The sequence below is a fragment of the Rhinopithecus roxellana genome, chromosome 19 (assembly GCF_007565055.1).
Source record: "Rhinopithecus roxellana isolate Shanxi Qingling chromosome 19, ASM756505v1, whole genome shotgun sequence".
Classification (NCBI taxonomy): domain Eukaryota; kingdom Metazoa; phylum Chordata; class Mammalia; order Primates; family Cercopithecidae; genus Rhinopithecus; species Rhinopithecus roxellana.
In genome coordinates, this window is record NC_044567.1 from 4,787,060 (window position 1) to 4,927,556 (window position 140,497).

The 140,497-nt window shown below is 50.0% G+C and overlaps 4 protein-coding genes and 2 long non-coding RNA genes across 9 annotated transcripts; 3 read left to right on the forward strand and 3 right to left on the reverse strand.

The window, feature by feature from the left end:
- Positions 1-24,593: 24,593 nt before the first annotated feature.
- On the forward strand, positions 24,594-57,397 carry SP2 (Sp2 transcription factor). Its single transcript, XM_010358054.2, has 7 exons — positions 24,594-24,732; positions 43,305-43,381; positions 44,419-45,393; positions 51,404-51,716; positions 53,414-53,588; positions 53,842-54,035; positions 56,166-57,397. Exons 1-7 carry the CDS (start codon positions 24,726-24,728, stop codon positions 56,264-56,266), a joined length of 1,842 nt encoding a protein of 613 aa, XP_010356356.1. The 5' UTR covers positions 24,594-24,725; the 3' UTR covers positions 56,267-57,397.
- On the reverse strand, positions 27,191-70,323 carry LOC104657990. 3 transcript variants are annotated; one of them, XR_747370.2, is made up of 3 exons: positions 70,255-70,323; positions 46,619-46,736; positions 27,191-28,786 (listed from the first exon to the last, which is right to left on the reverse strand). It is a non-coding gene; the product is annotated as an uncharacterized LOC104657990 (long non-coding RNA). The 3 variants fall into 3 exon arrangements; XR_004055050.1 differs by having other exon boundaries at positions 70,266-70,303; XR_004055049.1 differs by lacking the exon at positions 70,255-70,323 and adding an exon at positions 69,059-69,622.
- LOC115894839 lies at positions 57,253-58,637 on the reverse strand. Its single transcript, XR_004055051.1, has 2 exons — positions 58,261-58,637; positions 57,253-57,663 (listed from the first exon to the last, which is right to left on the reverse strand). It is a non-coding gene; the product is annotated as an uncharacterized LOC115894839 (long non-coding RNA).
- A 118-nt stretch (positions 70,324-70,441) lies between the features above and the next one.
- Positions 70,442-78,326, forward strand: PNPO (pyridoxamine 5'-phosphate oxidase). The gene is made up of 7 exons (XM_010358159.2): positions 70,442-70,730; positions 72,229-72,353; positions 73,813-73,912; positions 74,755-74,808; positions 75,057-75,185; positions 75,505-75,575; positions 75,797-78,326. Exons 1-7 carry the CDS (start codon positions 70,593-70,595, stop codon positions 75,963-75,965), a joined length of 786 nt encoding a protein of 261 aa, XP_010356461.1. The 5' UTR covers positions 70,442-70,592; the 3' UTR covers positions 75,966-78,326.
- Positions 78,327-81,295: 2,969 nt separating this feature from the next.
- On the reverse strand, positions 81,296-87,174 carry PRR15L (proline rich 15 like). 2 transcript variants are annotated; one of them, XM_010358255.2, is made up of 2 exons: positions 86,948-87,174; positions 81,296-82,595 (listed from the first exon to the last, which is right to left on the reverse strand). In XM_010358255.2, the coding sequence occupies exon 2, from the start codon at positions 82,564-82,566 to the stop codon at positions 82,255-82,257; it is 312 nt and encodes a 103-aa protein (XP_010356557.2). In that variant the 5' UTR covers positions 82,567-82,595; positions 86,948-87,174; the 3' UTR covers positions 81,296-82,254. The 2 variants fall into 2 exon arrangements, with proteins under 2 accessions (XP_010356557.2, XP_010356639.2); XM_010358337.2 differs by having other exon boundaries at positions 81,296-82,598; positions 86,948-87,140.
- Positions 87,175-100,363: 13,189 nt separating this feature from the next.
- Positions 100,364-111,229, forward strand: CDK5RAP3 (CDK5 regulatory subunit associated protein 3). Its single transcript, XM_010358449.2, has 14 exons — positions 100,364-100,517; positions 100,727-100,772; positions 102,924-103,055; positions 103,328-103,428; positions 103,793-103,841; positions 104,574-104,752; positions 104,955-105,094; positions 105,312-105,456; positions 106,154-106,264; positions 107,278-107,356; positions 108,282-108,370; positions 110,037-110,242; positions 110,610-110,781; positions 110,884-111,229. The coding sequence occupies exons 1-14, from the start codon at positions 100,512-100,514 to the stop codon at positions 110,947-110,949; spliced, it is 1,521 nt and encodes a 506-aa protein (XP_010356751.2). The 5' UTR covers positions 100,364-100,511; the 3' UTR covers positions 110,950-111,229.
- The last annotated feature ends 29,268 nt before the right edge of the window (positions 111,230-140,497 follow it).

A 140,497-nucleotide genomic window follows, 5' to 3' on the forward strand; every position in this document is an offset into this window, starting at 1 on the left:
CCCTGAGACAAACCCCGGCCGGGTCTGCTCCTCCCGGAGTCAGCTTGCAGGCGTATTGGGGGAAGCCAGCGAGGTTGTTTGCCGGGAAAGGACAGTTTGGGACCGCGGAGGGGAGTTCCCTGCGTCTGGGTCGTGGGGGGAGCTACAGGCCGGGCGGGGGGTGAGTAAGGTCCAGCGGACGCAGGAGGCTCAGTGGCGGCGGCGGCGGCGGCGATGGGGAGGAGGATAATTAGCAGGGAGGCTCTCGCCACAGCACGTCCCCACAAATGAGAGGCCCCGGGCCCCAGACACCACACAACAAAGCAGGAGGCAATTATTTGGCTCCAGTGGGAGGGGACAGCCCTTTGCCGGCCCACTGCAGCTGAGCACCCAGCCTCCCTTGAGGACGCGGAGGGTGGGGTGCAGAGACCCCTCTCTCCAGCCCCCCCCGGCGGCAGGGGCAGGGCCCCGAGGGACTCCCGCTGGGTTACCCTTAGAGGAGGTCCCAGTTTGGGAAGGCAGAGTCGTAGGAGGCCCCAGCCTGATTAGAGCCGGCTCTCAGCCAGCCCGGAGCCTCCCACAACGCCTCCAGGAGACCTCCTGGGGACCCCACAGGGAAGCGAGAATGTCCTGGGACTGTGGCTGGAGAGGGCGGAAGGGTTTTTTTGGGTCCTGGAGAAGCCAGTGGCCAACATCTGAACCCCCCTTCTCCAGCTGTGGCCACACAACTGGCAACCGGGAGGCTCTTGGGCAGGTGGGGAAACCACAGAGGAGGGAGCAGGAGCCAGGGAGATTCCAGAGCTCCGGCCTAGGCCTGGAATTCACACAATTGCTATGCAAACCAAATGCAAATACATCTTCTTTCATCTCCCCTTCGAAAATCGTCAAATCAAGCATATTTGGAAGAAGGCCATGCCTGATCAGCTGGAGGACCCCCAGCCTCTGCTTGCCTCCTTCTCCCTTTCCACCCACCCATCCCTACAGGAAAACTGAGTCCTAAGATACCTTGGATTCACCTGGGACCCACCTGCAAAGGACTTTCCCCTCTTCAGATGAAAGAGCCCAAAGTACAGATGGGGAAAAAGAGGCCTTAAGAGATTAAGGTACTTTCCCCTGCTCTAACAGCCCACCTGGAGGATGACAGGCCTCCTGGAACCTTCTGACAACAGCCCTAGGTTAACAGCATGCCAGTGGGGGGAGGGGAAAGAGCACAGAACTGGGAGTCCTAAAATCTGATCTCTGGTCTCGGCTTTACCTCTAACTTGCTGGGTGATCTCGTCACCATTCCCAGCTCTCACCACTCTCTGCCTCAGGCCAACAGAGGATGAAGCCCAGCCATTGTCCTCTGCTTTTCTTTTTTCTTTTCTTTTCTTCTCTTCTCTCTCTCCTTCTGTCCCAGGGAGGGAAAGAAAAGAAAGAAGGAAAGAGAAGGCCCTCCCTTTCCCCCTCCTCCTCCTCCTCTTCTCCTTCCCTCTCCTTCCTCCTCCTCCTCCCCTCCTCCTCCTTCTTCTTTTTCCTGCTGCTCCCCCTTCTCCCCTCTTCTTCCCTCCTCCTTTCTTCTTTCTTTCTCTTTCTTCTTCTTTCTCTTCTTCTTCTCCATCCTCCCTCCTTCTTCCCTCCTCCTCCTTCTCCTCCTCCTTCTCCTTCTTCTTTTTTGTTTTTTTGAGACAGTCTCACTCTGTCACCCAGGCTGGAGTGCAGTGGAGCAATCACAACTCACTGCAGCCCCAACCTCCCTGGCTCAAGTAATCCTCCCACCTCACCTTCCTGAGTAGCTAGGAGTACAGGTGTGCACCACTACACCCAGCTAATTTTTAAAATTTTTTTTCTGTGGAGGCTGGGTTTCATTATATTGCCCAGGCTGGTCTCGAACTCCTGGGCTCAAGTGATCCTCCTGCCTTGGCCTCTCAAAGTGCTAGGATTACAGGTGTGAGCCACCACACTCAGCTCCATTTTCAAAATCTTCGTCAAAATTCACTTTAGGAGCCAGGCAGGGGGTACATGCCTGTAATTCCAGCTACCTGGGAGGTTGAGGGAGAAGGACTGCTTGAGCCCAGGAGTTTGACTCTAGCCTGGACAACAGAGCAAGACCTCCTCTCTAAAAGAAGAAAAAACAGTTCCCTTCAGGAGGCCTCACTGGGTTAGCCCTGCTGACCTCTGGTTGCTGCTGATGTTGGGGTTCTCTCCACCTAGGATGGGCTCACTGGTCCTGTACATTTGCCCTTGCTGATATGGGCTGAGGGAGCTCCTAAGTAATTTGGAGAGTGTATGTGCGGTCCTCATTGTGCCCCCACCTGCACTCAGGATGGAGACAGAGACTATCTCTTATGTTAGACTGGGGGCTTTGCAAGAACACAGGCTGCATCTTTTTCAGTATATTGCAGCTGTCTGAGGCCAGAGAGCCCCCGTTAGGGTGGGACTGTGTCTCTATCATTAATACTTTCCCCTAAAGTTGAGGACTCTGCCCCCTTCACCTGCCCAAACCTGGTGTCAGCAGGAGCCTTTCCACAGGGGAGAGGGGCCCAGACAGCTGCCTCTCCCAGGTCTTCACTGACTGCTTTCTCAGCTCCCCTGTCAGCCCCCTTTTCTGGGCCCCTGCCACAACCAGGGGGGCAGCTTTGTCATTTCCCCTCTCCCACCCGGCTTCTTCTCTTCTCTGAAACTGTGGCCTGGCATCTACCTCCTCCTCCTCTTCTCCCAGCTTCCCACCACCCTCATCCCTCTCCAGGGCCTCAGGACAATTATTTGCCATCTGCCATGTCCGTACATTCCTGGGGCTGGCTCCCAGGCTCCCTGCTTCCCTGGGGGGTCTGAGAACCCTGTTCATCTGCCCTATACCATCAGAGCTGCCCTTGCCACCCTCGGAATGCCTGAGTCCTTTGTTCCCCAGTCCCCCCAAGGCCTCCTGGGGCTTGCAGTGCCAGGGCTATTAACATCCTAGGCTGCCCTTACCCCTCTGGAGCCAGAAAGGCTGTCACAGCAAGCCTGGGGGGAGGCCCTCTAGCGCAGGCATCTCCCCGTGTGTCCCTCCTCCAGGTCTCCATCTTCACCTCAGGGAGACTCCCTGCCCTGAGACCCCACCACTTCATATCCATTTGCATATACTTGTTGGTCCAGCCCAAGCAAATTAATGCAAATGCAATCCAAACCAGAGGGCAATGAAGCAGCAACTGGATGGCCCTGATGCCAGGAGAGGACTCAACGTCTGGAAGAACCTCTTTTTCCAGAGATGGACATTCAGGGAAACTGAGGCTGGAGAGAAGTGCATTCTTTGCTCATGCATTCCTGGCTGGGATGCCTGATTCTCTGAAAACTTTCCAGGGCCACTGACCTGAGTTGTGTAACAGCGCACTCCTTTTGCCCTTAGACCTCCTTTAACTGTGGCTCTTCTTTCACACACTTTCGATCTTTTTCCTTCCCTCTGATCTTCAGGGTCCTGACATTCCTTGCCCTCAGCACGGGAGCCCTGCACCCCACCATCATTCCCTGAGGGTGAGTGAAGCAGGTGGTTCCTGTGGACTCTGAGAAGAGCTGAGGAGCCTCCCCTGTCCCAGTGAGCTCCCCACTAACCTGCCCTGTTGCCAAAAAATCCCTACCATTAGAGTGTTTCTGTGTGTACCATGTTCTGTTTAAAGACATGTGTCACTGTGGGTCCAGCTGACATATTCTGGAATTATCACCTTAGCAGAAAGCAGGGACTTGGGATCCTCTGGTAGATTTGGGATGGCTGAAGAAGAGAAGACGACCTGGAGTGGAAAAAGGAATAGACACTGTCTAGAAATGCATTCAATCAACGGATGTTTATTGAACACTTACTATGTCCTGGGCCCCAAGCTGAGCAGTGGGGATGGGGTGAACAAGAGTGACTGGCTTCGTGTAGGACAACAGGTGTTTCTCAAGCTTGAATTACACCAGCATCACCATGGATGATCATTAAAACCCAAGTGCCCAGCTGGGCGTGGTGGCTCACACCTGTAATCCCAGCACTTTGGGTGGCCAAGGCGGGCGGATCACCTGAGGTCAGGAGTTTGAGACCAGCCTGGTCAACATGGCAAAATTCCATCTCTACTAAAAATACAAAAATTAGCCAGGCATGGTGGCACATGCCTGTAATCCTAACTACTCGGGAGGCTGAGGCAAGAGAACCGTCTGAACCTGGGAAGTGGAGGTTGCAGTGAGCCGAGATCGCACCATTACACTCCAACCTGGGCAACAAGAGTGAAATCCGTCTCAAAAAAGAAAAAAGGAAAAGAAAACAAAAACCCATGTCCCCAAGCCTCTGTTGATCCAGTGAGTCTATGGGGCCCAGGAATCTGCACTGAAACAAGCATTTCCCCTTTCCCTTCCCAGTGATGTAGCTGTAGGTGGTCTTGTGACCACACTTTGAAAAGCCCTGGTGGCAGGTCCAGAGTTCTAAGAACAGCCTGGAGTTTCAGGGATTCATGGAGGTAGAAAGAGGGAGGGAGGGAGGGAGAGAGGGTGTTGTCAAGAAGAGTTAGCCAGGGTAGGAGGTGACAGGCAGGGTCTTCTGCTCATGGCCTGCCATGCCTTGAGAGGAGCTGGGGATCCACCAGGCTCTCTCTGCCTGCAGATCCCCCATGGCCCTTCACCATCACTCGGGGGCCTCCCTGGACCCTGCCCTGGGATCAGAGGGTCTTCCACACTGAGGCCTCCAAGCACCTGTTGATTTCCACCTTTCATTTCTTTCCGGGCCCCAGGGCACCTTCTCCTGAGTCTATAAAGGGTGGGCATTAATGGGAAAAGGTGGCAGAGACCCCAGACCACACTCCCCACTCTGTAGCCTTGACCCCCTGGTCTCAGAGGGCTTCCTGGAGTCAGTGTCTAGGCTGAAGAGGGAGAGCCTGAGAGGATGAGATTTGAGGAAGCAGGAATAGAGGTTGAGAAGGAAGGCGAAAGGAGGGAGGCTGCCCCTCCTCCCCTCTAGCGCTTGGTGTTTGATGCCGGGGGTGCCGAGACATCTCCTCTCCCGGAAACTCAAGGCCAGACAGATAAACACAGATGGAGGGAGAGACTCGGCTGCTTTATTTATGGGCCCGGTGACAGGCCCTCTCCTGTCTCAGAGTCACTAATCTACCAGGCGGAAGAGACATCCCACTCCCTCGCCACCCTCTTCCCTCCCTCCTAAGACTGGGGCTCAGCCAGGCTCCAAGCCTCCCCTAGTTGGTCAGGCAGTGCCAGCTCCCCTGGGCTAGAGGAGAGTGTCCAGAGGCTCAATAGACACCCTCTCTCTCCCCCCAAAAAACAGGGTGTCCTTCCTCTTGAGAAGATGGACACCTCAAAGCCTTGACTTGGGAAGTCCCTGAAGAGACACCCTGGGCTGCCCCGACTTGGGTCTATCCAGAGCAGGGTCGATTGATGGGGGACCCCATGATGTCCCTAAGGGGTCAGACTCAGAGCTGAAGGGTGCTGCCTCCTGACGTTTCCGTCAAATTTACTTCCTCTAACAGCAATTAGCACTCAAATAAAGGGGTCTTTGGGGACCCATCTTAATTGCTCCATTTTCTCCACCTCCACCTTCTCCTTACCCATCCGCACTTTCACAGACCTGCTCCTGCCACCCTCTAATGAAGGGTTAAATTTCACTGCGGCTGCTGGAGGGGCCACCAGGAATAGCCCCTCCTCCCATCAGCTGGGAAACATGGGGCTCTCTGACTTCCCTGATTGCTTCAGTTCCCTCTCCCTGCCCTGTGTCTGTCTGCCAGTGCCCCTTCATTCTGCCATCTTTACCCGGGTCTACCCCAAATCTCTGCATGGAGGCAGAAGTGACTCAGCCTTACAGAGAGAATGGGTTCCTTGGGCCCCAGGGTCAGAGGTCAAAGAGCACCAAAAGGGCAGGAAGCAGAGGGGGTCAGAGAGGGGGCAGATCCATACCTGTCGGTGGCTTTGAGGCCGGACACTCAGAGCCTTTAAAGCCCCAGAGATTCGGGGATTTGGCTCATGGGATCAGACTGCCCGGCTCGCTGACTCACAGTGGCCAGACCCAGACTGGGACCTGCTCAACTCGCCCCTCTCTTTTTCATTTAAGCGACTTTGGGTCATCCATGGGCCAGGAAGCCAGGGAGGAACTTAACGAAAACAACATGTTTCCCCCTCCCATGGCCCCACCCCATTATTGGCACCTTGTCTGAGCACACACACCTGAGCCTGGGGAAAAGGGGGTGATCTGCAATCCTGGCTCAGATTTGCAGTGAAGTCCTAGGGGGTTTCTTCCCCCCGTGAATGGGCATAGTTTGGGGGTAAATGGCATTTACTGGCCTCTCCCCCAACCCCCTGCCAAATCAATTTCAGATTCTCCTCTAGAAAGCTTTTCCCCAATAACTCCACTCAGCCCCTTTCCTGTATCTTCTTCCCATTCTCCCAGCACTACCTCAATAATTCCATTCAGTTGCTGTCTGCCCTTGTTTCTGGTCTCTGCTGATGAATCAGGGATGTATTCTGTCTTTCCACTCAGGCTGAGACATCTCTGTGGTCAAGAACTACGCCTCCCCTATCTGACCACCGCTGCCTGACGGGGTTTCCTCTAGATCTGCTCCCTGCACTGAGCACAGGAGGCTGACTGCTGGCAGGGGAGGAGGCAGCAGAGGGGAGGCACATCCACCTGTCCACTCGGGAAACATTTTCACAAGTAGATCACCCAAAGGAAGTCAGGGAGACATGGAAGCATAAGGGAAAGAATTCCCAGTGGAGGTGACTTTTTTATTTCAATGTGTTTTTTGTTGTTGTTGGTTTGTTTGTTTTTTGTTTTTTTGAGACAGGGTCTCGCTCTGTCACCCAGGCTGGAGTGCAGTGGTGTGATCCCAGCTCACTGTAGCCTCAACCTCCCAGGCTCAAACAATCCTCCCATCTCAGCCATCCAAGTAGCTGGTACTATAAGCGCACACCACCACACCCAGCTAATTAAAAAAAAAAAAAATGTAGAGATGGGGTCATCGTATGTTGCCCAGGCTGGTCTTGAACTCCTGAGTTCAAGTGATCCTCCCACCTCAGCCTCCTAAAGTGCTAGGATTACAGGCATGAGCCACTGCACCCAGCTTATTTTTTGTTCAATTGGCCAATTACAACTGTATATATTTAGCAGTGAACATGATTTTATTTTATTTATTTATTTATTGAGTTGGGGTCTCACTCTGTTGCCCAGGCTGGAGTGCAGTGGCGTGACCATAGCTCAATGCATCCTCCGGCGTTCGAGCGATCCTCCAGCCTCAGTCTTCTGAGTAGCTGGGACTACAGGCACGTGCCACCACACCAGCTAATTTTTAATTTTTTTTTTTTGTAGAGACAGGTTCTTGCTATGTTGCCCAGGCTGGGACATGACTTATTAAGTTGATGCTGAGAAAAAGAAGAGTGAGTTATTCTCCTCTACACTCAGGATTTTCCAGAGAGCTTCAGAATCCCTCCTCCTGCCCCACCTCCCCATTCCCACTTGCTCCTTCCTTGGACGCCCAAGACAGAAGGCTGTAGGGGTCCGCCTCATCTCTCATAAAGTCGTGTTGCACTTCCTCTCCTCCCACTTGCCCACCCTGCCCACCTGAGGGCCCTGGCTCCATGCCAGGTGTCACCTGCTCAGCCTCACCCAGGGTCCTTACTCAGGACAGAACCAACTCGGGAGACAATGTCTCCTCTTCCTCACAGTAGCTGCCAACCTCTAGATCCCCTTCTGTGCTCTGCATCCATGCATGCATGAACACACTCTGAACCCAGGGGTGTATGTCTGCCCATGACAGGGAAGGTGTAGCCGGACACGTTGGCTCACGTCTGTAATCCCAGCACTTTGGGAGGCCCAGGCGGACGGATCACATGAGCTCAGGAGTTCGAGACCAGCCTGGCCAACATGGTGAAACCAATCTCTAGTAAAAATACAAAAAATTAGCCAGCGTAGTGGTGTGCGCCTATAATCCCAGCTACTCAGGAGGCTGAGGCAAGAGAATTGCTTGAACCCACGAGGTGAAGGTTGCAGTGAGCTGAGATCATGCCACTGCACTCCAGCCTGGGTGACTAAGTGAAACTCCGCCTCAGAAAAAGAAAAAAAAAAAAAAAAAAAAAAAAAAAGACAGGGAAGGTGGATGTTTGCTCAGCCTGGGTGTGCTTTTTACCTCTCTCTGTCCCCTCCCCTTCTTCAGGTGATTATGGAATCCCTGATCTTGAAGAGGTCACTGCATCCCTCTCCTGACCTCTGCCCCAACCTCCCAGCATGCTGACGAACATCTTTTTAGGTTTGAGATGATCACCACCTTGGAAAAGGAACCACCACACCCCTCCCAGATCTTCTGAAGCAACGAAATGTACTCTCTCTCGTTTGCTCTGCCCTGCCTTGGCAGTTGGGTCCTAACTTGAAATCTGTCTTCGTTGCCACCTTGTCTGCTGAAGATCTCTGAGGTTGCCCACGCTGACCACAGATCTCCTCGCCACCTCCTGGAGATAATGGACTTGACTTGTCCACCAGGGTCTCAGCCCGAGACCCGCACAGGGCTGCTAGACTGGCTGGCTTCTGTGATTCTCATTTTGAAGGCTACCTTTCTAAGCTCAGGCTGCTGGATCTCCCCATTCTGATTTCTGATAAGCAGAAAGCTAGGAGGGGCTCCAGCTGTCCTGAAGGCAATAGAAGCTCTCATTTACTGAGCCCTTACCACGAGCCAGGCACATGCTTTTTAAAAATTTAATCTTCATGGCCGGGAGTGGTGGCTCACGCCTGTAATCCTAGCACTTTGGAAGGCTGAGGCAGGCAAATCACGAGGTCAGGAGATCGAGACCATCCTGGCTAACACGGTGAAACCCCCATCTCTACTAAAAATACAAAAAATTAGCCAGGCGTGGTGGCAGGCACCTGTAGTCCCAGCTACTCGGGAGGCTGAGGCAGGAGAATGGCGTGAACCCAAGAGGTGGAGCTTGCAGTGAGCTGAGATCGCGCCACTGCACTACAGCCTGGGCAACAAAGCGTGACTCCATCTCAAAAAAAAAAAAAAAAAAAAAAAAAAAATCTTCATTACAACTCCTTTCTACACAAGAGGAAACAGAGGCACCGACAGACCAAGGTAGCACATCCCAATCAGAACGCAGCCCCCTCAGAGTCACCCACACAGTCAAGGTTCTATGGACAGCAGGAGTGGCCCTCTATGGACAAAGCTCTGCCCTGGGCAGGGGACAAGAGAGGGAAGCGAGGGAAGGCAGTTTCTCCAGGAGCTTTCAGTCTGAGGGATGAGACAAGACCTCTGTCCTCTGGGAGTTGCTAGTCTGAGAGAGGAGTCAGATTGCACTTGAAAAATCAGTAGTTCCCTGATCCCTAATGCCACCATCCAGGTGGTACCAGAGGTCTTCACGACTGCATGAGCCTAGCTCCTCACCCACCGTGTCCTGGGAAAAAAACACAACTAAGATTCCTCTTCCCTGAGTCGCCGGAGCAAAGGACAGGAGAGAAAACCCCTCTATGAGGTTGAAGGATTCTTGTTAGATGCAATAGATGCAAGGGCCTATTGACTTCCAGGGCTAAGAGCCTCACTTGGAGGAAAGTTCTTGTGGATGGTATTTGAACTTTCCCATCTAGAAGCAGGGGAATGGCTGGGATGAACTTTAAAGGCAGCTTGGAATTCCATCCTATCCTATTTCCTCTCCTTCATCCTAGCCAAGCTCTGAGGATTATGACAGCGTGGGCAATAAAAAGTGCCTAATTGGTTGTTGTCCAGCCGAGGCTGCTCCCCATTTCCCTTGGCGGGGGTGGGAAACCGGCTGAGTCAGTTTCACTTTTGCTATTGCCCAGTTTCCCCATGGTTGCTGGGCACTAGCGGAAGCAGGGCACCCCGTGGGAATCAGGAGCTAGTCCCTGATGCCGCCTCTGAGGTGAGCATCCCCCAAAAGGTAGAGGACCCGTAGAAAGTACCAGAACATTAGGCTACATCTGCCCCTTCCCTGTGGAAAGAGGACAACTGGCAGGCTTCTCTCCAAATGCCCAGGGCCAACCCCACTGGCCTCTGAAGGAGTTGGGAAGCACAGAGGACACCCCTTCCCCGGGCCTTGGTGGTGAAGCCTCTTCTGCAGCAGAGGGCACAGGTGGAGGAGACATGGGCTCCAGAGCCAGATGCCTGGCTAGAATCCTGACTGTGTGAAGCCAGTGGTGTGATATTGAGAAAGTTACTTAAGCTCACTTAAGCTCAGTTTTCTCCTCTGCAAAATGGGGCTGATTATAGGACCTATCTCATAGGGAAAATGGGCTTGAATGAGTCAATGCATGTAAAGAGCTTGGAGCAATGCCTGGCATGCAGTAGGTACTAAATAAATGGTAGCCACGAGCACTAGCTCAGCCTGGCAGTGGGCATGGGGAGATGGGATGCAAGTCAGAATCTGGACATAGTGGGGATGGGGGTGGGTGAATGAGATGACTTCTGAACAGAGATCCTGGACTTCCCAATGTCTGCTCATCTGGCAGCGAGATCCCAGTAGGCCAGAAGGGTCAGTGAGAGTTTGGCCTGAGTTCTCTCCTGAGCAGCTGCATCCCACTCAAGCCCTTCCACCATAGAGCCCTCCCTCCCACCACCCACCTTGCCTCTCCCCACCCTCAGCATGAAGGCCGCTCTCTCCTTCCCATGTATTTCCAGGAAGGGTGGAGCCAGGCACAGACTCCTCACCTTCCTGGCAAACCTGCTGGCGTCCCCCTACCCAGGTCACATCCTCTCCCCTAGGAACCTGCGAACAAACTGTTCTTTCTGCTGGAGACACCCTGCTCCCTTTGCAGCTCTCTCCTCTTCCTCCTTCCCAAGCCAGTCTGGTGCTCCTCTTCTCTAGTGGGACGTTCCCAGGCACAGTATTGTCCCTGCCCTGAGTCCTATCCAGCTCCGGAAATCTGGCCCCCTTCTCAATGCCCAGGTCCTGGACGAGTGCCCAGTCTCCCCCATTAGACTAAGAAGTTAAGCATTGTGTTTTACCCCAGAATCCACTGGACCGTGCAGTCCATCCATGACCCTCCAGGCCTCAGCCACTGTTACTGCTTTCCCTTTCCTTGGGTTTCCCATTTTGATCCAGGAAAGCAGCATAGTCACTGGGCTGCCTGCCACCTCCAATGCACCTGGGGGCTTGGCAGACAGACAGCCACCTGTCTCGAGAGGCTCAGGTGGATACTAACAGGCAGTGGAGGCCAAGGGACCCCCAGAAGCCCCTCCAGCATTGAAGCTGGAAACAGACCATTCAGTTACAGAGTCCAATCCCACCCAAGCACCCAAGCAGTGACTGATGCTGGAGGAGGTCCCAGGAAGACCCCTCATTTAGTTGCTGCCCTTCTCGGAAACCTTCTGCCTCTGCCTTGCCACTTCACTGCGGTCTCTTGAGGGGAGAGACGCTTATGGGTGGGAGTTGGAGTGGGAAGAACTCTGCTTGGCTCCTGGGGGGCAGCAGAGATTTATGGGACTGGATTTTTACAGGCTAGGGAGAGGCCCCAGGCAGGAGCTATGGAGCCCAACAGAGGAGCAAAGGCATAAAACCTCCGGACATGAAAGTCCCAGCGGCAGGCGCCCCTAGGCCTGTGGGTGGTGAGAGATTTACAGCTCTTGCACAAGGCCTGCAGGGGCCTGGGGAGCTGCAGGGACACTTCAGAGCCAGAGTAACTCCCCACCAAGGCCTTCACCTTTCTCCTCTAGGAAAAAAAAAAAAAATTACCAATAGAACAGGTTGGAGCTGCCAAGAAGATGGTTATCGCCGCTAGGACCCCGCCCCACCTGGAGACGAGGTGGCTCTCAACTTCCTCCTCCTCCCTGAACTCTCCTCTCTGCCCCCAGGTCAGGGAGAGGTGCCTGGGGCAAGGCGAGGGGAGAGTGGAGGTGGGGCAACTTCCAGAAGGGGTCTCCCCCTGGAGAAAGTGGGGCTCGGGCTGTCACTGTTCCTCTACCCACACAAAGAATGCACAGCAGTGGCCAGAACCCCTGACAAGCCTAGGGGCCTGGAAGGGAGCAGTGAGTGGGTTCTGCCAGCTCCAATATTTAGGGGATGCTTTCACAATGAGCATGTGGGTAGGAGTCTTACCTGACAGGGGGCAAGGATAGGAAAATAAAGACACGGAAACAGAGAACGTCCCTGTGCTTAGCGGCCATCTCTCATTTCAGCCAATGAGCCAAAAAGCTGAGACGGGAATTTCTCAAATGGAAGGTGCCTGGCCCCAGCCCCATGCCCTCTGCCCTTGCTCCACCAAACCCAGCTGCCAGTTTTCTCTTGGGCCAGACCCCGGCTCCTTCCCTACCCACCAAAAGCAAGGGCAGTAGCCCTGTGCCTACTGGGGACAGCTCAGCTGGTTGAAGGGTGTTTTTGCCTCTTCTGCACCCTGTGCCCCATCATCCTGGTTCCCCACCTGGATGGAGAAGCCCAGACCCTCAGCTGGGTGGGGGTGGGGTGTACTGCTAACCACTTAAAAGGGCCAGGCAAGCATCCTGAGAACAGGTGAGGAGCCAGAGCCTTTGAACTGGGAGGGGCAGGTGCTGCTGCTGAAAGATGGAAATCCTGGGCCAGGGCTTGCAGCACCAAGGGAGAGGGGTGGGCAGGAAGCCCCATAAAAAGCTGGACCTTCCCCTTCCCACCCCTCAGTCCAGTCCCTCAAGACCAGAGCTGGCACTGAGACAGCCAACTGAGTAATGTCTCAGGTGCTCAGCCAGGGGGCACAGACTTGCGCCTTACCAGGCCCCACCCTGAGTGCTCGGTCCCCACACCCCGGGGACAGGCCAGGGGAATAGTGGGGAGAGAGGACTGAGGCACTGCTGCCCAAGAGGCAAGAGATCGAGTGGGGAGAGCCTCGGTGGGGCGGAGGTGTGGGGGAAGCAGCTGTATCATCCTTTTCCCTGCTGATTGGCAGGCTGGGGATGGAAAGAAGACACAGGTCAGTGCCCCAGAAAGGAAGGGGAGGAAGTTAATGAGGAAAGATGGCTTTGCTCCCCTGGCCCCCGCCCCCTCTGCCACCAGCTTCTGACTCCAGGCTCCAGGAGTGGGCCGGGCTGGTCAGGACCTGCCTCCAGCCTGCCTTCCTACCCAGCAGGTCGGGAAAATTACTCTCCCGGTACTGCTTTTTATTTTTTGAAGCCAGATCAAAGGTAGGACCCAGCTGGGAGCCATAGTAAAATCTCAGCAATGTGGAGCCTTGGAGTTTCAGAGGTGAAACCAGGAGCTGGGGGAGGGACCATCTCAGGCCCAGGCTGTAGGGGTCAGAGGCCAGAGGGGGAGTGGAGACCAAGATTCAGGAGTGGAGCTGGTGGGTGGGGCACTGCGAGAAGAACCAGCAACTTGAAAAATGCAGGCAAGTCTGTGGTAACCTTGGTGTGCACAGCGGCTCTCTCAATGCAGGGACCCACCCACGCGGAACCCCCCACACCCCAGCATCCAAGTCATTCAGAAACTTATCTCCAGGCCTGTATTCATATTGCTCCCATTACCTCACTGTCCCCATTGGTCACCTGCTCCAGTGCATCACTTTATTTATTTATTTTTGAGACCGAGTCTCACTCTGTCGCCCAGACTGGTGTGCAATGGTGCGATCTTGGCTCATTGTAACCTCCGCCTCCTGGGTTCAAGCGATTCTCTTGCTTCAGCCGGCGGAGTAGCTGGGACTACAGGCGCCCACCACGACACCTAGCTAATTTTTTGTATTATTATTATTATTATTTGAGACGGAGTCTCGCTCTGTTGCCCAGGCTGAAGTGCAGTGGCGCAATCTCGGCTCACCGCAACCTCTGTCTCCCAGGTTCAAGCGATTCTCCTGCTTCAGCCTCCCAAGTAGCTGGGATTACAGACACTTGTCACCATGCCCAGCTAATTTTTGTATTTTTAGTAGAGACAGGGTTTCTCCATGTTGGTCAGGCCGGTCTTGAACTCCTGATCTTGTGAGCCACCCACCTCGGCCTCCCAAAATGCTGGGATTACAGGTGTGAACCACCGTGCCCAGCCCAATTTTTTGTATTTTAAGTACAGACAGGGTTTCATCGTGTTAGTCAGGATGGTCTTGATCTCCCAACCTTGTGCTCCACCTGCCTCGGCCTCCCAAAGTGCTGGGATTATAGGCATGAGCCACCAAACCCAGCCTTATTTTATTTTATTTTCCGACGGAGTTTCAATCTTGTCGCCCACACTGGAGTTCAGTGGCGCAGCGTCGGCTCACTGCAACCTCCACCTCCCAGGTTGAAGCGATTCTCCTGCCTCAGCCTCCCAAGTAGCTGGGATTATAGGCGCCTGCCACTATGCCCAGCTAATTTTTGTAATTTTAGTACAGATGGGGTTTCACTATGTTATCCAGGCTGGTCTCGAATTCCTGACCTCAGGTGATCCGCCATTCTCAGCCTCCCAAAGTGCTGGGATTACAAGCGTGAACCACCACTCCTGGACTGTTTTTAAATTTTATTATTATTGTTTTTGAGACAGGGTCTCATTCTGTCACCCAGGCTAGAGTGGAGTGAAGCCTTCAGTGCTTGCTGTGACCTCGACCTCCTGAGCTCAAGTGATCCTCCCACCTCACCTCCCAAGTAGCTGGAACGACAGACTCGTGCCACCACATCCAGCTTTTTTTTTTTTTTTTTCAGGAGTCTTGCTGCTCTGTCACCCAGGCTAGAGTACAGTGGTGCCATCTCAGCTCACTGCAACCTTTGCCTCCCGGGTTCAAGCGATTATCCTGCCTCAGCCTCCTGAGTAGCTGGGATTACAGGCGCATGACACTATGCCTGGCAAATTTTTGTATTTTTAGTAGAGACAGAGTTTCATCATGTTGATCAGGCTGGTCTCGAACTCCTGACCTCGTGATCCGCCCGCCTTGGCCTCCCAAAGTGCTGGGATTGTAGTTGTGAGCCATCGCGCCCAACCCACCCAGCTAATTTTTACTTTTTTTTTTTTTTTTTTTGTAGAAATGGGGGGTCTGGTTACATTGTCTAGGCTGCATAACCTTATATAACAAGGAAGTTCTTAGATTAGGTAACTTTACTCCCTCCTGCTTCAAATACAGCACATTCCCACTTTACATGCCCGAGTTCAGATTAGCAAAAAGCACCTTCGGCAGGGCATGGTGACTCACGCCTGTAATCCCACCACTTTGGGAGGCCGAGGTGGGTGGATCACCTGAAGTCAGGAGTTCGAGACCAGCCTAGCCAACATGGTGAAACCCCATCTCTACTAAAAATACAAAGATTAGCTGGGCGTGGTGGCAGGCACCTGTAATCCCAGCTACTCAGGAGGCTGAGACAGGAGAATCCCTTGAACCCAGGAGGCGGAGGTTGCAGTGAACTGAAATCGCGCCACTGCACTACAGCCTGGGTGACAGAGCGAGACTCCATCTCAAAAAAAAAAAAAAAGAAAAAAGAAAAAAAGAAAAGAAAAAAATGAAAAAAGCACCTTCTTGGGGCTGGGTGCGGGGGCTCACGCCTGTAATCCCAGCACTTTGGGAGGCCGAGATGGGCGGATCACCTGAGGTCGGGAGTTCGAGACCAGCCTGACCAATATGGAGAAACCCTGTCTCTACTAAAAATATCAAAAATTAGCCTGGCGTGGTGGCTGGTGGCAGGTGCCTGTAATCCCAGCTACTCGGGAGGCTGAGGTAGGAGAACTGCTCGAACCTGGGAGGCGGAGGTTGCAGTGAGCCGAGACGGTACCACTACACTCCAGCCTGGGTGACAGAGCAAGACTCCATCTCAAAAAAAAAAAAAGAGAAAAAAACAATTTTCTTTATTTATAGTAGAGATTTAGTAGTATTTTTAGTAGTGACGGGGTTTTATCATGTTGGCCGGCTGGTCTCAAACTCCTGACCTCAGGTGACCCGCCCACCTTGGCCTCCCAAAGTGCTGGGATTACAGGTATGAGCCACCGGGCTTTTCGTTTTGAGACAGGATCTCGCTCTGTCTCCCAGGCTTGGGTGCAGTGGTTCGATCTCAGCTCACTGCAACTTCCTCCCACCAGGCTCAAGTGATACTCCCACTTCAGCCTCCTGAGTAACTGGGAACACAGGCATGCACCACCATGCCCAGCTAATTTTTGTTTTTGTATTTTTAGTAGAGACAGTGTCTCACCATATTGCCCAGGCTGGACTGTGGGCATGAGCCACTGTGCCCAGCATAAGTGCCTCTGGATGTAGACGAAAGGAAGGAGAGAGGGCTGCTCCACAAATTCTGCTGTCACTAATGGAATGGACGACCTCAGCCAACTGCATCACATTCTCAGAGCCTAGGTTTCCCCGGCCATAAAATATGGGGTTAATTGTCCCTTCTAGGGAATCTAGGAGGGTTAATTGGGCAATGGCTATGAAGTGTCTAGGAGGAGAAGATCTATAAATATAAGGGATCATTAGCGGGTATTTCACAGCCGTTTTGTGGGCCCCAGTGTTATTATTAATATGATTATTGTTATTGTTATCGCCCCCATGGCCCACTTCCCGAGTCTCTCCCAGCTGGGTCAGTGCTTTCAGGTGACAAGTGCTGCTCCTGAGCCCAGCCTCCAGCCCCTGTTCCCAGCCCTGGTCCTTCTGAACCCACACCCTCCACACTCAGGGTCTCTGGGAACCCTCAGGAGGCTAGCAATGGGACTGAGATGTGGTTTTGACAGAAGTGAGGGCCTAGGAGGGAGAGGGGCAGAGGCAGAGAGGGCAGTGCCTGGTCAGGGACACTCTCAGCCTCCCTTTGTCCCTGGGGATGCTTCTGGTCTGCAGTGGGCTGGGACTCAGATAAGCAGACTGGGCGCCACATGGAGCTGTGGTCGATGGGATCGGGAAAGGTGGGGAGCAGGGGAGTGCAGCTGAGGGGCCGAGGCAGAGAGAAGATAATGCTACCAGGGGAGGTAAGAGGAGCTGGTTGGTAGGAAACCAATTCCTTGAAGAGGTAAATGTGTTTGTTTGTTTGTTTTTGTTTTCAGACAGGGAGACACGGTTTTGCTTTGTCACCCAGGGTGGAGTGCAGTGTTGCAAACACAGCTCACTACAGCCTCGAATTCTTAGGCTCAAGGGATCCTCCCGCCTCAGCCTCCCAAGTAGCTGGGACTACAGTTGAGAGCCACCAAGCCTGGCTAATTTTTAAAATTTTTGTAGAGATGGGGGTCTCACTATGTTGCCCAGGCTAATCCCTAACTCCTGGGCTCAAGAAGCAATCCTCCCGCCCGAGGCTCCCCCAAGTACTGGGGTTACAGGCATGAGCCACCATGCCCGGCCCAAATGGCTCTTTTTTTGTTGTTTTGTCTTTTTTTTTTTTAAGATGGAATCCCACTCTGTCACCCAGCCTGGAGTGCAGTGGCAAGATCTCGGCTCACTGCAACCTCCGCCTCCCAGATTCAAGCGATTCTACTGCCTCAGTCTCCCAAGTAGCTGGGACTACAAGAACGTGCCACCACACCTGGCTAATTTTTGTATTTTTAGTAGAGATGGGGTTTCGCCATGTTGGCCAGGCCAGTCTTGAATACCTGGCCTCAGGTGATCCACCCACCTCGGCCTCCCAAAATGCTGCGATTACAGGGATAAGCCACCGCACCCGGCCCCAAATGGCTTTTTTTTTTTTTTTTTTGAGACGGAGTCTCGCTCTGCCCCCCAGGCTGGAGTGCAGGGGCCGGATCTCAGCTCACTGCAAGCTCCGCCTCCCGGGTTTACGCCATTCTCCTGCCTCAGCCTCCCAAGTAGCTGGGACTACAGGCGCCCGCCACGTCGCCCGGCTAGTTTTTTGTATTTTTAGTAGAGACGGGGTTTCACCATGTTAGCCAGGATGGTCTCGATCTCCTGACCTCGTGATCCGCCCGTCTCGGCCTCCCAAAGTGCTGAGATTACAGGCTTGAGCCACCGCGCCCGGCCCAAATGGCTCTTCTTAAGGAGTTTCTTTGTAGAGGCTGGAACCCACTCTCAGTCTCTGAACAGGCCCCATTCCTGGGGGAATAGCTGCTTGTTAAGCTGGATCTCCCTGCCCGCCCTGTGTTCCTGTAAGGTGAACACTGGGCAGCTGCTTTGGAAATGCCTTGGGTGCCCCCTAGTGGTGACACACAAAGGCGGAGGAGGCACCCGTGCCTTCCGCCTTAAAGGGCTCCTTTTACCTGGGGGCCTGGCCTTTCTCCCTGAGGCTCCACAGATCCCCCCCCAGGGAGACTGGGGGTAGAAAGCAGCAGCAAAGAAGGAAGAACCCTGTGGGGAAGGATGAGTGGAATGTCCTTGCTGGAAGATTCCATGGCAGTTGGTGGGGAGCCATCAGCCTGGACAGGGGAACCAGGGGCAGAGGAAGTTGATGTGTTAGGACAGGAGTCAGGAGTGGCATCCCCGGCAGTGAGGACAGAGGTGTGTCTGTATGTGTGCACCCGGGGTGTGGTGTAACAGGGAGATACATCTTATAGCCTTTGTCAATGTTTCATGTTCACAGAAGACTGAGGAAACCTAGATCCCTGAAATCACTGATGGACCCTAGGAGGAAAAAAAAACCCAAATTCATCCAAGCTAGGTGTTTGTCCCATCAAATATTTTTGTGGGTCTGCATAGGAGAGAGTCTGGGTTACAAAAGTCTGCAACTCTGGGCTGGGAGCAGTGGCTCATGCCTGTAATCCCAGCACTTTGGGAGGCCGAGGCACGTGGATCACCTGAGGTCAAGAGTTCGAGACAAGCCTGGCCAAAATGATGAAACCCCATCTCTACTAAAAATATAAAAATTAGCTGGGCGTGGTGACACCCACCTGTAATCCCAGCTACTCAGGAGGCCGAGGCAAGAGAATTGCTTGAACCTGGGAGGTGGAGGTTGCAGTGAGCCGAGACCCCATCATTGTGCTCCAGCCTGGGCGACACAGCAAGACAGTCTCAAAAAAAAAAAAAAAAAAATTTGCAGTTTTGGTTTCCCCATAGGTAGAAAGGGAAGAGATGAGAAAATAGAAAACCATAGGAGGGAAAAGGGAGAAGCAGAGGTTACTGGGAAATCCTTAAGGCAAAACAAGCCGCTTTAGAAGACTGGGTTGGCTGTAACTCTTCAAGATAAACACCAACAATAAAGGTTGGGTTGTAGCTATGAGTGAGGCCCAACAGAGAGTCAAGAAGGTTGGCCTGATATTCTTCTAGTTTCTGGACCAACAGCACCAGCTATACCATGTGGTTTCACAGGAGGCTCCAGGAGGGATCTAAAGCTTTTTTTTTTTTTTTTTTTAAATTATACTTTAAGTTCTAGAGTATATGTGCACAACATGCAGGTTTGTTACATAGGTATACATGTGCCATGCTAGTTTGCTGCACCCATCAACTTGTCATTTACATTAGGTATTTCTCCTAATGCTATCCCTCCCCCAGCCCCCAACCCCCTGACAGGCCCAGATATGTGATGTTCCCTGCCCGGATCTGAGCATCTTGAGAGCAGAGGCTGTAGTTCCACATCCTTCCGTCCAGCACCCTTCCTCAGCATCCTGGGGGAGAGATGTTCACTGACTGGTACTGATGGATTAGATGAGGACAGCCTTGTGCAAAAAAGGACAAAGAGAATGTCAGGAAGCAGGAAAAGCACAGGAAAGTGAAGAAAGAAGGGGATTCAGGCTGAGCGCAGTGGCTCAAGCCTGTAATCCCAGCACTTTGGGAGGCTGAGGCGGGCGGATCACCTGAGGTCAGGAGTTCAAGACCAGCCTGACCAACATGGAGAAACCCTGTCTTTACTAAAAATACAAAATTGGCCAGGCATGGTGGCACATGCCTATAATCTCAGCTACTAGGGAGGCTAAGGCAGGAGAATCGCTTGAACCTGGGAGGTGGAGGTTGAGGTGAGCCAAGATTGTGCCATTGCACTCCAGCCTGTGCAACAAGAGTGAAACTCCGTCTCAGAAAAAAAAAAAAAAAAAAAAAAAAGAAGGGAATTCAGAGGTAGACATGGAAGGAGAAGTGGAAGTGAAAGAAGCTGGGCCTGAAAGAGAAGGGGTAAGTCCCTGAGAAATGTTAAAAGGATATAGTCATTTAGTCAGTCAGCAAACATTTACTGTGCACCTACTATAATCACGCAATGTGCTGGGAACGGAAGGTGCCATGGTAGACAAGAGGAGCATGGGGTTTTTAGCGGTGGGGAATGTGTAGCTTTGCAAGTTAGAAATGTAGAGAAAGTGACAATGTGGAGTAGAAAGAAACTGAAAGCAGTTGGAGACAAAAGGGAAATATCACTGAGAGAACCTGCCTCCAGACACACCAGGGAGGAGATGTCGCTCCTGGTTGAGGTTGACAGACACACTCAGAACCACCCACTGGCTCTGGCTCTGTGAAGATGGCAGCAGGTAGGGTAGGAAGAAGAGAAATTCAGAAAGGGGAGGCACAGGAGTGGTTGGGGGTGGAGGGCACAGACTTTTCCTTGTTTTTTACTTGGGCACCCCCAGTGGGTAGGTATCTTTGGGCTAAGGAGTCCTTTTCCACATCTGGCTGCCCATTGGAATCACTTGAGGAACTCCTTAATACTGATGCCCCCAGAGAGTCCAATTTCCTGGGATGGGACCCAGACTTCAGAACCTATTAAAAGCTCTTTTAGTGAGTCTCAAGTGTGGCCATGGCCCAGTGCAGTGGCTCACGCCTATAACCCTAGCACTTTGGGAGACTGAGGCAAGAGGGTCGCTTGAGTTCAGGAGTTTGAGACCAGGCTGGGCAACATAGGGAGACCCCAGCTCTACAAAAAATTTAAAAATTAGCTGGGCATGGTGGCGCACACCTATAGTCCCAGCTACTCGAGAGGCGGGAGGATCACTTGGGCTCAGGAGGTTGAGGCTGCAGAGACTCTCTGTCTCAAAAATAATAAAAATAAAGGGAGGGCACAGTGGTTCACGCCTGTAATCCCAGCACTTTGGGAGGCCGAGGGAGGCAGATCATGAGGTCAGGAGTTTGAGACCAGCCTGACCAACACAGTGAAACCCCATCTCTACTAAAAATACAAAAAATAGCCGGCCGTAGTGGCGCATATCTGTAATCCCAGCTACTCAGGAAACTGAGGCAGGAGAATCGCTTAAACCCGCAAGGCAGAGGTTGCAGTGATCTGAGATAGCGCCACCACACTCAAGCCTGCGCAATGAAGCGAGACTCCGTCTCTAAATAAATAAATAAATAAATAATAAAGTGTGGCCAGAGAGACCACGAGCATTTCCAATCTGTTGTCTGACTTTCTCCCTCTCTGTTGAAGACAGGGGCCATCTTGAAAGAAAAAATCTCTGAGAAGTTGTGTGGTCATTGGGGGAGCGGGGGGTTTGTGAACGAGGCTCTAAGAATCCAATGGGCCTGACAAAAGTATAACAAGGTCTTCTTCTTAGAAAGTGTCCCCTTCCCGCAGTGGCTCACGCCTGTAATCCCAGCACTTTGGGAGGCCGAGGCGGGCGGATCACGAGGCCAGGAGATCGAGACCACCCTGACTAACACAGTAAAACCCCATCTCTATTAAAAACACAAAAAATTAGCGGGGCGTGGTGGTGGGCACCTGTAGTCCCAGCTACTTGGGAGGTTGAGGCAGGAGAATGGCGTAAACCCAGGAGGCGGAGCTTGCAGTGAGCCGAGATCGCACCACTGTACTCCAGCTTGGGCAACAGAGCAAGACTCCATCTCAAAAAAAAAAAAAAAAAAGAAAAGAAAGTGTCCCCTTCCGCCGGGCGCAGTGACTCATGTCTGCAATCGCAGCACTTTAGGAGACTAAGGTGGGTGGATCACTTGAGGTCAGGAGTTTGAGACCAGCCTGGCCAACATGGTGAAACCCTGTCTCTACTAATAACACAAAAATTGGCCGGGCTTGGTGGTGCACGCCTGTAATCCCAGCTACTCAGGAGGCTGAGGCAGGAGAATTGCTTGAACCTGGGAGGCGGAGGTTGCAGTGAGCTGAGATTGCACCACAGCACTGCAGCCTGGGTGACAGAGCAAGACTCTATCTCTGGGAAAAAAAAAAAAAAAGAAAGAAAAAACAAAAAAAACCCAAAGGGTCCTCCCCTTCTTTGGCTGTGTCACTAGTAAGAAGAGTCAGACAGCCTAGAAACAAAACAAAAACAAAAACAAAAACAAAAAAAAAGATAAGGTGACCTTTAAAAGGGCAAAACCAATCAAATAATTCAAAACGACTGCAGAATTCTTCCAAGTTTTCACTCCCTGTCCTCCTTCCCGTGTGTGCACACTTTTTTTTTTTTTCACCTCTGCGGTCTTCAAGATGGGGCCTCTAGGTTAGAAGCATAGCTACCCCCAGTTTTTCTCCCAGAAGAGGTTTGACAGTGGCCCAGCAGGATATTCAACCCCACCTACCTCCCCCCCAAATCCCTGCACCCTAATACAGGTGAGTCATGGAACCTGGGTGGAGTCCTTGGTTTGACAGTGAAGCAATCTAAACTTGAAAAATGGCCTGGGAACAGAATGTATGGACTATATAAACAAGTCATGCAGATGTCATTGTATGCAAATATTCACTCTTTAACTCAGCTTACATTTCCTGCTGATCCTCCTCTGTGCTGGCCTCAATCCTTCTACCACAGCTCAGTCTAGCAAGAGAGCAAGAAGTGAGAATAAAAGTGTGGAAATAGTGTGTGTGAGAGAAGCCCTTTTGCATGTGCCAGGGCAGCACAGAGGAGGAAGAAGCTATAGCTGGGCAGGAGTGAGGTATGCAGACTTACAGCAGAGTCTTGAAGCATGCATAGGAGTTTATCTATTTTTCTGAGAGACAGGGTCTCGCTCTGTCACCCAGGCTGGAGTGCAGTGGTGTGATCATAGCTCATTTTAAGTTCAAACTCCTAGGCTCAAGTGATCCACCCACCTCAGCTTCCCAGGTAGCTAGAACTACAAGTGTGCACCACCCCATGCGGCTTTTTTGTAGACAGGGTTTCGCCATGTTGCCCAGGCTGGGTCTCGAAATCCTGGGTTCAAGCCATCTGCCTGCCTCTGGCTTCCCAAAGCGCTAGGAATACAGGTGTGAGCCACCACATCCGGCCATGGATGTATAGGGGTTTACCAGAAGGAAAGGGTAAGATAGAAAGTCAACTAGTGGAAAAAAAGTAAGTGTTTAGGAACCTGGAATCTTTCCTGGAGGTAAAAGGGTAGGATTTGTAGGAAGGTAATGGGGGTACAGGGAGGAGATAAAGCATGAAAGATACACCAGTAAGAGTGTGTCCTCTGGTGGATGCTGAGGTTAAGAAGAAAAAAGAGTGGGAGGAATTTGCCTAGAAAGAAGTTTGGGCTTTATCCAGGAGATACGGATCCCATGAAGGATCTTTACTAGACGAGTGTTATCGTCTAAAGTCTTGTTTTTCAAAGGCTAACACTGAGAGGAGTAGACTGGAAGAGGCTATTAACATTTTTTCAGCAATTACTGTGTACCCGGTATTCTGCTCTGCATTTTGTATTATCAACCAACCTTTCCTAGCTGTGTTTTTCAAATTGCCAGTCATGATTAACAAGAAGGAGAATAAGATAGGATAGAATAGGCATAGAAACTATCAGTACATCACAAGCAGTACGCATTGTTTTCGGAAACTTTATGACACTCTCAAACAGAAGTGTACTGGTCAGTATGCAAAATGTATTTCTCTTGATGGGCTATGTTTTTTTTTTTTTTTTTTTTTTTAAAGCCATTGCGCTAAGGTGTAGGTGTGATTAACCTCGTTTTACTGATGAGGACACGAGGCTCAGGGAGTTTCCGTACCCTGCCTAAGTTAGTGGGACGTGTAGGTTTCAAACCCAGACTGGTCTGAGGCCAGAATGGATTCCCTCACCAAGCTAGGCAGCCTTCCCAAGTTCTCGGAAGAGACTTGGGAGCAAAGATAAACCTATCCAGATAGTGCCTACCAAGTGCTTTACCTCATCTCAAGAAGGTAAGGGTAAGTGGGGCAGAGGCCAAGCAGTACTTCTCAAACTCAAGCGTGCAACTCTGTCCATGCGAGGCCCTTGCTAAAATGCAGATTCTAGGCACGCCCCGTGAAGTACCGAGTCGGATTAGGAGAGGCGGCCCGGGGAACCTGCCTTTAGAAAGAGCTTCGGATGATTCAGATGCACACGTTTGGGACCGTGGGCTATGGGGGTCGCCGCAATAACCATGTGAAGATTAACGGGGGCTTAACCGATTGTGAAAATCCCTTCAGAAGTGTCGCGTAAACAACCCCAACTCTCACTATGGTGCCGGACCCCAGTGCCTCACTGTACAAAGTCGCCCCTCCCGAGGCGACAACGAGCGAGGGACTAAATAAAAGGCTGATGGCTTTCCACTCACCAGGCGTGGGGTTGAGTGGCAGCCAGCTACTGCCGAAGAGCAGGTAAAAGCTCCTGCCACACCTGGGCGAGACTGGACTTTAGGGCGCAACAGATATGCTATTTCTGGGGCATTTGTGGGCCTCACCCTAAGGACTTCTGATTGGCTTCAGGGCAGATCTATCACTCATGCTCTGGGTTAGAGGTGGGTGGAAGGTCAACCACGACCAATACAAAAGCACTCTTCGACTAAGTCCCTCCCCTCCCAGCTTCCTGTTGCTGTCCATCAACCACCCAGTAGGCGGGACTTTGCCTCCCTCCAATTGGCTAATGAACATGTCATTCATTATTCAATTGGTTTTCGGTTGGTGCGCTCTACCGTCCATCAGTGACATTGCACAGACCTATTGGTCAAATCAACGTCGCTCTAGACGCCTCTGGTTGATTGGTTAATAGTGCTGTCGGTCCCCAATGTTCCAAGCCCTTATTGGTGAAGGCTGCCGTCGCTCGGGCGGTGGCGGGCTCCGGGATTGGCGGGTGCTTGGCGGGCGGTGTCAGGCTCTCGGTGGCGGCGGAGGCGGCGGAGGCCAGGGAGGAAGATGTCGTAATGAGCGGTGGGTCCCGGCCGCTGCCGGCGGGGTCTTCCCGGCCCCCAAGGGTCGGGAAGACGGGCAGAGGCCGCGGGGAGAGGGAGCCGAGGCCGGGGGTTCCCCCCTGGGGCCGGGCCTGGCGCCGGGGCCCGGCTTCGGGAGGGGCGGGGGAGGGAGGATTCCCGCCCGGAGGAGGAGCGGGGCTGGCCAGCCGGGCGGAGGCACCCGGAAGGGGGCGTTCGACTCCCCGCCCCCTCGGAGCCCGCCGGACGGGAGGGCGGCGCTTCCGGGGGCCGGCGAGAGGAGCGGGAACCAGGGTGGCCTGGCACCTCTCAGCCGGGTGCCGACCCACCTCAGCGCCGCTCTCCCGCCTGGGCGGACTATGCCTGAGTCGGCTCCGAGGAGGCAGCCAACAGCCCTCGTATTCGCCCCGTGTCTGAGAGGCCTTCCTGCACTCTTAACTGTAGATGCCTACCAGCGATTCAGGGCTCCCCGAAGTACAGAGGGGCGAGGGAACGCGTGAGATCCGGACGCTGCCAACCAGATGGGCACTGCTCGGCATCGACGACAGCCCGGTTACTGATGTATCCCAGTCGGGCGATGGTGTCAGGACACGAGGGCACTCCCTGGTCAGATAACCTCTCACTGGGGAGTGGGCAAAAACCTTCCTTTAATGTTTTCACTTGGATCATTGATCCTCCAGCTAGATGCAAGCTCTAAGTAGAATTGTGAGAAGTTTGAGAACTTCTTGCCAGAGCTCCCAGCCTGTTACCTGACGCCCCGTGGGGGAAGACTGCAGTCCCAAAGCTCAGGCGCAAACAATCTTGAGGAATTACAGAAGAAATAAAATAGATCCTTGCTTTCTTCCTCCACCCACCTGCATCCCCATTGCTGACTTATGGTTTTCAGCCTCTTACCCATGCTTCTTAGGTTTCCTTCCCAGCGGCTTTCTAATTTTAGTTCAAAAGGAACTATGTCTTCTCCTCTGGGCAACTGAGAAACCTATCCTCACTGCATTCCTTGGTTTTGCATGTTTGTTTCTTAATTAACTTCATCCAAGGGGACTCAGTCTGGCCTTTCTCAGTGCATTCTCCCAAAGTTCTTTCTTCCTCTGAGGTTACTTCTTGTTCACTTATTGTTTCCTAGAGAAAGGTATGAGCCAGTAGATCTGCTTTAAACAATGAATTGGCCCAAGTTTCCCGTTTACAGATTTCATTACAGATGGAAGGACACTGTTTCAAGGTGCACTGGCCTGCACTGTCTAAAACTGTTTCATGCTGCACCCCAGAAGGCATTCAGTTTCACAGTGGAGGGCTGTACTGAGTTGGTATTCTGGATGATACAATTTTTAGGGCTAGAAAGTTTAGAGTGTTGGCCAGCTCACAGGCTGCAAAGGGAATAATGGAGTCCAGAGCACAGCAGTAATTTCAATTACTGACACAAAGAAACCCATTGTCTGCAATAATGAATATAACTGCAGTGTCTTGTTTTGTTTTAAATTCTTGTGTGCGATGAAGGGGGGGAATCTATCAGACAACCTATCAATTGGGCTGATGATGTCAGTGTTCCAGTGGCCTCTAACAGGCGTTAATACCTGTTGGAAATGGATTATCATTGGCTGGGACAATTGGTAAGTTTTCTAATTCTAGTTCTTCCTCTTAGTTGTACAGAGGCTTAACCGCTTTGGTTAAAAGCAACTACAAGAAAAAAAGCTAGTCTGACATAATTATGAACCCCCCCTGAGCTAGGCTGCTGAAGCCACAAACTCTGCCAAGGAGACCAAAGTAGAGTTTGTTAATAATCGGACCCACATCTGACTGCCCGATAGGTAGAACTGGCTCCAGGAGAAAGAGTTTGGCATCACTCTGGACAGCAGATAGACTGGCCACTTTTTTCTCTCAGATTCTATTAAAGTTTGGGCCTGTGGAGGCCTGTCAGAGAGGAGACAAGAAATGATAAGATTTGGGTAAATGTCTGGGGTAAAGAAGCTTTATGGCATTTCAGCAAGTAGAGTGGTTGGTTCATTTGGATATTTTGGCCTTGAACTTCTTATTTCGTCTGGTGGTTAATACCAGCTTTTTGGAGAAGTTGGACAGTCCTTTGCTATAGGTCTGTGTCAGTTCCCAAGCTTACTGTCAGCAAGTATAGTATTGCCCAACCAGGGCCCTTCTGAAGACATTTTAAACTTCTTGCAGCCAACCAGTAGACCTTAGTATTGGCTTTGTTTCAGCAATCTTCTAAATCTTGCCCACTCATTTCTGTGATACATATGTAACATGTTCTTTTTCTAATACTTATTTTTTTCACACACACCCCTTTTCTGTATACACAAAATTAGAAACCCTGCTTCCAAACATAGAAAAATTTAGGATATTTTGGATCAGGTGGACAATGGCTATGGAATAAAAGATGCAGAGAAACACTGCTTTAAAGGGTGCGTAGAGAATTACAAAGTTTAGGGATACAGTAGCGTGAACATTTCTGAGTTTACCAGATTTAACCTCATGGCCCGATCTTAAACCTTGTGGGCTGCAAACCTGGAGTAAAATCTGTTCAGAGAAGCTCTTATGCTTTCTTACAGGTTCATTGGGTGATATGTCTGGAGTATTCCCTTTTTGCAACTGACTTGGATTTGTGACTTTCTTCCCACCACCTACAGGCTGAACTAAACCAGTATCCAGTACATATCTGGGCTGAGAAATGGAGATCATTTTGGAATGCATTTGTTGCTTTTTTGCTTGATTGTTTTTGCCTTTCTTTTGTTTTGGATATGCTTGCAACTCCTTGTATGACATTGTCTAGACCTGTTGTAGGAGGAAAAAAAGTTCTTTCTCTTTATTTCTTCCCTCATAGAGCCAACACTTAGATCTTTATCTTTCTGAAATGTAGTTGAGTGTCTTTTTAAAGATGCTCTTCCTCAATAATCAGCAGATCTTTTTTTGGCTAGCAGCACTCTCTTAGGAGACCTCGGGGTGGAGGAGATCTCACTTTTCTGTCAGCAATCTATTGGAACAAGGTGGAAAGATGAGTGAAGAGGGTAAAAATATGGGACATTTCTTTTTTAAAAATAATACAGGCATAGTCTCTCTATGCCAGGCTGGTCTCAAACTCCTGGCCTCAAGTAATCCTCCCACCTCAGCCTCCCAAAGTGCTGGGATTACACGCATGAGCCACTGTGCCTAGCCAACAAGGGATATTTCTAACTCGAGGGTATTGTCAGGCTATGTGGGAAAGGGAGTAGAGATTGCCCTTGAGGAGATGCTCCCAGGTGGCAGATTTGTCCTACTTGATAGATTCCAAAATGGAAAATGGATTTTTCTACTGCCTCTGGGGACACTGAAAAAAGAACCTCCACGTGAGTTCAGAAGCAGCACTGGCAGCTTAGGGGAAGTCATGGCTTCCACTGTGTGTCTAGGAAGCGCTCTTTCAGGATGCTCTGAGGCTGCCACTGGCACAGGGGAACACTGTGCTTCTCATCCGACTGGGCTGCAGGCTGATTTCCTCTTGGGAGATGAGCTCTGCTCAGGAGCAGGGGGTTGTGAAAGGGCTGATGTTTCTTAGGCTCCCCCAATGAGCAGCTCCAAGCAGTGCTGAGATGTCTAGGCTGTTTGTATCACAGGACAAGCATGCTTGCAGACCCAATGGCTGGAATCCTTCATTGGCATTTCATTCCCGTTGCTGCTGTTTGTCTCCACATCAGAATTGCTTGCTGTATCTAGCCAGAAGCCCTGCCACATTGCAGTGCAGAGGCTTAGCTTACTTGTTTTTGCTGCTGAGTGCTCTGAGATGCCAGTTTGTCCCTGTGTGGTGATTTAGGCAGTTAGGTGGCCTTTCCTCTCAATCACAGAGTAGAAGTGGCTCAGGAGGAGCCAGCAGACACTAACTTACAGATTTCCAAATGCCATCTTTCTAGAGCCTTCTCTTTGGGGTTGTCACCTCTCCTATAGGATTTGGTAGAATCACAAAGTGGCCTCCAAGAGAGTGTGAATAGGAAGTAAGAGTGAGCAGGCAGGGCCATGTAATTGGAAGTGGAATATTTCTGCTCCCAGTTGATAATTAGGAATCTTCTTAGATCAGCCTAGAAGAAAACAAACCAAGACATTTCCCAGCCTCCAAAAAAGTAAACGGTAAGCCAGCCCTGTCTTCTCAGGGGAAATGAAATCACCACTCATTTCAGAAGCTGATTCTGGCCTGGGGCCGGGCTTGGTAATCATGCCTGTAATCCCAGCACTTTGAGGGGCTGAGGCAGGCAGATCACTTAAGGTCAGGAGTTCGAGACCAGCCTGGCTAACATGGCAAAACCCCATCTCTACTAAAGATACAAAAATTAGCCACGTGTGGTGGCACACGCCTGTAGTCCCAGCTACTCCGGAGGCTGAGGCACAGGAATCACTTGAACCCAGGAGGTGGAGATTGCAGTGAGCCGAGAGCGCACCACTGTACCCCAGCCTGGGCGACAGAGCAAGACTCTCAAAACAAACAAACAAACAAACAAAAAGCTGATCCTGGCCCGGGATAAGTGTGGGGAGTTACTCACAAATAAATGTGCCAAAGCACATAATGAGCTTCTTTAGGGGAAAAAGTGTATCTTGCTTTTTTTTCCTCCTGTTCTCTAAGAATTCTGAGGCCCAGTATTCTTTGACAAAAAAAACTTGATGCTGTTTCTTGGGCCTGCTTTGATCAGGTTCTCTTTATGCTGTCCCCACCCCCACACACTTCCCGAGTCCCTTCCAGTACAATGGGATGTGACCCAGTCAGGATGCAAACTAGCAAATGACATAGTCACGTTTTGGAAAGAAGAATTAAGGGTAGAGACAGACAGGTGGTATCCAAATTCGAGTGCCTTCATTATCTTTTTTTTTTGAGACAGAGTCTCGCTCTGTTGCCAGGCTGAAGTGCAATGGCGCGATCTTGGCTCACTGCAACTTCCGCCTCCCGGGTTCAAGCGATTCTCCTGTCTCAGCCTCCCAAGTAACTGGGACTATAGGCATGCGCCACCACGCCCGGCTAATTTTGTATTTTTAGAAGAGATGGAGTTTCACTGGGTTGGCCAGGATGATCTCCAACTCTTGACCTCATGATCTGCCCGCCTCAGCCTCCCAAAGTGCTGGGATTACAGGCATGAACCACCCGCCCGGCTTGGTTTTTGTTTTTGTTGTTGTTGTTGTTGTTTTGTTTTTGTTTTGTTTTGTTTTTGAGATGGAGTTCCAGGCTGGAGTGCAGTGGTGCAATCCTGGCTCCGCCAATGCTTGTCAATTGAGAGAAGCATTAATAATGCATGTCAATTGAGAGAAGCATTGAAATGCAATAGGACCTGCTTTGTGGTGATGAGAGTTGTGCGCTTTTAAGTTTTTGGCCAGGAGCAGGACTGGACTGTACTGGCCCACATGTGAGGTGACTGGTGGGGTTGAGGGTTCCATCAGGGTCTGGGTCAGCTAAAACCAGCTGTGGAGTGGATCCTGACCTAGTGCCAGGGTATGCATATCTGCAGCTTTTCTCCTTTGGTTCCTACACTCCCTTTAGGCTCTTGTGCTGTAAAGCCTCCAGGATTTACTCATTCACTTATTCAACAAACATAGATTGTTAAGCACCTACCATGTGCCAGGGACTGGGATACATCAGTGAGTAACGCAGAGAAGTCCCTGCCTTTAGGAAGCTTACATCTTAGTGGGAGACAATGAATAACTAATAGATATTTGTTAGACAGTGAGAAGTGCTAAGGAGGCAAAATGAGGATAAGGAAAGAAAGGGGGAGGTGGCAATTTACATAGGGTGATCAGGGAAGGTCTCAATGATAAGGTGACATCTGAATAAAACCCTGAAGGAGTGGGGAGGAGATTGAGCCTTGTTCTGTCTGGGGTGAGGGGAGGAGGGTGAGAACTCAGCAGAGAGAAGAGCAATGCAAAGGCCCTCAGCAGGGGCCATACTTGGTATGTTCAGGAACAGCAGGGAGCCAGCATGGCTAAAGCAGTGAGAGAGGGAGAGTGACAGGGCAGGTGAAAGAGGTCAGGTCCCCCAGGGGCCTTCTGTATCACGATGGAGATTTTGGCTCTTAGTTTGAGTGGGAGATGGGATGGTATTGGGGGCTTCTGAGCAGAGAAATAACATGGTTTCATTTAAGTGTGATGGGTCTTACTCTAGATGTGTTGAGAATAGACTGATGGGGTCAAGGTCAGAAGCACAGCTAGGAGGTTAATCCATGGGAGACATGATAGAAACCTGGACCTAGGTGATGACAGAGGAGGTGGTAGAAGCAGTCAGCTTGGGCATATATTTTGAAGATAGAGTGTTTGCTGTCAAATGTATGGCGTGGAAAAAAGATAAGGATAACTCCCAAGGTTTTAGGGCTGAGCAGCTGGAAAGAAGAAGTTACTATTTTCACTGCAGTGGGGAATTTTGAAGGACTCATAGGATTAGGACAATATCGGGAGCACTGTTTGGGGCTAGTTAGATTTTTGTTTTGTTTTGTTTTTTGAGATGGAGTCTCGCTCCTGTCACGCAGTCTGGAGTGCAGTGGCACAATCTTGGGTCACTGCAACCTCTACCTCCCGGGTTCAAGCGATTCTCCTGCGTCAGCCTCCTGAGGAGCTGGGATTACAGGTGTTCGCCACCACGCCTGGCTAATTTTTTTATTTTTAGTAGAGATGAGGTTTCACCATGTTGGCCAGGCTGGTCTCCAACTCCTGACCTCAGGTGATCCACCTGCCTCGGCCTCCCAAAGTGCTGGGATTACAGGCGTGAGCCACCGCCCCCGGCTGGGGCTAGTTAGATTTACGATGCCTATTAATACATCCAAGTGGAGATATCAGTAGGCAGTTGGATATACAAGTCGAGATAGAAATGTGAGAGTTAAAATTATATAGAATCGGTATCTTACTGGTTTCTAAACCCACGAGACTAGACAAAATCAGCTAGGAAACAGGTGTAGACAAAAGAAAGGTCCTGAGACAGAGTCCTGGGGCAACCCAATCATTTAGAATTTGAGAGGAGAGGAAGAACCAGCAAAGGAGATATGGGAGAATTTAGCCAGACACTAGCAAAGTGTGTCCTAGAGGCAAAGTAAAGAAAGTGTTTCAAGGAAGAAGAGGCTGGGCGCGGTGGCTCATGCCTGTAATCCCAGCTCCTCGGGAGGCTGAGGTGGCATGAACAGTTTTGGTGGCATGCATGGGGAGGGTGCAGCCTGGTTGGAGCAGGTTTAAGAAAAGCTAGCAGGAGAGAAGTATAGGTAACTCTTGCAAGGAGTTTTGCTTGAGGAGAAGGTGAGACATAATGGATCTTAGCTGATGAGGGAAATTTTAACTTCTTGGTGAAATCGTGGACATTCCTAAGGGTCATTGCCTGAGGCTGGGGGTCTGAGATGGGGGGGTGGGGGGAGATGAGAAGCTCAGTAAAGGGTTAATGTGGAGACAAGATCTCCATTCCTTACTCACCTTCTTCCTTCCTTCGGCCTGTGGCATTAGCAAGCCACTGCCCAGAGGTGTTCTCGTTTAATGGAAGCCATTGGAATTTGTTTTACTGTTATGGGGCTCTTTTACCATGGTTTTAATTAATTTATTTATTTAACATTATTATTATTATTTTTTAAAGACAGGGTCTCACTCTGTCACCCAGGCCAGAGCACAGTGGTGCAATCATAGCTCACTGCAGCCTCGACTTCCTGGACTCAAGCAATCCTCTCACCTTGGCCTCCTAAGGAGCTGGGACTACAGGCACACACCACCATACTCAGCTAGTTTGTAAACATTTTTTGTAGAGATGGCATCTTGCTGTGTGGCCCAGGCTAGTCTTGAACGCCTGACCTCAAGTGATCCTCCTGTCTCAGCCTCCCAAAGTGCTGGTATGACAGGCATGAGCCACCGCGCCCACCTTATAATGGCTATTGTGATTGCTGAGGTTTGCTTCTCATTGAAATATTCAGCACAATTTGGAGTCTTTCACTACCAAGGTTGCTGCTCTCTTCATCCAAATGAATTCTCTTACCCCATTTGTCAGCTTTCTTTGAGGTCCAACTTTGTTCTCTAAAACCAGCCAGGGCATGCTTTTCCCTCACCAGCTCTGAATTCTTCCAGGCTAGGCAACTGGAAAAGCCTGGGCTTAGAAACTGCTTTGTTGGCTTAAGGCCCAGCTGAGCTGACCAAAATAACCAACAGAAAGACTGTTTGCACAGTGTGAAATTCCTCCAGGGGAAATACCATAGCAAAAGGCCAAGAAAGCCAGAGCCACGATGGCAGGAACCCACAGACAAAAAAAGCTGTTACCCCGAAGACCTGGGTTGTGGAGATGGAGCCAAGTTCTCTCCAGAAGGAAAAGCTTCCTAAAGCCTACTGTTGTGGTATTCCTGTAGGCGCCCTTTCTCATTTGCTGGGTCTCAAGAGTAGCATTCTCAGTGAAAGGACCAGTCGAACAGCCTGAAGCCTGGTGGCCAGGGCTCAGAGGTCTCTCTTCCTGTTACGTGCTCTCCCCAAGTCAGGCCTAGAAAGACCCGTGAGACAGGGACACACTCCCAGCTCTGTGTTGGTGGGACAGTGTGGAAGTGTGCCTGGAGTATGCACTGGCAGGTAGCAGGGTCACCTGCCCCAGACTTGAGGTGGGAGGAGGTCAGGAGAGGCTTTCCCTGAGTGAGAGTATAAATGAGCTCTGAAGGACAGGAGCTGACCAGGCAAATGGGAGAGAGTGTGCTTCAGGCTCCAAGTGAGACAGGGTGGCATGTTTTAATTCCAGAAATGAAAAACTGAAGTGTGTGTTGGGAGAGGTGGAAGGGCAAGAGGTCAGGGGGGTGGACCAGGGAGGGACAGCTTGTTCTGGCCTTTATAAGTTTATCACAAGAGCATCAGGGAACAATTGAGGGGGTTAATTAGGAGAGTAGCTGGATGGGATTTGCACTTTAAAAAGAGCCTTCTGACCAAATTGTGGAGGCTGGCTAAGGGGGAGGCCAGAGGCCAGGAAGCAGTTTTGGAGGCCGTGGGCAATACCTCAGGTGACGAGGACGGGGAGCCTGGGTACACTACAGGGAGGTTTGTCTATGAAGTGGAGTCATGAGGACTTGATGATTGGTTGGCAGTGAGGGGGATACTCAGGTTTTGTCCTGATTGGAGATACCAGAAGAGAGGCTACTTTAACCCAGGGTATTCATACAGCCCATAGGCACTGAAGGTGTCTGTGAGCCATGTGCTGGGCTTAGTGTCTACAGTTCAGTGGTGCAAACAGACATGGCCCACCCTGGGGAGCCCTCGCATACATCGGGCTCATGATTAGTTAATGAATGGGTAGTGAGTGTTCCCAAAGGAGTTAACCTCGTCTCAGGGGTCCAGAAAGGCCACTCTGAGGAAATGGCATGCTTGTTACATAATGGCTCTTAAATTATGCTGGGAAAGTCAAACAGCCAGAGACCTGAAGGGTGAGGTCTTAGCTAGTGAAGAGAACAGAAAGAGTTGTAAGCAAGGAAAGACAGCTGCAGAGACGAAAGTTTTTCAAGGATCTGGAAGAAGGCCTGTGGTGGCTGAGGGTAAGAAAGCTGGAGAAAGAATGGGCAAAACTGACAGCTCAATGTTCCAAGTGTCTGTGGCCAGCCCTAGTGGAAGACCCACAGAGGGCTGGATGTACAGGTCTAACACGTGGAGCAGAGATCTCGACCAGACACAGGCCTATGAGTTGCCAGCCTGTGGAAGGTACGTAAAGCCATGCGAATAGGCATGGTCACCCAGGGAAAGGGTGCTGGGTGAGGAGAAAGGACAGATGTTGGGGAACATCAGTATTTAAGGGGTGGCAAAGGAAGAGGAGCCCACAAGGGGAAGAGGTGGCAGGAGAGGTGGGAGAATATCCATGGGAATTTCGAGGAGGCACTCATCGGAGGTCACCAGCAAGGAGGTCGCTGGCGACCTGGGCAGGTGCAGCATGAGCACAGTGCCAGGGTAGACATCCTAATGCTGCCGGGAAATAAGTAGGGAAGGAGGGAAGGGACAGCAGGGTGCCAGCAGTTTTTCTACCAAGTTTGGCCAAGGGGGTAAGAAGTGAGGCTGTGCTGGAGGGAACAGGAGGTAGAGGCGGGTGATCAGTAGTACATCAAGAGTCCAGAAACTCGGGATGCTTTTCTGCTGGTTTTGGAATTAAATTGGTTTCCAATATGGGAAAGGAATGTTGTGTGTGGTCCCTTCAGGCACCTGCAACCCCATCCCTACCCCATGCTGCCTTCAAACCTTGTTTGATGCCCCTGGAGTTTTCCTTGGAGCCCAAGAGAGGTACTAATGCTTGTATAGTAAATCGTTGTAAAACTTCACCAGCCTAGGGACTCTTGGGAAAGTTTTAGCCAACCTAACTTAATGAAAAGTCTGAATGATATAACTTGGAAAGCAGTGCAGCTTTTTCTTTTCAAGAATATGCACTAATCCCACTTACCTATGTTGTTAGGTGTCGGTTTCAGTGACTGGATGTAAACTACTGTTAAAAGCAAGTGGCACTATTAAAATAGCGGAAGTTATATAAAACAATTATTCTTACTAAGAGTCCTTTTGCAATCTTCGAACACCATTTAGGCTCGCTTTAAATAGTATGAAAGAGGCCAGGCGCCTTGGCTCATGTCTGTAATCCCAGCACTTTGGGAGGCTGAGGCGGGTGGATCACGAGGTCAGGAGATCGAGACCATCCTGGCTGACACGGTGAAACCCTGTCTCTACTAAAAATACAAAAAATAGCCGGGCCGTGGTGGTGGGCGCCTGTAATCCCAGCTACTCGGGAGGCTGAGGCAGGAGAATGGCGTGAACCCAGGAGGCAGAGCTTGGAGTGAACCGAGATCGCGCCACTGAACTCCAGCCTGGGCGACAGAGCGAGACTCCGTCTCAAAAAAAAAACAAGAACAATAAAAAAAAAAAATAGTATGAAAGAAAAGTTAAGCACAATTTATGTCCAAATTGTATATTTTAAATGTAAGGTTCCAAATTTATGAGCTTCTAAAGTGCCTTTGATCATAGCCTTACAATTAGGTATCTATGCTACCTCTTCTTAACCACTTTTCATTTCCAAACATCAGTGGAAAATGCCTCTCTTTTCCTTTTCATGGTTAATTCCAGGAGATTAATTCTGTAGTGGCAGGGAGATCGGTCTCTCTTTTGGTTGCCCAGGTCTGCAGCCTGTGGCCATAAAACTCTGAGTGACACTAGGGAAGATACTTGGAAACGTTGGTTTGAGATCTATAGGGGCATTTCAGGAACCAGCTGGGAAGGAAAATGAAACAAGCTGAAATGGTGCAACGTCGAGCACCAGCAGACTGCCCCTTCAGTAGATTCTGCTTTAACCTCCTAACTGAAGAATCACTCAGAACCCAGCCCAGTGTCCAAACAGTTTGAGTCCAGGGTAATAAGGACTACAGAGAAGGGAGAGAGGGAGATGATGAAGAAACGCTAGACCAGTTTTTATTTTGTCTCATTTCATTTACACTCTGCACGGATCCTATGGCCCTTCTGTTTTATAATAGAGGATGTCTAAGAGAGTCATTCACTAAGCTAAGCAAACCTGAGCCCTGGGGGAGCCTCCTGGGAGAGCCATTGCCTTCCTTTGCGGTTCTGCCAGCAACAAACTCATCTTGTATTTTTATCAGCAACATGGTCTGAGAAGTATAAAAATCTTTTTTTAAAAAAACTTATTTTAAATCACTGTACTTTCTTCCAGTGAATAAAAATCTTTTTTTTTTTTTTTTTTTTTTTTTTTTTGAGACGGAGTCTTGCTCTTGTCGCTCAGGTAGACTACAGTGGCACGAACTTGGCTCACTGCAACGTCCGCCTCCCGGGTTCAAGTGATTCCCCTGCCTCAGCCTCCTGAGTAGTTGGGGTTACAGGTGTGCACCACCATGCCCAGCTAATTTTTGTAGTTTTAGTAGAGACAGAGTTTCCCCATGTTGGCCAGGCTGATCTCGAATTCCTAAGCTCAGGCAATCCGCCTGCCTTGGCCTCCCAGAGTGCTGGGATTATAGGCATGAGTCACCGCACCCGGCCGTGAATAAAAATCTTAAAGATCATTTGGTCCAACTTCCCACCCCATTTCAACATCCTGACTCCAGCAGGGACACATGTCCTGCCTCTGGTTAAGTGATTCCAGAGAAGGGAGAACATAGTACCTCAGAAGGCGACTGATTTTAATCTTTGCAAAGTTCTCTCTTGTGTTAACTAAAATCTGCCTCAAAATGTCCACACAGGAGTCTTGGTTCTACCCTTTGAACCCATGTCCCCACTCTGGCACCCTGGCCACAACCATTGCTGCTGTCTTCTGAACAAGCTCCAGCTGAAAATCCCCCTTTTAAAATGTCCCTCAGAACAGAACCTGATGCTCCAGATGTGGCCCAAGTGTGCCGACTACAGGAGGATATTATTTTTTTGTTCTATAACTGAACTTTTAGAAATGCAATCCAAGATTGCAGTAGCCTTTTGGCAGCCATATCTAGATTGTGCTGGCCCCCATTCAGCTTAAAGTCAAAACCTCTGGGGCTTTTCCACGTGGCACTATTAGGCTCTTTCTGCCCTCTATGCATGTGATTGGCTTTTTAACCTAAGTGGAGGACTTACTAAACTTTTTAATTTTTTTAATATACAGAAAAGGTTTCACCATGTTGCCCAGGCTAGTCTCAAACATCTGAGCTCAAGAGATCTGCTCACGTTGGCCTCCCAAAGTGCTGGGATTACAGGCGTGAGCCACCACACCTGGCCAAGACTTCTTGAACTTTAAAGCCTATATAGCCTTTAAACTCTTGATGCTGTCATATAAATTATTAGAGCCTCACAGAAATCCTAGAAGGATGACATTACCTTTGTTTACAGAGGGCACTGGAGGAGGCTAAGAGAGACCATCCCACTAATGAACCACACAGTCAGAATCTCATTTAGGTATGGAGCCTGATGTTCTTAAACATTGTACCTACCAGTTTTTTAAGATGTCCTTGAACCCTATTACCGATACCCATTGTGTTTACAATCCTTCTCACTTTTGTGACATCTGCAGGTTTTTTGTTTGTTTTTTGATACCGAGTCTTGCTCTGTTACCCAGGCGGGAGTGCAGTGGCACGATCTCAGCTCACTGCAACCTCCACCTCCAAGGTTCAAGCAATTCTCCTGCTTCAGCCTCCCAGGTAGCTGGGACTGCAGGCATGTGCCACCACACCTGGCTAATTTTTTTGTGTTTTTAGTAGAGACAGGATTTCACCATGTTGGCCAGGCTGGTACAAACTCCTGACCTCAAATGATCCACCTGCCTCAACCTCCCAAAGTGCTAGGATTACAGGCGTGAGCCACCATGCCCGCCAACATCACATCTGCAAGTTTTACTTGTCATCTAGATCTTTGCCGAACTTGGGTGGTGAATACCATTCTAAAGCCTAAGTTTTCCAACCTGTAGGGCACAAAACCAATTTAGTGGGTCACAGCCAGCATTTAAGAAAATGAAATAACTCCCTTAAAAAAAGGGAGTTTTGTTTCAGGAAACTTTCATTGCGTGAGCATGGGACAGGAATGTGTGGTGTATGTATGCATATGGTGGGTCTTGGTGCAAATTGTTTTTGTAACTGTGGTTTGTGGTCTGATAGTTTGAACACCACCACTCTAAAGGAAAAATGGTTTGGGGATGGCTTAGATTATTTTCATTACAATATTACAACTTAATTTTGTATGAACATGAATCTGTGTGTTAGCTCACTGATCTAGCTCCTGTAAAGTTCACATATGTAACTATAAAAAAGCCAGTAAAATTCAAATTATCAGCATCATTCTGAGAGGGTGATGTTTGACTGAACCCAAATCATTGCTTTTCCTTGTAAGCACGGCACAGACTTGACACTTAGGCTCCTTGAGTTCTGCACACCCATCCTGTAGCGTGTCAGTCAGGGTGGCACAGTCTTCCCACTGCTTCTGAAGTTATGTCATCTTTCACTTTGCACAGATGTATTGTGAACTACATGTGCAGAATGAAGTTGTCCTAATTAGCCCACACAGTGCACTTGTAAACACACACACAGGCCCTGAAATGTGCAGGATTTGGTTATGCAGCAGTTGTCTGGGGATCTATGGTATATGTTCATTTTTAAAAAGATGATTGGGCTGGGCGTGGCGGTTCATGCCCGTAATCCCAGGATTTTCAGAGGCTGAAGCAATGGGATTGCTTGAGTCCAGGAGTTCGAGAAAAGACTGGGCAACATGGTGAAACCCCGTCTCTAGAAAATATATAAAAATTAGCCGGGTGTGGTGGTGTGCACCAGTGATCCCAGCTACTTGAGGGGCTGAAGTAGGAGGATCACATGAGCCCAGGAGGCAGTGGTTCAGTGAGCTGAGATCATGTCACTGCTCTCCAGCCAGGGTGATAGAGTAAGACCTTGTTTCTACATAAATATAAACAAATAAAAATCTTTGTTGTGGCTGGTCACAGTGACTCATGCCTGTAATCCCAGCACTTTGGGAGGCCGAGGTGGGTGGATCACTTGAGGTCAGGAATTTGAGAGCAGCCTAGTTAACAAGGCAAAACCCCTAAAAGATCAGCCGGGCGCGGTGGCTCACGCCTGTAATCCCAGTACTTTGGGAGGCCGAGGCGGGCTGATCACGAGGTCAGGAGATCAAGACCATCCTGGCTAACCTGATAAAACCCTTCTCTACTAAAAATACAAAAAATTAGCCGGGCATAGTGGCGGGCACCTGTAATCCCAGCTACTCGGGAGGCTGAGGCAGGAGAATGGCGTGAACCCGGGAGGTGGAGCTTGCATAGAGCAGAGATCGCGCCACTGCACTCCAGCCTGGGCAACAGAGTGAGACTTTGTCTCAAAAAGAAAAAAAAAAAAATCATCACAGTGAAAACATAAGAAAAGAATAAAAATGCCTCTGTAGAGATGCCTGTGAACCCTGGTCCTGAGACCCACCCCAGTTCGAGACACCTTGCAGCAGCAGACTTCTCGGCACTTAGGTGGAGGCATGCTCAGTTTAGCCCCAAACTAGACTATTATATTGCTCAAGTTTCCTCCCTGTTTGTTCACAAGAATATTATGAAAATGTCAGCCAGATGCCTATTGAAATAAAATACCTGGAGTATACCATGCTTTTGATGTATCCTTCCAAAACCCTATAAAAAGAAACAGATTTGTTCAGCAAGACCTGTTCTTCTATATTATAATGCTATTCCTTGTGGTCACTCCTTCCTTTCCTCAGTAGTTACAGTACTATTCAATCATTTGTCCTAGGATTTTGCCAAGGATCAGTGCCTGTAATATTACAGGATCTGCATATATAATTTTGCCCAGAGCTGCCCTCTGGCTCCACACACATTTGCAGGTGTGTCTGCAAAGTCTCCCCCTCTGGAGTACAGTTTATGTGAACTTCAGGCCTGGTAACCATTTAAGGCACTGGTGTGCTTTCTTACCAGCTCATCACCTATCCAGGGCTTCAGTTTCCACTTCACCTTTTTTTTTTTTTTTTTTTTTTTTTTTTAATGGAGATGGGGTCTTGCTCCATCACCCAGGCTGGAGTGCAGTGGTGTGATCACTACTCACTGTAGCCTCGACTTCCCAGGTTCAAGTGATCCTCCCACCTCAGCCTTCCAAGTAACTGGGACCACAGGCATGTGTCACCATGTGCGGCTAATTTTTAAATTTTTTGTAGAGACGGGGTCTCCCTTTGTTGCCCAGGCTGGTCTCCAATTCCTGGCCTCAAGCAATCCTCCCACTTCGCCTTCCTGAAGTGTTGGAATTAAAGGCATGAGTCACTGCGTCCAGTGCCTTCACCTTTTCTTTACCTTTCCCCATTTAAGAATTGTTCTTCCAGGCCAGGCGCGGTGGCTCAAGCCTGTAATCCAAGCGCTTTGGGAGGCCGAGACGGGTGGATCACAAGGTCAGGAGATCAAGACCATCCTGGCTAACACGGTGAAACCCCGTCTCTACTAAAAAATACAAAAAACTAGCCGGGCGAGGTGGCTGACGCCTGTAGTCCCAGCTACTCGGGAGGCTGAGGCAGGAGGATGGCGTAAACCCGGGAGGCGGAGCTTGCAGTGAGCTGAGATCCGGCCACTGCACTCCAGCATGGGCAACACAGCGAGACTCCGTCTCAAAAGAAAAAAAAAGAAAAGAATTGTTCTTCCAGAGAAGCCTGAGGCCAGCCAAAATGTGAACGGTTCTGCTTTCCCAATATCTGTCCTTTGTTTGTTTGTTTGTTTGTTTGTTTTAGAGACACAGTCTCACTCTTGCCCAGGCTGGAGTGCAGTGGTGCGATCTCAGCTCACTGCAACCTCCACCTCCTGAGTTCAAATGATTCTGCCTCATCCTCCCTTTTAGCTGGGATTACAGGCACTTGCCACCACGCCTGGCTAATTTTTTGTATTTTTAGTAGAGATGGGGTTTCACCATGTTGCCCTGGCTGGTCTCTAACTCCTGAGCTCAGTCTGCCTGCCTCAGCCTCCCAAAGTGCTAGGATTACAGGCGTGAACCACCACACCCAGCCCAATATCTGTCCTCTTTTTGCCAAATTCCTTACAAGGACTCAACCCCTGAGCCTTTTTGGTTGTTTTATTAAGAGATGGGGTCTTGCTATGTTGCCCAGGCGGGAGTGTTTTGTCTATTCACAGGTGTGATAATAGGGCACTGCAGCTTCAAATTCCTGGCCTCAAGTGATCCTTCCGTCTCAGCCTTCCAAGCAGAATGCACCCTGAGCCTTTTTGTCTCTTTGAGTCTTCAAAGTAATACCCCTCTTATTTCTGTACTTAGTGAAATCTGCTTTCCAAAGGTCCAGGATTGAAACCTGATTCTGCCTGGGCAGATTCTTTTCCTTAGTGATTTATGAACTTTAAGATGGCATAGATTCTTTCTCCTAAAATTCTCATGACTTTTGTTTTTCTTTCTTTTTAAAAAATTTTTATTGGGACAGGGTCTAACTGTGTTGCTTAGGCTGGTCTTGAACTCCTGGGCTCAAGCGATCCTCCCACCTTGGCTTCCCAAAGTGCTAGGATTACATGCATGAGCTACTGTACCTGGCCTCTTTTAGATGACTTAAGTGCACAGTAGAGAGTCCCTTCATTACTTCCTCAACCTTATTTTTCTTTATTTAAGAAAAAAAGTACAGTAGAATATATTTATCATGGGAAAATGAAAAAGTACAGAAAAACAAGGTGCAGAATAAATTTAAGTCAAACAAAACTCAACCACTAGGAGATAATGGCTTAAGACTTTTTCCTATTTGGTTATATTCATATATAGAAATATATACACATTTAAACAAAAATAGAATTTACTCTGTTTTCATTCTCCTTGTTATATCCAGTTAGTCATTAGCTCTACCGAGTCTTGGTTGATGCCTGTGGGGCCATGCCTATTGTACTATGTAAAAAGTGTAAATTCACGTAAATAATTGACCCATGAGGCCGGGCGCGGTGGTTCACACCTATAATCCTAACACTTTGGGAGGCTGAGGCAGGTGGATCGCCTGAGGTCAGGAGTTTGAGAACAGCTTGACCAACATGGTGAAACCCTGTCTCTCTTAAAAATACAAAAATTGGCCGGGCATGGTGGCATATGCCTGTAATCCCAACTACCCAGGAGACTGAGACAGGAGAATCGCTTGAACCTGGGAGGTGGAGGTTACAGTGAGCCAAGATCGCACCATTGCACTCCAGCCTGGGCAACAAGAGTGAAACTCCTCAAAAAAAAAAAAAAAAAAAAAAAAAAAAAAAAAAAAAAGAATTGACCCATGTGCTGTATATGCTGCCTGGGGACAACAGCCTTTGTGGTGAAGGCTGAGCATAAAACACTCAAGATTTGGGATTGGAGCAGGTGTGTCCTCCTTGTCCGAAAAACTGACTGAGCGATACTTCCCTCCCAGTTTTGGCATCTGTCTACAGCAGGAGTGAACAGGAGGCTTGAGTCTGAGCTAGAGGATTAGCTGGGGAGCTCCCCTTGCCCACCATAGAGGAGTTCCAGTTTAGCTATGGAGAGCCAGCAGTGCCCATCAGAGAGGGCATAGCTGAGTTACAGAAGAGAGTCCTGGTATAGTCTTGGTTATTTTTGTGTTATCTCAGACTCTGTGGTGGCTGGAGGGGGCAGTACAACGACAGCAGGACCAGCTGTCCTCACAGCCTCAGATGGCTGAGTCTGAGGAGAGGAGAAAGTAATCTACTGAAATAGATGTAAGGCTGTCAGCCCAGGGTGGGGAAGTCTGGGGAAAAGTCATTAACTTCCCTTGGAGAAGCAGCAACAAATAGAGGCAAAAAGAAAATCTGGCTAGGCGTGGTGGCTCATGCCTGTAATCCCAGCACTTTGGGAAGCCGAGGGAGGTGAATCACCTGAAGTCAGGAGTTCGAGACCAGCCTGGACAACATCGTGAAACCCCGTCTTTACTGAAAATACAAAAATTAGCTGGGCATGGTGGTGGCGCCTGTAATCCCAGCTACTGAGAAGGCTGAGGCAGGAGAATTGCTTGAATCTAGAAGGGGGAGGTTGCCATGAGCCGAGATCACACCACCGCACTCCAGCCTGGGCAACAAGAGCAAAAACTCCGTCTCAAAGAAAAGAAAGAAAATCTGAGGCAAGTGGGCTTGTGTTCTTTTTGGGCATCTTATACATTACTCCATGTCTTTTCTTCCAACAGATCCACAGACCAGCATGGCTGCCACTGCTGCTGTCAGTCCCAGTGACTACCTGCAGCCTGCTGCCTCCACCACACAGGTGAGTAGGCACTGGGCTCCGAGGGCTTGGGGCTGCAGCATCCTGGACAGACTCACCGAAAACACTTTCTCTTCACTGTCTCACTATAAGTACCCTAGGTTATGAGACTGGGGAAGGTTCAGTTAGCCACATTTTCTTTACTGAGAAACCATGGCCATTTACCTAAGGTGCCACAGTTGGGCTGCCGGAAAAACAAGGATTAAACTCTGTGTTCCTTCCACCAGACCTCACTAAAAAAGGAAAAGGAGGCCGGGCGCGGTGGCTCAAGCCTGTAATCCCAGCACTTTGGGAGGCCGAGATGGGCGGATCACGAGGTCAGGAGATCGAGACCATCCTGGCTAACATGGTGAAACCCCGTCTCTACTAAAAATACAAAAAACTAGCCGGGCGAGATGGCGGGCGCCTGTAGTCCCAGCTGCTCCGGAGGCTGAGGCGGAGCTTGCAGTGAGCTGAGATCTGGCCACTGCACTCCAGCCCCGTCTCAAAAAAAAAAAAAAAAAAAAAAAAAAGGAAAAGGAAAACAGAAGCTCTCTCATTGTCTTGAAAGTGTAGCCCAATCTATAAAGTTACATGTTCTGAGTACTAAAAAGCCCTTTACTGAAGTATTTATTCCTCCTGTTGCCCCTCCATTTCTTTTTTCCTCCCTTCTTTCCTCAGTTGAGCAATCAGGGACCCCTCAATCCCTGGGGTGGGCTAACAAAACTCCATCTAAGAGCCAAACATGCTTCACTGTCCTTAGAAACAAGGCCAGTGGGGAGTAGGAAGTCAGCTCACATTGTTAGTTTACCCTGTCTGTGGGGTGCTGCCAGGGATTCCTTCCTGAGAAAGACACTGTCCACCTTTTCTCCCTCACTTAATGGAGAAACCAGCAGAGAAGGTGAGACAGCAGCCAAGCAGGGGAGGGTGCTGGCAACATGCCTGCCACGGAGGTGGGGAAGAGTGGCATGGAATACCGCCAGGAAGAGAGGATCATGGACAGAGGCGGCTGGGCAGCGGGCCTTCCTGTCTCACTCCTTTTCTCTGCTGTTTTTTTGCAGGACTCCCAGCCATCTCCCTTAGCTCTGCTTGCTGCAACATGTAGCAAAATTGGCCCTCCAGCAGTTGAAGCTGCTGTGACACCTCCTGCTCCCCCACAGCCCACACCGCGGAAACTTGTCCCTATCAAACCTGCCCCTCTCCCTCTCAGCCCCGGCAAGAATAGCTTTGGAATCTTGTCCTCCAAAGGAAATATACTTCAGATTCAGGGGTCACAACTGAGCGCCTCCTATCCTGGAGGGCAGCTGGTGTTCGCTATCCAGAATCCCACCATGATCAACAAAGGGACCCGATCAAATGCCAATATCCAGTACCAGGCAGTCCCTCAGATTCAGGCGAGCAGTTCCCAAACCATCCAAGTACAGCCCAATCTCACCAACCAGATCCAGATCATCCCTGGCACCAATCAAGCCATCATCACCCCCTCACCGTCCAGTCACAAGCCTGTCCCCATCAAGCCAGCCCCCATCCAGAAGTCAAGTACGACCACCACCCCCGTGCAGAGCGGGGCCAATGTGGTGAAGTTGACAGGTGGGGGCGGCAATGTGACGCTCACTCTGCCTGTCAACAACCTCATGAACGCCAGTGACACCGGGGCCCCCACTCAGCTTCTCACTGAAAGCCCCCCAACCCCACTGTCTAAAACTAACAAGAAAGCAAGGAAGAAGAGCCTTCCTGCCTCCCAGCCCCCTGTGGCTGTGGCTGAGCAGGTGGAGACAGTGCTGATCGAGACCACCGCGGACAACATCATCCAAGCAGGAAATAACCTGCTCATTGTTCAGAGCCCTGGTGGGGGCCAGCCAGCTGTGGTCCAGCAGGTCCAGGTGGTGCCCCCCAAGGCCGAGCAGCAGCAGGTGGTGCAGATCCCCCAGCAGGCTCTGCGGGTGGTGCAGGCGGCATCTGCCACCCTTCCCACTGTCCCCCAGAAGCCCTCCCAGAACTTTCAGATCCAGGCAGCTGAGCCGACACCTACTCAGGTACCACACTCCCTGTACTATCCTCCTCCATCTCTGGTTACTACTTTTTGGCTTGCTCTGAAGATGATGCTGATCATCTCCCAGCTTAATCTGACCGTTGAGAGTCAGTATCTTTTGGGGTGGGCAGTAAGTGGCCGTTTCTACCTGACCAATGGGCTCTCTTTAGTTCATAGGGCCAAGTACTGCTTATCTTTAGAAATTAGATGAAACATAGGGATATTTTGGCCCTTTTTCTTTATGGGTTTTTTTTTCAGGGGATGGAAAGGGGACAGATACATACTTTTTAATAACACTTATTTTTGATTATAGAATTACATACTCAAAACATTAACAAGAATGAAAACATTCCAGTCCATAGAATTTTATGTAAAGTAAGAAAATTAATGAGAAAAATGCTGATCATTATTAATGACAAGATAAAAACAGGAAGAGCAGCCTAGCTTTATAGCAGGAATATTTCGGCTAGATTCATCTGGAATGTTTGTTTGTTTTAGGGTGTTTTTTTTTTTGAGATAGAGTCTTACTCTGTTGTCCTGGCTGGAGTGCAGTGATGCGATCATTACAGTCTCAATCTCCTGGGCTCAAGCAGTCCTCACACCTCAGCCTGAGTAGCCAGGACTACAGGTATATGCCACCATGCCAGGCTGAGCCACTGCTTCCTGCCAAACTGGGATGCTGAATTCAACAAGAATGTTCTTATTTTTGGCATTTATTAATGTGCTCTAATACTCTGGAATTTCTTTGGCTCTGTGAAGCAAGTTTTATTCTTTGTGCATGCCTACTAAGTGCCAGTAATTGTGCCCATGTTGCAGATGGAGAACCCAGAACTCAGATCATTTATGAAGTATCCAGGATCAAATAGGGCATAAATGACAGGAACCAGGAGTCAACTGAGATTTGTAACTTCAGACCCCACACTCTTCCATCTTCCACCTTGACTCTCGTGTCTTTTGTGTAGCAGGTGCTACCATTAAAATTGGGGAGTTTTATTTTTTAATATAAAAAAAGTTCCTGCCATTGAGGAATTTATGACCTCGTTGTCTATAGAGGGAGAACCGAATGACTGAGAGTGGGATTTCCCAGGTGGAGAAGACAGCCCTTGAATTTGAACTGTGGACACAGAAGTCACACAGGAATTCACCCTTCTGGCATATTTTATGTTGCCAAGTGATTTTTTTATAAGTCGTTTATCACAGTATCTGTGAATTCCCATGATCAGACCTACCTGACAGGTGAAGAATTGTGGCACCTGCTCAGGAGCACATCCTCAGCATTGCCTCCCTCCCTTCCATGAGGTTCCATATCTTGAGGTTGACGGGACAGGACTTAATCCCAGGTCTTCCCTAAGGAATAATGATGCATATGCAGAAAGATTTAGCTACAGCATTATTTTTTCATGACTACACAGCTTTGTATCATCCCAACATGCGGATTATTATACAACCAATACCTTGTTAACTGTATATATCTAGGCTGTTTCCAATCTTATAGCTAAATACATCCCTAAAAGTGGGTCAAGGACACATACATTTTTAAAAAATTTGTATTCTATATTAGAGGTTTGCAGTCTGTGACCAACTTTCAAGCCAAATCTAGCCCAGCCACCTGTTTTTGTAAATAAAGTTGAACTGGAGTGCAGACACGTCCATTTGTGTTGCCCTTGCACAACAGTAGTAGCAGAGTTAAGTAGCAGAGACAATATGCCCCACAAAGCCTAAAATATTTACTCTCCGGCCCTTTATAAAAAAAGCTTGCTGAACCTTCAGACGCAAATACACACACACACACACACACATGCATGCATACACACACATACACACAAAATCAGACAGAAGATATCAGTGATTTGAAAAAGGGGCACATATCAGAAAACTAGGAATGAGATTTGCATATTTACTAAGAAATGGGCCAAGTGAGGTAGTTTATGCCTGTAATCCCAGCACTTTGGGAGGCTGAGGCTAGCGATCGCTTGAACCCAGGAATTCAAGACCAGCCTGGAAAAGATAGCAAGACCCCATCTCTACAAAAAATTAAAAAATCAGTGAGGCGTGGTGGTGCACATCTGTAATCCTAGCTATTCGGGAGGCTGAGGTGGGAGGATCACTTGAACCCATGGGTTCGAGGCTGCAGTGAACTATGATCATTCCACTGCATTTTAGCCTGGGTGACAGAACCTGTCTCTATAAAAAAAAAAAAAATTAAGAGATGAGATGTTGATTAGTGTTTAAGTGAGAAGAAGCACAGTCGTAAATAATCCAGGAATTAAAAATCACCCCAATCAGGCCGGGCGCGGTGGCTCAAGCCTGTAATCCCAGCACTTTGGGAGGCCGAGACGGGCGGATCACGAGGTCAGGAGATCGAGACCATCCTGGCTAATACGGTGAAACCCTGTCTCTACTAAAAAATACAAAAAACTAGCCGGGCGACGAGGCGGGCGCCTGTAGTCCCAGCTACTCGGGAGGCTGAGACAGGAGAATGGCGTGAACCCGGGAGGTGGAGCTTGCAGTGAGCTGAGATCCGGCCACTGCACTCCAGCCTGGGTGGCAGAGCAAGACTCCGTCTCAAAAAAAAATAAAAAAATAAAAAAATAAAAATAAAAATCACCCCAATCAAAATCATAGCAGGATTTTTTTTTTACAAAGAACTTTTTTCCTTTTGACTCATTTGAGTGTAAATTGCCACCATGATCCCCCATGCCACCATGATTGTCACTTCGAATGCTTTAATTCCTACACACAAGGACATTCTACATTACCACAATACAATTGTCAAACCCAGAAAATTAGCAATGAAACACACTACTAATTCCAAGACCCCACTCTGTTTTCACCACTTGCCCCACTAATTCCTTTGTAGCAAAAGGATCTGATCCAGTATTACATATTACATTTAGTTGTCTCCTTAGCCTCTTTTGATCTGAAACACTTCCTCATTCTTTATTTTATTTTATTTTATTTTATTTTATTTTATTTTATTTAATTTTATTTTTTTGAGTCTCGCTCTGTCATCCAGGCTGGAGTGCAGTGGCGCCATCTCAGCTCACTAAAACCTCTGCCTCCTGGGTTCAAGCAATTCTCCTGCTTCAGCCTCCCAAGTAGCTGAGACTACAGGCGAGTGCCACCACGCCCAGCTGATTTTTTGTATTTTTAGTAGAGACAGGGTTTCACCATGTTAGCCAGGATGGTCTCGATCTCCTGACTTCGTGATCTGCCCACCTCAGCCTCACCAAGTGCTGGGATTACAGGCATGAGCCACCACACCTGGCCAATTTTTGTATTTTTTTTTAGTAGAGACAGGATTTTACCATCTTGGCCAGGCTGGTCTTGAACTCCTGACCTCGTGATCCATCCGCCTTGGCCTCCCAAAGTGCTGGGATTACAGGCACGAGCCACCACACCCGGCCTTCAGGTCGGCTCTTCTATCCCTTTAACAGGCTCTCATTCTTTTTCTTTTTTTTTTTTAATCAGCTTTATTGAGACATTCACATACTATGAAACTCACCCTTTTAAAGTATACAATTCAATGATTTTTAGTATATTCACAGAGTTGTGCAGCCATTACCTCTATATAATTTTAGAACATTTTCATCACCCCAAAAAGAAACTCCCTTTAGCCATCACTCCCCATTTATTTCCTCCTCCCTGCAGCCCCTGGCAACTACTGGTCTATTTGTAATGTTTTCAAGGTTCATCCGTGTTGTAGCATGTGTCTGGTGACTGGCTTCTTTCACTTAGCGTAATGTTTCAAGGTTCATCCTGTTGTAGCATGTGTCTGAACTTCATTCCTTACATTTTCCCAACCTCAGCCTTAGGGTCAACCATTTCCTCTCAGATTCCTGGTTCCTCTCATTGAAGGATGTGATAGCCTCTTTTTAATTCTGGCATTCTCTTCCTCCTCATTTATTTATTTACGTCATTATGGACTCAGAGATCGCTGCTTTTTGTGTGTTTTGAGATGGAGTCTCGCTCTGTCACCCAGGCTGGAGTGCAGTGGCACAATCTCAACTCACTGCAACCTCCACCTCCCGGGTTCAAGCACTTCTCCTGCCTCAGCCTCCCCAATAGCTGGGATTACAGGTGTGCACCATCACTCCCAGCTAATTTTTTTTTTTTTTTTTTTTTTGTATTTTCAGTAGAGACAGGGTTTCACCAAGTTGATCAGGCTGGTATTGAACCACTGACCTCAAGTGATCTGTCTGCCTCTGCCTCCCACAGTGCTGGGATTATAGGCATGAGCTACCGCACCTGGCCAGATTCCTGTTTTATTCACTGGGTTATAATCCATAAAGATTATTTCAATGTTTTCATTGACCTAGATTTGGCCAGTGGGTACCCCTTTAAGCTGGCTTGTATCTTTTCAAGTCCCCACCATTCTGTAAGCATTCCTTTACTTTCTAGTACAAGTGTTCCAAGCTTTTCTTGTACCTTCCCTGCCCCAACCCTGGAATCAGCTATTTCTCCAAGGAGCCTGGGTTCCTTTTAGTGGAGCATGTGAGTTATAAGCTAAGGCCTGGGTGCTAGGTAAGCTCATTGCTACTGGGCATAGCTGGTCCTAGCCCTTCTCAACAGACACAGCTAGGAAGTGTATATAAATAGACATACCAAAGCAATGCCTACATGGATAGATGTAGATAAACTTATATAAGGACACACACAAATATATACACATACACATATACACACATTTGAATCTATATTTCTCTGTCTGTATATATTGAAACCCATGAGTTTCCACCAATGTCTCTGATTCCCATCTAGCACCACAGCCTTCCGTCTAGCCTTCTCCCTTTCCATAACTCCCTTCTGTGACAGTGAGAGCCCTCACTCCTATTATCCTTAACATACTTCCTTTCTGGGTAAGTCCTAGGTATGCAGCCAGTCTCCCACAGTCATTAGCTTTCCCATAGGGACACCCTCCTCAGCCTGCCACCGCCATTCCCTACTCACCATGGATACCCTCCTCCCCGCTACAAATGCCCTCCTTGTCCCACTCAGCCTCTAACATGCATATTTTTTTTTTTTTTTTTTTTTTTTTTTTTTGAGGCAGAGTCTTGCTCTGTCGCCCGAACTGGAGCGCAGTGGCCGGATCTCAGCTCACTGCAAGCTCCGCCTCCCGGGTTTACGCCATTCTCCTGCCTCAGCCTCCCGAGTAGCTGGGACTACAGGCGCCCGCCACCTCGCCTGGCTAGTTTTTGTATTTTTAGTAGAGACGGGGTTTCACCGTGTTAGCCAAGATGGTCTCGATCTCCTGACCTTGTGATCCGCCCGTCTCGGCCTCCCAAAGTGCTGGGATTACAGGCTTGAGCCACTGCGCCCGGCTAACATGCATATTTTTAAGGTTTTTGATACATATTCCCAAATTTCCTTCCAGCAAGGTTAGCCCACATCATACTTCCACACCTAATATACGAGTAAGTGCCTGTTTTCTGCTCTCTCACCAACAATGAGCATATTTTATTTTTCTCCAATCTGAATTGGAGAAAAATTGTTTTTCATTAATATGTAGCTCTTTTTTTTTTCTTCTTCTTCTTCTTCTGATTACAAAGACCAGAAATTTTTTTTTTTTTTTTTTTTTTTTTTTTTTGAGACAGCATCTTGCTCTGTCACCCAGGCTAAGTGCAGTAGAGGGATCATAGCTCACTATAACCTGGAACTCGTGGGCTGTAATATGTGGCTCTTAAAAACTAAAATGAACCTGTGTCATTTGTTTGATGGTCATTCACAGTGCACTGCCTTCTAAATCTCCAATTCTGATTCTTGGCAATTACCTTTTTCCATGCTAAGTAAATTCAACGTTTGATTTCAAATCAATAGTCAACATTCGCCAGCATAGTATAGGATGCCAGCAGCCCTTTGTTGAGCATTAGCTGTGTATAAATGTAGGTTTGAGTGAATTGAAGAGACTTTTAGCTATCAGGCGCCCCCAGTTCTCACTTGGGCAAGGACATTTGAAAGCCCCAGGAACCCAGTCTTTTCCGGTCACTGACTTTTTTTCCTCTGGCCCCTCCCAGGTCTACATCCGCACGCCTTCCGGTGAGGTGCAGACAGTCCTTGTCCAGGACAGCCCCCCAGCAACAGCTGCAGCCACCTCTAATACCACCTGTAGCAGCCCTGCATCCCGTGCTCCCCATCTCAGTGGGACCAGCAAAAAGCACTCAGCTGCAATTCTCCGAAAAGAGCGTCCCCTGCCAAAGATTGCCCCCGCTGGGAGCATCATCAGCCTGAATGCAGCCCAGTTGGCGGCAGCTGCCCAGGCAATGCAGACCATCAACATCAATGGTGTCCAGGTCCAGGGCGTGCCTGTCACCATCACCAACACAGGCGGTGAGGATGGCCCCTGTGGCCAGGGTGTTGGCAGTGGTACCTGCTCCTAGCAGGTGGAAACTATGGGCTGGCCCCGGGATTTCCAGTAACAATAGTGAGGATGCTGTCCATCATAGCTTAAGGGTACGTCCACCTGCAGCTTCTCACCTAGTCCTTAACGATAGCACTCAGAGATAGTTTAAGGCACATGTCCCCATCTGACAGCTGAAGACAGAGAAGACAGATGTACTCGGAAAACTTTCCAACTAACATCCAAACGCAAAAAAAGCTTCTTGGAGGAGAAAGCTTTGAGTTAAGGTTGGAAGAAAAGGGAGCCCCTGGCAGTCGGAACAGTTTGTGCTGCACTTCAGTTCAGTGGTGAGATTTATGCTGTGAAACCAGCCTTGCAAATAACCAGAGGAAAAATTAGAGCAACCTAGCAAAAATGGCTTCTTATGTAGTGGGAGCTCTCTGAATTTCTCTTCATCCTTAATGATTTTTTTTTTTTTTTGAGATGGAGTCTCGCTCCGTCACCCAGGCTGGAGTGCAGTGGCGCGATCTCTGCCTCAGCCTCCCGAGTAGCTGGGATTATAGGCACCCACCACCATGCCCCACTAATTTTTGTATTCTTTTTTTTTTTGAGACAGAGTCTGGCTCTGCCGCCCGGGCTGGAGTGCAGTGGCGGGATCTCAGCTCACTGCAAGCTCCGCCTCCCGGGTTCACGCCATTCTCCTGCCTCAGCCTCCCGAGTAGCTGGGACTACAGGCGCCCGCCACCACGCCCGGCTAGTTTTTTGTATTTTTTAGTAGAGACGGGGTTTCACCATGTTAGCCAGGATGGTCTCGATCTCCTGACCTTGTGATCCGCCCGTCTCGGCCTCCCAAAGTGCTGGGATTACAGGCTTGAGCCACCGCGCCCGGCCCGTTTTTTTGTTTTTTTTTTTAAGACATGGCCTCAAGGCCTTGCTCTGTCATGCTGGCTGAAGTGCAGTGGCAAGATCATGGCTCAGTGCAGCCTCAGCCTCCTGGGCTCAAGCAGTCCTCCTACTTCTGCTTCCTGAGTAGCTGGGAATACAGGCATGTAGCACCATGCCCAGCCAATTTTTTAGTTTTTTGTACAGGAGGGGATCTCCATATGTTACCCAGGCTGGTCTTGAACTCCTGGGCCCAAGCAATTGTCCTGCCTGCCAGAGTGCTGGGATTACAGGTATGAGCCACTGTACCTAGCCTGTGACCTCTGTCTTTTTAACAGAAATTTCTGGAGACTTTCCTAAAAGCAGAGTTGGTATCTCACAGGGGCCTAAGGTTGGAGGAGATTCAGGAAGAAATGTCTTAAGACAAGTCCCTTCCCAACTGAAATCATGTGGGCAATATTTTGAAGCAAATTCTGCCTACATAGTATAGTGGTTCAGGGCACTGACTTTGAAATGGGCTTCCTGGGTTCAGATCTGGGTTCTACCACTTACCAGCTGTGTGATCTTGCTATGTTATTAAGCCTCAGTTTCTTCATCTGTAAAGTGCTGATAGTACCTATTTTATAGGGTCATGAAGATTAAATGAGTGAATACATACAAGGTCCCTAAAACGGTATCCACCGTATAGCAGGCTCTCAAAAATAGCTGCTATGATTATCATCTTTGTCTTGCGCAGAAGGGCAGAAGGGTTGACTCGAGGTTTCAGGCTTCCTCGCCCTGAACTCTGCCCTCTTTGTCCCCACAGGGCAGCAGCAGCTGACAGTGCAGAATGTTTCTGGGAACAACCTGACCATCAGTGGGCTGAGCCCCACCCAGATCCAGCTGCAAATGGAACAAGCCCTGGCCGGAGAGACCCAGCCTGGGGAGAAGCGGCGCCGCATGGCCTGCACATGTCCCAACTGCAAGGATGGGGAGAAGAGGTAATTCAAGGAGAGGGGCCAAGCTACAAGGCTGGCCTGTGTTCCCCAAACCCCTCCTGAACGGTTGTCCAGAGCTGCAACTGGCACAGATCAGGCAGGGAGGAGCTGGCAGCTCTGTGCCACCTTGCCCCCTGCCTCCTTGTGCTCTCTGACCTGACCCCACATCCTCACTGCATCCTGTTCCTGCCCCGTCCTCTACCTTTTTTCTCTCCTCTTCCTATTCTGTCCACTCTACCCTCACCCCAATTCTCAGGTCTGGAGAGCAGGGCAAGAAGAAGCATGTGTGCCACATCCCTGACTGTGGCAAGACGTTCCGTAAGACGTCCTTGCTGCGTGCCCACGTGCGCCTGCATACTGGCGAGCGGCCCTTTGTCTGCAACTGGTTCTTCTGTGGGAAGAGGTTCACACGGAGTGACGAGCTCCAGCGGCACGCTCGCACCCACACAGGTCAGCCCCCTGCCTTCGGGACCCTCCAACCACACAGGTCAACTTCCTGCCTGTCCCTCCACCCCCACTCTACCGGCTTTAGCAACATTGACACTCCTAGAACTGCCACACTGAGCAAGAGCTACAGACTGTCCAGGGACGACATAGGAAATTATTTTCAAGCCATTCCGTTATCACTGTTGTTTCCCCAAGTAATGGGAAAGGAATAGTTGTCATTGCATGACACAACCTGATGACTTTTGCCATGTCAGCATAGTTATTTAACAAACACTGACATGGTGTGCCAGGCACAGTACTAAGCACTTTACTGATTGTAAAGTTGATCCTGGTAAGGACTTTATGGGAGGATACTTTGTTTATGTTTATGCCTTTTTTTTTTTTTTTGAGATGGAGTTTCATTCTTTGCCCAGGCTGGAGTGAAGTGATACGATCTTAGCTCACTGCAGCCTCCACCCCCCGGGTTCAAGCAATTCTCCTGCCTCAGCTTCTCAAGTAGTTGGGACTACAGGCACCCACCACCATGCCCAGCTAATTTTTGTATTTTTAGTAGAGACGGGGTTTCACGATGTTGTCCAGGCTGGTCTCGAACGCCTGCCTCAGGTGATCCACCCACCTCAGCCTCCCAAAGTGCTAGGAATACAGACGTGAGCCATTGCGCCGGCCTGTTGATGCCCATTTTACTGAGGCATAGAGAGGTGGCCCAATCACACAGCTAGTGACTGGTGCAGCCAGGTTCAAACCCAGGCCCTGCCACAGCTTTTTTTCTTTTTCTTTTTTTTTTTTTTTTTTTGAGACAGGGTCTCACTCTGTCACCCAGGCTGGAGTGCAGTGGCACAATCTTGGCTCACTGCAGTCTTGAACTCCTGGGCTTAAGCAATTCTCCCACCTCAACCTCCTGAGTAGCTAGGACTACAGGCGTGCACCACACCTGGCTAATTTTAAAATTTTTGTAGAGACAGGGTCTTACTGTGTTGCCCAGGCTGGTCTCAAACTCCTGGGCTCAGTTGATCCTCCCTCTTCTACCTCCCAAAGTGAGATATCACAGTTATAGTTTTAGGTACTAGCAAATCAATGCAAAACTATTAAAAATATTGATCCAGGCTGGGCACAGTGGCTCACACCTGTAATCCCAGCACTTTGGGAGGCTGAAGCAGGTGATCACTTGAGCCCAGGAGTTTGAGATCAGCCAGGGCAATATAGCGAGAGCCCATCTCTTAAAAAAAAAAAAAGTTCATACATGTGCCACGTGAAATTGTCCTGGGTATCCACAGTGGTCCACACACACACTTTGGCAAACACTGCTATAGTGAATGCCTGCAGTGAGCAGACACCTGTCCTAGGGCTAGAGGGCTGAGGGAAGCGTGACCCAGAGCTCCAGCTCCCGGCCAGTGTGGTGAGACAGGTCCTATTCCCCAAAAGGCAGAGGAGCCAGCACTCCACAGGAAAGCAGTTGGGGTCAACATGGTTCCAACTGAGTGCTTAGGGCTGGCAGGGTCAGGGTGGAGCAGGATTTTCCTGCGATGGGGAGGATGCTGATCCAGGTTCAAAGTCAGAGAGACAAAAGAAGAAAGCAGGCGGACAACCCTGCACGGGAAGACTCTTAGGTTCAGGGGCTCCAGGGACAGGGAATGGAAACAAAATAGACTGGAGAGGTCAAATGGGGGGCAGAGAGAAATGAGAATTGATAAAGATTTAGATGAGTAAGGGCCAAGCGTGGTGGCTCAGGCCTATAATCCCAGCACTTTGGGAGGCCAAGGTGGGCGGATCACTTGAGGTCAGGAGTTCAAGACCAGCCTGGCCAAGATGGTGAAACCCTATCTCTACAAAAATACAAAAATTAGCTGGGCGCAGTGGCGGGCATCTGTAGTCCCAACTACTTGAGAAGCTGAGGCAGGAGAATTGCTTGACCTGGGAGGTGGAGGTTGCAGTGAACGGAGATTGTACCACTGCACGCCAGCCTGGCCAACAGAGTGAGACTCCATCTCAAAAAAAAAAAAAAAGATTTAGATGAGTAGGCACCAGGGAGCAAATGTGAGAGCAGGAGGTGGGCAGAATATGGTGCCCACCTTTTTGGGCAGAGACAAGGTCTGTGCCCAGGGTCTGTGGGTGATGGGCATCTCCTCTTCCCAGGGGACAAACGCTTCGAGTGCGCCCAGTGTCAGAAGCGCTTCATGAGGAGTGACCACCTCACCAAGCATTACAAGACCCACCTGGTCACGAAGAACTTGTAAGGCCAACTGCGGCGGGAGGCCCTGAAGATGCAATCCCCTGCCTGTGTCCTCCCTGGGCCCCTGATGGAAAGGAGCCCTGTGGCTGCCTTGGGCCTGCCCTCAGCCCCACTCCTGTTCTGCAACTATCCCCACAGGAAGGGGCTCTGCTCCCTGTCCTCCTTCTGAAGCCCCTTGGCTCCACCTTGGCCCTTCCCCTCACCATGAGCTCCCGGCCTGCCCAGACTGTGGACACTGGCCGTGCCCAATGAGACGTTCTAAACCAGGACGCGTGGGAACCCTTATTTCCAAAGGAAAAACATGCATTTCACTCCGTCGAGGAGCAAAGTGAGCCCCCACCCCCCACCCCAATCCCCGCTCCCAACACTGCCGGAGTCGCATCGTGCCATGCCCACTCTCCTGCACCTCCCTGGCCCTGCCGGCCACTGTGGACGCCCTGGGGCTTGGCATCCACCTCTGGAGAGACTCGGGGCCACTTCCACTCCATGTGCCCAGCCCTGCCACAATCTCTCCTCCAGCACATTCCAGCTCTGTTTAAAAAGTAAAGACACCCACCGACTCCTCCTGATCCCCCTCTTTTTCTATGGAGAACGTTGCCTTATACTCTCTACTTCAGATGATGAACACTGTGTACTGTGTGTGCTTTAAAGTTTTATTTAATTGCTCCCTTCTTCCTTTCCTTGTTATTCACCTCCCCGATGCCTGCTTTCAGTTGAGGGTTGGGGGCAATGATGAGTATATGAATTTTTTTCTCACTCTAGCAATTCCCTTTTCTAAATGACACAGCATTTAAACTCAAATCTGGATTCAGATAACAGCACCTGCCCATCCTGCACCTCCTCCCTCTCCCTTCACCTCACCCCTGCCCGGCCCAAGCTCTACTTGTGTACAGTGTATATTGTATAATAGACAATTGTGTCTACTACATGTTTAAAAACATATTGCTTGTTATTTTTGAGGCTTTTAAATTAAACAAAAATCCAACTTTATTTTTAGTTGTAACTGCTTGAGGTATGTTTTATGAATTAAGTGACAGATTTGTTATCCTTTATTAACGTACTTTGTTGGTCAGCGCTGGGCTGACAAAAATTTTTTCTTGCTAATAAATTTAGTTGCCTGAGGCAAAATCTTCAACTTGGCAGTTCGGCTTCCTTTGTCTTTTCCCTTGGAGAGCTCGGAGAGGGGACTCCAGAGGAGGGAGCTGTGGTTTCTCAGAGCGAGCCACACTGGGATCAAGGTAGGACCTTACCCTCCTGACCGTCAGCAAACCCAGGCCACATGCCCAAAAGGGGCCGCAGCCACATGTACCTCACGACATTGGCACGAGCCCCCAGAGCACCTCCAAGGGCCAGGGCCCAATGCAGGTGTTCCTGCTTTTTTCTTCTGTAAGCCAGTTTTGCCTGTACACAAATCAGATACAAAGAGCCAAGTCACAGCAGTGACCTCAGCCAGCAAGTTAACTCCTCCACCCACCTCCCCAACCCCTGGAGGAAGGCATTGGCCTCAGAGCTCAGTAGCAAGAGGCTCAGAGAGGAGAGCCAATGGGGCCTTGGCTCAGTCCCCTCCAGAAGGCTACAGTCTGGCAAAAATGCATTTCCCCAAGGGCCAAGGTCCCTTCCCAAAGTGAAGGGCCAGGAAGGTTCCTGGGAGGGCTTGGCAGCTAGAGAGGCCTGGAGCCCAGCTCTACCCAAGAGAGGACTCTGGCCACAGATTCTGGTTCCTTCTATATCCCCTGCCCAGTAACCCAGAGAGGACGACAAGTTGATTGTGCCTTTTGGTTTTAGCAGATGCTGCAAATCTGAAAATTTGGTGGGGATCTGTTTTGCTTTGTTTTGCAGAGCTAATAGGAACTCAGGGGTTGCGATGTTGTGCAGATTAAGATTGGAGCTAGCTCAGTACATGTGTTTAAGCCCCACAGGGCCCTGAAGAGCATCCGGCCTGAAGAGACAGGCAAGTCCGCCTCAAGCATGTACAGGACAGCATGTGCTTTCACTCACCCTCGAAGGACACAGCTGGGATTACTGTTCTGTTCAGGAGTGGTGAGGCTCGTTTTGAGCTATCCATTCCCCTGCTCTGCTCCCTTTGTCACCAGCCACCTGTGTCTGCCAGCAAACAGCTTTTCCTTAGAGCCAGTCAACCCTCAAATGGCTGAAAAAGTAAAAAGCCCACGGATCTCAGATGGATCCAGGTTCTCTGCCCTTCACCTCTTCTTTGTTAACAAGCAGGGGGCCTTTCCTATCCCTACTGAAGCCGTTTGGGCAATACTAGACCACCAGCAGAATCTACCTTGACACAGAAGCGTCTTCCTCAGCCCCTCAGCCCTGCATCTCATCACTGCACTGGCAGCAGGGGGACATGAGGTGTATTTATTCCTCATGGGTGGACTGGATGACTAGAAACCTGCCTTGCTGTGTTCTGAATAAGGGGATTGGTGGAGAGAAGGGGAATATTAACAAAGTGACCTCTTTCTGCCACATGTTTCCCTTGGCTTTGCTCTCAGGCACAAAGAATGATCCTTTCCTGGGAGCTGATTCCAAGCCATGTGCTTTATGCTTCCAGTACAGAAACTGACCAGACTCCCAGCATCATTTGGAAATGAAGATGCCAGCCCCCAGCTGGGCAGGACGAGCATGTCCCGTGTAGGATTTGCCTTCTCCAGTGAGATGGGGGTTCAAAAGTTATGTCTGATCATCTCTGCCTCCCTTGGGATGGCTGAGTTAAAAGCGAGAGAATGTATTCTGCCTAGCTGAGTGATGGCACGAGGAAAGCACAGAAAGACTTGTGGGCAAATTAACCCTCCTCAGGCTTTAACCTATCCATTATTTGAGAGTTGCAGGGGAACTGTTGAAGGTGTGATGTAGTCTAAGCTCACTCTGGGCAAGAGGCTCCCACAGACACCTGATCCTGATGGGCCCTTGATAAAAATCTGGGTGCAGCTCAAGGGTGGGGGTCCCACATGTGTGGTTCCTTCTCTGTCCTCCACCGTCCCCAGCGTCATGTCCACCAAAGCCTATCCCTCATGCCCCTCCTGTCTGTCCAGCTGAGACTTGACATGGCGCTCATTATCCCAGAGACCAGGATTCCATGCCTGGAATGGGGACTAGGCAGGATTTCCCTCCCAAAGGCAAATTGAGGCATTATATATACTTCATTTTTTTCCCCCTTTAACCAGACCAGCAAATGGGTCATCCTTGCCCTTCCTTCAAACCACCCAGTCCATTTTTACAGTCATCTTTCTGGCTGGGCACGGTGGCTCATGCCTGTAATCCCAGCACTTTGGGAGGCCGAGGCAGGTGGATCACTTGAGGTTAGGAGTTCAAAACCAGCCTGGCCAACATAGCAAAACCCTGTCTCTACTAAAAAAATACAATAATTAGCCGGGCGTGGTGGCGCATGCCTGTAGTCCCAGCTACTTGGGAGGCTGAGGCAGGCAGGAGAATTGCTTGAACCCAGGAGGTGGAGGTTGCAGTGAGCCGAGATCATGCCACTGCACTCCAGCCTGGGTGACAGAGCAAGACTATCTCAAAAAAAGAAAGAAAGAAAGAAAATAATTATCTTTCCAGTGCCCTTGTGAGGCCCCATGCTTGTCTGAGGACAGTGCTGAAGTTACAGCCCACCACACGTGACATATTTTGAGAAAGATGGGATGGAGCAAGAGAAGGGTTCAGACCTAGCCCCAAGCCCAGGGTGGGTGTGTAGGAGCCCTAAGCAAATGGATGCAAGCTGTCCTGGTCTGAGTGCAGAGAATGGGGTGTTCGGGTTCTCCATTTGAGAACCAATGCCTAAACCTGAGACCCCTTTAAGGTTGCCCCTTAAAGTTGCCACACCCAGAAATTGGGCCAAAGAAGTTAAGCTGTTGGTTATTTCAATTCTGAATAAAAATGAAGGCATCTTCTCTGCCTCCTAAGACCTGGTCTGATCTTGGCTCCTTCATCACTAGAACCTTCCTGAGCAGTGGTCTGGGACCCCTCGCCTTCCTCCCTCCACCTGTGTTTCAGAGCCCTCCTAGTCAGCATGGGCTTCACCTCAATCCCCACGGCTATTCTCTCTTCTTCCTGGGCTTCACCTCAAGCCCTACTGCTATTCTGTCTTCTTCCTGGGGTTCACCTCAAGCCCTACTGCTATTCTGTCTTCTTCCTGGGGTTCACCTCAAGCCCTACTGCTATTCTCTCTTCTTCCTGGGCTTCACCTCAAGCCCTACTGCTATTCTCTCTTCTTCCTGGGGTTCACCTCAAGCCCTACTGCTATTCAACCCCCCTCTTCCTCTTCAGCTTCAAAATAGACTCCCGCATGTACCTTAATTAAACACAGGCCCACTGCAACCCCAGTGCCTCAGGGACCAGGAGGGAAACTGTTTTCAACCATAGGGAAAACAAAGCAAGTACTGTGGTCAATGTCAGTGACCCTCTGCTTAGGGCAAATGTTGGAGTGTGTGACTGCAAAACTGGGACATCCACCCCCTACTACAGGGGGTGCCCCTACTCTGCTTCGGCCAGTTGGTGCTGTGTGAAAATGCCAACTCTTGTGAGAAGCCAGAAATGTGGAGTTTGGGGTGGAATCTGATCTTCCAATGTTGGCTCGATAGTTTGAAAATACAGCAGGACCAGTTTCAGCCCTCAAGCTACCAGTTTTTGACTTCTGCATCATCCATCCCCTCCTTCCCTGGCCAGTGACATCCTCTCTACCCCAACAACCTCCTACCTCTCAGTCTTCCCTTCCCCAAATTACAGGATCACAATGACCAAAACGTTTTTGTTTGTTTGTTTTGAGACAGGGTCTTGCTCTGTTGCCCAGGCTGGAGTGTGAAGGCGCGATCTCAGCCCACTGCAACCTCTGCCTCCCGGGTTCATGCAGTTTTCCTGTTCCCAGCCTCCGAAGTAGCTGGGATTACAGGCGTCCACCACAATGCCCAGCTATTTTTTTTTTTTTTTTTTTTTTTAAAGAGACAAGGTTTCACCATGTTCACCAGGCTGGTTTCAAACTCCTGACCTCAAGTGATCTGCCCGCCTCGGCCTCCCAAAGTGCTAGGATTATAGGCATGAGCCACCATGCCCAGCCTCATTTTTTGTATTTTTAGTAGAGACGACGTTTCACTATGTTGGCCAGGCTGCTCTTGAACTCCTGACCTCAGGCGACGCGCCTGCCTCAGCCTCCCGAAGTGCTGGGATTACAGGCGTGAGCCACTGCACCCAGCTCCCCAAACAGTTTAACCTACTGCCCAAGAGATTATCAAAGTGGAAGGAGGCAACTGTCCAAAGCAAGTGGGACAGCCCCTAGGGGTTAGACCACTGGCCTCAGGGTCCAAAGGCTCAAGTGCCTGTTGCTTCTGCTGCTTTCCCTGCCTGTAAGGGGTGAACCGGGTTCTCAGTTCCTCTCCTGCACCAGGCCCCCAACACACTGACCTTTCTTAGAGGACCTTAGACCAGCACTGACCCCTCCAGTGGGCAGGCAAACAGCTTTTCATGGTGGCAGTGTCAACAAGAATGTGTTGCCCAGTAGTGAAAGAACAGGCTGCAGACCCCCAGGAGAAGTGGTGGAGCATCCATTGTGTCATCAGCCTTGGCTTTTCAGGTGACACCTGTGACAGCTCTGCAGACTGCAGTTGCGTGATGTACACCCCTGAGTTTGGGGTCAGCTCTATCTTAGGTCCACTGCTGTCCTGCAGCACAGTAAGAGGGCCCAGTCCCCAGTCATTCATCTTGACATTGTCTCAGTCTCTTCCTAATTTCCAGTCCTAGAAGAGCTCGGCCATGATGTCGACTGGACACAGACTCCTCTGCAGAGTCAGAGGGGGCTAGATCCACCTCCTACAGCAGTGCCCACACCAGGGTCCCATGAGGTGTGTGTCTTCTACACTGTCCTCCCTCAGGCAGGTGATCTTACTCAGCACAGCAGGGCCACCCACCCCATGCCAGGGAGCTTTTAGGGAGACAGGCCCGAAGTTTAATAGAACTGTGATAACGGAAGTCCTCGGGGGGACACCCTGGGCTCCCCAGCTCATGGTGAGAAAGTGAGCTGTGGTCACGCACACAGATACAACTTCTTAGCAGCATCGTCCTTTACCCCAGGCAAAAGGGAATATGGCAGAAGTTTCCTAGTGCACACTGCCCTAAGGAAAACACCCTGCCCAAGACCAACCCTATCTCTTGTCCTGTCTCCAAAACCAAGCTGCCACATCATTTCCAAAGTGAGCAGACCCATTTCCCCATACCACACCTATTCTTCAGTTGGGGAGACCTGGACGAAGCAGCCGAAAGACTGAGAACTGTTACAGATGGGAGACTAAGGGGACAGGACTGCTAAATGCAAGGTTGGGTCCTGGAACAGAAAAAGGACATGAGTGGGAGAAAAGGGTGAAACTCAAAAAAGCCCATAGTTTGCTTTTTTATTTTTTATTTTTTTGGTAGAGTTGGAGTCTCCCTATGTTGCCCAGGCTGGTCTCAAACTCTTGGGCTCAAGGATCTGCTCACCTAGGCCTCCCAAAGTTTTGGGATGACAGGCATGAGCCACCATGCCCGGCCTCTGTAGTTTAATTAACAGTAGTGTGCCAATGTTAATTTCTTGATGTAGACAATTGTGCTATGGTAGTAAGATCTTAATATTTGGGGAAGGTAGGTGAAGGGTGTATGGGAAATCTTTGAACTACCTTTGTAACTTTTTCGTAAGTCTAAAATTACTTTAACAAATAGAATGGAATGGAAGACCTGGAATAGAGAAGTAAAAAATGAAGCAAATGGAACAAGATCACCCAAGCAGCATCAGAATCAGAGTGGACAGCACATACTATGGTGACTAGGACCCTGAGATTCTGGAGATTATGAGAGGTGTGGGCACCTGCTAGGCAGAGTTTGCCAGCTATGGCCCCACCTCCATTCTGCCCCTTGCCACTTACACCATCTCAGGTCCCCAGACCCATCAGGGGCTCATGGCTGATAGAACACAGATGCCGAGGAACCTAACTCAGGATGAGATGCTGCCTTGGGACAGAGAACACTTGTAATTCAACCAAGGTCTTTGGGCTGGGGTGAGTCACTGAAGGAACTGCGGTAATCTCAGGACAGGTGGCAATTGGGTTTCCTAGGTGAAGGGGTCCTCACGGAGTAGAAGAGGCAGGAAGTGAGCTTGGGAGGACGGAATAATGAACAGGGCTGTGGGTAAAAAAAGGAAGCAAACCATGGTAGACTATGGTAGTGACTCAGGGCCTGGAGAAGAGGGTCAAATACCTGCTCATAGGAACCTTGGGCAAAAGAAAATGAGAACTGACCACAGGGCAAGCCAAATGCAGGGACCAAGCAGGATTTCTCAAAGGAAACTAGGAAGCCGCTAGGCCATGTCCTTTGGGCCTGCCTGAAAACCCACCACCAGGCCTCCTCACACTTACTGCCTGTGGCCCACACCATAATTACCAAGGCAGGTAGTCTGGGGACTGAAACTGATTTAATTCACTTGGCCTTTGAAGCTCAACATCCTTCCAGTCAACAAACACACTCGTGGACGGGGACAGTGGCTCATGCCTATAATCCCAGCACTTTGGGAGGCTGAGGCAGGAGGACTGCTTGAGCCCAGGGGTTTGAGACTGGGGCAACATAGTGAGACCCCTCTACAAAAATAAAAAAATTAGCCAGGCATGGTGGTGTGTGCCTACAGTCCCAGCTACTTAGGAGGCTGAGATGGGAGGATCTCTTGAGCCCAGGAGGTCAAGGCTACAGTGAGCTATGAGTGTGCCACTGCATTCCAGCCTGGGAAACAGAGTAAGACCCTGTCTCAAAAAAAAAAAAAAAAAAAAAAGAAAAGGAAAGAAAAACAAAAACAAAAAACAAAAAACAAAAACACACACTCAGCCCTGCTCCCACCAGGTGCAAAAAAGTTCCACACCTCACTCACCATACCTAACACCCATCATACTGAAAAGCTTAACAAAAGTGGTTTATGCATAAACATTACAGATTAGCATTTTTTGAGCACACCTTGTGGGCTAGGATTGTGAGAAGGAGCCAGAGAAAGTTAGGAGATGTGGTCCCTCTTGTCAAGGAGCTCCCATTCTAACAGAGAATGCCAGCCACACACAATGGATTTGGGAAGCCATCTATAAGCACATGCAAGGATCGTGTAGGGGGTTAGCCACAAGCACCATGGGCAGGACACTGGTAAGGTTCAGCCTCCTCTGATCTCGCCCCAAGCCTCTGAGGACTCACCTCCTTTGGGCCTCTGATAAATCTACTCAGGGCTCAGGCATCTGCTGGCAGAGCATCAAGCACACACCCTTCTGTAAGTCCTGGTGTTGCTACCCTTGGGGCCCCAAGCTGAGTTCACCCCAAGGCTGGGCCCAAGAATTCCTGAGCTTCAGGCCCTCCAGCACACCCTTTGCTCTGCTATCAGCCTTCTTCCTCTCACCTCTTAGAAAGCTGGACACTGGCCAGGCAGGTGGCACACACCTGTAATCTCAGCACTTCGGGAGGCTGAGGCAGGCGGATCACCTGAGGTCAGGAGTTTGAGACCAGCCTGGCCAACATGGTGAAACCCCGTCTCTACTAAAAATATAAAAATTATCCAAGTGTGGTGGTGCGTGCCTGTAATCCCAGCTACTCGGGAGGCTGGGACAGAAGAACTGCTTGAACCCAGGAGGTGGAGGTTGCAGTGAGCTGAGATCATGCCACTGCACTCCAGCCTAGGTGACAAGAAAAAAACTCCATCTCAAAAAATAAAAAAATAAAAAATTGTAAAAAGAAAGCTGGACGCTATATTTCACCAGCATCATTACCACTCCTCCTTGACTCTCCCTTTCCCTACCACCCTCCCTAACTCTCCCAGGCCCTCTTCCCTTCTCAGACATTCTCATCCTCCCTCACGGCTCTAAGTGCCACCTCGAGGCTCATGCTACCTAAACCAGTATCATCAGCCCAGATCTCCCCACTAAGCTCCAGACTCCATTATCCAACCTGGCCAAATGTGGGTGTCCCATCAACCCTCACACTCAAAATGTTGCTAAGGAATTCACCTTTCCCCCAAACCTCCTCCTCCAACATGCCCCACTTCAATGAACAGCACCACCCGTGTCACCTAAAGTCAGCCCTGGTGAGTGGATCCCTCCTTTTCACAAGCCCTACCCCATACTCATGCATCAGGATCCTGCCCCTACCTTCCACTTAGACAACACCGCAGCTTCTCCCAACCTATCCCTGCCACCAGCCTGACCCTCTCTTGCTCATCACCCACTTGGTCACCAGAGCCAGGTTCCAAAATACAAATCCAATCACTGAAGTAAAACTGAAATACATAATTTAGTTAGACAATTAGAAAAAAAGGTGGTTTAAGAAAGTAAACATTGGCCGGGCGCAGTGGCTCAAGCCTGTAATCCCAGCACTTTGGGAGGCCGAGACGGGCAGATCACGAGGTCAGGAGATCGAGACCATCCTGGCTAACACGGTGAAACCCCGTCTCTACTAAAAAAAATACAAAAAACTAGCCGGGCGAGGTGGCAGGTGCCTGTAGTCTCAGCTACTCGGGAGGCTGAGGCAAGAGAATGGCGTAAACCCGGGAGGCAGAGCTTGCAGTGAGCTGAGATCTGGGCACTGCACTCCAGCCTGGGGGACAGAGCGAGACTCCGTCTCAAAAAAAAAAAAAAAAAAAAAAAAGAGTAAACATGGCTTGGCATGGTGGCTCATGCCTATAATCCCAGCACTTTCGGAGGCCAAGGAGGGTCGATCACTTGAGGCCAGGAGTTCGAAACCAGCCTGGCCAACATGGTGAAACCCTGTCTCTACTAAAAATACAAAAAATTAGCCAGGCATGGTGGCGGGCGCCTGTAATCCCAGCTACTCAGGAGGCTGAGAAAGGAGAATTGCTTGAACCCGGGAGGCGGAGGTTGCAGCGAGCCCAGATTACACCACTGCACTCCACTGCACTGGGCAACAGAGTGATACTCCATCTCAAAAAAAGGAAAAGCATTAGAAGAAAACAGGCAAGGCACAGTCCCCAAACCCACATGCAGACTTTTTTTTTCTTTTGAGACTGAGTCTTGCTCTGTTGCCCATGCTGAAGTGCAGTGGCACGATCTCAGCTCACTGCAACCTCTGCCTCCCGGGTTCAAGCCATTCTTGTGCCTCAGCCTCCTGAGTAGCTGAGATTACAGGTGCCCGCCACCACGCCTGGCTAATTTTTGTATTTTTAGTGCAGACAGGTTTCACCATGTTGGCCAGGCTGGTCTCAAACTCCTGACCTCAAGTGATCCACCTGCCTCGGCCTCCCAAAGTGCTGGGTTACAGGCGTGAGCCACCGCACCCGGCCATGCAGACTTTTTTGTTTCATCCTGAGAAACCAGTGTGCCTCTCTGTACAATAAAAATGTTGCTATGTATTTTCTATTCATTTAAGACTTTCTCAAGAGAAGACTGGAATAGTAAAATAATTCCTTTCTCCCACTCAGAAAGTCCCTGCTGATGGTTGCATCAGTAGCAAAAGCAGCTAGTAGGCTTGTTTCCCTTCTGGTTGTGCACTGCGGGGCTGCTTTGTGATCCAGAAACCAAATCCAACAAAGTAGAAAAGCGTAACACAAGTCTACTTATTATCTTCAAGACAAACGGAAAAATACAAAAAGGCAATCAACTGCACACTTCTTTGCTAATGGCCAGGGGAAGGAGACGCTGTCAGAATCTAGCACTTTTTTCCTCCCCATCTGGTCTTTAAAAAGCAGGAACTAGACACTGGTTCACAGGCTGAAAAATATCACAGGATAAAATATCAGAATCATTGTGTCTAAAAGCCTGGCCCTCAGCACCTGCATGATGACTCTTCAGCAAGGAGCACGTAGCCCTGCCTGCTTGTTCAGCTTGTTTACTCATCACCTTTGCTCCAGCAGTATTACATGTCTCCAGGTTCCCCCCAAGTGCACCATGCCTTTACTCACAGTGTTCCCTCTTGCTGGGACGCCTGTTCCATTGTCCCATCTAGCAAAAACTTACTCATTAAGACATCAAATGTCCACTCCCTTTACAAAGCCTTTCCTGACTGATCCTCTTCTTTTTGCTCCTCTTTACTGTCCCTGTTAAAATATCTTGGGAGGCTGAGGCAGGAGAATCGCTTGAACCCAGGAGGCAGAGGTTGCAGTAAGCCAAGATCGTGGCACTGCACTCCAGCCTGGGTGACAGGGTGAGACTCTGTCTCAAAAAAAAAGAAAAAAAAAAAAAAATCCGCAACAACTCTTAAGCTCACAAATCTGCCTCCCCCTATAGACTACAAGCCCAGGTTGTCATCTTCATCTTAATATTCTCAGACTTGGTTCAGTGCACTGGTCCAAAGGAAGTCTTTAGCAAATGTCTACTGAATTAATACATAAATATACATCTACCTCCACTACAATGAGCTGTTGGCTTTTAAGTACATGGATGAGCTTAGTCCTAAAATCCAGGTCCAGGGTAGCGGCAGCCCAGGAGTACTAAAAGAGTGTGAAGAAAAACCCCATGGCCGGGCACGGTGGCTCACGTCTGTAATCCCAGCACTTTGGGAGGCCAAGGTGGGTGGATCACTTGAGGTCAGGACTTCCACACCAGCCTGGCCAACATGGCGAAACCCCATCTCTACTACTAAAATTACAAAAAATCAGCCAGGTGTGGTGGCACACGCCTGTAATCCCAGCTACTTGGGAGACTGAGGCAGGAGAATGGCTTGAACCCGGGAGGCAGAGGTTGCAATAATCCGAGATCACACCACTGCACTCCAGCCTGAGTGACAGAGGGAGACTCTGTCTCAAAAAACAAACAAACAAACAACAACAACAACAAAAATCCATGAACAAAACCCATCCTGAGTTGAAGTGCACTCATTACTCTGCTTACACAGGTTCAACTGCAGGGGCTTAGGAGGGCGGGAGTACAGCAATGTTCTTATATAGAAAGACAACTTCGTCTGGGTATGGTGGCTCATGCTTGTAATCCCAGCACTTTGGGAGGCTGAGGCGGGTGGATCACAAGGTCAGGAGATTGAGACCATCATGGCTAACGTGGTGAAACCGCGTCTCTACTAAAAACACAAAAAATTGGCCGGGCGCGGTGGCTCAAGCCTGTAATCCCAGCACTTTGGGAGGCCCAGACGGGCGGATCACGAGGTCAGGAGATCGAGACCATCCTGGCTAACACGGTGAAACCCCATCTCTACTAAAAAATACAAAAAACTAGCCAGGCGAGGTGGCGGGCGCCTGTAGTCCCAGCTACTCGGGAGGCTGAGGCAGGAGAATGGCATAAACCCAGGAGGCGGAGCTTGCAGTGAGCTGAGATCGGGCCACTGAACTCCAGCCTGGGCGACAGAGCGAGACTCTGTCTCAAAAAAAAAAAATACAAAAAATACAAAAAATTAGCCGGGCGTGGTGGCAGGCGCCTGTAGTCCCAGCTACTCGGGATGCTGAGGCAGGAGAATGGCGTGAACCTGGGAGACAGAGCTTGCAGTGAGCCAAGATCACACCACTGCACTCCAGCCTGGGCGACACAGCAAGACTCTGTCTCAAAAAAAGAAAGAAAGAAAGAAAGATAACTTCAACAGGAAAGTAAATCTAGTCAACTTCCTCTCAGTTATGCTGATGGAGCAAAATGATGGCAGCACAAAAAAATTCAACCAGTGGCGAATCCATAGACCAATATCATTAAGTTTTGAGACATGTATTATTATTTTGCAGCAAAATTGTCTTCCAGATTCTATCTGGCTCAAGCTATGTACACATAAAGGATGACAGGTATCTAATGTAGGGCTTCATGAAGCTCAGCTGTAATGCAGACACCTGGCCAGGCCAGGAAGTTCCCCTTACCTGGCACAGTCCTCGGTGCCTGCCTAGATGGTTCTTGCAGTTCCCCTTCCTGATGCTGGTGGAAAGCAGGGCTACAGAGAGGTCTCGACCCAAGGCTGCCCCAGCCAGGTCAGAATTGGACTGGGCACGAGTGGGTTTCCCATTTTTCAGCCTTGCATCCACAGCCTGGAAGGGCTATTCACAGCCACCTGCTCCGTGTACTCTAACTTGGCAATTACTTGCATTGACCTAGGGGCTAGACTCCTACTACCTAGCAAGGGCAAAATGTGGAAAAAGGGAAGCTCGACAAAGATGGGGGAGGCCCTGGAGAGATGGGACATTGGCAGCCTCGCCATCTACCAGGTCACTGGCTCCTATGAACTCCAATGCACCGTTGCAGGGGAAACCATGAGCAAAGGGAGCAAAATGCTCTGACCCTTGCTTAGATAAATGAGGTTGGAGGGAGGGGGTTTAAAACTAGAAGAGGTGGCGGGTGCGGTAGCTCACGCCTATAATCCCAGCACTTTGGGGGCCGAGGCAGGTGGATCACCTAAGATCAGGAGTTTAAGACTAGCCTGGCCAACATGGTGAATCCCCATCTCTACTAAAAATACAAAAATTAGCCAGGTGTGGTGGCAGGCGCCTGTAATCCCAGCTAACCGGGAGGCTGAGGCAGAGAATTGCTTGAACCCGGGAGGTGGAAGTTGCAGTGAGTTGAGATCGCGCCACTGCACTCCAAACTGAGCGACAGAGCTAGTCTCCGTCTCAAACAAAACAAAACAAAAAACAAAAACAAAACTAGAAGAGGAAAACCACTCTGGTCTGGGATACCTTGGTCCCAAATTTCCTTTGGGACCTTCCCAAAGCCATCTTCCTTCTCACCTCACCGTCTCTTCCTAACCCCACTGCACCTCCCCACTCGGGGCATGGTCCACAAGTCATTTCAACCTCTCCCACTCTCATGCCCTAATTCCTCCCCACAACCATATTACCCTTTTCTCTATGTGTCCCCATCACCTTGCCTCAGAGTCTGGCCCCTAATTCCATTTTCCATTTTTCTTTTCCCATTCCACTAGTCTCCCTTCCCAAGGGGTACTTCCTGCCCTAAGCTCGCCTACAGGCACAACTATGGGCCAGCCACTTAATACTGACTACTCCCCTCAAGCCCCCGGGACACATCCTACACCCCGCCTGAGCTGCAGGAGATCCTCCTATACCTTTAACCAACCTCCACGTGCGTGTTAACGGCGGTGACAGCATTTCCTTGTCTCTCTGCTCCCGCCCCCAAAAGCGCTACCCATTGGTCGCTGGGTTTCTCTGTTCTCGCTCTAATTGGCCTTGCTACAGAAAAGCTCCAACCAATGACCTCTCCGTGTCTGTCTCCCTCCTCCGATCCTGGAAACTCATTGGCTCCGAGGATTTAGGACCTGTTAGCTTGGTTGGGCGACTAGCAAATCCTTCCTTCCCCGGGTAGAAGTCCAGGGTGAGAAATTGGTTCCGAACTCAAAGGAACCCAGCGCCGGGCCACAGCCAGGTCACGTGGCCGGCGGCCCCCATGACGTGCCGGCTGCGGGGCGTCACAGCGACGTTCGGGCGACCTGCCGAGTGGCCAGGCTACCTCCGTCACCTCTGTGGTCGCAGTGCTTCCATGGACCTGGGACCCATGCGCAAGAGTTACCGCGGGGACCGAGAGGTGCCGCCGCCAGGGCCAGGCCTCCTGCAGGGGCGGGGGAAAAGGGGTCCCCGGAGTCATCTACAGCGGGGCGGGGAGTAGGAGGAGCCCCTCGGGGCTTCTGGGGCCACCTGGTGGGGCAAGGAGGTTTGGGGGTCACCCTCAGTGGGAAAAGGGGGCTTCAAAGACATCCCACTGGGGGAGGAGTTCCGGGGAAACGCAAATGAAAATGGGTTCAAAAGGCAGCCTTTCGTAATGGGTAAGAGCTCGAAATTTGGAGCCTGCCTGGGCTGGAATCCTTAGTGTCTCTGGGCCTCAGTTTCCTCATCTGGGAAGTGATAGTACCTGCCTCACGGGGATGTTATGGTCTTAAATGTTTGTAAAGTGCTTAGAACCCTGCTACTCGACAGGTAGCAAGGTCAGATAACTTGCTCAGTCCCACAGCTAGTGATGGATGAATCAGGGTTTCATGTGATGGATGTCAGGACAGTGCTGGGCCTCCCTCAAGGGCGCGGGAAGAGCGGTCCTCGGAGTCATCTACTAGGGGGAGGGGAGTAGGAGGAACCAGCCTCTCAGGGCTTCTGGGGCCACCCCCTGGGGCAAGGAGGTTTGGGTGACCCCCAAACCTCCTGGTGCCAGGTGGGCATCGTCATGGGCCCCTCTTTGGGTGGGTACAGTGATAAACAGCTTACAAACTGTTTGACAAAAAAGTAAGTGGAATATGGGGGAAGGGGACTAGCTCAGGGAGGAGGAGAGGAGAAAGCTCTTAGCTTACTGCCTTCAGTACTTTCTGCTGACCACTGGGAAGTTCTTTTCCTTTTCCCTCCTCAGGAGGGGAACCAAGAGAACCTTTCAGGAGTTGGGGTCCAGGGCCCTGGTTGCCAAATCTGGTTGCATGTGGTCATTTCTAGAAATGCTTATTTAAAATGCAGTTTTTCCAGCCTGGGCAACATAGTGAGACCCTGTCTCTAGAAAAAAATAAAATTAGTCGAGCATATTGGAGCATGCCTGTAATTCCAGCTACTTGGGAAGATGAGGTTGGAAGATCACTTGAGCTTGGGAAGTTGAGGCTGCAGTGAGCCAAGATCACACCACCGCACTCCAGCCTAGGTGACAGAGTGAGACCCTGTCTAAAAAAAATAAATAAATAAGTAAATAAAAATGCAGTTTTTGATTAAGCCTCAGACCTGCTGAATGAGAAATTATGGGGGTGGAGTCCAGAAAGTTTTTTAAATGCTCCCCAGGTGATTCTGATGCACAGACAGTTTTGGTACCCATGACATGAAAACCCTGATTTATCCATCACTAGCTCTGGGACAGCAAGTTGTCTGACCTTTTTATGCCTGTTTCCTTACCTGTAAAATGGGGCACAGATTCTTCTTACTGCATACTATTTTTTATTTTAAGGTCATTGTCATGAGGACTAAATGAGTTGATATTTGAAAAATGATTAGAACAGTGCCAGGTACTTAGTAAGCACTATATATGTTTATTAAATGGAATAAATCTCCCTTCCTAGGCATTTGAGGAGACTCATCTGACCTCCCTTGACCCAGTGAAACAGTTTGCTGCCTGGTTTGAGGAGGCTGTTCAGTGTCCTGACATAGGGGAAGCAAATGCCATGTGTCTGGCTACCTGTACCAGGTGGGCATGGCCGTGGGCCCCTCTTTGGGTGGATACATGAACTAGGAAGCTTATGAAGCTCTCAACTCTGGATGCCAACTTTATGGTTCCAGCTCTGTTATTAATGTGCTGTGTGGCTTTAGATGAGATACTTGTCCTCTCTGGGCCTGTGTCCTTACCTATAAACCAAAGACCAGACCACAAAATTACATTTCAGTGATAAAAATGCAATGCCTTAGACTGGGCGCGGTGGCTCATGCCTGTAATCCCAGCACTTTCGGAGGCCGAGGCAGGTGGATCATGAGGTCAGGAGATCAAGACCATCCTGGCTAACACGGTGAAACCCCGTCTCTACTGAAAATACAAAAAATTAGCCGGGTGGGTAGTCCCAGCTACTCAGGAGGCTGAGGCAGAAGAATGGCGTGAACCCAGGAGGTGGAGGTTGCAGTGAGCCAAGATCGTGCCACTGCACTGCAGCCTGGGGGACAGAACGTGAGACTCCGTCTCAAAAAAAAAAAAAAAAAAATGCAGTACCTTGTTCATCTCTGCCCTTGATACATCCACAAGCAACTCCTTGCCTCCCTCATCTCCCCATCTACCCAAGCCTCGTCTGCCATTCAGGAGCTACTTCTGGTGAAGCTCTGTCTCTGTCTCGAAATCTAGCACAGTACTTGACTATATCATTCCTTTGACAGTCATATGCCCTTTGAGACATCACTTGTATTAGCCTATTATTCAATTCTCCTTGCTAAAGTGTAAGGCCCTGAAGCCAGCGCTCTTGTACTGTGCGAGTGGATATTTCCCAGAGCTCTGAGCAGAGGAGCTGATCTCGTAGCACCACTGTGATCCCGAAGCATTGGATGATTGCATTATTGTTAGTCCCTGCCCTTAGGGTCTTATGAGTTAGCTAGGGATGTCTTAACAAAATACTGTAGACTGGATAGCTTAAACCACAGGAGTTTATTTCCTTATAGTTCTGGTGGCTGGAAGTCCAAGATCAAGGTGCCATCAGGGGTGGTTTCTGGTGAGGCTTCTGCTTGGGGTTTGCAGACAGCTGCTTTTCGCCATGTCCTCATACTGCCTTTCCTGTGTGTGTTGTAGGGCGCAAGGGAGGTGGTTCTGAAGTTCCTCTTCTCTTACAGTGACACCAGTCCTATTGGATTAGGGCCCCACCCCTATGACCTTGTTATTTAACCTTAATTACCTCCATAAGGTCCCTTCTCCAAATACAGTCACATTGGGGTTTAAGGCTTTAACACAGGGGTTTTGGGTGACACTCTTCAGTCCATAACAGGGCCCTAGGCTGTGGTGTCATACCTCTAGGACAAACCCCCAGGAGCACATGGGAGGGGGCCCCAGCCTAACAGCCCAGTAAAGGAGGTACAGCTGGAGGGGGTGCTGAGACATCTTTTGGGGAGAGGGACTATAGCCAGAACATTGAAGCAGGCTCTGACCACAGTGCTCTGCTGTTTGCTCCTAGAGATGGAAAACCCTCTGCTCGCATGTTGCTACTGAAGGGCTTTGGGAAAGATGGCTTCCGCTTCTTCACTAACTTCGAGAGTCGAAAAGGAAAAGAGCTGGTATGTGAAAAGAGCTGGTAATCTTTCCCAGGGCCTGCAGGATTTGGCCCTTTCCTCTTCAGTCACCTTCTTATGCCACCCCACCCCTCAGTCTACTTGCTCTCTATGTGCAGGTGCCCTCCTGCCATGAGGCCTTGGCACTTGCTGTGCTCTTTGCCATAAATGAATGAATGCACTTTCTAACCAGCCTCACCCCATCAGCCATCACCTGTTCCTTCAGATCTCAGCCCACATGTTACCTCCTCAGGAAGGCCTTCCTTGACTCCGACTCAGACTCAGCCCCTCATGTTGTTTGCTGCCATTATAACTTGCAACTTTCCTTTTTATCATTTTCTTCAGTTTGTAACTAAGCTTTTACTTGGGTGATTATGTGACTGATATTTATCTCCTCTGCTGAACAGTAAGCTCTGCAGGAGTGGAGGATGCTATGTTTTATCTCTGCTGTATCCCCCACATGTCTCCTGTTGTCAAACCCAGAATAAGCACTTCGTGTGCATTCAATGAATGAATCCAAAGTGAGTAAACCTCCCTGAGTCCATGCCAGCCAAACATGCATTTCTCAAGACTCGCAAATCTGTGGGTGAGAGAAATCACCCAGTCTCACTTTGGAGTCTGACTGGCTTAAACTTAGCTCCACCACTTACTGCAGGAACTTGGGCATGTGACTTAGCCTGTCTCTGTATCTGTGACAATAGGCCTACTTTTGAGGATTTAAATGAGCTCATACAGTGGATGCATCTGCTGTGGGCCTGCACACTACAGCTCTCCTGCCTTTTCCCTGGATGCCGGAGGCCTCCTCTCCCTATCCTGATGGCTGGCTGTGGATTTTCTTTTACTTCTAGGACTCTAATCCCTTTGCTTCCCTTGTCTTCTACTGGGAGCCACTTAACCGTCAGGTGAGTGAATTTTCCTAGGACAGGCTGGGATGGGCTGGGTTGGCAGGGCCTGAGTTTATGGCTAAGTCTAGTGAAGGTCCCCAGACTGGGCAAACATCCCAGCTGGGCACTCTGCCTCTAAAATAGCCCTCAGTTAGCTGGAGCCAAGAGTGGTGGGACAGCCGATAGAACAGAGAGGAACAGGGCCTGTGCTGGTAGGGAGGGCAGGTGGCATTGAACGCCATTCACCCAGAGCCATCCTTGAGCAGGTGCGTGTGGAAGGCCCTGTGAAGAAGCTGCCCGAGGAGGAGGCTGAGTGCTACTTCCACTCCCGCCCCAAGAGCAGTCAGATTGGGGCTGTGGTCAGCCACCAGAGTTCTGTGATCCCTGATCGCGAGGTGAGTGGGGCTCCGCTGTAGTCCTCCAGGTGGTGGAGGCTTTGGCTTATCCCCAGAAGCTGTCCCCAGGAGATGCCAGGTTCCTCTCTCTCCAGCCCAGTGAAAACAGTGAAAAGGACAGTAAGAAGGGAAATAGGGGTAGGGAGAGGGAAAATAGGCCCCCTCTGTCCATCTGGCCATCCCGTTGACTGTGTGCTCCTGGAAGGCAAAGGCCAGTCTGCTCTGCTCACCAATGTCCCCAGCACATATCCCCAGGAAGTTCTTGTTAATGAATCATTGACTGGGCCTGGCCCTTCTTCTAACTCCTTCCCCTGGACAGTATCTGAGAAAGAAAAATGAGGAACTGGAACAGCTCTACCAGGATCAAGAGGTGCCCAAGCCAAAATCCTGGTGAGTGACATCTGGTAGTCATCTAGAAAGGGACACCAGGCCCCTGTGTTTACTTGAAGCCACCTGCCTGGGGAATCACAGATCTCCTCCTCCCTGGCCACCCTCATCAGATGCATCCCAGCAACTTCCTTCAAGAGGCCCTGGGGATGAGGGGTGAGGGTGGGAGAGTGACCTGGCTAGGAAAATCCACAGAACACTGAAACCTCTGCTTCTCCTTATAGGGGTGGCTATGTCCTGTACCCTCAGGTGATGGAGTTCTGGCAAGGTCAAACCAACCGCCTGCATGACCGGATAGTCTTTCGGCGGGGCCTACCCACAGGAGATTCCCCTTTGGGACCCATGACCCACCACGGGGAGGAAGACTGGCTCTATGAGAGACTTGCACCTTAACTCTGGGACCTGCTGGGCCAGAGTGGAGCTAGGGCTAGGTGTCAAGAGAGGGTGTGGGATTGGGACTCAGGCCCTTCTTTCTAAACTCAACCCATTTCCCTCCCTACCCTTTATATTCAGGACTCTTCAGAGCTCATGCTCTAAGTTCTTTGTACTCAGTTGGTTTTCAGTTAGCTGGTCAAGTGGAGTGTAATGGTGACGTAGAGAATCACAAATGGAAAATCATTCCATAATTATGTTTTTGACCCTGCCTATGATTGATTAGGATAGCTCCCTCTAAGGGTAGCAACCAGTGTGACTCTGTTTCTGGTGACAGGGAGGGCCCCAGCAGCCCTGTCTGTTACCATGTGAGTCATACTGGCCAAAGCTTAGTGCCAGCATATTCACCTGAGCCAACGTGGCCAATCAGATTGTTTTGTCAATAATTTGAAATTTGAACTAGAGGGATCCAGAACCTTGGGAGTCATTGAAGCCAAGTCATTCATGGCAGCCAGGAAACAACAGGAACCAACAGCCTCTGCTGGCTGCTGTTGCAACTCCCGGGATCCCTCCCTCCCAGGTCTGGGCCGTGCAGTTCCTCCCCCTGCCTTGAAACACCCCACTATCTGTAAAGCCTCTCTCTCTCTCTCTCTTTTTTTTTTTTTTAACTTAATCTAGCTAGAATATATTTCTGTTGGTTACAACTTAACTCATTTATGGATAGGATTTTTTTTTTTTTAGACGGAGCCTCACTCTGTCGCCCAGGCTGGAGTGCAGTGGCGTGATCTTGGCTCACTGCAGCCTCTGCCTCCCGGATTCAAGCAATTCTCCTGCCTCAGCCTCCTGAGTAGCTGGGACTACAGGCACACGCCACCACACCCAGCTAATTTTTGTATTTTTAGTAGAGACGGGGTTTCACCATGTTGGCCAGGATGGTCTCCATCTCTTGACCTTATGATCCACCTCAGCCTCCCGAAGTGCTGGGATTACAAACATGAGCCACCGTGCCCAGCTATGATAGTATATTTTTATAGCACTTCCCCTACTGATTGCTGCCTTCTCTGTGGCTCCAAGGGACCCGTAGAGTTACAGGGAAGTTACAGGGAAGCAGGTTTCATCTCAATATTGGGAGAGATTTCAAACAGTCAGACCTGCCTAAGAAGGAGTGGGCTGTCACTAGGAAATTTTATTCCCAGTCAGTCAGGGATTTTGTAGAAGAGCTTCATGTGCTGGTACCAATCGGACAGGAAGATTTTAATCAGCTTTACTATCTATGTTTGTTTATGGAAATTGTGTGTATATATACATACATTTTCCAAAAAGAAAAATTAAATGATTATTATAGAGATTATGTTTTTCAGACTATTCACATATCTGCTTTCCTTACTCCCCACCTCTGCTGATAATTCCTAGATCATTGGCTTTTCGCCCACACTGGGATTACCTGGGGAGCTTTAAAAACCCTGATGCCTGGGTCCTACCCTCAGAGATGATTGAACCAGCCTGGCCAGCATGGCAAAACTCTGTCTCTGCCAAGATATGAGTGCAGCCTGGGCATTGGGAAATTTAAAAGCTCCCCAGAGAATTCTGTGCAGCCAAGGTTGAGACCTCCTGGTCTAGAGCTTTGCTATACAGTGTGGTCCACAAGCCAGGAGCATCCGCATCACTTGGCAGCCCCTTAGAGATTCAGACTCCAGACCCACTGAATCTGACCCTGCATTTTCACTAGATCCCAGGTGACCAGCTGCACTAGACTCAACCTCTAAACCATGACCTCCCACCCTCACAGTCTGTGATCCTTTAGTGACCCTCAGCTGAGTCCTGTGCTGAACTGTGTTTATTCTCGTTGAGCACAAGCCCGCTGACCAGGGACAGACTGGATGAGCAAGCAACCTGCTGGCTATGGAGAGGAGCCAGGCCGGGTAAATATTTGCTGTGACTAAGCCAGGATCAGAGAACTGACTGTTGCTTGCACTGGCTGGCATTGAGCTTGCCACTCTGTGAACTGTGCTTCCTTCCCCTGCATGGACCTGTGCCTCAGTCACTATTATCCGCAGGGCTCTTCCAAGGGCAGCCCTCTCCTTGTTTATCCCCCTTAAGCCTGCGTGCAGGAAGGCACATTAACCCTTGGCCCCGTGCAGGCAGGAGGGTGTCGGGTGCCCTTACCTACCTTGCCCTTTTTCTTGTACTGTAGGCTGTGCCATTTATGAGTACGTGTATGTGTGTCTGTGTGTGTGTCTAGAAGTGCTGCACCCACCTTGTATTATTGGAGGTTGTGTATCCCCCCAGCTTTGAGCCTGGTCTCAGATGTTCCTTTTCTGTTCTCTGTCCAGCCATTACTGCCCCCAGTCTGTAATAAAAGCCTGTCAGCCGTGCATTTTATTGATGTTCAACCCGGCCTGGTCTCTCTCAACCCCCAAGGCGGGGACTTGGGGAATTTAAGCGACTTTCCTGCCCCCTCACTTCTCCCCACCGTGTAGGCAGTACGTCCAGCAGGGGGAGCCCTCCTCCCAGTGTCGGCCCCTTCCGGGCAGTGAAAGCCACTTCTAGCCGGCCTCCCCTGCCTCCCTCTTCATCCGCTTGGGTCGCGTCCCAGTGAAACTGTGGTCGATAACCCGTAGCCTCTCCCGGTTCCCGCACATATTTGCGCTCTCGGTTCCTCCTCCTCCCCTGTTCTCATGAAAACTTGCAGCTGCCTCACTCTGCTTCCCTGGGCAGCCAGATCTCCCTTTGGCTTCTAGTACCTACCCCATATCCATCTGGTACCCCAGCTTAGAAACATAGGTGGACTTTACCTAGAAGATGGAGCCGGGGTCAGCATGCAAGGGGCAGAGGGGCTGTGGATACTCTAACCCAGAGGGGCAATGGTGATACTGGAGGAGCTGGCAGTACAGTGCCAGTATTATCTAGAGCCTTAGGTTGGTGGCCCAGGGCCCATCCTTATCTCCCACCTCAGGGAAACCTAGAATGGGCGGATGTGGGAGATGCCTGTAGTCTAGGGTCTTAAGGGACACTCAGCTTCAAAACTAGTTGGCTTTATCCAACTGCTTCCAGAGTTTGTCCGGTTCCCTCGAATGATGCTCACCTCCCAGGATCCTAAGACCCAGACGTTGCTCCCTTCCCTCCCAAATTCCCCTTCCGCAGAAGATGTCTGTGCTTTTCTTTGTTCCGAGCTTCAGTTTCCTGTTCCCGTAGCAGATGAGAATCAAGAGTGGAAGGTGGCTGTGTGGGACAGTGGTCACATGTACAAGCCAGCTCTGGCTTCAGTCCCAGCTGTACCACTGCCAGTGCCTGGCCCCCGGGGGTGAGTGATTTAACCTCTAAGCCTCAGCCAACTTGTCTGAAAAATGGGGATAATGACAGTATCTGTCTCAGGCGATGATAGGATTAAATGAACAAGCTTAGGGAGAACTTGTTGTAAGGGCCGTCTGCCGTAAGCACCCTATAAATGTTAGTTAGCTATTTACCGCAGGCCTGCGCTGTGGGGAAAGTCTGAGCTCCTCTGTGGAGGCCTCATGGATTGAGTAGTTGGTGAGACCCTAGAAAGTTCTGTGTAGTGGGAATGGGTAGTGGAAAGAGGCCTTGGAAAAGGCAGCACCCCGAGCCTGCCTTCCATCCCTCCAGCTCCTGGTCTCCCTTACTCATCATTTGAGGTCCCTCTGGCCTGGGTGAGGCACCTAACAAAGGCTCCCTTGTATAGGTCTGTTTGTTTCAGTAATAAATTCCCTGAGCAACAGCTCCTGGGTGGGGTGGCCCAGCAGCCTGCCAGGAGCTGATCTGGAAGCTATAGGACCACATTGTTTAGTGGCCACCTTGGTCTCTCCCTGTGTTTCTACCACGAGCTCCAGAGATTTCGCCAACGTTTTTTTAATTCCCAGCTCTTATGGCTTCAGAAAGAGCTGGACCTAACCTCATAAGATGATAGCTTTCTCTTCTTATTTATTTATTTTTTGAGACAGAGTCTCACTCTGTCGCCCAGGCAGGAGTGCAGTGATACGATCTCGGCTCACTGCAAGCTCCGCCTCCCAGGTTCACACCATTCTCCTGCCTCAGCCTCCCTAGTAGCTGGGACTACAGGCACCCACCACCACGCCTGGCTAATTTTTTTGTATTTTTGTAGAGACTGGGTTTCACTGTGTTAGCCAGGATGGTCTCCATCACCTGACCTCGTGATCCACCCACCTCGGCCTCCCAAAGTACTGGGATTACAGGCATGAGCCACTGTGCCCGGCATATTTATTTATTTTTGAGATGGAGTTGCGCTCTTGTTGCCCAGGCTGGAGTGCAATGGCGCGATCTCGGGTCACCACAACCTCAGCCTCCCGGGTTCAAGCGATTCTCCTGCCTCAGCCTCCCAAGTAGCTGGGATTACAGGCATGCACCACCACGCTTGGCTAATTTTGTATTTTTAGTAGAGTATTTTTAGTAGAGATGGGGTTTCTCCATGTTGGCCAGGCTGGTCTTGAACTCCCAACCTCAGGTGATCCACCCACCTCAGCCTCCCAAAGTGCTGGGATTACAGGCATGAGCCACCGCACCTGGCCTCTCTTTCTTATTTATTAAAAGAATTTTTTTTCTCTCGAGATAAGATCTAGTTCTGTCACCCAGGTTGTAGTGCAGTGCTACAATCATAGCTCACTGTAGTCTTGAACTCCTGGACTCAAGCAATCCTCCCACCTCAGCCTCCCAGGTAGATAGGACTATAGGCATGTGCCAGCACAGTCAGCTCCTTTTTGTTTGGTAGTTGGTTTCTTTTTTTAGACATGGGGTCTCACTATGTTGCCTAGGCTAGTCCAAACTCCTGGGCTCAAGCAGTCCTCCCACCTCAGCCTCCCAAAGTGCTAGGATTACAGGCCTGAGCCACCATACCCACCTTCTCCTTTTTCTTAAACCAAAGCTGTAGGGTATGGTAGAGTTCCTTATAAAGTAAGGGGGAAGGAAGCCAGTATTAAACTGAGTGCTTACTATGGGGCCTCTCATAGGCTACTTAATACTGACACTCCCTATGTGATAGGTATTATTTCAGTCCCCTTTTACAGAAGAGGGAACCCAGGCTCAGAGTTCAAGCAAATGTTCCCAAGGTCACCCAGCTACTAAGGGGGAGAGCCAAAGTTTGAATCTTAATCCCAAACCAAACCACTGAAACTTTGGGGTCAATCACCAAAGGTCTGCCCTACTCTCTCAGAGCACCTGATGGCCTCTCTGTTAACCGGAGAGAACCGACCACTGAGGTGTAACTAGCTCCCTCTGCACCCCATCCCCATACTAAGGCTAGTTTGATGGTAAAAATTAGTGACCCAGTTCCTATATTGTCACACCTGGCAACCCTTCCTGAAGCTTGAAAGGAACAGTTTGAGCACAAAGGTCCACTTTACTTACATGAAGGAAGATAAAGGCGTGAGAAACAGTCATCTCAACAAATGCAAGACATGAGCATAAAAGAGGTTCTCTGCTTTTCCAGCATTGTTATTACAAAGAGAGAAACCTACAATTAGTTTGTTAAACAAAATTCAAGGCTCCAGGACTCATCTCTGGAGCTGATACGTCTTAAATACTATTACAGTAAGGGAGGGAGAGGAGAAAATTCCCCATCCACTCCCTCAATTTGGCCCGTGTAGCTTCCCTTCGAGGGTGTGTGACTTGCCACCTGCACAAGTCATGGCCAAAACAGGAACCAAAAGGCCAAACTACCATCAATCTAGTCTTCTGCAACACCCTAACAGAGTGCCAGTGTCCTCTGCCCCCTCCACACTTGAGGGCAAAGTTCCAGGAAGTTTACTGCTGGTGTTAGGAGGTGAGCTGAAGTTCAGTGTCTCTGCCTCTGGCTCCACAGAAACCAGCCCCTATCACGTGGCTTCTGGAAAATGTGCCCTCCTCAGGATTGGTCCAGGGAGTAGTCACGGGTAGAGAACGTAAAGGGAGAAGCAGTTCAAACTTGACCTTGACCCTGTGTCTAGTGATGAGGTGAAGTCTGTCTGGCTCACTCTCTCCATTCTCTGCCATGCCCACCTCTTTGCTGGCCCTGCCATTGCTTCAAGGAGGGCTATTCCTCTTGGGTGAGAGTTTTCACCCTTGAACTAGAGTGCCTTTGTATGTGGTCGGGGGGAGGGTGGGAGGACCCTGGGATCTCCCAGGCCTTACAAAAGTGGAGGCACATAAATACAAACCTAAAAACCAGCCATTTCCTGCCAGCAGGTATCAACTACCCCCACAGCTTCAGCTATGGCCAAAGAGGCCAGCGTGGCAAGGTCCTGTCTCAGATCTAGCTGATGGCAGGGAGCCAGGAGGTGTTAGCACCCTCCTCAGCCCTTCACTTTGATGACCGTCCTTCCTCGTGATCATCAAAAAGGTTAGGGTTCTCTGCCAGCGTGGCTCTCACTTTATTCTTCTCCTTGAAGCGTCCTGAGTTGGAGACTTTGACGTGCTTGCCCTTTGTACTCTTGTCCACGATCTTCTCCAGGCGGGTGTTAAAGTCGCTGTTGGGGCCTCCAGCGTCAGGCCTTGAGGGTTCTGCGCCTCCCTCTGTTTGGGCATAGGTGTCAGGGATCTCATACAGCACCTTGGGAGTGGATTTCTTTTTCCGGAGGAAAGTCAGCTTCCACCAACCAATTTCAGTCGTCATGGCGCTCCCTAAGCCGAGGGTGGGGCTTTCTGCTGGAGCAGGGTCGGGGAGACAAAGGGGTCAGTGGGAAAAGGGAGTAGGTGCCTTTGGACCAGTGTGCTTTAGACTCCTAATCATGGGCTGTTTTAAGAATTAAAGAAAGGGCTGGGCACGGTTCCTCACACCTATAATCCCAGCACTTTGGGAGGCCAAGGCAGGTGGATCACCTGAGGCCAGGAGTTCAAGACCAGTCTGGCCAATGTGGTGAAATCCTGTCTCTACTGAAAATTAGCTGGGCGTGGTGGCACACACCTGTAATCCCAGCTACTCGGGAGGCTGAGGAAGGAGAACCACTTGAAACCGGGAGGCAGAGGTTACCGTGAGCTGAGATCGCACCACTGCACTCCAGCCTGGGTGACAGAGCGAGACTTGTCTTAAAGAAAAAAAAAGAAGAAGAAGAAGAAGAATTAAAGAAAGAATTTAAGCTAGGGCTGAATAAACCCAAGACTGAGATCAGTGGGGGTGACAATGCTTTTGGAGAGTGTGAGACAAGAAAAGAGTCAAAGTCAAGGTCAAGACAGGGAAGTCACCCGCCAGACAGAGAGGCAGTGGGACAGGCACACACCGTTGCCCTGGAGGTTTGTCGGGAGCTTTGAGATAATTCCTGCCAGGCCCCTCAGGGCCACAGGCAGGTGGACAGCTTGCCTGAGTCACACAGCATCCAGGCCTTTGATGCTTTTCCCGAACTTCCCACTATACCACCAGACCCTGCAGCCAGGTGTGGGAAGACCATTGACTGGTAGCATAGGGAGAGAAGCGCCCTGTGCATTTTGCTTGGAATTCATTACAAAATTAAATATAATTGGTGACATTTCAAGCAATTTGAACTTCCCAGTGGTGACCAGCAAGGCTAAAGTAGCTGCTGGGCTGTTCCTAAGGCAGGAGTCAGAGCCTCATGGCTCTGGCAAGCTACCACCTCTCTGGGCCTCAGTCTCCTCACCCATCCCATCCAGCTCTAGTATTTAGCTCTACTGTTAATCCCTGCCCACAGAGGTACCCATGCATTGCAAAGTAAAACTTAGGATAATGGGAATAATTACTAAGGGATGGTTCTCTTTCCCTACCAAGCTTCCACAAGGACAGGAGTTGGAAGGGGAGCTAAAAAGGCAGAAAGCAATTAGAAGGATCCCAGAAGTACAGGGAGACATGGTCATCACGGGTTGTACCTTTCAGGGCGGGGCTTGGGGCTGAAATCCAGGCTTCTCCACTCACAAGCCATGTGCCCTGCCATGGAGCTCCCTTCCCTGGGGGCCTCACCTTTGACTAATTTCCACAAAGGTGCTGTCTGAGCTAGCAGAACTTCTGGGAGAGAAGGTTGCCTGGACATCATTGATAGCTGGGGTATGTAAGATAGAAGCAGATGACAGTCTGCTAGATGAAGGAAGATCAATGACAGAACAGGTAGAGGAACGGTGATGACTGGCGAGGTCAGTGGTCTGGTTCTCGGGACGCCTAGCTGCCAGCTGTGAAAGCTCCCAGGAAGGAAGGCGCAGCTAGTGTACACCAGAAAGATAGAGGGTATCACCTCCTTTTAAAAACTGGAGGGGTGTTCACTGCATTTTTATAGTGACTTTTTTTTTTTTTTTTTGAGAGAGTCTTGCTCTGTTGCCCAGGCTGGAGTAAAATAGCATGATCTTGGCTCACCACAACCTCCGCCTCCCAGGTTCAAGCGATTCTCCTGCTTCAGCCTCCCAAGTAGCTGGGATTACAGGCATGCGCCACCACACCTGGCTAATTTTGTATTTTTAGTAGAGACGGGGTTTCTCCATGTTGGTCAGGCTGGTCTCAAACTCCTGACCTCAGGTGATCCGCCTGCCTCGGTCTCCCAAAGTTCTGGGATTACAGGCGTGAGCCACTGTGCCCGGCCCAATAGTGCCTTTCTTTGTGTAGGAGTAGAGGATTTCTCTTCTCTAGTTTTCTGATTTCTGGAATTTCCTTAATTAGTATAGATTATTTAAGGGTTGGGGGGCATATCAAATTTAGGAAAGAGGAGAGCACGATGTGGGCCTAGGCTTTACAATGAGCTGAATGCCTGCATCCATACCCCTCGTGCTCTGGTGTCCTGATCCTCCATGTCCCCACCCCCTCCCTCAGAGCACACAGCCAGTGGGTTCCTTCCAACACCTCTGTCTGGAAAGCAGCTCCCACATTGCCAGCTCTGTCCCTTTAACTGGGCTCAAGTAGCAAGAGAAGCTGAGGGGAGATCTTGTGCAGCTCATGCTCAGAAAGTGAAGGAGCAGTGAGAGGGGCGTGATAAATACTTCCAGGGCACCCTGGAGAGGTGAGCGCACCTAGGGACAGCCTGAGAGGTTTGCTTTGGCAGCTTGCCCCACCTGGGCTTAGCACAGCCTTGTACAGAACTTAGTGTTCCAGAATGGGTTTCTGGAAGGAGGTGGGGGAGAGCAGAGAAGGAGGAACAGAGCAGTTGCTTGGCCTGTGGATGCCCCAGTCACTGCCTTGTCTGGAATGAGGCCCACAGCCCCACCACTGCCCATTTGGGGCTACCAAGGAACTTGGGGAATGGAAGAACAGAAGATCCAGCTCCCGAGACTGTCATAACCACCAGATTTTCTAGCTCCAGGGAGAAATGGGCTTCTGCCTGTGCCCGTTAAAATTCACCTGTTTTAACAGGCATTTCAAGTTGGCAAACCTGGGGCTTAACTCTCCTTGGCGTAAAGGGAGCCACAGATCACGAGGAACTTATCAGCAAACTGTAGAGATGGGAACAGCCCTTGTGCCCTGCCCTGGGGCCTCCATCAAAGCATCAGCTCTGATGCCCTTGCATTCTGGCCTTGCACTCTGGTCTCTCTAGAATACTCTGCCAGAGGCCAGGTGCAGTGGCTCAAACCATAATCCCAGTACTTTGGGAGGCTGAGGCAGGAGGATTGCTTAAGGCCAGGAGTTTATTTATTTTATTTTATTTATTTATTTATTTATTTTTTTAAGGCCAGGAGTTTAAGACTAGCCTGACCAACTTGAGGAAACCTCATCTCTACTAAAAATACAAAAACACAAAAAATTAGGCAGATGTCGTGTCATGTGCCTGTAGTCCCAACTACTTGGTAGGCTGAGGCACGAGATTCCCTTGAACCCAGGAGGCAGAGGTTGCAGTGAGCTGAGATTATGCCACTGCATTCCAGCCTGGGTGACAGAGTGAGACTCTGTCTCAAAAAACAAACAAACAACAAAAAGAGAGAATACTGTTTTTGCCAGGCCTTCCTGTCTGTTCTGCCCAGGAGGACATGTGGGTACCAGTAAGCAGGTGTTTGCCCCATTAGGCAAGCCGGACTTATGGAAATCTGAGTTTGCAAAACAGAAAAATTAGCAGACTATTCTTTGTTCTACAAAATAACCCAGCTGTAGGATCCTGTAAATAGTCATCATAAAAAATAGTGTAAAATCTGATTTGCTTTAAAAACAAGCAAACAAAAAAGGTGATGTGATATCCAAACTTCCCAGATTCTCAAAGTTGCAAAGAACAAGATTTCTACAACCGCATGCCCGTGCCTCATCACAGAGGGCTGAAAGGGGTTGGGGGAGTAGGGGCAGGTAGCTTGGGACTTCAAACAGACCCAGCATTTGGTGACACACTGGTGGGCCCTGCAGTTCGCTCATGCAGGTTCCTGAGCTGGCCAAGCTAAGGGCTGGGCCCTTGCCCTGGGGCCTTGCAATCCAGGGATGATGGAAATCAGTCCCTGAGGATGCCAGCTTCACCTCTGCTGTTTGCACAGCTTTGGGGCCATGAAGGGCCTCATGGCACAGTCTGCCACCCCCGGTCTTTGGTGGCCAGTGCTATAGCATGCACATGGGTGTCCCAGGACAGGCCCCTCCATCCCAGCTGGGTTCGGTGAGCTGCTCTGAAGGGCTTTGCCCAGACTGAGCCAGGCCCCTCCTGAGCTAGGTCAAGTTAACCATTGACTGGGGCAGAGGGACAGATAGGGGAAGCAAGTCAGCTAATATGTTGTAAGTCAAAACCCAGAACTCCCTCCCCGATCCCTCTGCAGGGCCCCAGTGGCACTTAGGGGGCCTGCAGGATGAGACGGGGGTACCCTGGATAGGAATGGGGAGATGTTCCTACCAGACAGCTGGAAAAATGCTCCAGACTGGGGGGTCAGAGGGGTGGGCTCCAGTTCAGCAAGAGTTAACAGAAAACTACTCAGCAGTCGCTCTGTTGGAGGCCTGGATTGACTCCAAGAGGCAGTGGGATGAGTCCTGAGTGGAGACCAGGTTAGAGGCCTGGGTTCCTCTTTCCCGCTGGGCTTGTCAGCCATGGAGGCAGAACTGGGTGCCCTGACTGGAGTCTGTGCCTTGGTTTCCCCACCCACCACCCCCCTGCCTGTACCTGTAATCTCGACTGCTCCAGGCTGGAGGTGAGACCTTTCCTAGAGAAGCAGTTGAGTGTAGGAGCTGCCTGGGAGGGTGAGGCTCGGGGAGGAAGGGTTGCCTCCGGGGTGCTGTATCAGGCAAGGCTCAGCCAGGAGAGGTGGGTAGGAGCAGCTGCACGTCAGGTGCAAGAGAAACAGGTGCAGGAGCTGGTACCTGCTCTGCTGCAGCTCCTGGAGTCAAGGTGAACCTGAAACCCAGCCCCTCCCGGCTAAGTAAACAGAAGCAGAGGCTGGCTCAGGCTGATGAATATTCATCATGCCAGAAATCCAATCCCAGCGCCCCTGCATCCACCCAGAAGCCAGGGTCCTCCAGGGACCGCCACGCAGGAGGAGGGAATCCCAAGGGAGATCTGGGGTCAGGGAGCACAGGAGGCTCTCTCAGTTTCCCCACTCTTGGGTAACTGGTTGCACTCCCCAGTTATAGCCAAGGTCACCCCATCCATTTCATCTTCTGAGGAGGCTCAGACCCCTCTGCAGTATGGACCACCACCTGGATATTGCCCAGGGCACAACCAGGAAAGAGTTAAGGGCTGCTGCTTCCATTGGCAGGCTGGGTAGGACAGGGTGCACCCCAGCTTCCTTTGAACTCCCTGAGTCGAAACCAGTCCCTGGTTAAACTGGTTGGCAGACCGGTTCCCAGGCTGTCCCTCCCCGTGCCTGAAGCCACAAAGTGGGGACTGGGTTGGGGGCTGTGGCTTCCTCCTGACCTGAAGAGCCCCTCCTCAAAATCTTCCTAGGGAGAAAAAAGCGGGCACCAGCCTCTCCTCGGGCCAGGCTCTCCAGACCCACCACAACCTCAAACATCGTCATTCCTCTCCCACTTTGCTTTTAGGTGGGCTTCAAGGCCCTTGAGATCTTATGCAGAATTCCGTGTTTGTGGGCAGAGGGCCATTGCTTCTTCTGCATAGATGATACTTTTATCAGACTCTCAAAGAGACCTGTGACAGTCTCCTCATTAGCAAAGTGCCACTGGCTTCAACTCCTCCCAGATGTCCAGCAGCCTATTGAAAGGCCTTCCTGGGTATTATGAAGTTGGCAAAACCTGGAGCAAGTTCTCAAGGAAAGGAGAGATGGGTCCCCAGTGAGGCTGGAAGAGAAGGAAAGGCAAGAAAGCAGGGGATGGGCACACGGTTGGGGACAAGGGTAGAGTGTGTGCGCACAGGGGCCACTGTCCTCACTGATCTGCAGTCTCACTACCCCTGCAAACCCACCATTGGCCAAGCCTGTGTGCAGCCCTCAGCCGGGGCTGCTCTTGCAGATGGCTCCGTGCTTGGGGAGCGTTGTTTTGCAGCCACCCGGAGGTGGCCTGTCCTGTTTGCGCTGGCATTCTCTCTCCCCTCGGATGGGCATCTCTGGAGAGTGGAAAACGTCTGCTGCATACTCAGTGTCTCTGCCACTTCCTGGGCCCAGTGCTACCAGTTTAGGTGCCCAATCCACCCCCCAGCTACCTTCCTCCATGTACCAGAGGTGTGTCAGGCAGAGTGAGGCACGGGGTAGAGAAAAAGCATAAAATTCCCCTTTCCCTGGCTCTCCCTCTAAGTTACATTTGAAATCCCAGCTTACCAACTCTTAAAGCTGTCCCCATCTCCAATCCTGCTTCTACTCGCTCCAGCTTCTGATGGCCTCTTGGGTTTGTATTCTCCTCCATCTGAAATAGCCGCCTTTCCCTTAAAGAGTCCTTGGGTGGACAGTCCTCCAAAGCCTCCCCACAGCCCACGGCAGAACCTACTTGGCCTGGCTCTCCTAGGATGGGGCCTCTGCAGCCTCCTCTTGTGCCCACCCACCCCTGCCAACTCTCCCCGAACACTAGGCCCTTCTCTGCCTGCCTTTGTAGGCACGGGGCTGCCTTAGAAGGGTGAGATTAGGAGTGCTGGCTGTGCTCTTGGGTGACAATGTCTTCCCATCACCTGTGCGACCCAAGATAAACTCCTATTCATCCCTCAAAACCTGAATTAATGATCACACCTCCCACCCCGCCAGGAGTTTTCTTGTTTCCCCTTCTGTGTTCCTATAGAACCTGCTCATATACTTCTATTTAACATGATATATATACCATGATTGATTTCCACTTATAGACTTTTAGCTCTTAGATTCCAGAATTATGTATCACTGATCCAGACCTGACATATAGTAGGTACTTATGCAAGCTTGAAAACACAAATGAGAAACAGAAACATTGTTTTTACCCAAAGAAACTGGTAATGTAGCCCCTTGCTTTGTCCAACGCTCCGTGGGGCAGGTAAACGTGCAGGAAAACCCATTTATTTGCCTTGTGGTTCCAGCTACAGCTGACTTGCTGTCATGCTATCATCTCCCTGGGGGTTGATTCGAATTGAAGGATCTAATTTTGCAAGGTCCCCTGCCTCTAGCGCAAAGTACACACAGCTGTCCCAGAAAGGTGCCCACAGCTTCCTAGATCTGTCACTTTCTATAAAAGCCTGGTCTACTCAGAGTGGATATCTGGTTCAGAAGACAAAAACTTATTCCAGCTCAGGTGTTGGGAAGAGACCAGAAGGTTAGTGGGATGGGCTTTGGTCTGGGGGATAGTAACTCAGAGTCAGGTCCCCGTTCCCCATCCATAGAGGAAAGGGCTTGCCCTGGAGGCACTCATTCCCTGTGCCTCTCTGATGTCTGAGCCCAAGGGAGCAGATTCCTGTTCTCTTAGCCCCACACTGGAGAAGGAGCCCCCATAAGTGCCATGGCAGGCCCACCTGTGGCTCTCCCTTCCCAAGCACCACCAGGACCAGGTGCAGGTATGAGGCCCTAGCGCATTACCAGGGAGGGGCCAGCCTGGGGCGCAACCTCTGGCCTTAAGGGCATTTATTTCTGGGAGGAGCAGGACTGGGAGGAGAGTTTGAGATAAGACTGTGAGCTACAAAAATAACTCCTCACGTACAGGCCACTTTATTGCTTTATAAAAATTTTCACCTTTGGCCAGGCACAGTGGCTCACTCCTGTAATCCCAGCACTTTGGGAGACTGAGGCAGGCAGATCACCTGAGGTTGGAAGTTCAAGACCAACCTGACCAACATGGAGAAACCCCATCTCTACTAAAAATACAAAATTAGCCAGGCATGGTGGCGCATGCCTGTAATCCCAGCTACTCGGGAGGCTGAGGCAGGAGAATCGCTTCAACCTGGAAGGTGAGGCGAGATTGCGCCATTGCACTCCAGCCTGGGTAACAAAAGTGAAACTCTGTCCCAGAAAAAAAGAAAAAAAAAATTCACTTTTAAGCACGCCTTCCTAAAACTAGGTTTAAGTGTAACATGCCATATACATGCAGTGTGCACGTTTTCAGAAATGTGTTCTCGTTGAGTAAAGCAAGTTAAATTCACCTAAGGGAGCCCCAAAGACCTTGGTGCCCTTTTGGGGTGCACAGCCATGGGGCCCCATTGAATTACAAATCTAATCAGCCTGGCATATCCATCCCATTTTACTGACCTCTGCCCAACAAGTAGATCTAGGCTTCAGGGATATTTCTTCTCCAAAACAGGGAGAAGAGAGGTGTTGCCATTATCCTCAGTGCTCCCCCTTCTCTGGAAGGCCAGGAGATTGGAGATCCTGGGGGTGTCCAGCCTGGTCGAGGTGACAAGTGGGGCAAAACCAAAGATCAGTCTCTGGCGGGCTATACCAGGTGCCATGGGGAGGTGGGGCAGGCAGAAGCTGCATTCTGATCTGAGGTGGGTGGTGGGGCTGCCGTTGGAGGGGGCTCTCTCTTGTTTTCATGCGAGGCGTTCCCTTCAAGGAGATCTCAGCAGGGAGTGGGGGTATGAGCAGCCAATATTAGGGGGACTGTGGTCCAGGCACTCTTCCAAATGTTCCACAGGTGTGAATTTTGATCCCCACAGCCACCCCTTAAGGTGGATTCTCTAACCCAGTACACCCATTTGCACCCCCTCAGCAATTTTCCTGTTGCTGTTTGCATTTGTTTCCTGTAGCTACCATTAGTTACCATGAACTCCATGGCTTGAAACAACAGAAATGGATTCTTCTGACCTATCCAGTAAGCAGAAGTCAGAAATGAGTTTAACTGGTCAAGACCAAGGAGTTGCCAGTGCTGTGATCCCTCTGGAGGCTCCAGGGAGAGCCTGTCCTTGATTGCTCCAAGCTCCTGGTGACTGCAGGCACTCCTGGGCTTGTGGCCACATCACTCCAATCTTTGCCTCCTTTGTTTTCACTTCTGTGGGTTTGGCTAAACTCCCTCCACCTCTCTCTTATAAGGATACTTGGGATGGCATTTAGGGTCCACCCCGATGATCCAGGATTCTCTCATCTCAAGACGTTTAACATAATCACGTGTGTAAAGAGTCTTTTTCCAAATAAGGTCACACTCATAGCTTCTGGAGATTTGACATGGTTATCTTTGGAGGGATCATTTTTCAGCCTTCCACATTCTTCATTCAGATCACCTCTCTGTATTGTCAGATGTAAGTGTGCTTCCCACATCCTTTTTCAGGGAAGGACTTGCTGCCAGGTCACAGAAGTGTGGTCAGCAGTTCGCCATCAGCTCCTTCAAGGTCTGTCTCAGCGATAGAAAGTCAACTTGCCCGAAGGCTACCATTCTGGGGCAGTGCACTTCTAGAAATATAAAAGCCCAGCCATTTCAGCCCCATGAAGGACATTCTCGGGGAAATATTCACTCAGAGGCCCCCACCACATTGACTGAAGCTTTGCTGGGCCTGCAGTGTAGTTGAATTTCTGCCTCTGTCCAGTCCTGCTTCCATCTGGTTCCTCTCACAGGAAATGATTCCTAATAAACATCTTGCCCCCCTAAACACCACCTACTTCTGTAGAACGCAACCCATGACACAGACATTTCCATTTTTGCCAGTATGATGGAAGTGAAGTGGTCTTCCTCATGTTATTTATTTGTTCATTTATTTAGAGATGGAGTCTCGCTCTGTTTCCCAGGCTGGAGTGCAGTGGTGCCATCTTGGCTCACTGCAACTTCCACCTCCCAGGTTCAAGTGATTCTCCCACCTCAGCCTCCTGAGTACCTGGACTTACAGGTGTGCACCACCACACCCAGCTAATTTTTGCATTTTTAGTAGAGATGGGGTTTCACCATGTTGGACAAGTTGGTCTGGAACTCCTGACCTAAAGTGATCCGCCCACCTCGGCCTCCCAAAGTGCTGGGATTACAGGTGTGCACCATTGCACCAGGCCCCTGTCCTTTATATTAGCATTTCCCTAGTGTACTGGATTTAATAGTGTCCCTGAAAATTCACATTCACTCAGAACCCCAGAATGTGACCTGCATTGGAAATAAGGTTTCCAGATGTGGTTTTCAGATGTAGTCATCCTGGGTTAGTGTAGGTCCTAAGGCTGAGGAGCAGTGTCCTTACAGGAAGAATGTCATATGACAATGGAGACCATGTGACAATGGAGGTACCTGCAAGCCAAGGACACCAAGGCCTGCCAGCAGCCACAGAAGCCAGGAAAGAGGCACAGCATCTCCTCTGCAAGGAACCAACCATGCTGACACCTGGATTTCAGACTTCAAGCCTCCAGAACTGTGACAGAGTAAATTAATTTCTTTTTTTTTTGCAGGGGCGGGGGGAACAGAGTCTTGCTCTGTCGCCCAGGCTGGAGTCCACTGGTGTGATCTCGGCTCACTGCACCCTCCACCTCCCGGGGTTCATGCCATTCTCCTGCCCAGCCTCCCAAGTAGCTGGGACTACAGGCGCCCGCCACCGCACCCAGCTAATTTTTTGTATTTTTAGTAGAGACAGGGTTTCACTGCGTTAGCCAGAATGGTCTCAATCTCCTCACCTCAGGTGATCCGCCCGCCTCAGCCTCCCAAAGTGCTGGGATTACAGGCGTGAGCCACCGCGCCAGCCCTGTGAGAGAGTAAATTTCTATTGTTTTAAGCCACCTAGTTTGTGATAATTTGTTACAACAGCTCTGGGAAACTAAACGCTTTGTTTCTAGTAAGATTGGACATCTTTTCATACATTTATTGATCATGTTCTCTAAAATGATCTTTCCTTCCTTCTTCCCTTCCTTCCTTCCTCTCTCTGTCTTTCTCTCTCTTTTTTTTTTTTTTTTTCTGAGTCAGGGTCTCACTATGTTGTCCAGGCTGGTTTCGAACTCCTGGACTCAAGTGATCCTCCTGCCTCAACCTCCCAAAATGCTGGGATTACAGGTGTGAGCTACCATGCCCAGCCAAAATGATCATTTTTTTCAATGTAGAAAAACTTCTCCTTCTCATCACATGAGAGCTGTCTTTCTAGTATCCACTGACTTAAAAAAAATCAATGTATTTATGCATCCCTGGCCCCTTTGCATAATTCTATTTATTTATTTATTTATTTATTTATTTATTATTTTTATACACAGGGTCTCCCTCCATCACCCAGACTGGAATACAGTTGCACAGTCATAGCTCACTGATGCCTCAAACTCCTTGGCTCAAGCGATCTTCCCACCTTTGCATAATTCTACAGCTTTCCAGGGACCTGCTTGCCCATTGGTTGGGATCCTAACCTACGGGATTACATTTCAACCCTTTGTAATGGACCTGAAGGTTCCTCAAGATCTCCCTTTGCCCATCTCTTCAACCTAATTTCTCTCCACTCACCCCATAAACATCCATGCTCCCACAATAAACTTCTTCCTTCTGGAACAGCCATTCTCTCACCTCTGGGCTTTGTCCTTGCTTTTCCTTTTTCCCAGAATGACACCTGTCACTTCCCTTCCTCTTTTCTCTCCTCTCCCTTCTATTACAGTTCATGCCATCCTGCAAGACTCAGCTCAAGTGTTACTTCTCCTAAGAGCCTGCTCTGGTAGTGTTCTGTCCTTCTCCCTTGCCTTTTCCCATGCTGAGTTGGGTACTCCTTCTCCTTCTTTCTGTTCCCTTAGCACTCTGAGCATCTCTGAGTGGACCTCTTATTTGCCTTTTTTTTTTTTTTGAGACTGGGTTTTGTTCTTGTTACCCAGGCTGGAGTGCAATGGCATGATCTCGGCTCACCGCAACCTCCACCTCCCAGGTTCAAGTGAATGTCCTGCCTCAGCCTCCCTAGTAGCTGGGATTATAGGCATGTGCCACCACGCCCGGCTAATTTTGTATTTTTAGTAGAGACAGGGTTTCTCCATGTTGTTCAGGCTGGTCTCGAACTCCTGACCTCAGGTGATCCGCCTGCCTCAGCCTCCCAAAGTGCTGGGATTACAGGCATAAGCCACCATGCCCAGCTCTGGTCTCAAACTCTTGACCTCAGGTGATCTGCCTGCTTTGGCCTCCCAAAGTGCTGGGATTACAGGTGCCTCTTATTTGCTTTGTATAGATTTTCTGAGCACCTTCTATGCATGAGCACAGTACTCTCACACTCTGTGATGACACACTCTGGAGATGCTGTCATGGGATTTGGAAAGTGGCGGGGCCCTCCCTCAACATACTGCTACTTCCTTTGAGGCCTAGGACTGTGTCTTCGTGGTAAAGTGCTCAGGGTGCATAACGTTGAACTCCATGGGAAAAGAGGCAAAAGGATGGGTGGTTTGGTAGTGTCCTTGGCTTTCCTTCTCTTAGCAGATTAGATTCCCACCCCCTTCCATGATAAGCGTGATGAAATAATGAAGTACAGCGGCATCCTTAGGAGATGACACACAGGACCCATTTCAGGAAGCCACCCAGGGACTTCTTTTTCCCAGAAGACTAACAAAGGTGGAGGGATGAGGTGGCCAGGAGGGCATGGGTGGCCAGGGTTAAGGGTGCAATGAGTGGCCCCAGAGCATGACCCAGGTGACTGGCCCCACATAGATTTTCACTGGTCTGTACCAAACTTGTGAAGCTGTCCACCCCTAATTTCTTCTCCCTGATTTCACCCCTTCACTCCCAAGAGGCTCAGGGGATGTTGACTCCAAGTCCTGAGCTGTAGAGGAAAGGATGAGAGAAGGATCTGGGGACCTCGAACCTCTTGTCCCAAGACCAAGCAATCATGGTCCCCACTCATCACAACTACCACCATCATCAAATGCCTTCCTGCACACAGCCTTCCTTTATTACAAGCATCCGTTAAGCTCCTGACACTCAATGTCAAGTGTCACGCCGGATGCTGGGGTTATAGAGATGAACAAGTCTGCTTTAGCTTCCCTGCCCACAGGTACTCGCAGATTAGGTGGGAAGACAGACTGAAAAAAGCAACACTCCAGGCATCGTGGCTCACGCCTGTAATCCCAGCACTTTGGGAGGCCAAGGTGGGTGGATCACAAGGTCAGGAGTTCAAGACCACCCTAGCCAACATGGTGAAACCCCGTCTCTACTAAAAATACAAAAATTAGCTGGGCATGGTGGCGTGTGCCTGTAATCCCAGCTACTTGGGAGGCTGAGGTAGGAGAATCGCTTGAACCCGAAAGGTGGAGGTTGCAGTGAGCTGAGATCGCATCACTGCACTCCAGCCTGGATGACAGAGCGAGACTCCATCTCAAAAAAAAAAAAAAAGAAAGAAAGAAAGAAAGAAAAAAGCAACCGAGGTTACACTCCACACAGCAAGAGGCCCAAGGCTGCTATGTTTCCAGAGCTTCCAGCCTAGCAGGCAGATATACCACACATACAAAGGCACACACACCACACCCCATAGTCACTGTGGCTGTGAGCAGACACACAGACCATAAAGTAATAAAAATAGAGCAGATAAAATAAATGAGTTATTTGAATGTCGAAGGTAAGCCTTCTTTTTATGGATATTGCGGGAGGATAAGTAATGGGCTCCCTTTCCCAGAATGGGGTGTGGTAAGAATGAACTTTGGAAAGGGGCAGGGCCTGCAGGGGTGGGAGTTCTAAGTGTCTGGCACAACAGCTGAGGAGAAAATAGGAATCAGGTCCAAGGGAGGAAGAGATCTGAAGCTGTTGTGGCTGAGCCAAAGGGGCAGGCAGGGGTACAGGAGAAGCAAAGGCACATCACACAGAGAAGAAGAATGCAGGCTGGGGCGCCCAAAAGGCCTGGGTTTGAATCCCAGCCCACCAACTACCCACTGTATGATTTTCCTTTATATTTATTTATTTATTTATTTATTTATTTATTTATTATTTATTTATTCATTGAGTCTCTCTGTTGCCCAGGCTGGAGTGCAGTGGCACAATCTTGGCTCATTGCAACCCCCACCTCCCAAGTTCAAGGGATTCTCATGCCACAGCCTCCTATTACAGGTATGCGCCACCACACCCATCTAATTTTGTATTTTTAGTAGAGATGGGGTTTCACCATGTTGGCCAGGCTGGTCTCAAACTCCTGATCTCAGGTGATCCACCCGCCTCAGCCTCCCAAAGTGTTGAGATAACAGGCGTGAGCCACCGCGCCCGGCCCACTGTATGATCTGTATGATTTTCTTTTCTTTTCTTTTTTTATTTTTTTGAGATGGAGTCTTGCTCTGTCACCCAGGCTGGAGTGCAGTGGTACAATCTCGGCTCACTGCAACCTCCGCCTCCTGGGTTTAAGCAATTCTCCTGCCTCAGGCTCCTGAGTAGCTGGGACTACAGGCAACGTGCCACCACACCCAGCTAATTTTTTGTGTTTTTAGTAGAGACAGGGTTTCACCGTGTTAGCCAGGATGGTCTTGATCTCCTGACCTTGTGATCCGCCCGCCTCAGCCTCCCAAAGTGTTGGGATTACAGGCGTGAGCCACCATACCTGGCCTAGTGTATGATTTTCAACATGTTATGTAATTAATCTTTGGCTTCCTTGCCTTTAAAATCTGGTTAATGATGGTACCCACATTATAAGGTTGTTAGAAGAATCAAATTAAATAGGGCTTGTAAAACATTTAGATCTACACTGGCACGTGGACATGTTTATCACGTAATAAGCAAGCTAACAACAACAATAATGAATGGCAAGGCAGGCTGCCTACACAGTGCCTCAGGGCTCTGTGCTTCCTCGTCCAAAGCTGGCACAGCCCTGGTATATCCTCCCTCACCTCTCTACATGTGCTGCCCCTCTCCTAGGTTCCCATCTGCTAAATCATCAGAGAACTGAGAGATTCCTGATCAGAAACCTACCATACCTCTCTCTGCCTCCTTCTAGCTGCTGGGAGCCCCAACGACTAAAGTCTCCTGAAGTAGACAGAGTCGATGCCCTGGATGCCAGACCAATTATGTGCTTATCTGCCCACAGGCCCTGAAGTTCTCTGTGGCCTTGGAAAAGTGCAGACACCTGCCAATGCTCGTACACTCTTTGAGAACACAGAAGCATGTGCCTTTGGTAGGCTCTCCCCCAGAGCCTCTGCAGTCAGCAGAGGTAGGTTCTGTCCCAGAGCCTCTGGCATTAGGACAGCCTCCCTGGAGTCAGTAGCTGGGCAGAACTGTTCTCAAACATCCTTCTGCTCCACGTGAGTCACCTTGGGAAGCTGCGGGTGGGGTTTAAGTGCTGGTGGTCCCTGCTTCCATCAACTCACCTGGGCTGGGTCTTCCAGACCCGCCCTGTCCTGTTCTGCCCATGAAGATAGATAGATACACCTTGAGGGCAGGGCAGTGCCTTGCTTCTTGGGATGTCCCAGAGAGCCCCAAGCACATAGTTGGGGCCCAGTTAAGTGTGTGTAATCATGGAGGAGCCTGGGCAATTCCTACAGCCTGAGTCAGATGGGAGCCAAATTCCCATGAAAGATCCCTGAAAAGGCCCTTAGTTCAGCCCTATGAGCCATTTTCAGAGCAGTTTTTCAATTTGTTCTATAATAATAATGATCATATATGATATATATATATATTTTTGAAATGGAGTCTTACTCTGTTGCCCAGGCTGGAGTGCAGTGGCACAATCTCGGCTCACTGCAACCTCCACCTCCCAGGTTCAAGTGATTCTTCTGCTTCAGCCTCCTGAGTAGCCAAGTAGCAGGGACTACAGGCACCCACCACGCTGGGATGGTTTTTGTTTTTTTTGTGTGTGTTTTTATTTTTTATTTTTTGCTTTGTTTTGTTTTTGATACGGAGTCTCACTCTGTCGCCCAGGCTGGAGTACGGTAGCGCAATCTCGGCTCACTACAACCTCCGCCTCCCGGGTTCAAGCAGTTCTCCTGCCTCAGTTTCCTGAGTAGTTGGGATTACAGGCATATGCCACCACACCCAGCTAATTTTTGTATTTTTAGTAGAGACGGGGTTTCACCATGTTGATCAGGCTGGTCTCGAACTCCTGACCTCGTGATCCACCCACCTCAGCCTCCCAAAGTGCTGGGATTACAGGCATGAGCTACCGTGCCCGGTGTGGTTTTTGTTTGTTTGTTTGTTTGTTTTAGAGATAGGATTTCACCATGTTGATCAGGCTGGTCTCAAATTCCTGACCTTGGGTGATCTGCCTGTCTTGGCCTCCCAAAAGTGCTGGGATTACAGGCGTGAGCCTCCACGCCTGGCCCATATATGATATTTCATACAGGGAGAGTTTACAAAGCATGAGAAATATATCTACAGTATGTTGTAAACTGTCGTGAGTTACTAGTGTGTTTATTTATGCCTCTAAACAGAAATACCCTGAGATAGGATAGCTGTTATCTCCATGTGGGGAAACTGTGGCTGTCAGATAGGTTATAGAAATGCTCCAAGACCTCACTGAGCAGAATCTAGGTCTTCCCGCTGCTGTATCACACTATGCATTTCAATCAAAAATTTACTAAGCCTCAAGTGTTGTGCTGTGGTGAGCAGGAGCTGGGGAAGTAATATTTAGAAATGGCACACCCAGGGCCGGGCGCAGTGGCTCATGCCTGTAATCCCAGCACTTTGGGATGCCGAGGGTGGGTGGATCACGAGGTCAAGACCATCCTGGCTAACATGGTGAAACCCCGTCTCTACTAAAAATACAAAAACAAAATTAGCCGGGCGTGGTGGTGGGCGCCTGTAGTCCCAGCTACTCGGGAGGCTGAGGCAGGAGAATGGCATGAACCCAGGAGGCAGAGCTTGCAGTGAGCCGAGATAGTGTCACTGCACTCCAACCCCTGCAACAGAGCAAGACTCTGTCTCAAAAAAAAAAAAAAAAAAAGACATGGCATACCCAGCTTTGTGAGATCCTGGGGAATCTGGCCTCAGCTCACCCTCCCTCTTTACCCTACCCACTTCTTGGCCAATCTCAAACTCTCCCTTAGCTTCAGCCACCACTCAGACCACAGATTAGCCAGCCTGTGACTCTCCAAGCTGTATCTCCAGCCCCGACAACTCCCTTGAACTCCAAAATTATAGACCCAAGTGCCTTCTGCACACTTTCCATCTGGGGGTATCTCAGCATTACCAGACCAGGTTCAAAGCTAGACCCCCTCCTCCCCAACACCTGCTCAGCATCCTGCATTCCTGTCTCAGGTGGTGGCTCCCACCTAATCACCTAGGTGTCATCCTTGGTGTCTCTCTCCTCCACCCAAACAGCCAATCATATTGCCAAGTCCTATCCATTTTCCTCCTAAATATTCCTCAGATCCAGCCCTTCCCCTTCCTCCCTACACCTTGTGTCCCAGCTCAGGCTATAATCCCTCGATAACAACCTCCTTCCAGCCTCCCTGCCCCTAGTCTTATCTCCCATGCATTCATCATCCCAGCAGCCTATCTGTGCAGGTTCTTCCCTGCCTCAAACCCCTTCTGTGATTCCTCTGTCTGAAGGGATGAAGTCCAAGTTCCTTAATGAGGCTCCCTTTGATATGACCTTTCCACCTTTACAGCCTCTCCTCTAGCCACTCGCTGCCTCAAACCATCTGCTGCACAGAGGTTGGCCTGCCCGCAGAGTCGACTTCATCTTGAAATTTTTCATTTTGTAACAAGGGGCCATGCATTTCCATTTTGCACTGGACCTCACAAATTACGTTGCCCGTCCAGCCTGCCTGTTGTTGCTTGCACCCCTCTTGCAGTTTGTGGCCACCTAAGCTTTGTCTCTGTAGTCTCCTCCATCTAAAACTCCTCTTCCCACATCACCCAGCTATCTTCAGCTGTTCGTTTAGACTCCATGTAGGTGTTCTCTTTGGGACGTCTCACTGATCCTCCTCCTTCCCCTTCCCTGCCCTAATCGCCCAACACGTTGCAGGTGCTCAACCATGTCTATTCGAGAAACTTAATGAGAAGGCAAAGCATGACAAGTGCCACAAGAGACCTGTACACTGCTCTGGATGGTAAAGTGACGCAAGAAGGGAAGAAGGCATTTGCAACGGCCTCCTAGATCGGCGCTAGGACCTCCCCAGCGGACACCTCAATCCGCACGGAAAGGACCCAGTGCCCGCCTGGGGAAGCAGCTGCCAAGCTGGGCTCTCGGGCGCCGCCTGCCGCAATCGCACGGCCGCTGCAGCGCACCCCCTCCAGTCCCCGGCCGTGAGCCCGCCTCGCGTCTCCGATTGGCTGTCTCCATTCTCCCGCCCCTCCCGAGCTCAGCCATTCGGAGCCTTGGGGTGGGCGGGGCTGGAGGCCTGAGTGGAGCGTATACCCTGATTGGCTGTACGGAAGGCGGCGACGTGGCCGAAGGAGGCCCGTTTGTGTCTAAACTGAAGCTCCACCACAACGCCACTGGATTGGTGGTAGGGCGGGGCGAGCCAGAGTCTACGGCCTGAAGCGGAAGTGGAGGAAAGATGGAGGTGTGGGGACAGGAGCTGGGTGTGCTGGGGACTGGCCGTGGACCCCTAACCTATGTCCCCGGTCTCCCTCCGGGCGCGGCTCAACCCAGCCCATCGCTGTGGCCTTGTTCTGGCCGTGCAGGGTGGTGGTTGGGACCGTGAAATGAGCGCGCGAGTGGCTCGTCCTCTGTCCGCGCTCACGCTCCCCTCCCCACCGTGTTTCCCGCCAGGACCATCAGCACGTGCCCATCGACATCCAGACCAGCAAGCTGCTCGGTAGGAGGGGGCGCCACCGCGCAGCTGGCTCTCGGGGGGAGGCCTGTTCGTTGCCCCCTGTGTCCAACAGCTGGGAGCTCTGACGCTTGAAAGCCCTGGTCGAGGTGCTGACCACTGGCTTCGTTCTACGCCCCATGTGTGGCCAGACCCGCTTCCCTGAGAGCGGCCGGAAGGAACCATATGTAGAGTCTGTTTGACCTGTGTTTTCTCCTTTAATAACATGTTATCGTATCATTCAGGGACAGGATAAATGACTCGCTTTAAAAACAGTCAACCACGGCTGGGCACGGTGGCTAATGCCTGTAATCCCAGCACTTTGGGAGGCCGAGGCTGGCGAATCACCTGAGGTCGAGAGTTCGAGACCAGCCTCACCAACATGGAGAAACCTTGTCTCCATGTCTCCATGACTAAAAATACACACACACACACACACACACACACACACACACACACACACACAGAATTAGCCGGACTTGGTGGCGCATGCCTGTAATCCCAGCTACTCGGGAGGTTGAGGCGGGAGAATCGCTTGAACCCAGGAGGCAGATGTTGCGGTGAGCCGAGATCTCACCATTGCACTCCAGCCTGGGCAACAAGAGCGAAACTCCGTCTCAAAAATAAAACAAAAAACAGTCAACCACTAAGTGGCACATTTGGAACTTAAGTCTGTCTGACCCACTGTCCATGCCCTTTGCATTAGGCCAGGAAAACAAAAAAAAAAAACACCCCTCATTTAAAAATCTTCCACCTCCCACTTGATTTCAGGAGGAAGAGAGACCTAAGACCCAGTTGGAAATGAAGACCTCTTAGTGTCCAGGCCATCTCCAGGTTGTCTGTATGGGGCCTACATGGTTCCTCCCCAGTTCATAGTCAGGGAAGGCCTCTTCGTCTGATCACACAGCTCCTGGCATTTTAAAATGCTTATTGGATTCATGGATTTGATGCCAGTCTTGTCCTTAAGATGGTGTCTGTTTGACTACCCCAGTCCATTGCTTCTAGTTCTGTGACAGCAACATAATTTTTCTTTCTGAAAACTTTACAGGAATATAGCAGAGGGAGTATAACTGATACTAGTGTGGGACCCCAGTGTTTGACTGCTTGGCAGAGTACAGAGTACAGAGTGAATTCACCACTCTGTGGGGCCATTTAGTCTGTCCTGCTTGGTGGCCATGAGGGGCTTCTTTAGCCTCCCTTCAGATTTGTACTGGCCCTTCAGCCCATGTGCAGTCTTGCTGTGTGAGCTTGTTCTTGGTCATGAAAAGGACCAATAAAATGACCACCATTCATTGAGGGTTTGTTTGGTACCAGGTGCTGTTTGAGGCACTTAACATGATAAAAATGATCACTATGATTTTTTGAGTCCTTGCCATGTCTTAGGCACACTGTTCAGTGTTTTACCTGCATTCCCTTTTCTAGTCAGTGTCTTATTATTCCCCATTTTACATGTGGGAAAACTGAGGCACAGAATAGTAGACTTGCTCAAGAAACTTGATAACGATAACTAGAACCCAGGACCATCTGACCACAAAGCTCAGCTCTTAGCTCTCACTGAGGAAATATGCATGGCTCTGAAGCCACAAATCTGGGCCCAGATTTTGAGAGGTCAGTCCCATTGGTATTCACATGTACAGGATTGTACTTCACTGTTCACAATAGAGTCATGTTATCTAGTCCTTAGGGCGCTGTAGGTATTAGGGGCTTTGCAGCTGTTCATTCATCCGGTACTTGGCATAACCATCTTGCATTTTCCATTGTCATGGTTAATCCCAGCCCTGAGGAAAAGGAAGTTGAGCAGCATCCTCTGTCAGGAAGAAAGATTTAATTACCCATAGAAGCAAAAATATTATGGGGAATTGAGAATGGTCAAAAGTGGCACTTTCATGTCAGGACCAATTGAAACTTTGTGTTATCCCTGTGTTGAGGCAATTGCTCTATAAAAATCACACTGCTAATGAAGTCAGATTGTCAGAGCCTGTATAGCCCCAGGCATCTCTTTGGGCTTGTCTTTATTCCCATCTTTCCAGAACCCCATACTTTATTAATCAGTGTAAAGACAACTTTTAGACTAATTTCAGTGTATTTCACTCCCATTAGTAAAGGAATTCTGGTGATGTGAATGGGAATACTCCAATTTGGGTGCTTCTCACATAGATTGGCTGGTGGACAGAAGGCACTGCAGCCTGAAATGGCAGAGTCTGGTGCTGACAATCCGAGAGAAGATCAATGCTGCCATCCAGGACATGCCAGAGAGCGAAGAGATCGCCCAGCTGCTGTCTGGGTCTTGTGAGTGCTTAGGGGCTGTCACTGGAGTCCCTTCTTTGCTGAGGTAGTATGTATCAGCTGAGCTACTCCCTTGTTATGTAGACACCAGGGCTGGCCTTTAGAGAGGGAGCGATTTTTATTTGATGCTGGCTTCTTCCACTACGATATGATGAAGGGAAAAGCTACACACTAAAGTTACTGGCAGTATATTATACATGAATCAGCCACCTGCAGTGCCCAGAGTAGGTGAGGAAGATATTTTAGTTCTCAAAATCCTGTCTCTTACTCTCTAGACATTCACTACTTTCACTGCCTAAGAATTGTGGACCTTCTCAAAGGCACAGAGGCCTCCACGAAAAATCTTTTTGGCCGATACTCTTCACAGCGGATGAAGGCAAGTGTGGGCCAAGGGCTGGTAGTATGTGCCTGAGGACATCCAGTCCAAGGAGTCATAGCCTGTGTTGTCTCTCTGAGGCTCCAGTGGAGATGCCTACATAGAATATTTCCTGAACTTTTGCTCTGTCTCTATAGCTTATTCCAAAGTGGATCCTATCCCTGAGTTTAATTTTCAAACCCACTGCTTTAGGGATCGCCTGCACTCTTAAAGTGGGTGGTCCAGCCAGCAGAGTTGAAAGGACAAGAAGGTTGTGTTTGATGTAACACGAAGGCTGGGAAAACTTCCCCTGTTTAGGGGTTGAACTGGGATGTGGCTGTTGAGTGCTTTTCTGGCTTAACATCGTCTTTCTGTTCTTACTCAGGATTGGCAGGAGATTATAGCCCTGTATGAGAAGGACAACACCTACTTAGGTAAAGTGGCCTAGCCTGGGAGCCTCGGTATCCACGGGGAAGCCCACTCTGAGTTCTGAGATAACAGGCTTATAGGAGGCACCGTCTGTGAGTGGGAAGAGACTGGAGTGTAGATGTTGCCTATTTGTAGGTGGTAAAATCAATTGTTTTTGATGGAATTGATTTTCCCACCTACAAATTGATTTTCCACTGGGTGGAGTGCTGGGGGAAGGAAGAGGTTCAGGCCGGTAGTGGGCATTTGCCGTGCCTCAGCGAGCAGGCGTGTGTGGGTCCTTCACCACTCACCTCTTGGTAAGCGGGAGTGTGCTGCCCCCACCCCCACCCCCGCACCTCCATTCTACACAAGACAGAAGAGGCACAGGTTTTCCTGGGAGCAATATCAAGTGCCTGAGAGAGAGCAACTAAAGGACTAACTGTGTTTGGGTTGGGTTTAGTATAAATAATAATGATGGCTAATATTTACTGAGCATCTACTAAACGCAAGGAATTGTGCTTGGTGTGTCATCTGGATTCTCTCTTGCATCTTCGTGATAAATGTTATTGTCGCTGTTTTACAGATGAGGGTTGGATTAGAGGGGTTAAATAACTTGTCTTAGGCTCCACAGCTGGTAACAGGCGGGGCTGGGAAGCTGACCTCATGCTCTTCACTACCACAAAGGGGGTGTGTGCATGCTGGGGCCTGCCTGCCTCATAGGGGGGTGTCCTGGGCTGAATTTCCTGGGCCCTTCTCAGTGGAACTCTCTAGCCTCCTGGTTCGGAATGTCACCTATGAGATCCCTTCACTGAAGAAGCAGATTGCCAAGTGCCAGCAGCTGCAGCAAGAATACAGCCGCAAGGAGGAGGAGTGCCAGGCAGGGGCTGCTGAGATGCGGGAGCAGTTCTACCACTCCTGCAAGCAGTATGGCATCACGGTGAGCGGCGGCAGCCTCTTCGCAGCCAGAGGACACCTGGGCCCCTGCTTGTCTTCCTCTGACCCCGTCCGACCCCTCAGCCCGGTTGCGTCCCCTTTGGGCCAGTGTCTGTCTTTTCTTCGGTCTTTGGATGTTTTCTTCAATCTGTTGGACTCCACCTCTCACCACTTCTGTCTCACTCCCCATCTTCTCCCCTCTGTAGGGTGAAAATGTCCGAGGAGAACTTCTGGCCCTGGTGAAGGACCTGCCAAGTCAGCTGGCTGAGATTGGGGCAGCGGCTCAGCAGTCCCTGGGGGAAGCCATCGACGTGTACCAGGCCTCTGTGGGGTTTGTGTGTGACAGGTAAAGAGGCCTCAGCTTCTGCTGGTGGGCGTGCTTTGCCTGTGTTCCCCAGCTCATGTCCCTTCTCCAGTTGTCTTTTTCCCATATAACATTTGAACTCTTTTTACACACCTGAACCTGTGGGGGCCTTGCCCATTTGACCATGTGGCCCAGGCCAAAGGCCAGTGTTGGCCTCATGCATGGTCTGCAGGAGAGTCAGTTGTGTGCTCTGTTGAAGCCCCACAGAAGAGGTGTTGCCAATGCTGCGGTTCGTGCAGAAGCAGGGAAACTCAACGGTGTATGAGTGGAGGACGGGGACAGAGCCCTCTGTGGTGGAGCGACCCCACCTCGAGGAACTTCCTGAGCAGATAGCAGAGGATGCGGTAAGATGGGCCTTGTGATGAGCTATGGGAGTGTAGTGGGAGCTGCTTGTCCCCTCCCCACCCCCAACAGCCCAACCCAAGACCCAGAGGGAAGAAAGGGGATTTGTGTGAGAATGACTGTAGGTAGAAGGGCCCAGGAGGCCCTACTCCTTTATTTTTCTGAGTATAGGTGAGTGAGTGCCACAGAGGTTTTGCAAGGTGGTTCACTTTGAACTGGGAGCCTCCATCATGTGAGCTCTCTGAAGATGGGCTTTCTTTGGGGGAGCTTAGAGGCCACTGCATTTGAACAGTGTGCTCTCTACAGAAGCAGCTGAGGCCTTTGGGAAGGCAGCCCCACCCTCCTTTTAAAATTAATTTATTTTGGAGACTGGGCCTTGCTCTGTTGCCCAGGCTGGAGTGCGGTGGCATGATCTCAGCTGACTGCAACCTCTGCCTCTCAGCCTCAAGGGATCCTCCCAAGTCAACCTCCCAAGAAGCTGGGATTACAGTCATGTGCCACCACTCCTAGCTAATTTTTTATTAACATCTTTGTAGGGATAGGGTTTTGCCATATTACCCAGGCTGGTCTCAAACTCCTGGGCTCAAACAATCCGCTCTCCTCGGCCTGCCAAAGTGCTGGGGTTACAGACATGAGCCACCACACCTGGCCCTTTTTAAATCCATCTTTCATGAGCTAACACTCTCTTTCCCTTTCCAGATTGACTGGGGCGACTTTGGGGTAGAGGCAGTGTCTGAGGGGACTGACTCTGGTATCTCTGCCGAGGCTGCTGGAATCGACTGGGGCGTCTTCCTGGAATCAGATTCAAAGGTGAGGAGGCCTTCTCAGTCTGTCTCTCTCTGATCACTACTCTAACCATCAGAAAAGTGTCATTTGTGTCTGTAAAGGCATCACTTGAAGTTCATAGCTCTAAGACCAGGTATAGTCCAAGGGAGGCAGAGTTTCACACCTCACATGTCAGGGTTTTGTTTTGTTTTTTTGAGGCAGAGTCTCATTCTGCCCCTCAGGCTGGAGTGCAGTGGCGCAATCTCGGCTCACTGCAACTTCTGCCTCCCGAGTTCAAGTAATTCTCCTGCCTTAGCCTCCCAAGTAGCTGGGATTATAGGCGCCCACCACCACACCCTGCTAATTTTTGTATTTTGTTTGTTTGTTTTTTGAGACAGAGTCTCACTCTGTCGCCTAGGCTGGAGTGCAGTGGTGTGATCTCGGCTCACTATAAGCTCTGCCTCCCAGGTTCACGCCATTCTCCTGCCTCAGCCTCCTGAGTAGCTGGGACTACAGGCGCCCACCACACCCTGCTAATTTTTTTGTATTTTTAGTAGAGATGGGGTTTCACTGTGTTGGCCAGGATGGTCTTGATCTCCTGACCTCGTGATCCACCCGCCTCAGCCTCCCAAAGTGCTGGGATTATAGGCGTGAGCCACCGCGCCCGGCTAATTTTTGTATTTTTGATAGAGTCGGGGTTTCGCCATGTTGGCCATGCTGGTAACTCCTCACCTCAGGTGATCCACCTGCCTTGGCCTCTGGAAGTGCTGGGATTACAGGCGTGAGCCACTGCACCCAGCCCATGTCAAAGTTAAATTTTGGTGTCCTTTTTCATGCCTGGTGTCTGGTTCAGGATGTAGGGGTATAGGCAGGTGGGAACATTACAGAGCAGGGATGATGGGCCCTACTGCCATCTTTGCCACCTAAGTCAGGGCTGCAAGTCCTTCATAGAGTTGGAATGTGCAGCCATTGACGTCATCAAGGGCTTTGGTTTATTCTGGCTCCTTGGCTCAAGAAAATTCTCCCACCATTGCTGTGGTTCTTTGCTCTCCTTCTAGGATCCTGGAGGTGATGGGATAGACTGGGGTGACGATGCTGTTGCTTTGCAGATCACAGTGCTAGAAGCAGGAACCCAGGGTAAGTGCACCGTCCCCTGCAGCCCTGGCAAAAGTGGGGTGCTCAAGGGCCCCCAGGTGTCTAGAAACAGAAAAAAATGCAGCACTAAGATAAGGCTTCTCACATGTTTAACTGTTTCTCAAAACCTTGATGAGGATGTGAGTTGAGGGGGACCAAGAGAGGTTCTTTTTTTTTTTTTTCTGAGACAGAGTTTCTCTCTTGTTGCCCAGGCTGGAGTGCAGTGGCATATCAGCTCACCGCAACCTCCACCTCCTGGGTTCAAGCAATTCTCCTGCCTCAGCCTCCCAAGTAGCTGGGATTACAGGCATACACCACCATACCCGGCTAATTTTATATTTTTTTAGTAGAGATAGGGTTTCTCCATGTTGGTCAGGCTGGTCTCAAACTCCTGACCTCAGGTGATCCACCTGCCTTGGCCTCCCAAATGCTGGGATTACAGGCGTGAGCCACTGCGCCTGGCCCAAGAGAGGTTCTTAAAAGTTGAGAGCTTAGAAACTCTCAACTTTTTAGAGAACAAATGTGGGCCAGCTGTTATGGTAGGAGGGTGCTAGGGGGGTCAGGGGGCACTGGAGTGTGACGTGACCCCCCACCCCAGCAGCCGAGAAGATGTAGTAGTGTCTGAGCCACTAGAGGGCGGTGCAGGATGAAACTTTACTTCCTGCCATCCACCAGAGCAGAGAGCCGGCCTTTCTACCCCTCTGAACCCAGCTCTAGTCCTTCTCTCAGGCTGGGGGTTGAAAAGTGGTACCTGATTAGAGCTGAGACACCTGGGACAAGGTAGCCTTCTCCCTTGGATTGGAACAGGAAGTGGCTTTAGCGCAGTGAGTCTGTCCGTATTAATCCTCCAGGGCTTCTCATACTTGAGGGTCTTTTCCTTCTCCAGTCCTCTGATCCTTTATCACTTCTCTGTCTCTCTTCCTGGCAGCTCCAGAAGGTGTTGCCAGGGGCCCAGATGCTCTGACACTTCTTGAGTACACTGAGACCCGGAATCAGTTCCTTGATGAGCTCATGGAGGTACTGTCATCTCTGGGAGATGCAGGGGGAGGCATGGCACCAGCGCAGGTGGCCTCACTCCGGATGCCTGACCTGACCCTCCTGTTTGTGTGAAGGGTGTGAGTGCTTTCTGTGTCCTGCAGCAGGAACCTCACATATTAGATGCCTCCCGTTCATCCAGTTACTTATCAGGTACCTCCTAGGCACCTGGCAGTGTCTTAGGCACCAGAACTTAGGTGGTGAATAAGACAGTTAAAGTCCTTGACCTCATGGAGCTTATATTCTAATGGGGAATGCAGACTGGAAGAAGATAAATAAAATTTGCAGGATGCTAGATGCTACTAGATGCCACAGAGAAAAAGAAAGCAGGGAAGGATGAAGAGATGTTGGGAAGGGCTATAGTTTTGTATCTGGTGGTCAGGGAAGGCCTCATTGAGAAGGTGACCTGTAATCAAGACTGTAGGCAGTGCAGAGAGACCCACGCAGATGTCTGGCAGAAGGGCTTCCCAGGCAGAGAGAGCAACTGCAGAGGTCCCGAGGTGGGAGCAGGCCTTGCACAGTTGACCAGCAACATGGAGGCTCGTGTGGCTGAGGAGGGAGAGCTGGTGGGTAGTAGAAGAGCTCAGAGATACAGCATCTGAACTTTGGTTTGCCTCTTAGTGAACTGGGAAGCTGTTGGAGGTTTCGAGCAGGTTAGGAACATGATCTCATTTGCATTTAAGCACGATCCATGTGGCTGAGGTGTTGAGCAGCCCAGCGTAAGGAGCCAGCGTTCTTGGACCTTTGTTGTAGGGCTGGGAGGATGGGGTCCTGTCTTTGTTAATCTCTGTATCTGTTCCCTTCCCAGTAGCCTGCTGGTTCAGAGAGCCTCCTGAAAGTTCTGTCCTTACCCCGTTCTCTCCTCTTTCTGCCCAGAGGCTCCTCCCGGCTTCGAGGGGAGAGGACAAAAGATCTGTCAAGTTTTAATGGCAGAGTAGGATTGATAAGATAATGTGACTGGCTCTTTTATTCTTTTCAGCCTTGCCTTAATCCGGTGCTTCTCAAACATGTATTTCTGTTCCCTGAATCTCATTCCTCCCATGGAGACAAAATAAATACCTTCCCTGGGCAGAGAGAACCCTTTGAGTCTCTGTATTCTCAGTTATCTGATCCCAGGCTGGGAGAAAGGACAGAGGTCTGGGGTTAGGGCTGAGAAAGGAGTGGGGGACTGAAGAGTGACAGTAGTCTCTCCGAGCGCGTACAGTGTTCAGAGGAAATAACCCCTCCTTACCCAGAGTCTAGCCCTCATGTCTCATTTTTGCATTTCGAGTAGTCTAAGGGCTTAGATTCTGAGTTCTTTTCTCAGTTTGAACCAATTTATCTTTTTTCTTTCTTCCTTTTTTTTAAAAAAAGAGTTTCTCTGTCGCCCAGTTGAGTGCAGTGGAGCAATCATAGCTCACTGTAACCTCGAACTCCTGGGCTCAAGTGATCCTCCTGCCTCAGCCTCCTGAGTAGCTGGGACTACAGGCATGCACTACCATGTTTGGCTAATTTTTAAAATTTTTGTAGAGACAGGGTCTCACTATTTCCCAGGCAGGTCTTGAAATCCTGGCCTCACGTGATCCTCCCGCCTCGGCCTTCCACAGTGCTGGAATTGCAAGTGTGAGCCATCATGTACAGCCTGAACCAATTTTTCTTCTGTCCTCAGCTTGAGATCTTCTTAGCCCAGAGAGCAGTGGAGTTGAGTGAGGAGGCAGACGTCCTGTCTGTGAGCCAGTTCCAGCTGGCTCCTGCCATCCTGCAGGGCCAGACCAAAGAGAAGATGGTTACCATGGTGTCAGTGCTGGATAATCTGATAGGCAAGCTCACCAATCTTCAGCTGCAACACCTGTTTATGATCCTGGCCTCACCAAGGTCTGGCTTCCCCTTGATGCAAGGCTCTGCCATCTTGAGCAGCTCTGCTTCCTTGTATTCCTCCTCTTGTTCCATGACCCCTTAGACCCCATCCCTGCCTCCTGGCCATTGCCATCCACTGGGGATAGGGGTTCTCTTTGGGGCAAGAGGGGGTGGTTTGATATATACAGGAAGAATCTGCTTGCTTCCTGAGTAGGACAGGGGAACTGGGAGTGGGTTTTCCTTAAAAGGAAGGAAAGGGTTTAAGGATATGAGGGTAAGCGGCCAATTGAGGGTTTGGTTTCCGAGCCTCTCACCTCCCCAGCAGCTGAATGGGAATGCTCAGGGTGCACAGCTACCCCAGCACTCACCTGAGTGCCCCGCACAGGTATGTGGACCGAGTGACTGAATTCCTCCAGCAAAAGCTGAAGCAGTCCCAGCTGCTGGCTTTGAAGAAAGAGCTGATGGTGCAGAAGCAGCAGGAGGCACTTGGGGAGCAGGCGGCTCTGGAGCCTAAGCTGGACCTGCTGCTGGAGAAGACCAAGGAGCTGCAGAAGCTGGTGAGATGAGAAAGGGAGGCCTGCCGGTGGGAGGACTCCCAATCTGTGCAGAGCGAGGCCCTGAACACCCCTGCTTCTGCCCACTTGGTATCACTATTTCAGATTGAAGCTGACATCTCCAAGAGGTACAGCGGGCGCCCTGTGAACCTGATGGGAACCTCTCTGTGACACCCTCCGTGTTCTTGCCTGCCCATCTTCTCAGCCTTTGGGATGAAGATGATAGCCAGGGCTAATATTTTGAGGCCCTTCAAGGCAAAAGACCAGGCCGACTGGAAGATGGAAAGCCACAGGAAGGAAGCGGTACCTGATGGTGATCTTGGCATTCTTCATGTTCTCTACAAGAAGCTGTGGTGATTGGCCCTGTGGCCTGTCAGGCAAAAACCACAGCTTCTCCTTCTAGTTAGTATAGCAGACTTAATAAAAGAGGAAAAAAACTCTTGCTTCAGTACTGACAGTTCCTTATGCTGCTTCTCTGAGCCTGCAGTTGAGGCCCCACACCTGTTTTTATGGGGTTCTTGATCCTGTGGGCTCCCTGGGCCATCAACTGTCACTGTGGATCCCCAAGTTGAGGACTTTTCCTCTTTGCTTCTTGTGATAAGGAGGACCCCAGACCTACAAATGGTTCAGCCGGGGGCTCTGGGATGGCTATGTGTGGGCCCCTTTCCATGACCAGGCCCAGGCTGCCCAACTCAGGCCAGAAGCCCAGGGGGAGCAGTCAAGCAGCAGCCTTGGAGCCGGCAAAACTGTATTTTCCTTTTAATCACAGCTTACCTCCAGGCAGAGGGAAAATGCGGTTTGGGGAGGAAGGGTCCTATAAACAAGGTGGAGACAGGAGCTGTCACCTTCCCTGGCTACCTGTCCACTTCCTGCCCATAACTGCCCGCTCTGTGATCGGATAGAGCCCACCCCAGAGTAGCAGCCCTCTCCCAAGCCACCTACCCATCCCCATTTCCCAGGAAGGGTAGGGGTTGGGGGTGGCCGGCAATTCGATTTTAATTTCATAGCAGAGCAGTTGATTCATGGCTCTTTGTCGCTGGCGTTGACTCCCGTAATGACTTTCCATCAAAATGAAAAGTGGAGTGACACCACTCATTATTCCTGCTGCTTGTTATCTCAGTTCTAGGGAGGGCCGCCCCCTCCCTGCTGCCTTTCAGCCGCCCTGGACAGTGAGTGATGGCCCCTATTAATCACCGACCCCGCGGACTCCGGCGGACACACACTATCCAAAGGAGAGAGAGATAAGGCAGGATGAACTGCTCGAAGCCGTTCCTATCAATTAATGTCAACCCACCACTTCCCCCCAATCTTTGCCTGGTCACCTCCTTTTGGGGGATCAGGGGCCGAAATGAGAAGTCCAAGAATTGAAAAAGGAAAAATACTGGTGTTGAACGTGGAGGTAAGACTCTGCAGACTAGCAGGGTATAGAAGAAGTGAGTGGACTGCACTCTGGCCTCAGACCTCAGGAGGGAGGCTCTTGGCCTAGGGAACTGCCTGCTGCTCTTGGTCCCTCTCCCTCTGGGAGAATGCCTGCTAGCTCCTGCCCCACCTGTTCCGCTGCTGGCTCCGTTGGCCGTCTGGCTGGCCTCTTGCAGTAGCAGTCAGTTCACTGAGGCATGCTACCCTTGCCCACTCTAATGTCTCTTGCCCAGTCACCAGCTGTTACGCAGACTCCCTTGCTTACAGCAGTGGAGCTTTAGGGAGAAGCCCCGTGGAGCAGGTGACCATGGCAGGCCGGGTTCAGGCCTCCAAAGCTTCTGCCCCTGCCCTTGCAGATGAGCACCTGACCTGCTTTCCTAGCCCCGCCTAAGGTTGGCGAGGGGAAGTAGTACTCGCCGAGGTTTGGCTATTTTCCCAGGAATGGAAGTGGGTTTAGAGTTTTCTCAGCCAATTTTGGTCCCCTTGGTAAGCAATGTGATTAGACGACTGTTCTGGATCGGAGATACTAGGTGATTGCTTAAAAGGTGACATCAAGGCCCACCCTGATCCCTAGGCTGAGGCAAGTGGTTTCATAAAAGCTTTTAACCCGGTAACATTGGGTTTGTTCTCCAGCATCTTCAGCCTCCCTTTCCTTTGCCCCCGCCTGCTTCCTGGGCCCAGTCCTCCTGGCCATGCCGAAGACAACGAAGGGGCCCACCTGGCTGGTTCTCCCTGGGCAAGAGCAGCTCTGTGTCTTTTAGGTCTGCCTCCGACTTCCCTGAGCTTCACTGGTTGTATTTGGGTTCCTGCTTGTGAATCTCAGAACGCCCTCAGAGGTCGTTGTAGGGACAGAATGAGTTAAGATATGCAGAGCTCTTAGAATGCTGCCTGGTGCGGAGGAGGCTCTTGCTGGACACGTGTGAGCTCTTATTTTTGGTTTGGGGAACCATGATGAGGACTCTCCATCCTAGAGGTGAGGGGCTTTAGGGGAGCTTGAGACCAAGATTCAAGCAGTCAGGTTTCCAGTGTTGCTAAAAACAATTCAGGGAAAGAGGGAAGCGGTGTACCAAGATTACACCCTCAGAATCCTTAGTTTGGTGTGAATTACACGGCCAAGAGCACATTATACTTTTGTGTTGACTTTTATCCCACCTCTTTCCAGAGAGGATTTAAGGCAACGCCTCTCACTACTTGGCTAAGACACCTCACCCAGCTTCAGATAAGGAAGCAGCGAGTCACCTTCTAAAATTCTCTGCTTGCTAAATCCAGCCACGGCTCAGCCCCACTCACTGCCTCTCTGCCCAAACACTGCTTCTCTTCCTGCATTAGCCCTACCGTGTCCTCTCCAGTGTGCTTCTCTTTATAGACCACAGAAGTGGGATCCCTTTGCACTGCAGCCCGCTGTGGCTGACTGTGAACATGGGATAAGTGGAGTGCTGAGGCTTGTTCATCTGGGTCCCAGCGGTCCACCCTCTGTGCCCCTCTAAGGACCTGCCAGGATTGTGGGGAGTCTGGCACATCTAGAACTCCTTTCCTATTGCCAGTTCAGAGCAGGGAACAAGCTGCATTATTCAGAGCGAACATCTCCCCACCCATTTAAAGAATTAACCTGCTCTGGAGACCTGGCCTGGAGTTGAGGACAAAAGAAAGGCACATCCCCAGCCTTTGGGAGCAGGAGCCAACCTTGCTGGAGCTCCTCATATGCACCTCCCAACCACCATTAATTTCCCAGATGTTGCGTATAGTTTCTCCCCAGAAACCCAGGTCCTGAGGCTCTTCTCTGCCTTTTCATACACTCCTACCTGTCGTGTTAATGATTTTTATTTCATCTTTTTTTAGAACTTACTATTTTTGAGACAGTTTCACTCGTCACCTAGGCTGGAGTACCCTGGCGCGATCTCATCTCACTGCAACCTCTGCCTCCCAGGTTCAAACAATTCTCCTGCCTCAGCCTCCCAAGTAGCTGGGATTACAGGTGCAGTAGAGACTGGGTTTCACAATGTTGGCCAGGCTGGTCTCGAACTCCTGACCTCAGGTGATCCACCCACCTCGGCCTCCCAAAGTGCTGGTATTACAGGCGTGAACCACCATGCCTGGCCTAAACTTATTTTATTTATTTATTTATTTTTGAGATAGAGTCACTCTGTCACCCAGGCTGGAGTGGAGTGGTGTGATCTCAGCTCACTGCAACCTCTGCCGCCCAGGTTTAAGCTGTTCTCCCGCCTCAGCCTCCCGAGTAGCTGAGATTACAGGCACCTGCCACCATGCCTGGCTAATTTTTGTATTTTAGTAGAGATGGGGTTTCACCATATTGGTCAAGCTGGTCTTGAACTCCTGACCTCATGATCCGCCCACCTCAGCCTCGTAAAGTGCTGGGATTACAGGCGTGAGCCACCGCGCCTGGCTGCCTAAGCTTATTTTTTAATAGAGATGGGGTCTCACTATGTTGTCCAGGCCGATCTCAAACTCCTGGCCTCAAAGGATCCTCCTGCCTCAGCCTCCCAAAGTGCTGGGATTACAGGCGTGAGCCACCTCATCAGGCCTATTTAATCTAATTACCATTTGTTTGATCTCTTTCCCAACTCCTGTACATGCACATACAAAATCTAGTAAAAGTGATAGGAAGACAAACACGCAATACAGTGTGGTGGTGATTAGCATGTTCTTGAGATCCGGACTGCCTGGGTCAAATCCTGTCTCTGTTCTTACTCCCTGTGTGATCTTAGGCAAGTTGCTGGACATCTCTGCCTCATTTCCTTCACCTGTAAAATGACAAAGACCTTGGGTAGGAAGCTGTGGTGAGCATGCACACCACTTAGAACAATGCCTGGAGGCTGGGCATGGTGGCTCACACCTGTAATACCAGCACTTTGGCAGGCCAGGGCAGGCGGATCACCTGAGGTCAGGAGTTCGAGACCAGCCTGGCTAACACGGTGAAACCCCGTCTCCACTAAAAACACCAAAAATAGCCGGCGTAGTGGCAGGCACCCGTAATCCCAGCTATTCAGGAGGCTGAGACAGGAGAATCGCTTGAACCTGGGAGGCAGAGGTTGCAGTGAGCCGAGATCGCGCCATTGCACTCCAGCCTAGGCAACAAGAGCAAAACTCCGTGTCAAACAAAAACAAAAACAAAACAAAACAAAACAGTGCCTGTCACAGTAAGACTCAGATTAGCTGTTGTGAGAGGGCGGTGGGGGGAAATACCCTCGGCTGAGGTTTGAAAGTTGTGTTCCAGACCAGGCGCGGTGGCTCACGCCTGTAATCCCAGCACTATGGGAGGCTAAGGCAGGTGGAGCACGAGGTCAGTAGCTCGAGACCGGCCTGGCCAATACAGTGAAACCCTGTCTCTACTAAAAATTCAAAAATTACCTGGGTGTGGTGACAAGCATCTGTAGTCCCAGCTGCTCGTCAGGAGAATCACCTGAACCCAGAGGCAGAGGTTGCAGTGAGCCGATATCTCACCACCGCACTCCAGCCTGGGTGACAGAGCAAGACTCCATCTCAACAACAACAAAAAAAGGGAAGTCGTGTTCTGGTGCCGCATATTCCAACATGTCCCAGATCAAAGCCATTGTCCACACCCCCACTGCATCTCTCTCTGTTTCCTGACAGTTTCATCAGCGGTGTCCTGGGCTCTGCTGGCTGCGCTTTCTAATCCACCCTTTCTGTGTTGCTCTGGGCCTTTTCGCCCTAGTCATTTCCCTGCTTCGAAACTCCCAGGCTCTATAGTGCCCCAAATTCCTAGAGTAGCAACCACCGAGCCCCGCGTAATTGGACCCCCACCAGCCTTTTCAGCCTGGGCTACCCCCCCAAGACACCAAATCCACATGTGTCCTCAAGGCCCCACCCTTTACTCGGCTCCCTCCAAAGCATCTTGACCCCCGACTCAGATGAGGCCCAGATGCATCTCTGTGGACATCTCCAGCTGTCCCTGCAGAGTTAGTCACTCCATCTCTCAGCAGCACCCTGCAGCCCCATGCAGGTGTCCTTAGGAGGGGGGAGCACTTAGTGATTGTGTTATATGCCTTCCTGAAGTGCCTGCCCACTGAGCTGCTTGAGGGCAGGAATGGTGTCTTGACCACATTTGTGTCTTTCTTGGAGTATCCAACTTTAGCTTCTCTGAACTTTAATTGTCTTAATGCTCTCTAAAATGACTTTGACCTCTGACATATTATGATCATGTGGCTTACAAGTTAACACAAAGGAAGAGTCCCGCAAAGCACAAGAAGTTTGGGAAGAAAATTGGGGTTAAGTCAGCTTTTTTTTTTTTTTTTTTTTTGAGACGGAGTCTCGCTGTGCCGCCCAGGCTGGAGTGCAGTGGCACGATCTTGGCTCACTGCAAGCTCCGCCTCCCGGGTTCCCGCCATTCTCCCGCCTCAGCCTCCGAGTAACTGGGACTACAGGCGCCCGCCACCGCGCCCGGCTAGTTTTTTGTATTTTTAGTAGAGACGGGGTTTCACCGTGTTAGCCAGGAGGGTCTCGATCTCCTGACCTTGTGATCCACCCGCCTCGGCCTCCCAAAGTGCTGGGATTACAGGCTTGAGCCACCGCGCCCGGCCTACGTCAGCTTTTTAAATGGACCGATGGCCAGGTGGGGTGGCTCATGCCTGTAATCCCAGCACTTTGGGAGGCCGAGGCGGGAGGATCACCCGAGTCCAGGAGTTAGAGACCAGCCTGTGCAGAGTGCCTGTCTACCCCAAGGATCATTTCTGGGCCTCATCTCTCCTTTTTCCCTGCTTGGTTGAGGACAGTTCTGGAGAGGAAAGTAGAGGGCTGTTGTCCCATCCGTTTGGAGATATCATTGCTTCATAGACCCAGGTTTGCTATCAAAGCTGGGGCCTCCTCCCCTGTCTAAATGTCACCATCTGCTGGGCTTTGAGCAAGCCGTTCTGCCCCCTGAGCAATCAGGCCCGAGGAGCTGCATCCAGCGTAGCTGTCCCGCCTGGCAGAGCCTGAGCCCAGCAGGAGGGCATCAAGGCTGCTGCAGGAGTGTAGAGCCCGGGGGCACCAGCTGACCTGGATCTGCCTGTGTCCTCCAGATGCCCTTCCTCCCTGGTGACTGCCAGGGCCTCTCTGAGTAAATTGGCCCTGAGTAAACTCTTACTTAGCCAGCCTGCCACCCTCCTCTCATTCCCCAGGCTTCAAAGAAAACCAGTTTGAATATTTAAACTTCTCCTGTGTATCTAATAAAAAGTTCTGCACTATTTAACGCCCCAGCTATCCATTACTGTCGGGAGCTGCCCTCTCCCGCCCAGCATTCCCCTCCCTCCCTCTCTCCCAAACCATGCACATGGCAAAGCCATTTGTCAAACCGCTCCTGCCGCTGGCTGCGCTTGGCTGTGTCTGAAAGGACAAGCCGCCCCACAGGGGAAGGTGGGAGTGAATAAAGGGGCTATGCAAATTGCTGCTTAATCTGCAAAGAAACACCCAGGCTTTGGGGAGACGCTCATTACTTCTTTTAACTGTGATTAACGGGCAAATTAAACCCAAGCCCTTAACTCTCTCCTGGCAGAGGACTTGAACGCAGAGCCCTGGGCCAGTGAGGTTGGAGGGAGGTAGTTGTGTCTGCAGCTGGGGACGAGGACCGAGGGGCATCCGCACTGCCCCCAACCCTGGTAGAAAGGAGGCGAACACCAAATCCCTGAGGACAGACCCAGCACAACTAACCTTAAAGCGCAAGGAAAGAAGTAAGAACTTAGTTCTGTCTTTCAGAAGACAGTTCTGCCTGTCATTCAAGAAAAAGTAAAGTCAGGTTGGGCACGGTGGCTCACTTCTGTAATCCCAGCACTTTGGGAAGCTGAGGCAGGTGGACTGCTTAGTCCAGGAGTTCGAGACCAACCTGGGTGACATAACAAAACCCCGTATCTACAAAAAATACAAAAAATTAGCCGAACTTGGTGGCCCGCGTCTATAGTCCCAGCTACTGTGGATGCTGAGGTGGGAGGATCACCTGAGTCCAGGAGGCAGAGGCTGCAGCGAGCCAAGATCACACCACTGCTCTCCAACATGGGCGACAGAGACCCTAAGTCAAAAAAAAAAAAAAAAAAAGTAACACGGAGGCCAGGCACAGTGGCTCACACTTGTAATCCCAGCACTTTGGGAGGCCAAGGTGGGTGGATCACTTGAGGTCAGGAGTTTGAGACCAGCCTGGCCAACATGGTGAAACCCCATCTCTACTAAAAAGAAAAAAAAAAAAAAGTCCAAGTGGTCCCTTGCATTTGCTGCCATCCTTCCCCCCGCCCACACATACACATACACACACACAAAAAACCCTGGGAGAATTTCTTAGACCTCACGTGCCAGAACATACCAAGGTTCTGGTCAGACCAGCCCTAAGTCTGGTGCTGGAAAACTGTGTTTAAGGAGCCTCCAGATGTTCAACTCCAAAAATGACCTTGAGGCCTATTAACCAGGGAGGTGAGGAAGCAGGAGGTGGGGGAGCTGAGTGTGCTTCTGGAAGGGGAGGCACTGGGAATGGCCCTGCGCTGGCCATACGGGTTATAGGCACACACCCTGGAGCACACAACATACAAGGGATCAAAGAGCCAAGGCAGCTCTCTTCGTTCCTTATCCATCTTGGGTTTTGGTTTTGAGGTAAGACATACGTAGCATAAAAGGTATCATTTCAATCTTTTTTGAGTGTATAGTTCAATGACATTCACAGTGCTGTACCACCATCATCACTATCCATTCTGCTTTTGCAGAATATCGAGCCGTCCTATGAGACCTGTAATCACCTCTAACAAACAGCAACAATGGAGGCAGGGCCCTGTAGCTAGAGGAGTTCTGTTTGAAATCCAGAAAACTGGAGAATGCCCACGAGAGCCCCAGGAGGTTGAAATAGAGGCCTGCCGTACAGGAGGCAGGTTTGGGAGGAAATCCTGCAGAGATTCCCCGTTAAACACGGATTTCCCCTAAGCTTGAGCGATTAGGAAGTGAAAGATGACATACGATGGTGACAGACTGTCTGTCAACCTGGTGGGGCAGAGGAGACACACGGCCCCGTATTTTATTCTGTCGTGGAGTCGATCAGTAGGTCTGTCATAGAAACCAGCCCTGACAGCTCGCTCAACAACTCTGCTCTCTTTTCTTAACTCCCGAAGCCCAGCTCCACCATCTATTAAAACATCCTGGGCTGTCAGGGATATTAAAAGGCTCTGTCACTCCTTCTTAAAACAGTCATAAATACAATCTGGACACCAGCATTTGGGCAGAAGCCCCAGCATTGAGTGGGAAGAGGCAACAGCAGGTATGCCTGCCTTCTTGACAGCCTGGGCTTTGGCATGGTTCAAATAGGGACCATGGACTTATCTCCCTTTTCTCTATAGATGCAAGAATCAGGGCCTTCTCTAATGTCGTGCATGCCTGGTATTTTGAAACGACCGTTCTTGACCACAGGATGTAGTCTTTGGTAAATGCAACCACAACTCTCAGCTTATCTCTGACTCCTCATGCACCTAAACCATACCAGTTCCGAATGCCCACCTAAGGAGTCTGGTTCCCAGGCAGGCCACCCTAGCTGGTAGGAGGGGGAGGAGGAATAAAAAGGTAACCAGAGTCTGAGTTTTCTTCCACAGTGGAGTTTGCCTCTTTCCCACTTCCTTTCTTCTTGCTGCATGCAGCCTTGTAACTGACCCACCTTGCTATTCAAAGGTCTTTGGGGTGCCAGAAACTGACCTGACTTTGCAGGTGGGCTCCCCAGAGTGTAGGCTGGAACTTATGACCTTGCCAATTGGAGGAGCCCAGTCATCATCTCTGAATCTTTCTTTTTTTTTCTTTTGAGACAGAGTCTTGCTCTGTCGCTGCAACCTCCACCTCCTGGGTTCAAGCAATTCTCCTGCCTTAGCCTCCCGAGTAGCTAGGAGTACATGCGTGTGCCCCCATGCCTGGCCAATTTTTGTGTTTTTAGTAGAGACGTGGTTTCTCCATGTTGGCCAAGTTGGTCTTGAACTCCTGACCTCAGGTGATCCACCCACCTTGGCCTCCCAAAGTGCTGGGATTACAGGCATGAGCCACCGAGCCTGGCCTCATCAACTTCTGTGTTGACATCAGGGCAGTGCAGCACCAGGAAGCCTGGCATCTTAAGATGTCCTGTCTTTTACCCACCCAGCGTCCAGGGTCCAGAATCACTTTTCACCCCAGGACTTTCACTCTTTCACTTAGCTTTGGATATTTTTAAACTACAGACTATGTGTTTTTCCCAACTGAGTTATCTTCTCAGCAGCTTTCTTCAAATATTTTATGCCAAGAAGGGTCAGGCTTTTATGTTTTCTTTCTATGACATTAAATCCCTACTTTATTCCACTGTGCAGCCTCAGAGGGCAGAACTAGAGCCCACCTGTGGAGGTAACAGGGAGATGGATTTCCACCTGATATAAGGAAGCCCTTTCTGACAACCAAAAGTGCCCTGCAAGGGCACGGGTGGGAAAGTCATATCACTGAAGACCTTAGGCTGACATTGGATCAATATCTGGTGGGGACACTTCTGAGAGTGGGAGGTTGGGTCAGATGACTCTGAGTCAATGATTTGGGCACTTGGTATGTCCAGAGGCTGGACGAGGCCTAGCAGCTGTTCACCAGCTGCCTTCCATGTGGCCATCTTGCAATTTAATCCCAGATGGTCGGACCCCTCACCCTCAAAGGTCACAGGGCCACCTGCAGGGTAGTGGGCAAACCCTTCTTTGCCCTGGTAGCCCCCAGGCAGTGTCTGTGATCCAGCAGGCAGGATGTGGGAAGGAAAGAACGAGAGATGAAGCTGAGAGATCCCACCAGCGTCTCTGGTTGAAAAAGGCAGGCGGGAGCTCTGCTGGCTTCCCCTCTCCCCCTTTCACTTCACCCCCTCCCTGCTCCTTCCCTGTTTCCACCTGCCTTTCACTCTCCCTCCCTCTTTTGCTCCCTTCATCCCTCCCAGAGACCTCCCCCCATCTCCATGGCAATAAAAGGGGAGGTGGGGTGGGCTGTGCCCTGTATTTTTAGTTGCACCATAATAGCCCCTTTCTCTGGAGACACAGGGGCTGCCTGTGGAACGAATCTCCCCCTGCCCGTTGGCTCACAAAGGACTGGGGAAGCCCCTTCAGCCTGGGCCGCCCTCTGTGACCCCAGTCTGTTTCCGGGTGGGGTGCGCTTCCAGCCCTGGGGGCCTGCAGCTGGGCCTCTCTCACGGGATCCTGCACACAGGCAGGGTCACCCCGGCTGACCTCCCCGGAGGACAGAGGTCAAGCCCCCTCTGGGGTCTCTGATGTGATTGGAAGGGAGCCCAGGCAGGGGGCAGGGGGAGGGGCGAGGAGGAGGGGACCCTCTCTTTTAATGTAAAATTAAATGACTCCCTGTGCCTCCCTGTCTGTGCCTATCTCAGGCTGGGTTCCCTGGCCTAGGACCCCACCCTTGGGGATCCAGGCATCTTAGAAATGAGTTAAACACCCTGCACTGGGGCTTGGTCAAACCTGAGTCCAGAGTATTAGAATAATAAAATCCTGGCCCGGTGTGGTGGCTCACGACTGTAATCCAGCACTTCGGAAGGCTGAGGCAGGCAGATCATGAGGTCAGGAGTTCAAGACCAGCCTGGCCAGCATGGTGAAACCTTGTCTCTACTAAAAATACAAAAATTAGCCGGGTGTGGTGGCGCACACCTGTAATCCCAGCTACTTGGAAGGCTAAGGCAGGAGAATTGCTTGAACCTGGCAGGCGGAGGTTGCAGTAAGCAGAGATCATACCACTGCACTCCAGCCTGGGCAACAGATCAAGATTCCATCTCGAAAAAAGATAAATAAATAAAAACAAAATCCTGGCATGGGAAATGGGAGAAACTGCATAGGGCATCTGGGCCTGCAGAGTCAGCTCTGGATTTGAATCTGGTATTTGCTTTGCTACAATGTGGCTTGAGACGCTTTTGGGCCTTGAGAGTCTCATCTGCAGAGTCAACATCACAATGTTAAGGCTGGAGTGAGATAATGCACATAACGCGTTTCTTTCCACCGTGCGTGGCTCCTGGTAGGTACTCAGGGTCCCATAGCTGTGACACTATTAGGCAGGAAGTTCTCAGGCTTCAAAAATTCCCCCACTTCATTAAGGCTAGGGCATCCCCATCTCAGATCGTTAAAGATAGAGAAGCCACCGTCCCCAGAGAAGAACAGTCAAGGCAGGATAGTGGATGGGAACCCAGGTTGGGAAGTCAGAGTGGCTGGAACTGAACTATGTAGGGCTATTATGAAAATCAAACATGTTAACACATGAAACATGCTCAAAAGGGAACTTGGCCCTTCACTGCCACTATATAAATGTTATTATTATTAGTATTGATTTATTATTACTGGGTCTTTGCGGATTTTCCGGAACGTTTCATATTACAAATATGTAAAGCCCCTGTCCCTACAGGTTCCCCCTCTTTTCCATGTCACACAGCATGTTCTGATTCCTGGCAAGAAATAATATACGATCACTCTGACTTGCTTGTCTGATGAAAAAAAATTCACATTTTGTCCATGTAAATAGCAACTCTAAACACAGCTAACTCAGAAGGGAGTAATTGGCCCCATATAAAACAAGGCCAAGTGAACGACAGGAGTTTCGAAAGGTCGAAGGAGGTCTGGCGGGAGCTGCCGACAGCTCTTCTAAACTGCCCAACTTATTACCAGAATCATTTCAAGAGATAATTTAATGATCTCCCTCTGTGTGGCCCTGTTCACTCCTGAAAGGAAATAAATAAATAAATAAACAAACAAACTTAACTACCCCAACCAACACATGCTTTATGAGAACATCGCTTGCTTGTTTTTAATGGCACAGTTATTAATATAACTGTCCCAGCACCTCCCCTACATCTGATCACTGCTGAATTATGGGCCTCGAATCCTGATTGCAGTTCCCATGACTGTAGACGTTTCCACACTGTCCTGATGGGAGGAGAGAAGCAGCCCTCCACATGCAGGGAGTTCTCAGAGGCTGGAGCGGGGGTCTGCTGCCCTATCTGGGAGCATGCAGAATTTGGCAGACAAAGTGGAAACATGGAGCAGGAGGGGAAGGAAGGCGTCTGTAAGGTGTGATGAGGAAAGCTCGGGACTGAGGTCAGGAGACCTCAATTCAAAACAATCAGTAGCTCTGGGATCTAGCTCAACCTCTCACCTGCCTCAAATAAATAGGAACCTTATTTTATTTTATTTTATTTTATTTTGAGACAGGGTCTTGTTCTGTTGCTCAGGCTGGAGTGCAGTGGTGTGATCTCAGCTCACTGCAACCTCTGCCTCCTGGGCTCAGGGGATCCTCCCATCTCAGCCTCCTGAGTAGCTGGGACTACAGGTGTGGGCCACCACATCCAGCTAATTTTTCGTAATTTTAGTAGAGACAGGGTTTTGCCATGTTGCCCAGGTTGATCTCAAACTCCTGTACTCAAGCAATCCACCCACCTCGGCCTCCCGTAGTGCCGGGATTACAGGTGTGAGCCACCCTGCCTGGCTAAAACAGAAATTTTAAGAAATCCCTCTTCCCTTTGCCATTTTTAAGCACTTACAATGTGCCAGGCATCGTTAGCAAGATCTCATTTAATGCAGTCCCATAACCACCATGTGTGGAGACTAATTTAATCCCCATGTAGTAGATAAGGAAGCTCAGGCTCCGAGAAATTAAGAAACTTGCCCAGCTGGTAAGCAGGGATGCTTGTTGACAGCCCGAATGTGCCTGACTGCAGGGCCCAAGCCTGTAACTACTAGGCTACACTGCCTTCCAGGAAAGTAACAGCTGTCCCTCCCACCTGGCAGGATGGAGCGTCAGATGAGCCTATCCAAGTGAAGGGGCTCCATCACCTGCACAGCAGTATCATATGAGGTGGCTACAAGGCTTTCCCAACAGCAGGCGAGGGAGGCTGGAGTCTGACACACTAAGATTACAGGCATGGACAACAAGAGCAAGCCGCAAAAGGCAGCAGCAACATCCCAAAGGGGACTGAATGAGTGACAAGCAGGCCACACCATTCCAACACTCACTCCAGAAGAAAGCTTTACTTCCTTTGAAATAAACTGTGGATAGACCAGGAAAGGGGAGAATGTTCTCATGTTCTGTGACTTCCTACCTCCATCGGGGTGTAGTGAATTCTCATCTTGCTGGGTCATCCTCAGGGACCTTGAGATGAGCAGGGCTCTGGTCTAGTTGAGTGGCGGGGACATGGCTGTTTCGTGCTACCCAGGGCCCTGACACCATACGGAGAAGCCTCACTGAGTTCAGCAACAGTAGGGAGTTGGTAGAGCTAGGCATAAAGACATAGAGGTGGCCAGGGGACAGACTCTCACCTTGCCCACGTTTGCTGGCCACCAGAGGCAGCCTCAGGCCCAGGGCAACCAGGCGGCTGCTTGGTATTCTGCTCAGGCAGGCACCGCTGTGTCCTGCCTCCTGGCTTCTCTGCCAGAGGGGCCTCCTCTCCCAGCCTAGCCTGGGCCCTGCGTTATCCTTGCAAGATTGAGGACCTAATGGAGGCAATCAGCACCCCCAGAGCGGGGGCACTCCATCCGGGCTTGAGAAGGAGGGCAGAGTAGAGCTAGTTGGCTTCTTTGCCCACCCTGAGATCGGGGTGTACTTGAGGGGGTCCCTGGAGCTGGGGGCATTCACTGCACCCCATCTTCGGGGGCTCTGGACAACCTCTGTCCAGGAACCCACATTGCAAAAATTTCTCTCCTTGTCGCCATAGGATACCTTTGACATTCAGGGTCCCTTTGGGGAGACCCCAGCCTCTTGAAGCTTTCCGCTTGCTCTGAGGAGGGGACACTCCCACCCCTACCCCACCCCCTCTCCTGACTGCCAGCTGGCCGGGCGTGGGAGCTGGCAGTGGAAGCCCATTGTTTCTCAGTTCTCCTCCCACGGTGGGGGTGGTGAGCCTCACCCCCCCAGGTCAGGAGCACAGGGCAGCCCCTCCCCCTTCCCTCACTGGGCTTCAAAGACCCAGAGGGACTAACCCTTGTCACCATGGGGCCTCCCCTCTGGGAGCCATGATGGGGGCAGCTGCCCCCAAAGCAGCATTCAGTGGCTCCCTGGGAGTGAGCAGAGCAGGCCAGAAGGTGATCACAGGCATTTATGAGGTCAAACGAGGGAAGTCCCAGGCAGACGGGCTTGGGAAAAGCTTGGGGATGGGAGAGAGGCAGCAAAGGTGATTGCAGTAATTAAAGCAATGAGCCCGCTACTTCCAAGAGCAGCTAATCCTAGCACAGCGCAGGACCAGGTGCTGCGTTTCCCATGTGCCGCGTCGTTTCTCCTCACAGAAGCTGCGTAATACCAACGCTACCTTGCACACGTGGAGAACATCAGGCTCAGAGAGGTTAAGTAATTTAACCGTGTCACACAGAAAGGACCTGAAAAGGGCTTGGACTCATATTATTAGACTCTGGAACCTTAGTCCTAACCACAGTGCCAGGTGCTGAACCAGGTAACTGGGAGGGAAAACAGAATGGGTCCTGGGCACCGATCTTCAAAACACTCACCTGACTTCATACACGTCTGCAAAATGTCTGCTTCTTGCCAAAGAGCATCCAGGCATCCAAGAAGCAGTTTACACTGAGCCTACAAATAAATAAATTTCCCCTCTTCTTTCTAGCTCTTCTTCTGCTTCTAAGTGTCTTCACTCCTCTTCTTCCCAGGCTAACATTCTCTCCTCCCACCATCTGCTCCCAAGATGGCTGATACTGTCTATCTTGCTCCCCTGGGGATGGAGGGGTCTGGGGCTCATCTCTCCCCGAGGTGCTGTAATTTGAGGGGCTGCCCGACTGGAGTGGACCCAGGGCCTCCCACACTGCCCTCCCACCACTGTGAGTTGGCTGGCCTCTGCCCTCTGCCCTCTTCTGCCATTAACCCTGTCACCTGCCGGACATCAGCCTCCGGGCCCAGTCTGTCATCCATGGCCAAAGATGGATGGGGGGCGGCTGGGGAGCATAAGCAGCGACCCCTTAATGAGATCTGGTGGGGGAGGGCTGGGCTCTATCAGGCAACAGCAGGGCCAGGATGGCAATAACAGGCCCTTGTGGAGCGTGACCCATTTTCCTTCTGGAGGAGAAGACAGTCGGGTGAGAAGCTGCAGGACAGGCTTGGGGGGCGGGTCATAGGGTTCTTTTACTACCCACCCCTACCCTCCTTCCCCTCTTCTGGCAAACCAGACTAGGGGGGTAGATGGGCAGAGGCTATGGAAAACAGATGACCCCCACTTCTCCTTCCTCTTCCTTAGCACGGTGACCCCAGCTCCTAGGGAAGAAACATGGACACAAAGAAGGACTAGGACACAGGAGGCCAGATGCCAGGCTGGGGCAGCCCCAGTCAGTCCTGGGAGACATCAGAGAAACTGGAGGGAAGGGGCCCTTGTGGGGTGTCAATGGAGTGAGGAGCATCTTCAGAGGTGCAAGAAAAGGGCCTTTGTTGAAGCTGGTGAAAGAGTGGGATGCAAGGGTTGAGGGAGAAACATTATTGCGTTACTGGGTGGTCTCCCTACCATTTCCCCCCATGGTGATTCATGGCATTTTAAAAGAAAGAGATGCTGGGCCGGGTGCAGTGGCTCATGCCTGTAATCCCAACACTCTGGGAGGCTGAGGCAGGTGGGTTGCCTGAGGTCAGGAGTTCAAGACCAGCCTGGCAAACATAGTGAAACCTTGTCTCTACTAAAAGTACAAAAAATTAGCCAGGTGTGGTGGCAGGCTGCTGTAACCCCAGCTACTCGGGAGGCTGAGGCAGGAGAATGGCTTGAACCCAGAAGGGGGAGGTTGCAGTGAGCTGAGATCGTGCCATTGCACTCCAGCCTGGGCAACAAGAGCGAAACTCCATCTCAATAAATAAATAAATAAGATGCTGGAAAGCATCAGTTCTAGACTTTCATTGTACAGATGGGGAGGTTGATGTCCAGAGAGGGGAAGAGATCCACCCAAATGAGTAGAAGAGCCAGAGCAAGAAACCAGGGCTCTAGGAGACCTCGGCCTCCACTCAGCACTGCACCGTGCTTCCTTCTTGCTCCTTACCTGGGAAGAAAATATAACAGCTGCTGAAATAAGTCTTCCTGGACTTGTCTAAAAGGGGTTATTCTTTCCCACTTCTTCCCCCACCCCCTCAACCCACATACAGTGCATTGCCCAAGGACTTTTCGTAGGTTTGGGAGAGAGACTTGGGGGAAGAGGGGTGAGGAGGCTTCTTGTTTCATCCAAGTCTGAGTGGGAAATAATTTACTCCCTGAGGTCATGAACAGGGTTGGTTCAAAATGGGACTCTTCAAGTTTGAGGGGTTTGTTTGGGTTTGGTTTGGTTTTGCCCAGCAAAGTTTGGCTGCGAGACCCTTTGGCCACTTATTTTGACATTGGCCACTGTCGATCGCCCCCTGCGCTCCTGCCTTGATGCTGCTGTGGTGATGTCTGTCTCCTCTCCTCTCTGCCTATGACAGTCCAGCTGAGTTGGATTGTGGAGTGTGGCATCTGGTGGTTTGGGGATCAGGGACTTTGGAATCTGGTCCTAGTAAGCTGTGTGGCTCTCAGCAACAATTAGTCTTTCTAGGCCTCAGCTGTCTCATCTTTAAAAGGTAGTAATAGAAAAGTCTTCACACTTTTTTTCTTTTTGAGACAGTCTCACTCCATTTCCCAGGCTGGATGGAGTGCAGTAACGCAATCTCAGCTTACTGCAACCTCTGCCTCCCAGGTTCAAGCAATTCTCCTGTCTCAGCTTCCCAAGTAGCTGATTACAGGTGCCCACCACCACGCCTGGCTAATTTTTTTAAAGTATTTTTAGTAGAGATGGGGTTTCACCATGCTGGCCAGCCTGATCTCGAACTCCTGACCTCAGATGATCCACCTGCCTCAGCCTCCTAAAATGTTGAGATTACAGGCGTGAGCCACCACTCCCTGCCCACACTTCTTTTTAAAAAGAAGGACCAGGCTGGGCAATGGTGGCTCATGCCAGTAACCCCACCACTTTGGGAGGCTGAGGTTGGAGGATCGCTTGAGCTTAAGAGTTCAACACTAGCCTGAGCAACATGGTGAAATGCTGCCTCTACTAAAAATACAAAAATGACCTGGCCGTGGTGTTGTACTCCTGTAGTCCCAGTTACTCAGGAGCCTGAGGCGGAAGGATGGCTTGAGTTCGGGAGGCAGAGGTTGCAGTGAACTGAGATCATGCCACTCCCCTCCTCCAGCCTGGGTGACAGAGCAAGACTTTGTCATTATAAAAGCAAAAAAGACCAGAACCAGTGCCATGCTGAAGCTGGCTTGCACTGGCTCCTAAAAGCCAGTTATGTGCATTTCCCGACTTTGCACTGGGATTTCCAGTTGGTGGCTTGAAATGGGCTTTGGTGGAAATATTTACACCACAGAAATAAGCAAATGCTACAAATCAGGGCTTCAGCACTCCAAGTGAGAGCCAGCTAGTAAACTTTTAGCAGCAAAACACTGGCCAGAACTCCAACATGTTCTATAAAAACCCATAAACAAGCTGATCATGGTGGCTCATGCCTGTAATCCCAGCACTTTGGGAAACTGAGGTGGGCAGATCCCCTGAGGTCAGCAGCTCGAGACCAGCCTGGCCAACATGGTGAAACCCCATCTCTACTAAAAAATACAAAAATTATCCGGGCGTGGTGGTGCATGCCTGTAATCCCAGCTACTCAGGAGGCTAAGGCAGGAGAATCGCTTGAACCTGGGAGATGGAGGTGGCAGTGGGCGGAGATCTTGCCATTGCACTCCAGCCTGGGAAACAGTGTGAGACTCCGTCTTAAAAACAAAACAAAACCAGAAACATAACCCCACTTAAAAACAAAACAAAACCCCACATAAACAGAACTGCTTTGGTTGGTTGAAACAGGGGTTCCCCACTCCCCTCACACACACCAAGCTTTGCCAAAACCCAGGACTTGAAGTCTGAGATTTGTCCCAGCTCTCAATCATGTGAGTCTAAGTAACAGGCCATAAAAGGTGAAGCAGGAGGAAGAATGACGAACAATGATGAAGCTTAGGTTTTATGACTGTATTTAGCTAATTGAGCCTTGGCTGTGTGGGCAAGTCAGCTTTGATGGAGCTGCTTAACTCTGCAGGTCCCAAGGCCTTCTGGTGGCCTCAGCAAGCAGGCACCCTCCAGAGCAGTCTCTCATTAGGGGATCTCTCAGTGGGTGGCAGGAGGATGACTTTAGGGGAGGGAATGTCACCCATTTCCCCAAAGCTGTGCCCCTGCCCCGCTGGGTGATGGGAAATGGTATGACATTTGAATCCATTCAGGTACTGCAGGAGAATGAATGCTGAATGAATGAATGAATCCAGGGAGAGCTGGAGCCAAATAAGCTTTGTCAATTTATGTGGTGGGGAGGATGCTAACCAGGAAGTGGAGGCCGGCGTTCAGATGCAGGGCTCAACCCATAGCTCCAGCAGTTCCTGACCATGACATTTTTTGTATTTCAGTACCGTTTTGTAGAATGGGGCTACTGAACCAGGCTTAAAATCGTATTTTAGTCTGGTCTTTATGATGGGGACAGTAGGGGGAACACGGAGCCTGCATTGTGCATGTAGTGGAATGGCCCACTTCACAAGCATGTTTCGCCTCTATTTTTGCCAAGGTTCTGTGAAGATTTCCATATTCCCAAGCTTGCTATCTTTCAAGCCTAGTAGAATCATGCCGGGCTGATTTTTTCTAGCTGGTGGGAAAAAATGCCAGCAAGCAAAAGAAAAGGAGAGGAAAAATAAATGTTTGTAGCCGAAAGAAACCTGGCATTTAATCTAGTGATTTCTATCTGCCAATCATCAGAATTGTTGTTACCTGGGACGATTTAAAAAGTACAATTTCTAGAACAGGCGCGGTGGCTCACGCCTGTAATCCCAGCACTGTGGGAGGCCAAGGCGAGCGGATCACAAGGTCAGGAGATCGACACCATCCTGGCTAACACCGTGAAACCCCGTCTCTACTAAAAATACAAAAAAACTAGCCAGGTGTGGTGGTGGGCACCTGTAGTCCCAGTTACTCTGGAGGCTGAGGCAGAAGAACGGCGTGAACCCAGTGAGCCGAGATCGTGCCACTGCACTCCAGCCTGGGCAACAGAGCGAGACTCTGTCTCGAAAAAATAAATAAGTAAAATAAAATAAAAAGTACAGTTTCTTACCCCTGCCTCTAGACATACCGATTATTAAAAATCTCCTGTGGGGGATGGGTCTGGTGTTTGGGAACCAGCACACTCTCTCCTGACCTCCCACAGCAGGGTGAATGCTACCACCAGTTGACCAGTCATAAGACTTTGTCTTCTTTCTGTTTCTAAAAGAGAGTTCCTCATTTTCCCTTAGCAAATAGGGAAAGACGAAAAAAAAAAAAGAGTTCTTTCCTACAGCTAACCTAAATCTTGGCTGCATTTCTAGGCCTCTCTTCTATATAATAACTTCACTGATGACTTTCAGAGTTTGCTTTCTTCACCTTGAATGTTCTGGGTTTATTTCTTCATTCAGTAAAAATTAATTCAGCACCTCCTACTTGCTAGGTACTTTAGTAGCTGTTGGGGAGATGAGTAAAATGGACACTATCCTTGGCCTTTGCAGGGAGTCAGACAGTTAAATTTGCAACGTTGGCCAGGTATGGTGGCTCACACCTATAATCCCAACACTTTGGGAAGCCAAGGCAGGAGAATCGCTTGAAGTTAGGAGTTTGAGAACAGCCTGGGCAACATAATGAGACCCTATCTCTACAAAAAATTTTAAAAATGACTGGGCGCGGTGGCTCACGCCTGTAATCCCAACACTTTGGGAGGCCAAGACGGGCAGATCACGAGGTCAAGAGATCGAGATCATCCTGGCTAACACTGAAACCTCGTCTCTACTAAAAATACAAAAAATTAGCTAGGCACGGTGGCAGGTGCCTGTAGTCTCAGCTACTCGGGAGGCTGAGGCAGGAGAGTGGCGTGAACCCGGGAGGCGGAGCTTGCAGTGAGCTGAGATCCGGCCACTGCACTCCAGCCTGGGTGACAGAGCGAGACTCCGTCTCAAAAAAAAAAAAAAAATTCGCCGGGTATGGTACCACTTGCCTGTGGTCCCAGCTACTTGAGAGGCTGTGGGAGGATTGCTTGAGCCTGGGAGGAGGTCAAGGTGCTTCAGTGAGCCTTGATTACACCACTGCACTCCAGCCTGGGCGACAGAGCGAGACCCCATCTCTAAAAAATAATAATAAAAAATAAAATAGCATGTTGTGATGTCAGGCTAGGGCGGATGTTGGGATGGTAAGATGGGGTGGGGGAAAGCCTCCTGAAGAAATGAAGGGTCGGGTGTGGTGGCTCATGCTTGTAATCCCAGCACTTTGGGAGGCCAAGGCAGGGCCATCCCTTGAGCCCAGGGATTTGAGACCAATGTAGGCAACATAGCAAAACCCCATCTCTACAAAACCCCATCTCTACAAAAACTAAAATAAAATAAATAGCTGGAGGTGTTGGCGTGCACCTGTAATCCCAGCTGCTCAGGAGGCTGAGGCAAGAGAATTGCTTTAGCTCCGGAGGTGGAGGGTGCAGTGAGTGGTGTTTTTACCACTGCTTTCCAGCATGTAGCAAGAGAGCGAGACTCAGTTGGAAGGAAGGAAGGAAGGAAGGAAGGAAGGAAGGAAGGAAGGAAGGAAGGAAGGAAGGAAGGAAGGAAGGAAGGAAGGAAGGAAGGAAGGGAGGGAGGGAGGGAGGGAGGGAGGGAGGGAGGGGAAAGAAGGAAGGGAGGGCTAGCTTGCGGCCTTAGGATAAGTAGCAGTTAGTCCAAGGATGTGGAAGGGAGGGTGGGGAGCAAAGATCCTGGCAGAAAGACCAGCATATGTGCGGCTGAAGGCAAAAAAATAGAGAATGCTTGACAAACTGAGCGAAAATCCATACAGTCAGGCACTGTGCCTCACAAATCCTTCTGTCATTTCTATAGTTCTCCCCAGAAACCCCTCGAAACTCGCCTGTGACTCTCTGGGCTCCCTGGAGTCCCGAGCAAGACAAAGAACTTTTGTCTGATCAGCTGAGATATGATGAAAATGACCCCCAGGTTCCTTATTTATGCATCTGGCATGCAGTTTGCTTTTGTAAGAACAGAACTGTATTGCTGACTCATAGTCAGCCATGCATTTTACAATAATCTCACAATGTCTGCCCTGGGTTTTCTTTCTGCCTGACTTCCCTTTCAGCCTTCTTTTAAAAAGGCTTGCCTCTCTGCTCTCTTTTTACTTATCTCTTTCTTTGAAATGGATCATGTCTAGAATTTGTGGGTTTCGAGGAAAACTACCATCCCATGGGTCCTTCTCCAATGAAATGCAGGTCAAACTGAGATTTGGAATTGAAAGCTGATTAGTCTAAATGCCCACATCTTAGAGCATCTAACCAATCTATCTGCCCATCAGGGCGACTGATCCCATCCCTGTCTTATTTGCTGCTGTGGGGGTGAGGGCAGGGGGCGGAGAAGGATGGAAGTAGAGTTAGTGCCAGACAGTGATGTGCCAGGCAGAATAGAATCTCTGCACAACGTTTCCTGGAAGGGGGAGGGGGGCAGATGCTGACAGGCTCGTGGGAGCCGTGCCAACAGATGGGTCTGCCTGGGTCCCTGACTAAACCAACTAACTCTTCCCAAACTGATCAGGCTGCAGGGCCAGAGTCCCACTATTCTTCCCTGGGATCCCAAGTGAAGCAATGGGGGCCACGTAGGAATTCATCGGTCAATGCTAGTTTGGTGGGTGAGGGTGAGGAGGTCGAGAAGGGGCAGGCACGGGGGTGGGTGTGCTTGGATTCGCTCATGGGAGCTGAGCCAGACTCAGCAGGGAAGAAGGGTCGCTTTGGCATTCATTATTCTGGGTTACCAGGCCTCGCCGCCTGCCAGGCTGCTGGTGCGCAGGGCTCAGTCCCCTCCCCAAAGAGCCCCTGAGAGGGGCCAGGAGTGGCGGGAAGGCCGCCCGTGGCCTTGTGAGGCTGAAGCACAAGCTCCTTCCTCAGCTGCCAGGGAAGAATTTAATTACCAATTAAAGCCCCCTCCATCTGTTTCGGGCCTGCCAGAGAGCTCTCTCTACCCTTTAATTACATCTCTGACAACAATTTAACTCAATTAGCTGGTAAACACAGCAGAATGCAGGCAACCCAGGGCACCCTCTTGTCCCTGCCATCTGTCTGTCCGTCTTGTGCTTTCCCAACTTGCTCTCAGTCTGTCTGTCCTGCCCCTACTTCCCTGTCTCATTTTGACACCGTCCCCCCACCCTTTGGTTTTCTCTTTTCCTTCTGTCTTCTCCAGCACCTCTTGTCTGTTTCACACCAGCTGGGTTTCCCCCCGGTCTTTGTCATTCTGTCGTCCTCTCCCATCTGCTGTTTGTCCATCCCTTTCCCGTGTTCTGTCTTGTTCTGTGCATCCCAACTTTCTCTCTTTCTCTGCCAGGCCAATCTCCAATGAATGCTTTTCCTTCCCCTTTGCTTCTCCCCATCTTCTTCATCCTTCTCCACCATTCCATCCTGCATTAACCACATCCAGCCTTTTCAGTGTCTCTTCTGTGAGCCTCCTTTCTGGTATGCTTCCCTTAACCCCTGCCATCTCCTTTTGCTTCATCCACTTAGCACAAACCAACGTGAGCCCTAGGAGAAATAGTTGCCCTCTTTTGAGCACTTACTTTGCCAGTCACTGGCTAAGAGCTTTGCGTGCATTATTTTGTTGAATTTTTACAAAAATTCTGTGAATGGGTATAATTATTCTCATTTCACAAGTGGAATAATAGATCCTCTCAGAGATTTTGCCACTTGCCCAAGATCAGAGTTTGCAACTGATAGAAACAGGATTCAAAGCCACGTCTGTTTCCTTCAATACTGAATGAGATACCTGAGGCTGGGCACAGTAACTCACACCTGTAATCCCAGCACTTTGGGAGGCGAAGGTGGGTAGACAGCTTGAGCCCAGGAGTTCGAGACCAGACTGGGCAACATGATGAGACCCCCGTCTCTGCAAAAAATATAACAATTAGCCAGAAATGGTGCATGCCTGTAGTCCCAGCTACTCAGGAGCCTGAGGTGGGTGGGTCACTTGAGCCCAGCAGGTCGAGGGGAGCAGTTTTATGGATAACAGAGAGGCCTGAATATTTGGGGAAAGGCTCTGTGTTGTTGAAATGAAGGGCAAAGCAATAGGTTCCCAGTTAACACTGGGAGGGAGGTGGGTAGAGAAGGGTAAAAAATGGAAATGGTTTCTGAGAATTTAACCTCCTCATTTCTGCTGGAAGGAACCTTTCAGATTCTACTACAGTGTTGAAGAAGTTCTCCAATCCTCTGAGAAAGTAAAAAATGTCCAGGACCTACAGGAATAAGAGAGAGGGAGAGAGAGAAACAAGTAGGCTATAATTATCCTAGCAACTCTCTCCTGGAATGGGGGGTGGGTGCTGCAGAGAAGGGCAGGCTGATCCGTCTTGTGGACAGGCAGGGACGTGATGGAGACCCCAGGTCAGCCAGGTAGTCACATGGCTGCGGCTCAGGCAGACCCCAGCCAGATAAAACTCATCTGCTTTCTTCCCCCATCCTTCCTCGGCTGACTAATCATTCTTCCTGTGATTAAAACAGAAAAGAACTTGGGGAAAGGCTACAGGAGAGAAAGAGAAGCTGTCTCTGATCTCTGTTTTCTACCTTCCTTTGCTCTTGAGTTGTGCAGTCCATCCTCAGGGGTTTGCTCCGCTTGGGGTTTAGAACCCACATATTCCACTAACTCACACCTTCGCCTCGCCTTCTGCCACACTAAGCAAGAGTGCTGGGATTCCAGCGAAATTCCTCAAATGCAGAAACTGTGCTCTGAGAGCAAATGCCAGTCAGCTATGGGTTAGAGTCAGCCTCGGTAAGAAGACTGGCACAATACCCAGACTTTTCTTTTTTTGTTGTTTTTGTTTTTTGTCCTGTTTTTGTTTTTGAGATGGAGTCTCCCTCTGTTGCCCAGGCTGGAGTGCAGTGGCGCCATCTCAGTTCACTGCAACCTCTGCCTCCCGGGTTCAAGTGATTCTCCTGCCTCAGTCTCCCAAGGAGCTGGGATTACAGGCATGTGCCACCATGCCCGGCTAACTTTTGTATTTTTGATAGAGACAGGGTTTCACTATGTTGGCCAGGCTGGTCTCGAACTCCTGACCTCAAGTGATCCACCTGCCTTGGCCTCCCAAAGTGCTGGGATTACAGGCATACAGGCATGAACCACTGCATCCGTCTTCTTTTTTTTCTTCTTCTTCTTTTTTTGGCATGAACCACTGCATCCAGCCTCTTTGTTGTTGTTGTTGTTGTTGTTGTTGTTGTTGTTGTTGTTGAGACAGAGTCTCACCCTGTTGCCCAGGCCAGAGTGCGGTGGCACAATCTCAGCTCACTTCAACCTCCACCTCCTGAGTTCAAGCAATTCTCATGCCTCAGCCTCCCAAGTAGCTGGAATTATAAGCATGTGCTACCACGCCTAGTTATTTTTATTTATTTATTTTTTTGAGGCGGAGTCTCGCTCTGTCGCCCAGGCTGGAGTGCAGTGACGCAATCTCGGCTCACTGCAAGCTCCGCCTCCCGGGTTCACGCCATTCTCCTGCCTCAGCCTCCTGAGTAGCTGAGACTACAGGCGCCTGCCACCGCGCCCGGCTAATTTTTTGTATTTTTAATAGAGACGGGGTTTCACCATGGTCTCGATCTCCCGACCTTGTGATTCGCCCACCTCGGCCTCCCAAAGTGCTGGGATTACAGGCGTGAGCCACCGCGCCCGGCCACGCCTAGTTAATTTTTGTATTTTTAGTAGAGACAGCATTTCATCATGTTGAACAGGCTGGTCTCGAACTTCTTGTGTCAAGTGATCCGCCCGCCCTGGCCTCCCAAAGTACTGGGATTACAAGCGTGAGTGACTGTGCCTGGCAGAATTTTCTTTTTTTTTTTTTTTTTTTTTTTTTTTTTTTTTTTTTTTTTTTTTTTTTTGAGGCGGAGTCTCGCTCTGTCGCCCGGACTGGAGTGCAGTGGCCGGATCTCAGCTCACTGCAAGCTCCGCCTCCCGGGTTTACGCCATTCTCCTGCCTCAGCCTCCCGAGTAGCTGGGACTACAGGCGCCCGCCACCTCGCCCGGCTAGTTTTTGTATTTTTAGTAGAGACGGGGTTTCACCGTGTTAGCCAGGATGGTCTCGATCTCCTGACCTCGTGATCCGCCCGTCTCGGCCTCCCAAAGTGCTGGGATTACAGGCTTGAGCCACCGCGCCCGGCCTCAGAATTTTCAATATTACAAATCTCTCAAGAAGTCCCATCCTGCAGGGAGACATGGAAAGTTCTGGACAGAGGCAACCAAGGGGCAGGATGGAAGGTTGGAAAAGAGATGGGGTAGGGAAGCAAGGAATTCAAAATGAAGAAGCTCCCAGTACAGGCTTTCCAAGCTTTATACAATCAGCGAGTGTGTGGGCAGTTTTTGTAAACATTATATAATAAAGACCACAGAGAAAAGAGGCTGGTAGGTGTTTATTTTTTTATTTTTATTTTTTCTAAATAGACATGTAATTACCTAGAATTTTAGAGTTCAACAGACCAGCAGTCTACCCAACCTAGGGTCCTTCCTGTTGCAAGAATTCTTATTATAGTAGTCTTCATAATAGTCTTCTTTGGATACTTCCAGCCACAGAGAACTTATTACCTCACTAGGTAATGCCTTTCTATTTTCAGACTTTTCATGTTTAGAAAATTATTTCTCATACTAAACCAGAAACTATTTCCCTGTAATTCACCTCCTTCTGTCCTTTTATCATTGTGTGAATTGATGAAGAATATGTAAATCTTCCTCCCCAGTTCAGATGCCAATCAAATGTCTAGAAGGCAGCCAATAGGAATCCCTGAGAGTTTAAACATTCTTAATTCCTTCACCTATTCCTCAAGTGCTCTCCTTTCAAAATCTCACTATTGTTTATATATCCCATAGGCCTTTTCATTAGCAATGCCTTTCTTTATAAATAGTGCCCCAGATCTAAAGATTAATTCCCAAGGGCACAGGATAAAGAAAGACCATCACCTCCCTTGTTCTAAAGACTGTATTTTATTAATGAAGCTCAGAATCTATAATTTTTTACAGCAGACGCAGATCACAGCAGTTTTGTTTATTTGTTTGTTTGTTTAGAGTTTTGCTCTGTCTCCCAAGCTGGAGTGCAGTGTCACAATCTCAGCTCACTGCAACCTCCACCTCCCGGATTCAAGCGATTCTTGTGCCTCAGCCTCCCAGTAGCTGGGATTACGTCACCACACCCAGCTAATTTTTGTATTTTTAGTAGAGACAGGGTTTCGTCATGTTGACCAGGCTGGTTCGAACTCCTGGCCTTATGTGATCCGCCCTCCTCAGCCTCCCAAAGTGCTGGGATTACAGATGTGAGCCACCACGCCCGGCCCATAGTAGCTTCTCTATCATATCAGCATATTGAGGTTGCAGGCAACTCAACTTACTGTTTTTAGTATATGTCACTCTTAGACCATGTCTTCCTCATTCCTGCTGAATTAACTCTTTTGGTGACAAGTATAAAACTTATCATTTAATCCTTTTATATTTCACCTCACTCAACTCAACACCGATGGAGCACACATCATGTTAAACTGTGTTCAATTTGGGCCACTGTTCCCATCCTGCCAAGATCTTATTAAACCCTTAGCCTGTCACCCAAAACATTAACTCTCTTTTTTAGCTCTGTATCATCCACAGAGCTGATGAGCTTGTCTTTCATGTTTTCACCTAATCCCGATAAAGTGTTGAAGAGTACAGTGCCTCCTAAGAGGACCATTTTGAAAGAATCAACATCTAAATGAATCTCTCTCCTTCAGATGGAGGCTATGTAGTTGGTTTTTTGGTAACTTTTTATTTTGATAAATTTCAGACTTATAAAAAAATGTCAAAAATAGTACAAAGAACTCCCATATGCCCTTTACCTAGATTCATCAATTGTTTTACATTTTACTCCATTCATTTCATCCTTGTCTATCTACATATTTACATATGCATTTTTTTTGGAACTTTTGGAGAGTACATTGGAGACATCCTGTCCCTTTACTCCTAAATATTCAAGTATGTGTTTCCTAAGAACAAAGGCATTCTCTTACACAAACAACCTCAGTATCATGATCAAAATCAATAAATTTAACATTGTTATGAGACTACCATCTACTGTACAGTGCATATTCAATGTCCATCCATTTTTCCCACTAATGTCCTTTATGACTATTCCCATCGTCAAACTCTCTCTACCGCCAGTCCAGGATCCAATCCAGGATCATAGATGGCATTCAGTTGTCATGACTTCTTAGTAGGAGGCTATAATTCTATTTCAACACTTTGCCATTGTTAAAAGCAGTTTCAAAACTTTTTTGGAAAATGGCAACCATAGAAATACATTCAAACCACCCCACCACCTTCCAAGGATAAGGATCTGGTTCATTTGAAGGAAAGCAACACAAATGTGCTGAAGACTCTGAAGATAATTCCCATGGAGCCTTCCCAAATGTTTCAAGCAATGGAAGCATTTGGAATAAGTGCAGCCTCCTGGTGAGATGACTTTGAAGGGATTATCCTCAAATAGACAGGAATGACTCCTAAGGCATTTGCCTATAAATTTGCTTCATTACTTGGTAGTCAAACATCAGACCCTCTTTCAGATTAAGGTCTCAGAGGACAGGGCCTATGCAATAGGCACGTTCTTCTTGGTTCATTTGCTAAATTATTGGGTGGGTGGAGCTGAACCTTAAGTTTAGCCCCCAAAGGGTTATTTATGCTTTCCATAGGATGAACCCTTAGCCTCTAAGATCATTTATGACGGAGGCAGGTAGGCAATGGAAGATGTACAGGGTAACCAATTTCCAACTACTCAAAACACGTGTCAGACTGATGGAGGATGGATAACTAACTTCCTACCATACCCACACCATAATAGATACCCAATAAATATGAAAACACATCAACAATCACGAGGCAGCAGGCTTTACAGTGATCTGCTAAACTCAGGCAACTTGGGTTCCAACCAGAACTCAGGGTAATGATGACCAAACCCTGTTCTTGTAGATTTCCTCCCAATCACCCAGGTTCAAAGCCTCAGAGCTTAGTGCCTTATCACTGTTCTTCTCCATCTCTTCCTAACATCCATTTAGTCATCAAACTTTTTCATGTTTCTCAAATTTATTATTTCCTCTTCATTCTGGCCCAAGCCCTCCTTTACTGGTTCCCTGATCTGTAGTCTCTCTTATACCATTTCATTTTATGCACCACCACTAGATTAACCTTCCTTAAAAACACACACACACACACACACACACACACACATATATATATACACACATATACCTATATTTTTACATGTGTGGTACTACTGTTCAAAAATCTTCAACACTTCCCTAAAGCATACAATATCTGGGTCCAAGTATCTGGGTCCTGTATTCAAGATTCTTTTTTTTGGCGATGGAGTCTTGCTCTGTCACCCAGGCTGTAGTGCAGTGGCGCGATTTCAGCTCACTGCAACCTCTGCCTCCTGGATTTGAGTGATTCTCTTGCCTCAGTCTCCTGAGTAGCTGGAACTACAGGCATGCGCCACCATGCCTGGCTAATTTTTGTGTTTTTAGTAGAGATGGGGTTTTGCCATGTTGGCCAGGCTGGTCTCGAACTCCTGATCTCAGGTGATCCACCCTACTGGGCCTTCCAAAGTGGTGGGATTACAGGCATGCGCCACTGCGCCTGGCCCTGTATTCAAGATTCTTATCAAGTTTACACTTTATTTTTATTTTATTCACTTATTTTTGAGACAGGGTCTCACTCTGTCTCCCAGGTTGGAGTGCAGTGGCACTGTCCCAGCTCCTAGCCTTGACTGCCTGAGCTCAAGCCATCTTCCCACGTCCGCCTCCCAAGTAGCTGGGACCATAGGCAGCCATGAACATGCCTGGCCATTTTTTTATTTGTAGAGACAGAGACAGGTCTTGCTGTGTTGCCCAGGCTGATAAACTTTATTTTTATCTTTTTTTTTTTTTTTTTTTTTTTTGAGACGGAGTCTCGCAGTCTCCCAGGCTGGAGTGCAGTGGCCGGATCTCAGCTCACTGCAAGTTCCGCCTCCCGGGTTTTATGCCATTCTCCTGCCTCAGCCTCCCGAGTAGCTGGGACTACAGGCGCCCGCCAACTCACCCGGCTAGTTTTTTGTATTTTTTAGTAGAGACGGGGTTTCGCCGTGTTAGCCAGGATGGTCTCGATCTCCTGACCTCGCGATCCACCCGTCTCGGCCTCCCAAAGTGCTGGGATTACAGGCTTGAGCCACCGCGCCCGGCCCTATTTTTATCTTTTTTAGAGATGAGTTCTTGCTGTGTTGCCCAGCCTGGTCACACACTCCCGGACTCAAGTGAT

Coding starts and splice junctions, on each gene's coding strand:
- SP2 (XM_010358054.2), top strand. Junction 43,382..44,418: donor CTGCTGCCTCCACCACACAG/GTGAGTAGGCAC, acceptor GTTTTTTTGCAG/GACTCCCAGCCATCTCCCTT. Junction 45,394..51,403: donor CTGAGCCGACACCTACTCAG/GTACCACACTCC, acceptor GGCCCCTCCCAG/GTCTACATCCGCACGCCTTC.
- PNPO (XM_010358159.2), top strand. CDS start 70,593: ATGACGTGCCGGCTGCGGGGCGTCACAGCGACGTTCGGGCGACCTGCC. Junction 74,809..75,056: donor GGGAGCCACTTAACCGTCAG/GTGAGTGAATTT, acceptor ATCCTTGAGCAG/GTGCGTGTGGAAGGCCCTGT. Junction 75,576..75,796: donor GTGCCCAAGCCAAAATCCTG/GTGAGTGACATC, acceptor TTCTCCTTATAG/GGGTGGCTATGTCCTGTACC.
- PRR15L (XM_010358255.2), bottom strand. CDS start 82,566: ATGACGACTGAAATTGGTTGGTGGAAGCTGACTTTCCTCCGGAAAAAG.
- CDK5RAP3 (XM_010358449.2), top strand. Junction 103,056..103,327: donor CCAGCTGCTGTCTGGGTCTT/GTGAGTGCTTAG, acceptor CTTACTCTCTAG/ACATTCACTACTTTCACTGC. Junction 110,243..110,609: donor ATGATCCTGGCCTCACCAAG/GTCTGGCTTCCC, acceptor TGCCCCGCACAG/GTATGTGGACCGAGTGACTG.